We start from the raw sequence: 144,179 nt of genomic DNA, 5'->3' as shown, positions 1-144,179 counted from the left end.
GAAGTCATCGCCCAGCCTAAACTAAGCAAAGTACTTCTTTAGGTAGAGCCCATTTCGGGGCTCTGCCAGCAAGTTTCCTTCGAAATCAATTAACTCATACGATCCTTTTTCTAAAACTCGTTTGATAATGAAAGGACCGTACCACATAGGCTTAAATTTGCCTGTCCCCAAGGCGTCCTTATCTTGGTCTTAGACCAAGACAAGGTCACCTTCAGAAAAGACACGAGGACGGACAGACTTATCATACTGTGTTTTGACCCTTTTCTTATGGGCCTCATTAATCGTGGCGACATCTCGACGCTGCTCATCAAGATGTTCCAAGTGAACTAGGCGCTCCTCGAGACTTGAAGTCTCAGGAAGATGCTCAACAACCAACTTTAGAGATGGGATTTCACATTCAACTGGAAAGATAGATTCCATCCCGTAAACCAACTGAAAAGGAGTAAAACCAGTAGCCATTTTGACAGAGTTTCGGTATGCCCAAAGAGCCGAATACAACATAATGTGCCAATTGGACCGATTTTTATCAATTGTCCATTGGAGTATCGTCTTAAGAGTTTTATTGACCACCTCGACCTGTCCATTGGCCTGAGGATAATAAGGGGACGAATGCTCCTGACGGAAACCTAATTTAAGAGCCAATTCGGACATTAGCTGGTTTTGGAAATGACTGCCATGGTCAGTGACAATCTCCCTTGGGATACCGAATCTTGAGATAACCTGATTGAAAAGAAACAAAGCTGTCGTGTCACTGTCGTTCTTATAAGTAGGCATGGCCTCAGCCCACTTCGTGAAGTAGTCTACAGCCACGATAATGTACTTGTGATTCACCGCTGAAGGCGGATTACAAGTCGTAAAATCAATACCCCACTTAGTGAAGGGACCGACGGTGACAACGGGAAAAAGGGGAGCTGGATGCGCGCGCATCTTGCGAGTAAAAATTTGACACGGGTGGCAGCGTTTGACCGCTTCCACACAGTCCTTAAAGAGTGAAGGCCAAAAGTAGCTGGCACGTAAGATGCGCTGGGCTGTAGCAAGCCCTGATAGATGACCACCACAAGCTCCACTGTGGCAGTCATTAAGAACAGACTCTGCTTCCTCTAAGGTTAAACAACGTCGAAGAATTGAATCAACCCCTCGACGGTATAATGTGTCACCAATGATAACATAGTTTTTAGCCAGGTGACGTAACTTGCGACGTTCATCCTTGGAGAAAGTAGAGGGAAACTTCGAAGTCTGGAGATAAACAATGATATCTCCATACCAAGGGTCTTGTGAAGAGATGAGGAATATATGTTCGTCGGGTAAATTTTCCTCATAAACAATATCCTCTCCACAAGGAAGCTCAGAAATTAGCTCCGCGAAGACCATAGATTTCTTAGACTTGGCGGACAAGAATTCGAGATCGAATTCTTGTAAAATGACTATCCATCTATTATATTTGCCCCCAATCACTCGCCTACTGAGGACAAATTGAAATGGATTGACCGCCGCTAAGACAAAAGTTTTGCGTAGCAAAATATAATGACTGAGCCTCTGGACAGCATGGACAGCTGCCAAGGCCAATTTCTCAACCGGAGAATAGCGGAGTTCAGGACCTAATAAGTCTCGGCTCAGATAATAAATCACGTGCTTGATAAGAGCATCGTCCTCCTGAACTAGAACCATACCAATGGTAGATTCTGCTACAGCGAGATATAAAAGGAAGTCTCTACCATAATCCGGTGGACTCAAAAGCAGGGCAGAGACTAATGCCTTTTTCAAAGCATCAAACGACCACTGCGCAAAGTCATCCCACACAAATGGAACTCCTTTTCGTAGCAAACGCATGAACCCTTTAGTGATCTCGGCATAGTTTGCTATAAACCGTCTTAAGAAATTAGCCTTCCCTTGAAGACTTTGAAGTTGACGAATTGAGGACGGGGGAGGCAACTGAACTATTGCCTCAACCTTGAAGGGATCAACCCGAATCCCTTCATTGGACACAATAAACCCTAATAGCCGACCGGATGTAACCGCGAAAACGCATTTATTGGGATTCAACCGGATTTTATAGAAACGACATCACTCAAAGACTAACCGAAGATGACTAGGATGATCAGTTCTCTTTCGAGAGCGAGCAGCGAGATCATCTAAGCATGCCTCGATGACATGTTTGATGTCGTGGAAAGCGTATGACATGGCCCGCTGAAAAGTGGCTCCAGCATTTTTAAGACCAAAAGGCATCTTTCGATATGCAAAGGTACCCCGGGGACATATGAAGGCTGTCTTATGTTGGTCTTCAGGACGGATAGAGATTTGATTATAACCCGAAAAACCATCCATGAAGGAAAAAATTTCATTACCCGCACACTCGTCGATAATCTGATCAATGAATGGCGTGGGGTAATTGTCTTTCAGACAAGCCTTGTTTAAGTCCCTAAAATCAATGCATACTCGGATTGTTCCTTGCTTTTTGTCCACAGGGACTGGGTTAGAAACCCAATCCGTAAGAGGAACAGGGTATATAAAACCCGCCTTTAGCAGCTTCTCAACCTTAGCTTTGATCGCTGCTGCTTTCCTAGGGTTAACCGGCCGAAGCCTTTGATGAATCGGTTTTGCGTTTTCGTACGTCTTGATCTCATGTTGGACTATAGAAGGATCAATGCTGGGCATTTCCTCATAAGACCAAGCAAACACATCGCGATATTCCTTGAATAGGTCGGTGTAAATTTGAATTTCTTCAGGGGAACACTCAATTCCGATGAAGATATTCTCGATGATGTTAGGATCCTTAGAGATGTTTATAGGTATCGTTTTTGAAATTACCGACATATTACCTTCGGCATGTACGTGTGTTGGAGCCAAAGGGTTCGACACCGTACAAACATCACTACCAACGAGCTCGGAGAATCTAGATTCTACTTCCCGCAATGGAGGAAGAAAATATGAACGATGGTGTAAGTCTTCCCAAGGTCGATCTATACCCATCATTACTTCTAGGATTGCCTCTTCAGAAGGTAGAACCGAATCTAAGCAATCCAAGGCAGAGGTAGAATCAAAGCTCCAAGCCGGGGCCACATGACCATCTAACTCCTCTTCGAAAAAAGGAGTAGAATGGTTATCTGCAGAGTCTACGATAGACTGATATCTAAGCTCAGCTGCAGATATAGGAAACGCCATTCCATTAACTTGTCCTTCAACTAATGTGGTCGTAGGTGAAGGCAAGGTCCAAGGGTCAGAAAAATAATGAGTTCGGAAGAACTCTTCTCGAGGAGACTCCTTGGATGATGAAATAGCATTGATTCTTACAAAAGGAGAGGGAAGATCAAACTTACCCATCAATGAGGAATACATCCCTACTCCTAAATTCTCAGTCGGCGGGCGAGGGTTATCCACCAAAGGAACGGTAGAGTCGGAGCTTGCTTGAGGATCGATTGGGGAATAGTCCAATTGATCAACCTTAACGATTTTCCCCTCATGAGGAAAGCAAATGACACGAAACAGAGTCGACACGACGGCTTCCATCTCGTATACCCAGTTCCTTCCTAATAGGAGATTATAGTCTAGGTTAGCATCTACGACTTCAACTTCGATATTAACGACCTTCCCTCCAACACATATAGGAAAGGCCGGGATAATCCCATGCGGCTTGTGAGAATGGACATCAAATGCAGTTAAGACGGTTGGTGAAGGAACAGTCAAAGGTGAACCAATAGCCTTCCAACATGACATGGACATGACACATGTGGAAGCTCCTTCATCTATAACAGTGCGAAAAATATTGATTTTCCGGTATGTATACTTTATCTGAAAAGCCATATGATGAGGGAGTCTCTTTTTGACATTTGACATGTCAAAAGAGAGCACTAAAGAGTTAGCTGGATCGACTGCTCCAATGGCAGAGAGTAAAGCACTTCTCTGAGACGGACATGACTGGAGAACTTCCAAAGCGGACATAGCACATGGGCTTTGAGCCAAATCCTCCACAATGGAGTAATTTTGGGCGGCCCTAGCATTAGGGTTAATCGTCGGGCCTTTGGCGGAACCTTTCGGTATCCTAGGTATAGTCTCAACAGGGGGCCGCTCAATATGAAGGTCATTACCTCCGGGAACAGTTTTATCCTTAGATGTTTCGGCTTCACCATAATCACGTGACCAAGTAGTCACATGGACATTTGAACCCATCATAAAAACATTTGATGCTTTTTCCCCTTCCTGGTTGCCCCCTGAGGAGGTACCAGGATTAGAATTTGCGCCAGCAAGAAGTTGCTGCCCTTGGGGAAACGGGTTAGTTAACACAGCTTGCGAACTAGAAGTCCCTTGCTGTCCTAACAAGCGCTGAGCATCTTCAATTCTAGGGCAGAGATGAGTTAGATGGTCCCCACTGCATAACTTGCAAGGAAACTTAACTTTCTTTCTCGACTCACCTTTACCACCACCAGCGTTGTTTCCGGATTTATTTGCATCGGGCTTCCCATCCGAGTTCTTTTTCTTACCACGTCCTTTCTTTTTCCCATTGGAATTTTGATTTCGTTTGGGGTTATCGGATTGGACGGTGTTAATTAAAGAAGTTTGGGAAGCGGGAGGATTAGACAATGTGACTTGGTTGTTAGAAGCAGTTTGCAAAGACAATTGCTGCAATTGATTCAACAAGTTCACTGTAGATGTGTCTACAGACCCAACGATACCGTCCGCGTGCGGACCTGGCTTCGGCTTAGCTAAATCAACCTTAGATCCAGGAGCATCTGGCAAGTACTTTTGGAGGATCCCAGACTGAGAGTAAATCAGTTCTAACTGCTGGGCCCTGATAATGGCTTGCTCCTCAGAATAGACCCCAGACATGGAGACATCCTTGGAGATCTTAGGTTGCAAAGACTTCAAAAACCACTCTAGACGGTACTCCAGAGGGATTTTGGCTTTAATGAGCCTCTTTCTCCGTCTCCATTCCTGAATGTGATCAGAAATGTGGGTTGCCTTATCCTGACGAAAGGTGGCCAGAAGTTCAGTTCCGGCATCATAGCGGACAGGCAACTGGAAGTGATTTAAGAAGATATTGGCTAAGTCAGCGAACGATGTAAAGCTGCCCCCTGGAAACTCTATGTACCATTTAGCTGCATTACCAGTCAAGGTGCGCTGAAAGAGTCTCAACCTAATCGAATCCTCGATGAGGGAGTTGGATGAGCACCACAAATGGAATGTGGTTACATGATCGCCCGGATCTTCACCACTCTTCCCTTCGAATTTTGGAATGTCCGAAGGGAGTTTGGTTGCGACCGGAGGCCAAGCCAGATTATACCTGATTGGGTCGTTTGTTAACTTTGTGAGATCTGGCAAGTTTAACGTTGCCAGAAACGGAAGCCTAGGAGGACCTAGGGGATTCCACCCAGACTGGGCAGAACTCCCGAAGTTTTGAAAAGACTGTCCTGGGATTTGGGAGGCACCAGGCTGCCTGAAGTGACCAGTAGAACCGGCTGAACCAAAAGGCAAGCCTTGTGGTCCAGCAAAATTCAGAGTTTGACCAACTCCTGCCGTATAACCTCCATAGACCGCAAAGTTTCCTCCTAAAGAATGGTAAGGAGTTGATAACCCCTGATATGGGTTCCAAGCCGAAGCCAGGGGAGGAATACTTTGAAACAAACTAACCGTGGTGTACGGCCTATTCCCTTGTTGGCCGATAAATGGATTCCCAGTTCCTGCACTACTAACCCCAGGGTTATTCCAACCTTGGAAAGGATTGCTGCTTTGTCCTATAGAAGAAAAAGGCATGGATCCTACCGTCGGGTTGGAATGTGGTATATGACCACTTCCGAAAGGAAAACCTTGGAATGAGGCCGATCCACCCATCATGGAAGTAGCCGCACTAAACGGAACCGATGGAATACCCTGTGATTGGGTGCCAAAAGAGAAAAATCCAGTACTAAAAGCATTGGTTTGGGCATTTCCACTCGTGGACGGAATGGAGGTAGACCCAAGTAGAGATGTGCTCGCAAAATATCCAAACAAGGAAGTGGAGGGGATGGAAATGGTTCCTCCCCCTTGCACCGATGTAGGGGTTTGCATAGTCGCAGCACTCGTAGAAGCCATGCTTCCAGTAGTGGTCATGAATGGTAAGCGCGTAGCGTAACCTGGACTTGCTGGTCTATGCGACGGAGTCCCAATGTATTGCAATACATCTGGATGACTAAATGGTAGAGGATAATTTGGAACCACTAATGATTCTGAAAGTTCTTCTACCTCTACGTTATTCTCCGCTTGAAAGCGAACTCAAGAAAATACTGGAGTGTCCCTCTCTTGCTCAGAAGTACCAAGCCTTGCTTGGCCGCTAATTTCCCCGAGAGGAGGATCAATCCCCGATGCGTCAACCGGCGTGGGATGAACCCCACCGGTAGTATTGCCTCTGTGCCTTCTAGGAGAAGGCTCTAAACTTGGTGGCGAGAGACCACGAAGTCTTCGAGACCGTCTTGGAGATCGGTCAGCCACTTTGAATTTTTTGTTATGATCTAACTAAAGACTCAAAAAATTAAAAGCTAAGCCGACTAGGAGCACAGAGCACACACTATAAAGTCCCTAAAGGTACAGCCAGTCAAACAACTTCCAAGTATTTCCGCTCTGGGTGATTAGGACCGGACACCAAAATACGAGAAAGTGAATCCAGGGACCTTCCGAAGATAGTCTGGGATGATGAGGGCCCAGTCCTATCAGCGAAGGTATCAGAGGAAGTTACGCTAACCTCCTAACAACAGCCTACGCCGGTGCAAGCCCCCAAGCTTCGCAAGGGTGCCCTCCAGTAGTACTGTCGAGAGTGATACAACGTCGACCTCAGGTGCCATGGGATTCCCCTCCGCAGCCACCTATGCAGATCCCTAGGAGAGGCAACTATGGATACCAACTCGTCGCAGAAGCCAGGCGGAACAGTCGTGAGGTAAGTTCGGACAAGTAGGAGAGGGGGTATCTCTCTTCCCTGTCTTCACAGACCCTCGTGCTTAACTCCCAGATCCGGAGCTTTCCTGGTCTTCCTAACGCTATTGGATTTACTCTCGTTAATCAGACTCTTATGTTTGACGTTTTATGTGGCCTTGGAGAGTTAACTCTCCACTCGCCTAATCCAAGGCCCTAAAATCCTAAACTTGTTGGTGTAACTGACTAAAACAAAAAAGTTCTAGTGGATTTTAATTTAGCGCTTGATTTTATTAGGCTGTTCTTTAAGTCACAAGGTAATGGAGATGAAACTTGTGGTGTTTTTATGGATGCAAAAGAAATTAATAAAACTTAGCTACATGCACATGCACTTTTTGTTTTCGATGAAGAGCAATTTCCATGAGGTTCAGAGGTACTTCTAATATAAACAAATTTTCTTTTTCTTTTCAGACTCCACACTCACAAAAACTAACAAAACTAAATATGCCTAAAAAGAGATGCAAATCTATCTTAATGCAAGAACTATATGTGGATGCAAGATTTAAAGACTACTTCTAAAAACAAAGAAGGAAAGTTGCTGCTTTACCAAATTTTGTCTTGCCACTAAAATGCTTAGATAGAAGATGATGTGTTACCAATCATTTCGTCCAAACAATAAAAACAAGTTTTAAGATAAAAACAAAGCACTTTCACTTCGCAAAAAAGGAAATCAAATGAAAAGCAAGTTTAAGAAAGCGAAACTCAAAACTTTCAAAAGATTTTCTTTCAATCAAACCAAAAAGTCTTTTTCAAAGGAAAGCTCTCAAAAATACTGACACCAATGATTGATAAATAGGCAACCAAACACTTTTGTGAATTGACACCTTTCAAATGATGAAAACTCAACAAAAATAAATGTGTTTGAAATCGCTTTTGACAATCAGAAGCAGCAATGAAAGTCCAAAAGATCAAAAGACAAGTTTCAAGAAAATGGTAACAAACAACTTTCCCGAAACGAAGGAGAAAATGGTCACAAAAATGGTTTCGTTAAGCAAACAAAAAGGGTCATCAAAACAAAAATGAACACAAAGGTTGAAATCAAATCTTCCCACTCTGCCAAAACAGAGCAGTCAAGATTCTTAACCAGAAATCTTGTGTGTCAAAAATCAATGACGCTTGCAATCAACGAAAACAAGACTAATACTCCTTATAACTAGAGAGAGTTCAGAACAAGATGCCCCCTTTTAAACAGAGGACTGTTACTGGAAAATGACTGCTTGAAACTGACCCAAACCACGAGACAAACATTCAGCAAAAAGAAAATTTATAAATCTTGAAAATTATATAGTATACGCGCCTGCAGTGATGTGCAGAGTGCGTGTATACGCGACTGTAACTGAGGAAACCTGCGTATACGCGGGTTCACTTAGTACAAATTGCGTATATTCGCTTCTGTAATCCAGCAAAACAGCGTATATGAAGACTTTCAAGAAAAATAAAAAACACAGACTGAAAAAACTGGAAAACCTTAGAGTTCAAGAACAGATCAGACAGTCAGAGCCAACAAACAGAGGGGCTGAGCCTTGATTGGCTTGAAGACTACCCAAACTAGGAACAAAAAGAGTGTTGTCCCCAGCGGAGTTGCCAGTTCTGGTTGAAGGGAAAGTACCCCTAGGGTCCTTTGGGCTAAGACTTTACCAGACTGAAAATTGCTTATTCAAAGAAACACACACACAGCCATTATCTTTACTTTAAGCAAATTCTAATGTTAAGGGTACGTACCTAAGGTCCTATGTTCGAGAAGGCCTTTAGGGTCCAAACCCTTCTTGGAGTTCCCTTCTTCTTCCTTTGACCTGTAAAACAAACAAATCAAAGAACACAACAGTACATGGACCAATACTTATATATAAACCATCTTCATGCTATAAAGTTAGTTATAAAAATCTTTAAGTAACTACTTGCATAAGAATTCAAGACAAGAATCTCATAAGCATAAAGAAAGATTGTTTCGGGAACCAAGACGTGTTTCTTTTATATAAAGGCAAATAAAGTACATATAACGGAAAGATATCACCTGAGCCACCTTCAGCAAGCTCCAAGCAAAGCTTCCTCCTGGATTCGTTCCAGCCTCAAGCCTCCAACAAGAGCTCCTTCCAAGTCTTACTCAATGATGACATAAAGGATGAATGATCACCAATACACATGGAAACAAGGGTTTCCTATGCAAAATGGGGGAAGTGCAGAAAGCACCAAGGACTTCAGACCTGGTCTAAGGGAAAATCTCAACATAATAATCTTGCTCTCCTTTTCTCTCTCCCTTAGGCATTCCCTTTGATGTCTTTTTATACCATCTCCAAAGTAGTTTTTCAGTTAGGAGTTGGTTGGGAACAGTTGGGCCACGGGCACTAACAGGTGATCCAACAGGTAAAACCCGCGATCTCCACCCGAAAATAAGGAATTATTTATTTTTTTAAGTGTTTTAATACATACACGCGGGTTGGGTATACATAGACCCGCGTGTACACGCGTTTAACTCAGGGCAATGTCGCGTATAGGCAATAAAACACTGTTTTTTAAATTTTAGGACCAGGTCTAGAAGGAGGGGTTGCCCTAGGCCATGAGTGCAGCATCACAAACCATAAGAGTGAGATTTGGAGCTATAACACCCCTGTAGCAAGCTTGTGGTCGCACACCTCGACCTATTCTTCCTCAAGAATGGCCAACACCGGGACCATTCGACATTCCTCCTCCATGACCTGAATTATATGCTTTTTTTTGTCGGTTACCACAGTCATGGTGGCGATGGAAGAGCCTCGATGTAGGGCCATCTATTCATTATTAATCCTCTACTCGCTGATTACCTGCAAAGTGCGGTGTTCGCGGGCCCTCAACTCTGTGATCACTCCATCTTGCAATAGGTGGAGCGCCTCACCAAGGAACGCTACCAAGTTCAACCCCACTCCCATGAGGGCACTGACAGTGGGCCTGTCAGCTTCATTCTCTGTGATCAGTGCTCCATCTAGTAGCACTATCGCACTGGTGACCTTCACGCGTAGCATCTCAATAGCTTCTGAAGTGCCGATAGCGAGGTTGGTGGACACCATGCCAGTCTGTGATGCACGGGTATGCAGCTCCTACATGTCTTTCTAGATGGCTCCCAATAGTACTTTTTGCTACTAGTTAGACTGTTGTAGTGCCTCCATGATGACATCTCGCATGGTGTCTCCAATGTCATGCAAATCACCCTCTGTGAGGGTGATTGGGTCCAACAACGTCTTAGTGGCCTTGGATTTCTTCCTCGACCCTACTTTCTCTTCTTCCCATGGATGCTTGATGCGAGCTGACATCACCTATGGGTCCATGTCATGCTACTCTATTTTCTCATCTGTTTCCTCCTCTTTGTCAGGCAAAGGTGACCTTAAGCCTTTGTCAGAGCCCCGCTTTGTTCTGCCTGTCTACTTTTCTATCTGTTGGGTGGTATCACGCTCCACCTGGGCCTTGTTAGTGGCCTCCTTCTTCCTCTTCTCAGCCACTTGTGTCATCTTGAGCTTGGAATCCTCCTTTTTATGCTCCACGGCAGATTTTTTTGCCTCCACCACCAAGTTTGATGTAGTGCGCCACTCTGCCGGCCAGCGATCAAGTATTTCATCAATGGGATCGTTCGTTGCCAAGTAAGGCAAGTCATACCATGTCTGTGTAGGTTCCTTCTATTCCCTCATTGACACATTGTGAAAGTATGCCTTGAGCTCTGCGTGCCCTTGCAGGTTGGAAAACACAGTAGGCGACAACCGTGGTTTGTGATTGATATCCATGCGAATGTTCATCTCCATCAAGATCCAGAAGATCTTGCTATCCTTGACGCAATGAGAATTCTTGTTTGCCCACAATGAAGTGTACTTCACTGCTTCTGGTAGGTCAGACACAATCGAGGGGAATTGACTGTCTTCTGGCAGCTTCCATGCTACCAGCACAATAGATAGCAAGATCCACGCATAGTGGAAGGTCTTGCTGAGCTCCCGTGCCTCACGGAAGCTCGCAAGGAACTCGCCATGTTATCACAAAATCTAAACCTGATAGGGTGTTGATGAAGTAGACTCTAAGTAACTCTTTCAAACCAATCTTTTGGTTGAGGCTTAGCCTCTCAACTTGAGAGGGCTCTCTCAATAGGTTTAAGATTTTTGATTAATGATTAGATGGCTAACTCTAGGAATAAAAATGGACAGAAATGTATATTTGGTTGAATCAAAGATTAGGAAACATCTATTGGGCTATGGAGTCAAGATAGTCTTCAACAAAACATCATGATCAGCAAAACATGGAAGTCAAGGCACTTGGAGTTTAGGTTTATAAGTGAAACAGTAACACAGTGAATAAACACAGTTTACAAGCATGTGAAGGAAGTTAGAGCATTTACCAATGAATTCTAGGTAACGCAAGATCATACCAGTACAAATAAGTAATTGAAAAAGGCCATAGCAACATAAAACACATAAACCCCTTGTGAATCTTGAGTAATAAGACTTATCTCTGTATTAAGTTGGAAAACACACAGTCTGCTCCCATAACACAGCTTCTTTTGCTAATACAAATGCCAACCCTGAGGAATTTGAACTCATGCTTCATATAGAGTCTTTACAACCTTTGATTCTATGATCCATCCTTAGGAGAATTCAAATTTCTAAAATTGACACCCAACTACTCATAAAACAAACTCTTAATTACAAACTGACAGCTAACTATCTTTTAGGAGTCCTAATACAAATAGGAGTGAAACTCCTAAAACACATTTCAAAAACCTTATCTAAGACATAAATATATTCTTTGAAAGCTGCTAATCCATGTATTTGACCTTTATGATGCCTCCAACATTGTTACCAACCCTGTTGATCCATGACCTAACTGTCTAGAAACTGTGTTTGAACAACATGTGTAACACTGGAAAATTCTGATTTCTGAAAATATGGCTTCAAATAAATCCTTGTTTCTCTCAACTGGTAACACTTTTGAGGAAATTGTGAGTGGTTATTGTATCTAGCGCTATTATTAATAGAAACCTCTTTCATAATTCTAAAATAATTTTTCATTTGGCCAGAAACTGATCATGAAGTGAACTACTAAAACCAGAAAACAAAGTTTTTCTCTCAATGACTTTCAACAGTTTCATAGCACAAGTTGAGTCATCAATTTCTCCCATCTCATAATGAATTTAAATAAACTGAGAGAGGTTTTTGTAGCTAAGTATGTTAGGAACAAAAAAAACTTTCTTTTTTTAAAAATTAGTTTTCAATTGCTCAGGAATCCCCTTGGAAGTTGACTACTAAAAACAGAAAAAAGTGCTAAAAGTTCACCTTGAGTAGTTTCGTAGCGCGCTATGAAACTACTGTGTATGCTCTTTTTTCAACATAGTTTTCAAAAATTTGAGGTTTGGGGATTTTTAAAATTTCATAAGGACTGATATTATCACCAAGAACCAAAACAACTTAACTTTATAAGATGTTCCTCTTCAAAAATGATCTTCTTTTTAATATCAAAACGGATTTAAGATATATCTTTTACTGCCCTTTTTCATCATCCTGTTTCATTGTTGTTGTAGCCTCTCTTCAGATTTTATTAACTATATTTCTAGATCTTCAACCTGTCTCTTCAATTTCCTATTATTAGCTTTCAACTTCACATTCATCATCCTTACAAACCTGGATTCTTTAATTGCAGGTATGATTGCAAAAATTTAACCCTAATCTTAATGGAATGACTTCTAAATTGAAAATGTAACCTATTTGACCATGAAGTGAACCTAAAGGAATTTATTTGGAAATGAAAGATGACATTTTAAGACTTCAAACCCTATCACTTACCCTTTTATCAAGACTAAATTGACCTTTAGACCTCCTTGAAATCATGACCAAAAGCAAAGTTGACACAATGATGTTTTGAGAATTTTTGGGTGATAACATGCCACAGAGATAATTGCCAAATTGAACTTGACTCCTTTGGTGAATTAGGCTACAAGAGTAATGACTGGTGTCGACACTTCATCTGTGTGACACTTCCTCATAACCTTTCCCACCAAGATCTGCGTGGCCACCTTGACTGTAGGATCATTGATACTTGTGATGGCATAGCCTAGCGGTTTCTTCACAAGCTTGAATTTCTCCTTCATGGCCTCCATGAGGGCCTGCTCGCCACCTTTTCCACCAAACTTCATCACTAGATTTTATCCTTTGTAGGGAATCTGTTTGATCCTATGGATCAATCTTTCGGTGGTGGGTATTGGCTCCTCCAGCCATAAACACCCATCGTGCACCAAGCACAGCAGCTGCTTGATGACCAATACTCTAATCAGGGTGCGGTTGTAGTGCGGCACCCATAGTAGGTTGAGCACACCTACTTTGTCTACTCCCCTAAGCCACTTTTTTGGTTCCAATGCAATCATCTTGGTGATTGTGTCAATAATGTGGCACATCAACTTCTCGGTCGCCAAGTGCAGGGACTTCTCATGGTCAGCTAAGTCCCAATATTCTAGCTTAATAAAGGAACCGACCCCAAGCGTGGTCCTTCAAAGACAATCTCATCTGGCAGTAGAGGGGTTTGCAAGGGGACCTTGCTCTGGTCAATTTCCTTTGGCACATTGGTCTTGCCCTTGTGCGAAGGGACGTACTCGGGCAACTTAGTGATAGGGTCAGCACCCTAGACTTCAACTTCCTCCATGTCTACGCCAAAGTCCTCATCATCCATTGGGATGTCTTCAATTTCTTGCTCCTCCGGCTCCAGGTTAATGGCTTTGCCCTTTTCCTGTGCAGTGGGTTTGTCCTTCAGTGGGTTTCTTCTCAGTGATGCGTGCACTAGCATCGCAACCTGCTTGCCCTTTTTATCCTTCACACTCTCTTTGGTTGGGTTCGACTTAGGTCTAGGTGTCTGTGGTGATTTAGGAACTTCAGCTAATACCTAGGCAACCTCTAGAGAAGCTCCCTCTACCTCCATAACAACCTTCAGCATAGCCTCCTCGGCTATCACTGCTTTGGTGTCCATAGCTTCTATGGGTGTTGACATGACACTATTCAAAAGATCTTGTGTCTCCTTTGGCAATGTATCAAATACTAAGCTAGCTAGCAAAGCTTCAAAGTTCTCGCAGTTCATGTGCGCTTAAGAGCTTAACAACTCAATTCTCAAAATGCGAAGTGTTTTTTGCTGGGTAGCCACTTGTAATTTATAGGGAATTTTGAATTCAAATCCAACTTTTCCCGCCACATTTGGTTCATTAATGCCAGATTGGTGGCATATTTCCAAGGATATTACCCATAAAGTTCATCTTAATGTTGGCTGCCTGCTCCATTTGGTTGCATTTCTATCGTCAAATCTTGAACAGTGACTTTAACGGTCATTTCCGGTTGACCTGTGCGATTTCTCCATCGGTAGCACAGCTCCCTTCACGTTGTCACGAACTCTGTGACATTTCCTCGCTTCACACAATCCTCCAATAGTGCAGCTCCCCAACACGAGCAGTGTAGTTTAAAGTCTCGTGCCTCCTTTTGGCTGCCTGGAGTGCTAAGACTATGCTACCCTCATATATTCACTTGGCCGAACCACTGGTGTATGGCTTCAATCAGATGCCATTCACCTTTCTTGGGAAGGGATCTCCATTCAATTTAACCAACTAAACTGCTACACCATCGATAATCTCCTTAATGACATAGGGCCCTAACTAGTGCATTCTGAATTTCCCTGGAAATTTATTAAACGTTTTGTCATATAACAAAACCAGGTCATTTACCTTAAAGATGTGCAACTTAATGTGTCAATCACTGTTGTTTGAATCCAGTTAGAAATTTCTCTTCCTCAAGCTCAGCCAGCTACGCGAGCCTCTCTTACAGGGCTCCGCGATTTGTCATACCCATGAGTGCTGTTATGCGCAAACTACGCACAATGTATTCCATGGGAATCACTACTTCAACAAAATATACAAGCCTAAAGGGTGTCTATCCAGTGAACTTTTTGCATGTCGTTAGATAGGCCCATAGTACTGAGGGTATGCACAGGTCCCAATATTTTTGCTGAGCATTGCAAACCTTGGGCAGTGAATTCTCCATCTCCTTATTGAATGCTTCCACCGTCCCATTAGCCTATGGGTGATAAGGCAATGTTGTTTTGGTGATATACCTGAAATTCCTCCATCAGCGCACTGATCATCTCATTCAGAAAGTGCGTACTGCAATCGCTCATCGAAATATTTGGACACCCAAATCGTGTCAGTACATACTCAAAGAGGAACTTCACAGTAGTTGTGCCTATGCAATCCTTCACGGGCTGTGCCTTTGCCCATCAAGTCAAATACTTAGTTACAGTTATAATGTACCACGCTCCCGTCTTCTTTCCTTGGGGCTGAATGGGTCCCACAAAATATATCAACCATTTCTCAAAGGGTTGTAACGTCATATGTAGATTCAGTGGTAGTTCACCTGTTCACGATGGCCTGCCCATCACTTGACACACATCACATGCCTTGTAGTAAGCTTTTGAATCCTGATGGAGGGTTTGCCACCACAACCCTGTGCATAGAATATTTTGCATGGTCGCTCCCCCTACATAGTGACCTCCCGTGGTGCTCCCATGAGCGTCTGTGAGGATACTGCTCCTTTCAAACTCCGGTACATATTTTCATAATACTTCATTAGACCCCATTTTGTATAGATGCTCGGCAATGATAGAAATGTCTTCCGCACGCATCACTAACTCCTTCTCCTGGACGGTGTAACCTTCTGGGGTAGTTCTTGTCATTAGGAACTGTATGATGTCTTCAAAGTGACCATCCATGATGCGCACTGCAAATAGCTGTGCGTTAGGCAATCCCTCCTCAAAATTAGTGGGCTCTTCCCCTATTTTGATGCATGACAGATGGTTGGGTCCTGCATTCAGTCGCCCAAGCTTCACAATAACCTCAAAATCATAGTCCTGGCACAATATCAACCACCTAAAGATTCTCCCCCCCAACACAGGCCTATTGACCATGTATTTCAATGTAGAATGATCTGTATACATCTTAAAATGTCCACCTAGCAAATAGTTTCTAAACTTCTGGAGTGCATATACCATGGCTAACCCTTTGCGCTCGGTGGTTGGAATGGTTCTTCTCAGCCTTGGATAACCTCCTACTTGCGAACGATATAGGATGGTCCAATTCTCCTTCGTTAGCTTGTGTGAGTACTACTCCCAGTGCTATACATGATGTGTCTACATGTACATGAAACTCCTTTTGCCAATACGAGAAGACTAAAATCGGTGCAGTAACCATTTTCTCTTTCAATACATCAAGGCTTTTCTTACAGTCCTCGTTCTAATAGAACGTGACATCCTTTTTCAACAACTTCTCCATAGGCCCAGTGATCTGGGCATAGCCCTTGTAAACTTCCTGTAATACCCAATATGTCATAAGGGTGCATGTAACTGTTTCACACTCCTTGATGCCTCCAAGTTAAGTATCACTACAATCTTCACAGGATCTACCTTCAGTCTCTATCTACAAACCACATGACCCAGCAGGGTCCCAAAAGGAACACAAAACAGGCATTTCTTCAAACTGAGTGCAACTTGGTACCTTCGACAAGTATCTAGCATCAGGCACAAACTTTCCACACGGTGTTTTACCAGCCCAAACATAGTCCAGTCATGAAAGTACACCTCCAGAAACATATGAATAAATTCATTGAATGCAGAAATGACTACACAAAAACAAATCACAGGCGCATTCTTCAATCTGAAAGGCATTACAATGTACTGAAAACATCCCCACTAAGTCGTGAAGGTTGTCTCGCTTCTATCCTCCAGGGCGAATTTGGTCTGATGGTACCCAGAGAACCCATCAGTGAAGGAGTATGCTTCTTGGCCACCTACATTATCCAATACCTTATCAATGAGTAGGGTTGGGAAAGGATCATGTATGCAAGTGTCATTCAACTTCCTGAGATCTATGCATATCCTTATTTCATCCTTCTACTTCTTTTCCTATACCACCATTGGGCTCACCCAATCAGATTCTTCTATAGGCTCAATGAAGCCTGCCATGAGCATCTTGTCTAGCTCTAAGCAGACCTTCTCCTTATACTTCGGATTGAGACAGTAAGGTCTTTGCTTAGCCGGCTTTGCATCAGGTTTTAACATGATCTTCATAATGCCCAGGTCTCCTATTATCCCTTTTAGGTTCGTAAACTTGGTTGGGAACAAATCCTAGTATTCGTGGAGCAATTTGGTGACCTTATCCACTGTCACACCATCCCAGTAATCTCTTATCTTCACAAATTTTGGCTCTGGCTCTGTACCAATATTTACCTGTTTCGTTTTTAGTGGGGCGGTTATATCAAGATTCTCAATATGTGGTTCCTTAACCTCGCAGTGACCCTCTGTTTCAGGGATGTTAATCTTTTGTGGATCCTTGTCACTTCTTCAGCGGTCACATTATAGCATTCCATCACATGGCTCAGCTGAGTAGTCCAATCAGGTTGAATCAGATCCAAAGGATCTTGCGGTATCCTAAAGATTGTTGCTTTGACTTCTTGTAGTGCTTCGTCAATACAGTCAAACCCATCTTCGAAGCTAAACGTCATTATGAATCCTTCACATAGAATATCCCATTCACATGTACCATGGTGGAGCTCTGTTTCCAAGTACCAGTTCATTAGGATGACATCCAAGGTGTGACAGAACAAGTGCACCCATTCAAGTTGGGGCTTTGATCCATAAGCCTTAGCCCACGTCGCCAAGTGTGCGCGCGGATCATCCTTCCTGTAATATTTTTTTGTCATTCATACCTTTGGCTTCCCAAAGCATGTTCTCATCATTCTCCTACACTCACACCAATCATCAAAGCTACCATTGTGCGTACCACACCATCTTGCGCGTGTAGCGTGTAGTGCCCAGTACAAAGCCTGGAAGCACTGCTTTTATGGTACCTCCCTCTCAAATGCATCCCAAAATACATCTACATTATTCAAACCATCATAAGTGGGTAGATGTCTTACCCCTGACGATACACAACGTAGCAACCAGGTCATCATGTTACAGCTTAGCGTGGTTACTTCATGTAGCCGATTCTGCTAGCGCTCTAATTCTTCGTCAGAGTCTGAGGTGTAGGAACTCTCACGATCTCATGTAATTCATCCATCCTCTGTCGGATTATCCCAATCCGCACTATTATCTTATATATGCAGTTCAAATCATCATCGATCTCATAATTGTGGACTGGTTCAATATAGTGTGATCCTTCAGCAGGATCTAGGGGTACTATTACACAGAGTGATTTCTTTTCAAATATCATCTTTCGCTTCTTTAGGTTGATCACTCCATTCATGTCAGTAGCCCAATCAATGCCAAGGAGCGTAGGGTAGGGGTTGCTTTCATCCACAATTTCTATCACTTCGAAGTCAGCCAATGCACTTGTGCCCTCAATATCTATAGTCACTCCTTGCAGTCATTCCATGGGGATGATATTCTGCTAATTTTCCATCCTTAACTGAATCGGAGACCACTGTAGTACAGGACTTCCCATCTGCTCCCAAGTCTACTTTGGAAAAACATTCATGTCTGACCATAGATCCATAATAACCTGATTCATTTCATATTCTCCTATCTGCGTGCTTAGTCTCATTTCTTGCCCTGTCCTTGCTTTATGCTTATCAATCTTCTGTACCACGCACGATTCACCCGAAGTCTTTCCAGCGCATCTATTTATAAGATCTTGTAACCCCTTCATAGCCTTGCTATTGTGTAGTAGCTTCATGTAGGTTTCTAGAAAGGTCATAAGCATAGAATGGTTCATTTCCTGAATAGGCTTATCCTTGCTCCCTGAGGTGGAGGCCTCAACGAAGCTCTTCTTTGCTTCGATGAATGTTTCACGTGTGCGCTCCAAATCAAGTTCAGCCTCCATCGCTGGAGCTTTGTGAAACCATGCTCTATCTTCAAGTTGTTCCCCCTTATCATCGCCCATTGCAATTCCACTTCGGAGCACTATATTCACATTCCGATCCTGTTCGCGAGGCTCAACCCTCATCATCTAGAGGTTCTGAGTCGGCTGAGGTGGTAGCGCCCCTTTGTCACGTATCCTTGATATCAGCATAGGATAGTCTTCTATCTCATGATCAAACTAAGTACAATATTTGCATGATGATCGCGTTGGGTTAGTGCATTCACGGGCATAGTGTCTTAGTCCTCCGAAAATGTAACAGATTAGCTGTCCCTGACCTCTACTAGCTCCTCCTCCGCCTTGCCCTCGTTTGTGCCCCTAAAAGCCTATTCGCGCTATCCCTACACTCTGGTTAGAGGGCTACATTGATGAGTCTCATCATTGGGTAATTATATGGGCCTTAATTCACCTCCTATCTTAGTAAAACTAACTATTCTCAGAACTTATTGCATACTTTTGATTATATTTTGTTTATGAGATGAGTTAGAGTTGGATATTTTGCTTTGTGGTTAATGTGAATGTAATGCAGGATTAAAGGATTAAAGCAAGGAATTTTAGCAAAGACCTTGGTAAAAACTCAAATGGGACAAGGGAGAGGAATTATAGGAGGGAAATACTCATTTACTACCCCTCCATTCAAATATTCCTCCATTAGCTCAGAGTGCAACTGGCCAATTCATGATGACTAGAAGGTAGCTGAGCAAGTGGAAGTCAAAGCACTAGTTTATCTCTAGTTTGGGAGCGGAGCCTCCCTAATTTTAAGAAATTCATTGGAGACTTTAGTCATATAAGTAGATAGGCCTAGGACCTCAGTAGGATTTGGACTTTTGATTGTAAAAATTTACTTTATTTTTGAGCTGCAAGACTTGTGACAATTGTTTATGTAATCCATTGCTTTTGATAATAAGAATAAGTTTTGTTTTGAGCCAGCACTGAGTTAACTCAAAGGGATGCAGCTCTTGGTTTAGGGCCCAACCCTAGTATCTAAGGATCCTCTTTATTGTACATGTATGCTAGCATAAATCCATGGTTTAATCATTCATTTGCTTAAGTAGCTGCATTTTCATTACAGTAGTGTAGAATAGATTGGTTGTGTTTCAGATTTCTAGTTATTGCATGAGCTTTGGAGTTTGTTGTCTTGATTCAGTACTTGGTTCATTTCATCATTATCGTATTCAATCACTCTCTTTCTGTAATATATCTCACTCATATTCAAATTTCCTTTAGCACAAAATACTTAAGCATGAGCCAATAAATCACATATTAAGCACATTACACCCGTAGATCTCCTACCCATCTAATCCATAGCAAAACTGAAAAATCACTGTATGATTCATTTCAATGCTTGAATTTATGCACTCCAGATCTCTACCATCGATCCGTCTAGCTTGATCCAATGGCTATCATGAATTCTTCAACCTACTTTATGTGCTCCAAATCTCCACCGTCGATCTGTCGCACCCTCGATCCAACGGCTATCGCATCACTCGATCGCCAAGTAGCTTGGTTGATATCCATCATTGATCAACCCCGCCTGATCCAATGGCTATCACGCAATCTTACGCAGATTCTTTCACGGCCAATATCCACCCAAGAGCACGTGAAAAGAGTGGTTTTCTCGTGTTACGTGTCACCGAGATAGGCTGATTGTGCAAAATTTTGGAATTCCGCTTACAGCCTTGAGGGCACGCGAGAAACTACTTACCGCCTATGGGAACCCACTCCATCATTCAACACACTTTTTTACCCTTCTATCGCCACATGACTTGATTTGATCCATCCATCTCTTCACTTCATCTCTGCGATAAGATCTCTGCCATTCATCTCCTGTTTAATTATGCTCGTCCATATATTCACTTAACCTATGCGGTAAGATCTTTGTCACTCATCTTTTGTTAGTCCTATTCATTCATCTATTCACTAAATCTCCCATGATAAGATCTCTACCGCTCATATTTATTTAACCCTGTTCGTTAATCTATTCACTAAATCTCCCACGATATGATCTTCGCCATTCATCTTTCGACTAGTCCTGTTCATCCATCTCTTCACTTAGCCTCCCACGATAAGATCTCCACCATTCATCTATCGTCAGTCTTATTCATCCATCTATTCATGTAGTCTTTTATGATAAGACCTCCGTCACTCGTCTCCCGTTAATATTGTTCCCGATCGATCCAACGGTTCCTATGCACTTCTGCTTCGTTATGTCCTCCTTTTACCAATTTCAATCTTCGCTTTCTCTTCCGCTTGACTCCTTGCATGCCTGATTTTAAAAAAACACCAAAAATGAAAAAATAGACTTATTTTAGTTTCTTCGCTTACACATTATTTTGGTTTGATGCTCTTTACTTCTGTAACTTAGATAGCATCATTAGGTTAGTCTTAATTTAGCAATTCTACTTAGTTTAGTTGTTTAAATGGTTAATTAGGGTATGGTGCGATTTAGCATTACATGTTGTTTTCTTCATTACTGTAGTAGAATAGCTCTTTTGGAATAGATTTTCTCTTCCTCCATCAAAGAATCAAGCTTCTTCTGACTCTATAAAAGTCTAGCTTGGAACCCCTAGGGTCTCTTGCTAGATGAACAAGTGACAACAGGCAGGACCTTCACTTCTACTTCTGCATATAGCACTATCACCTCCAAGTTTGTATGAACCCTAGGTTGATAAGTAAATTTGGTAGCCCAAGAGTTGCAGCATCCTTGCTGCAATACTGGCGCTCATCACTTTTTAGCACCGTTGCCAGGGAGGTGTCAGATTAGAATGTGACTACTGCTTTCTTTTCTTCTATTTCTAGTCTTCTTTTTTTCTTCTATTTCTATTCTTCAACTTTCTTCCATTAGTTTATTTTTTCAAAAGTAATCTAGTAGCTTCCTTTCTTTCATTTTTCATTATCTGCTTTCCTTTACATTCTGTAAGTATAATTTCAATTCAGCAAGTAGTTTCTTTCTGCCAGTAGTTTTCATTCAATCAGCAATTTCATTTTTGCAAAGTACTTTCTTGCTAAAAAATCTTCCAAAAACCAACCCAAAAACATTTCCTTTCATGGCTTGTAGGAGTAGGGATAATTTATGGAAATTCTTTCCGAATACCCCCACTACATCTAACAACCAGCCTTATCTCTTCTTCGGTGGCTATGAACTGGAAGAACCCTTAGGTGAGAAACCTGACATATTTGAAGAACCTATAGGGGAAGAAGAAGAAGAAGAACCCATTCCTATTGAGCTAATGGCTGAAAACCAAAATGACAGAGGACATAGAGAGAGAGTTGAGGATTCCTTGCCAATCAGGGAAACCAATGGGGACACTAAGATGAAGAACATAAGCCCCTCTGCTCTACCTCCTTTCCATGGCCTGACCATAGAGGACCCTGACACTTTCCTATTTGAGTTTGCTATTATATGTCGAACCTATGACTATACAAATGATGAGAAAAAGTTAAAATTGTTTCCATCTACCCTCAAGGATGCAACATTGCACTACTTAATGGGTTTACTTGGAGATAACATCACAACTTGGGCTCAGATGCAGCAGTCTTTTAACAAAAAATATGGGGACTACTGTAGGTCAAAGAGTACTAAAGAAGATATTTTCAGCATGATCATGGGCTGGGATGAATCCTTAGAAGACTATGAAGAAAGATTCTAGCTTCGTTACAAAAGTACCAGGTGCACACTTGAACCTGAGTCACTAAAACTGGTCCTGCTCAGAGGAGTAAAGGAAGATCTTCTAGATACCTTACATCTATTAGCAGGAGGAGATATCTACCAATTACCCTATGAGGATATCAAGACTGTCTTTAGAAACCATTCTAGGGCAGCCAGGAAAAAGGGTGGGAGTAGTTAACCTATGGCCAGTACATCATCTTCCAACTCATCCATCAAGGGTGAAATTGGAAATATGCTGGAAGATTTCAAAAGTGAGATGCTGCAAACCCTTGCATTGCAATTGGATACCATGAACATCAAAAGGAAGCAAGAGGAAGTTGAGAGAGCCTTGGCCATATTTTGTCCTAGATACACCAGGAGGCATCCTAGGAACAAATGTCTAATGAACTACATTGAGATTTGCTCGGTCTGTGAAGAAAACCACTCCACAAACAAGTGCCCTTGTTTACCCGAACTCAAAGTTGTATATCATGGAGATGAAGGGGTCACTAAGCAGCTTTGTTACATCAACCAAAGGAGACCTCTTAGGCCTAGACCATACTAGCAAGGTATGCAAGGGTCATTCCATGCATATTACAACCCCAACCAAACCACAACTATACCTTCTTGGGCCCCCCCTACTCATCCTTCCTAGTCTACACCCCCTCCTTGATCCTATGCATCTCAGTATCATTCCCAGCCAGCTAACCAGTAATTTCAACCTTACATTCTACCACAACCTTAGTGGAATACCACACAACAGGGGTGGAGGCCCCAATACAACAATGCTCTAGCTCTATTGCCTCCACCACCTACCCAACCACAACTCCTACACTCTGCTCCACCCAAGAAACCCCAAATGCCTACCTAGCCAAATCCAAACCCAAACAATAGGCAGGCTCAATAAGTATACAATGGAGAGATATCATACCTAGCTTATGCTGTAGAAATCCAGGAGATCAACCTAAGATCTGGGAGAATTCTCCCAGATAACCAACCTCCCTCTCCACATAGGGAGGTTGAGAAAGAAAGAGAGGAAAGAAACCTTAAAGTAAATCCACCCTTTCCTGAGAGATTAGCCGAACCACTCCAGCATACCCTAGAAGAACTTGAACTTTTGGGAGAATTGAAAAACCTATGTGTAAAGATCCCCCTTCTCTAAGCAATAAAAGATGTTCCCATTTACAATAAGTTGATTAAGGAGAAGTTCTTCAAGCATCCAGAAAGAAGAAAAAGGGATGCCCCTACCATTAATGTCATTTGAGCTGCTATCTGACTTAATGTTGGGGCAGGTAATATGTCCAAAATATTTGGACCCTGGAATCCTTGTAGTAGATGTGCACATCAATGGCACCATTTTCCCACACACTCTGATTGATCTCGGGGCTGCCATTAATGTGATGACCAAGGAAACTATGCTCAAGCTCAACCTCCAAGGGTCATTGAGGAATACCACAATAGTTCTACAACTTGCAGACCATTCCACAGTCACCCCTGAGGGAATTGTGGAGGATGTGATGGTCTCCATTGACTCCTGGGAGTACCCTACAGATTTTCTAGTTCTCCAGCCTAAGGCTAAGCTTACTAGTTACCCTCTCATCCTTGGGAGGCCATGGTTGGCCACAATTGATGCTTACATTAGTTGCAGAGCTGGGAACATGACCATTAAGAATGGGCATATTTTCAAGCAGTTAGTCCTATACCCTCTTGCTCAACCTTCTCTAGAGAATAATTTACCTTTATGGTTGGAGGAGGAGGAAGAAGATGAGGCTTATTCAACCCAACTTTATGCTTTCTAAGCAACCATAGGAGGAGGATAGCAAGATGAGGATGACTTAATTGAGCACCTGCCCCAAAGTCCAACTCTTAGTTCATTACCATTATAAGAAGAAGTAAGGGAAACCTAGAACAATCATCCAATTGACTTATGCTTGGCCAATTCCAGCCCACTCCATGTCAAAGCCATAGAATTTGGCTGAGAGAAAACTTTGAAAATTAATCCATGTCTTTCTGCTCTTGAAGAGGAAAACCTATGCAACATGTTGAGAGAAAATCTAGAAGCCTTCTCTTGGAGTTACAAGGAAATGAAGGGAGTACACCCCTCGATGTGTACTCACCACATATACATCAAAGAAGGTTTCAATTTAGTCAGGCAACCACAAAGGAGGATGAATCTAGCTCTTAAAGATATAGTCAAAGAGGAACTGCAAAAACTGCTAGATGCAGGATTCATTTACCCTATCTCTGACAGTGAGTGGGTCTCTCCTTTAGTGTTAGTTCCCAAGAAAAATAGTAAGTGGAGGATTTGTGTAGATTACAGGGATTTGAACAAAGCCACAAAGAAGGATCATTTTCCCCTACCCTTCATTGACCAAGTGCTAGATGGCTTGGTAGGGAAGAAGTTCTTTTCTTTCCTAGATGGATTCAATGGGTACAACCAAATCCAAATCTGCCTAGAAGACCAAGATAAGACCACATTCACCTGTCCTTAGGTTACTTTTTCCTATAGGGTCCTTCCTTTTGGCCTATGTAATGCCCCTGCCACTTTCCAGAGAGCAATCTTGAGTATTTTGTCCGAATTAATATACGATGCAGTGGAAATCTATATGGATGATTTTACACCTTATGTCTATGATTTTCAACAATCCCTGACTAACCTAGGCAAAGTATTGCACAAATGCATTGAAATGAACCTATCTCTCAGTCTAGAAAAATGTGAATTCTTAATGACTGAAGGGATCATGCTAGGTCATTCAATATCTCAGCAAGGACTACAGGTGGACCCAAACAAAATAGCAATCATCGAAAGGGTCCCACCTCCTCAAAAGCAAAGGGATGTCAGGAGTTTCTTGGGGTTAGCTTGATACTATTGAAGGTTTATAAAGGACTTCAGAAAATTAGCCTCTCCCTTATTTGGGTTTTTGGCCAAAGATTCAGATTTTATATGGTCAAGAAGCTGTCAATAGGCCTTAGAAATTTTAAAGGGTAAGTTAACCACTCCACCAATTCTTCAAGGCCCAAACTAGGCCCTCCCTTTTCATATTCATGTTGATGCCTCACACAAAGCCATAGGAGTAGCCTTAGGTCAAGTAGAGGAGAAATTACCCTATGCCATCTATTTTATTAGTAAGAACCTGTGAAATTCTGAGCTAAATTATAATGTGACCGAAAAGGAACTCCTGGCTATTGTGCATTCATTAAACAAAATTAGGCATTACATTACAGGCTATCAAAAATTTGTGCATCTTGGCCATGCTACAATCAAATATTTAATGAACAAACCAGATGTGAATGCTAGAATTATAAGATGGTTGCTTTTATTACAGCAGTTTGATCTAACTATTGTTGATAAGCCTGGTAAGGAAAATGTTGTTGCAGGCTTTCTATCTAGGATGAATCTGCCTGCAGGTGAAGAAGGAATGGTGGATGACCAGTTACCAGACGAGCATTTGTTTGCTATTTTAGTTCTCTCCCCATGGTTTTCTACTATAGCAAACTATTTGGTATCAGCACAGTTCCCACCAAACTTTCCCTCGAAAGAAAAGAGCAAGATAGTCAGGAAAAGCAACTCCTTCACCTAGATTATGGGCAACCTTTTCAAACTCAGCCCAGATCAAATCTTGAGAAGGTGTGTAAGGGAAGAGGAAGTTTTTGACATCCTTCTGAACTCTCATGATCGGCCTTGTGGGGGGCACTTTGCAGCAAAGAGGACAACATTTAAAGTCTTATAAGCAAGCTATTATTGGCCCACTCTTTATCAGGATGTGAAGAAGTATATTAGTTAGTGTGATCGGTGCCAAAGGATGGGAAAACCTACTCCAAGAGATGAAACACCCCTACAACCTCAAGTGAATTTTGAGCCATTTGACAAGTGGGGCAAGGACTTCATTGAGCCTATCAACCCTCCCTCAAAGAAAAAAAAGTACATTATTGTGTGCACTGATTATTTGACTAAGTGGGCTAAAACGAAGGTGATTAAGGCATCAACAGTAGAGAAGTTGGCTGAGTTCCTAAGGGAGAATGTATTCTACAAATTTGGGTACCCTAGAGAGCTAGTCATAGACCAAGGAAGCCAGTTTACCTCCAACATGATCGAAGAACTTCTCAGCCATCACAAAATCAAGCATAGGACCTCCACTCCCTATCATCCACAAGATAATAGGCAAGTTGAGGTGACCAACAGGGCACTGGAGAGCATCTTAACGAAGGTAGTGAGAAGCAGCAGGAAGGATTGGGTAGAGAGACTCCTTGAGGCTACCTGGGCCTACAATACAACATGGAATACCACCACTAGAATTACATCCTATGAGCTGGTATATGGGAAAAATGCTTTGCTGCCCATTGAGTTTGAATATAACACATTGAGGATGGCAACCCGACTAGATTTGGATTCATTCATGGACAAAAAGAAAGATTGTTCCATTTAAATGGCTTGGATGAATTTAGAATGTAGACCCTCCTACATACATAGATAGTTCAGCTTCAGAGGAAGATCTGGCATGATAGACATATTAAGGAGAAGCAATTTCAAGAGGCCGATTGGGCATTGTTATATGATTCAAGGTATAAAGACTTCAAGGGCAAGCTAAGGACATGATGGGTCAGACCTTATGTGGTGGAAAGATGCCATGATAATGGTTCAGTGCAAATCGCAACTATAGATGAAGAAGCCATTCCATTGCTTGTTAATGGACACCGATTGAAAATGTACAAGAGGATTTTATCAAAGCAAGAGTTCATTGAAAATATCAATAAAATAGTGATGATGGTGGAGCAAGTTCCAGCTCCTCCCTCATCAGGTCATTAAAAAAAGAAAAAAAAGAATAAGGATTCAGGTGAAAACCTCGATGAGGTGCCTAAGTCCCATCTTTGGGTTGAAAACCTCGTGAGGTGGCCCAATGATGAAAAAAAGGAAAAAAGAATAAGAATATCCATGGGTGAAAACCTTCCCTGAGGCACCCAGGGAAAACATCTAGGGTGACAACCTCTCTAAGGCAGCCTAGGTGTTTTTCAAAAAAAGAAAAAAAAAGAGATAAAAAGATGTAATTGTTATTTGCAAGTGGATGAGAAAGACAGTCAAGGAGAAAAAAGGGGATCTAAAGGGCACCCTACCTCACACATTTCCATCTCCTCCACTCCTTACCATGCAACACTCTATAGTTTCTATCATTTTCCACTATAGTGATTCAATGTAAGCGAAGAGTGTGTTTTCCACAATCATCAGCTACAGGTCTTCACTAGGATGATCTAGAACCTCTAGACAATAGATAACAGACAGTAGAAAACATACTCCAGATAGTAGATAGCAGACAACAGCCAGTAGAGGAGGAAGAAGAATGACCATGCAGCAAATAAATAATGCAACACATCTGATCTTCGACAACTACAACATGGCATCGAGACCATAGGTAAGTATCCCGCTCACTCACTCATATGCATAATTTGATCAAAAGTTGTAAAGGTTATGAGGTAGTTGGTTTATAAGTCAAAAGGTGGCTAGTTAACTTGGCCACCTTCGTAAAGTCATCACATACAAAACCAGGTTTCCTCTCACATGTGGCCGGAGTCAACTCAAAGACAAAGGAGAAGTAGGACAAGAAGTGTTTAACTATGGATCTATTATCACTCTGATAATTCTTTTGAAGTAAAAGGAAAGAAAAACAAAAGGTAACCACAAACCACTTTTGGAGATCAGGACCTAGCCTTCCTGATGCTCAGAGAGGGATCTCTCTTTAAAATTTAACTTTGTTTTAGTTAAGATGATTTTAGGCTAGTTATTTTTTTCAATTGGGTTTTGTTTCGAAGATTTGGTGGTGGGATCACTTTACTTAAATGGACAGATTTTTGGCTTATTCCATTGGGCTATGGAGTCTGGTGTATGACAAATAATACTAGATTGGGTTATAAAAATAGTGTCTAGAGGGCAAGGTAGATAAGTTACTGCAGATCTCAGAGGCTAAAAGGTGAATGGCTTCAAATCAGATCCAGGGAGAAATTAAGGATTCCCTAGTTCAGACTTCCGAGGAAATGAAAGAAGTCAACCGAGATAGGAGAGCAATCAAGGATTCTCATATCCGGGTATCAGAAGAAAACGTCTAAATAAATTAATGTACAAAACATAGTGTAATTAAACAAGTTCTGTATGATATTTCCAGTTAATTTATTTAGATTTAGAACACATTTAAGATGATGAAAACACAAAAGGAAGGTAACACAATAACAAAAAGAAGTACTTCACTACAAATGGCTCATCTCATGAATCCTATAGCGAAATGCCTTTATTACTTGCTCGAGTCTATTGATTTGAAAATAGTAGAATCACCCTTAGGCTCAACGTCACAATAACTCTACAAATGTAAAATAATCGACACACATACTTCGAATTATGAAGTATTTATATAGAATTATTTACAAAATATCCCAAACTGACTTGGGATTTATTTTAGGGAAAAAATATCTAATTCTAAAAAGGTAATGCCACCTTTCTAACTGTTTTCTTTCTGGCACTATTATATCTGATTTCTTTTGATATTTTAGCTTATTGATCTTTTGGCTATCATCTGATACTCTTCGACTTATCTTATTTCACTGATACTCTTTGACTTGGACAACTTCCCATTTACTTTCACCATTCGGTTTTTACTGAATTGTGCTAATTGTTGGACTTACTTTGAATTAAAGTAAGTCAGTTAGCTGCTCCCATCTCTCTTCAGTTGGTAATTGAATTTTTTTCAACTTTCTAAAGACCGCATCAGCCTCTATGTACTTAGAAAATGTAGTCTTATTTACAAATAAGTGTTTTACCTCATGCTGGAGGTAAAACAAGTTCTCCAAAGCTTGGTAAAGGACTTTACCAGAGGGCATCCCCTATTTTTCTATGTTATGGATGGCTGCCTTGTTGGTTTGATCTTTGGCCACTTCCCTGAGCTTCCTATCGTAGTCCTCTTGTGTCATCAATTTATCATTAATTACCAAAGGACTTGGTAAACCTTTATGTATCAAAGTGTCAAACTTGCACTTAAATCTATCTATGGAAAGTTGCATGGTCTGACACTTGTCTTCTAAGTTGTGCATCAAATTCCTTTTAGTAAGGATTCTTTTTACTTCTAGGATTGTCCCTGTCCTATCATCAATATTCAATTCTTCAAGTTCATATTTGTTTTTAGAATTCAAAAAGTTAATGATTCTGGTTGCCTCTTCTAGCATCCCTTCCAACTCTGTTCTGACTTTTTGAATGGCCTCTGTGGCCTCTTTAACCAGGTCAATCTGCTCAAAAATTATTTGAATGGATGGCCAAATATCATTGACAAAGTCAATGATATTGGTCCAAAGTTTTTCTTTTGCCTGTCCCAATGGCTCACCTAGAGTCATTTCTTTCTCTAGTTTCTTTATCCTCTCTGTTAACCTTGCTACCTTTTGTTGTTCCTCTTTATTCATAATTTGAGCAAGTTTACAGTCTGTCTCCAGACTGTTTACTTTCTCTTCCAGTTTCCTGATTTCAATAGCTTTGAGGGACATCTCTTCCATTGCCTTAGCCAACTTATTAGCTTCTTAACCTTTAGAATCTATTGCGGTCAACCTTGTTGCTAAAGTAGACGGTGATGTTGCATGAAATGCAGTGGTCAATGGACCTGTAGGAGCTAATGTTTCAGCCAATGTGGATGGTACTATTGTGGTAACTGTTGGGTTGACAGTGGCTGCAGCTTCCTGGAGGCTGACCTGCGTGGTCAACTTATCCATTTCTCTCTCCATTTCCTTTAGTTAGGTTTTCAATTGTAACACCAAGTCAAGCATTTCCTCATGGTTAGTTTGGCTCTCTAACACCTCGGTGGTTTTTGGGTGTAATGAAGCGGGGAATTTTAACTACTTCTTCAAAGCTACTATATCTTCATTTTTCCTTTTGATCAATTGTTCTACTACCTTAATATCTATAGGATCATGGCACATTTCTATGACCATTTCTTCTAAGGATTTAATCATGTTGTCCTTGGCTTGAGAGGAGGAATTTTCTAGCTTCATAGGTGCAATTATAATATTTAAGGACTCTTGTAACCTATATGCTTCCATGGCCTTACCAGTCAAGGTGTAGTATATCATTTCTCCAGCTTGTTTGTGAAACTATGTTTGGTCTAAGGGACGGATATCCTTTGCCAACACTTCAAATGTGGCCTTATTATAATTTGTTGAAGATATGGGTTGTGACACTTTTGGATGCATATATGAGATTTGCATCTTTCCTTCCTCAATATCAAATGAAGACATTATTCAACTTTGGTTAGGAGCTGAATGCTTGAAATACTGAGCATATGTCTCAACTTTCAATTTTTCTTTTCTTAATTTGATCTCCTTATATCTATCTTTGATGGTTCTTTATTTGTCAGTTGGTTTAACAAAGGAAGAAACTTCTGCTGACTTTTTTCTCTCTAACAGTTGAGTGTTAGAAGTTGTGGGTTCATTGATTGCCTCTTTTACTTTTTGACCTGCTATGTCTAGCAATATCTTTGGCATTGGTTATGACTCTGTTTCTAGCTCTGCCCTTTCTGCTTCATTGTGTTCCTCCTATTCATAAACAGGATTCAATTTTCTCCTTTTCCTTGGGTCTGCTTGCTCATCGACTATTTCCATCTGGCAACTAGAAGTCTCTTCTCTATTTTTAGGGTTTTTGTCCTTATTCAGAGGTGTTTGCAATGCAGAGGGAGTATCCATCTTTTGACCTTGATCTGGGACCTGCAGGAACTCACTCAGGTCAATCTGTTGCTCAATATCATACAAAGCATTTTCAACATCAATAATTGTGCTATCTTTATCTACCAAAGTGTTTTCCAACCATTCAGTTTGGTTGGCATATATTTCAATTTTAGGTACTGAATAATGTGCATAAGGAGCTAGTTTAACCCTAGTTCTCATTTTGCTTATTACTCCATGAGGGTCATACTGCCACATAAAATTCTTGGTAAAATTCAACTCCTATAACATATTGTCTACCTTTGGTCTAGCTTGTTTATTATTTCAAATAAAGGAGCCCATTCCACTTTTGACTCTGAATTGGGTCTTCTTCTTTGCAGCCACGAAGTGGACATCATCTGAGTTGATGATTTGCCTGAAATATTCCAAGGCAAAAATTCTCAATGGAAGACACTTCGGAAATTTATATGGAGTCAGGTGGAAGCCATAGACTCTGATCTCTGTGTGATTCTGGTACAAGTACCAGTCTCGTATCTTACCATTTTTAGCCAGTTGAAGTACCTTTTTGATCTGAGGACTAATCCTAGGTTGCACAATCCCAGTTAGCATATTCATCACTAGGTGGACAAAGGAATCTATGAAGTCCTTATAATCCAAGACAGTGGAATATCTCTGGACAATAGGTGTCCAATGGAGCACAGACCTCTGGTGAGCACCAATATTGTAGTAATAATGGTGCAACTCCTGGGCTGCCTACTTTACTCTTATCAACCCGGTAGTTCGTAACAAACTTGGAAGCGACGATGCTGTATGCACAAGTACTAGCTCTTACCGCAGGTTGTCACTTGGTCAGCCGGCGCAAGATCACTAGGATCTCAAGCCAACATCTATGGATTCTAGAGGAATCTCTATATGTGATGAAAGGAAAGAAAAATAGATGCTATTCTAATTACAGAAAGGAGAAAGACTAAAATGTAAAGCGAACCAAGTAAACCATAATTAACTAACTAACCCTACTTTTGCAAAAATCACTATGAAAACCATGAAAAGAGTGCCATTATCTATTCAAAGAAGTAAACAACATCTAACCAAGCTATTTCTAGAAGTAAATGAGCAAAAAATATCTATTTGGATTTTTATGTATTTTTATGTGAATTTGACATGCATGTAATTTATTGTTTGTGAATGTGGCATCGAATAGGTGGTGTTGAATGGCGGTTTTGGGACTTGAGAGGATGTAGGGTTGTGTGGTTGGGTCCTAGTAGGTATCACGTGACATTCTAGAGGCTTTTCCCAAACTTGGCCTTCAAAAGAAAACCTACAGGACAATCTATAGGAGGACACAAGAAATCTACAGGATGAGAAACAATGTTCTACATGAGGCCTACAAGAGGAGGCCGAGAGCAGTTTTGGCTATTTTGAGGGTGTGAGAGTGGGTGGAAAAGGTGTATGATGGTTGGAATGAAGTGTTAGGGCACCTATGGTCTACCAAGAATCATTAGGAGAGAGAAAGATGATTGGATTTTCTCAAGGAGAGAGGAAGAAATTCTATGGAAAATGCAGGAAACTAAGGCAGATTTGAGGGGAGACTTGGGCGACCTGTAGGGCATGGATTAGATGGAGGATGGGATTTCCGATAGGCTGGCCTACTGCTAGAAGATATTTTCTGCATAAAAAACTGACAGTCAACCAATGAGATTAAGCAAGAAATGAAATAAGTACATCTAGAAAAGCAAAGTTTTGCATCCAACTAGTCTAAACTATGATCTATGAAAGGAAATGCTTGAGAAATGTTGCAAGAAGGGAAAGCATGAAAGAAGACTATTGTAATTAAATAAATGAGCATGATGGAGATGTTTTGAAGCAAATAAAACTAGACTATTAACCAACTAAAAAGACTGCAAACACTAGAAGTCCTATGAATGAGGAAAATCTCTATTTTTGGGGCAGCAAGAGGGTCTTTGCCTCAGACCATGGTCCCAAAGGGTGGAAGAGAGACCAAGGCACTGTTGCTAGCCTTTTGTATATTTTCTTTATCACTACTTAACCTACTATAGAAATCACAAATGGAAGCAAACTACCAAATCATCAAAAGTGACCTATTCTTAACCATAAAAGAAATACTTCTAATAGCAATCTAATCTACAACTGAAATTAAACATACAAATACAAGTAAAGAGGAGCTTGGCTACTTGGATTGGGCCCTAACCCAAGAGCTTTAGCCCTCTGAGGTAACTTAGTGCTAACTCCAAAACGATTCCATCTTTATTTCCAAAACAATAACAAGATTACATGAAATTGTCAAAATAATAAGCTCAAAGTTGAGCAGAGTTTACTTAAGCAAAAATACAACAAAACTATTACCCTAGTGAGGCCCTAGGCCTCTCTACTTATACAAATGAAGCTACCAACAACTTCCTTAAAATCAAGGAGGCTTGGCTCCTAAACTCGAGATAATCATCTGTCATCCTCCACTTGCTCAGTTGCCTTCTAGTGCATGACTTAACTGCTTGTATTCCGAGTTGAATGAAGGGGAATTCGAAGTGAGGATTAAAAAATGAGGGGGATTCCCTCCTATAAGTCCTCTCCTTTATCCACTTCGATTTATTGTAGCCATTTTTCCACTGGATCCTTGAATTTGACCTCAAAATTCAATAATAATCTGCATTAAACACATATTAGACCACATGGCATCATAACTAACTCAACTCACTCTATAAGCATAAATATAAGCAGAAAATCATACAATAAGCTAAGAGAATGGTTGATTTGACTAGGTTAGGAGGTAAAATGAGCCCATATAATTACCCATTTATGAGGTTCATCATCACCCCCTACTGAAAGTGTTGCTCATCCTCAGAGCAACTTAGTCCATCTCCTCATCTTTTATGGCCCTAGTGGCCTCCCTAGCATCCTATACTTCCGATTTGGTCTCCTCTTCATTGTCATAGAATCATGTCTTCCTGTCTATCTCTTCCCACTGCTCTTGCTCTTCTTCTTCTCTTCTACCTTCTAGCATAGTAGTGGGGGACTCAATTTGAAGCCAATCCAATTGACCTTTAGCCTTTACATGGAGCTCTTATACATGGGCACTCTCCTTAATGCATCCTTCATCCTCATTAGGGAATGATATTCCCTGATCTGCAGACTATGTGGTAAGGTGTTCCATCTCCTCATACATGCATGCACACATTCATCCCCAAGTAGCCTTTCCATATCTTCAAAGTGTGGAATGGCTTGTGCCTGATCACTTATATATCTAGGGGAAATCTGAGGATTATTAGCAAGCAGGTTACATGTGCTGATGAGTGCCATCAGGTCTAATGGCTCAGCTCTGATCATTAATGGGTCATTCTACTCCTTTATCATCAACCTTCTTATTTCTGCTGCCCTTAACTCTTCATGGTTCATCCATGAGGCCATGGCCATTAGTTGCAGGTCCCCTAGCCTGGCATTGGGGTCCCACACATTCATGTTTGTGAGGGCCATGTTATGTAGGTAGAATTCTGCCATCTTTGCCTTATCTTTTGATGTGCTTTGGTCACATAGGTCCATAAACTGCCTATAATCTTGGAAAGGCATTGTGCCTCTTTGTGCCAAAGTATTTATCTGAAATTGCAACCATTGGTCCTTGAGATACAGGCCATAGGATTTTGCTAGTGTTCTACATTGCAATGCCTCCATGGACCAGTTGGCCATGCATGCCAATTGGGTCTCTTTCTCTTGTAGTTGCCTTCTTGGCAATTCATTTTCTATTTCAAGTTGGCTTCTTGTAATTTCTTCTCTATTTCTGATAGCACTCAACTCTCTACCCATTTCTTTGAGTTTGTGCTCCATATGGCCAATATCCTCAACTCCCTTGGATTTGGCTATTTTCATCCACCTGTGTGTTCTTATTCCCTCTTTCTCTAATTCAAAGAATAGTGGAATTGAAATTTTTTGTGGAATTATTCTTCCTCCCTCAAGAAGATTGTAGTAGGAACCAAGACTAGGCTGGGGATCAGGTTCTTGTAGCTCTGTCTCTTCATCCTTTCCCTGTGGTTGTACCTCTACCCTTTTCTCAAGCTTTTGGGTCTCCTGTAGTTTTGACAATGTCTCCTATAGAACTGTCTATGCCTCCTATAGGACTGATTTTGGGTCCTATAGTTCTACCTTTTCTTTCCATTTATGAGATCTAGGAGTCCCCCTTTCATATGTGATAGGTGCCTTAGAAGGGGATTCCTTTCCTTGGGCAGAGGGTGAATCTTCAATTGTAATTGGCACTTTTGAAGAAGGCTGGGGTTTTCCTGTTTTGATTCTTGTGCTCTTCCTAGCTGTGAAATACATGGAGGCCTACCTTTTCCTCTTCTGTTTTGGCTTGATGGGGGTACTGAGGGCAATGAGAGCAATAGCTGTCTCTCTTCCTAGAGTCTCAGGTGATAGTTCTTCTTGTTCTGTCTTTTCTGCCTCTTTTTCTGTCTCTGTTTGCTCTGTTTCCTCCTGCTCTATTTCTTCAGCTTTCTGCTCCTCTATCTTAGTTTCTTCCTTCTTCCCTTATTTTTCTGCTAAGTCACTAATTGCTTCACCTTCTCCTGCTTGCTGCTCTTCCTCCTCACTGCCAATAGGACTAATATCATAGGTTAGGGTCTTTATGTCATCCTCAGCTATCATGTTTCGGAAGATTTCCCATGCTATAGGGAGTGTAAATGTATGAAGGGATTCTTCCGCTAAAATTTTGGTTAACCCATGGTGAGCTAGCTGTTCTGAATTTCCTTCTTGAACTTTAGTGCTGGAGTCAATGAGAGACTACAGGAGGAAGTAGGGGATGATGAGCTTCTAAGGGGCTGGAGTGTCTATGCCATACCTTAGTTCATAAAGGATTCTAAAATGGTAACCATAGACAATGTTATACCTCCCCTCACAGGGAATATATTTGATTATTTGGTAGCTAACCTTGTCCCAAAAATATGGTATGCTAGCCCTTCTAGTGCCATTTTTATCCTCTACAGGGGTTTCATTTTTTTGGAAAAAGTTTTTCTTAGCAGTCTAGCCAATTGGTTTCTCATCCTTACTCCAAGACAGCCCAAGAGGAAGGGTAGTGACCCTACTGATAAATTTAGGGGTTATCTCCATATAAATACCTCTAAAGGTGATAGTGGCATGTGTTCTAGTGTGAGGGACCAAAGAGTGGGAAAATTCTTGAGCAATCTCCTCATCAAACCCTCGGAATTTCTTAAAAAAGTTCATCCAATTTGCTCTTGTGAATATGTCCACTACTTGGGGATGTGCATGAAGCCTAGAGGATTTGGTGGGCTCCTTCCTCATAAAACCTCCTATCAATTTGTTTATGCTTCTTTGGGAAACCAAATGTGGAGAAGGAGACAACAATTTTTGGAGAAAAACAGAGAAATAGAGAGACTGTGTTTTTTTTTAAGAAATAAGAAAAAAATTTCTTTTTTATTTCCTCCACCTATAGGCTTGATTTCACCCTTGCATTTAAACCACTGATTGCATATTTTGATATTCAATGGGGGTATGCATGGAACCCACCTCCTCAGCCCGAGAATTGTGCTCAAATCCGTGTTTCCCCCCTTCAAAACAACTCACTGGCCCTCCTGTAGAAGACTCTTGTGTCCTCTTGTAGAATTCCTGTAAGTGGTCCTATAGAACCTGTAAGTGCTCCTGTAGAGAACGCCGAGAGTAGGAATATGGGAGAGATCAATGGAGAACGATGGTTACAATACTGTGGGGGCACGAGGAGATTCGCAGGAGCAGAGTTTCGAGGAGAGAATGAAGGAAAAGGTTGTGAGAGTGCTCGAGGAGGAGTATTTAATATTTTTTTATGGATATTTTCGGTGATGGAGGGTGAGCTGGCAAATTCTACATTAGCCATATTCAAACCATTGGTTCCCACCTACCTTGTCATCATGGCTCTTTCCTCATAATCATCCCTCATGATTGCATCAGAGTTCACACTTCCTCCACTACCTGTCCTTGACATCTTTCTTGAGTTGATTGTGCGCACTTGTGGGTAACATCTTCGGATGAGTGGAGTCAACTAGATGAAGGTGTCCAAGTTAACTAGCCACCTTTCCATCATTCAACCTCAACCATCTTGTTGTTGTTGCATGCCTTCTAATTACACAAATCCAAATAGAGGAGCGGGTTAGTTACTTACCTGGGATCCAAATGCATTTGTTGTGAGGTGTTGTGGCTCTCTCTCTCTGTTGCATGCCTTTGTTTCTTTTGCTGCATGCTATCTGCTTGTTGATGTGTGGCTGTGCCTTGTGCAGGTTCTCATCTGGCTGGATCTAAGCTTCACTGTCTTCTTCAACCTTCATATTTGCACCCTCTTACTGCTGATGCTAGATTTTAATGGGATCAACTGCTACAGGAATTCCTACAAGAGCTCCTGTAGCTGCTTCTACCTTTGAAACTTCAGCTTCTTTCTATGCTTGGAGCTGTGAGGATGATGCCAGAGATGTAGATAGAGATGGAGAGGTAATAGGTGGGCTTCAAGTGAGGTTTATGGTGCTATTCCCTTTCTTATTTTTTTGTTTTTTTTTCTGTGTTTTTCTTGGACAGGAAGAAGGATGATGCTTGGGGTGTGATGCAGGCTTGGAAATGATGAAAAGGAGGTTTGGAGACTGTAAGAGGATTTATAGATTTTTTATGAAGCTTCCCTGTCCCTCAAACTGACTTTTATATCCATTTCTGGCTCTCTGTAATTCCTACAGGAGCCTCCTCTAGAAAAAAAAGTTTTTGAAAAAGAAGCACAGTGAGGTGAAAGAAATGCCAAGAATGATGGAGAAAGTGTGGGAAGGTAGGATAGGTGCTGGTGTTATTTTCAGGGCTCCCTTGGCACCTTCTGCTGCTTCCTGTAGTCCTCCTGCAAACCTGCAATGCAACTGAAAATTCTTTTTTTTTTTTTTTGAAAACAACTAGGGTGCCTCAGGGAGGTTTTCACCCTAATTGCCTGTCCTGGGCACCTCCAAGGGAGGTTTTCACCCAGGGATCTTGTTTTTCTCTCTTCCCTTTTTTTTTTCTTTTTTTTTGACATCACTGGGCCGCCTCAGAAGAGGTTTTCAACCCAATGATGGGACTCAAGCACCTCATGGAGGTTTTCACTTGAGTCCTTATTTATTTTTTATTTTTCTTTTGTCTTCAGTGAGTGGGTGAAGTGGAGGCTAAGACATGCTCCACTACCATCACTGTCTTATTCAAATCTTCAATGAACTCTCTCTTGGAGAGGGGTTTCTTGTAGACTTTCAACTGATGTCCATTGACAAGCATGGGGATGGCTTCATCATCAATGGTTCTAATCAGAACTGAACCATTATCATTGCATTTCTCCACAGTGTAGGGTCCCAACCATCTTGTCCTTAGCTTTCCCTTGACATTTTTGTATCTTGAATCATAGAGTAGTGCCTAATCTCCCTCTTGGAATTTCTTCTCCTTGATATTTTTGTGATGCCATATCTAGCTCTAAAGCTAAACTACCTCTGTATGGAGAAGGGCCTACATTCTGTGTTCATCCAATCCATTGAGCTAAAGTAATATTTCTTTCTGTGCATGGCTGAGGTCTAGGTCTAGCTAAGTTGCCATCCTCAGGGTATTGAATTCAAATTCTATTGACAGCAAAGCCTTCTTCCCATAGACAAGCTCATAGGGTGTGAACCCTGTAGTGGTCTTCTATGTTGTGTTGTAGGCCCAAGTGGCCTCAACTAATCTGTTTGCCCAATATTTTCTACTGTTGTTCACTACCTTTGTCAGGATCCCTTCCAGTGCTCTGTTAGTGACCTGCACCTGCCCATTGGCTTGTGGATGGTAAGGGGTTGAAGTCCTGTGCTTGATTCTATGATGTGTGAGAAGGTCTTCAATCAGATTGGAAGTAAACTGACTACCTTGATCTGTGACCAATTCTCTTGGATACCCGAACTTGTAGAAGATGTTCTCTCTCAAAAATTCAACTACTTTTTCCTCTTTCGCTACTTTGATTGCTTTTATCTCTACCCACTTTGTCAGGTAATCGATGCACACTATGATGTATTGCTTTTTCTTTGAAGGAGGGTTGATAGGCCCCACAAAGTCCATGCCCCACTTCTCAAATGGCTCAAAGGTCACTTGAGGTTGCATGGGCATCTTTTCCTTTGGAGTAGGTTTCCCCCTCCTCTGACACTGATCACACTGGCTAGTATATCTCCTCACATCCTGATGAAGAGTGAGCCAGTAGTAGCCTGCTTGCAGTATCTTGAAGGCAGTTCTTTTTACTGCAAAATGACCTCCACAAGGCCCATCATGATAGGTTAGGAGGATGTCAAAGACTTCCTCCTCCTTGACACATCTTCTCAAGATCTGATCTGGGCCAAGGTTGAAGAGATTGCCCCCATTCTAGGTGAAAGGGGCGCTTTTCCTTACGATCTTGCTATTCCCTTTTGAGGACAGGTGTTGTGGAAACTGTGCTGAAACCAATTAGTTTTCTATATCAAAAAACCATGGAGAGAGTATTGAGATAGCAAACAGGTGTTCATCTGGCATTTGGTCATCCACCATTCCTTCTTCACCTACAAGCAAATTTACTCTAGAAAAAAAGTTAGCAACAACATTTTCTTTACCAAGCTTATCAATAATGGTCAAATCAGACTACTACAGTAAAAGCAACCATCTAATAATGCGAGCATTCACATTCGGTTTGTTCATTAAATATCTAATTGCAGCATGATTACTGTGCACAAAGGTTTAATAGCCTGTGATATAATGTCTGAATTTTTTTAAAGAATGCACGACAGCTAGGATTTCCTTCTCAATCACCATATAGTTTAACTCGGTATTTGACAAGTTTTTGCTTATAAAGTATATGGCATAAGGAAAATTTTCATCAATTTGTCCCAAGGCTGCTCCTATTGCTTTGTTTTAGCCATCTATGTGAATGTGGAAAGGTAGGGCCCAGTTTGGGCCTCTCAGAATTGGGGCAGTCACAAGCTTGCTCTTCAAGGTATCTAGGGATTCTTAACATTTTTCCAACCCTATAAACACGACATCTTTATCTAAGAGGCCAAATAAAGGAGAGGTTAGCTTGCTGAAATCATTAATGAATCTTCGATAATACCTGGCTAAGATTAGGAAACTTCTGACATCTCTCACCTTTTGAGGAGGTGTGACCCTTTGGATGATGGCAATTTTGTTGGGGTCCACCTGCAATCCTTGTTGAGATATTGCGTGACCTAGCACGGTCCCTTCAGTCATAAAAAATTCACATTTTTCTAGACTGAGGGATAGGTTCATCCCAATACACTTGTCTAGAACTTTTCCTAGATTAGATAAGGATTCTTGAAAGTCAGAGCCATAAGGAGTAAAGTCATCGATGTATATCTCTACTGCATCATGAACTAATTCAGAGAATATACTCAATACCGCTCTTTGGAAAGTGGCAGGAGCGGTACACAAACCAAAAGGAAGGACCCGGTATGCAAAATTACCTCAAGGGAAAGTGAAAGTGGTCTTATCTTGGTCTTCCGGGCTGACTTGAATCTGATTGTACCTGCTAAACCCATATAGGAAAGAGAAACACTTTTTCCCTACCAGACTGTCTAACACTTGATCTATGAAAGGTAAAGGAAAATGGTCCTTTCTAGTGGCTTTGTTCAATTGCCGATAGTCAAGACAGATTCTCCACTTACCATTTTTCTTTGGCACTAGCACCAAAGGAGAGATCCATTCACTGTCAGAGTTGGGATAGATGAATCCTACATCAAGCAATTTCTGTAGTTCTTCCTTAACAATATCTTTAAGTGCTGGATTCATTCTCCTTTGAGGCTGCCTGATTGGATTACGATACTCCTTGATGTATATATGATGATTACATACTGAAGGGTGCACTCCCTTCATATCCTTATAACTCCAAGTGAAGGCATCTAGGTGTTTTCTTAGCAAGCTACACAGTTCCTTCTCCTAGGAAGTGGATGGGGATGGATTGATTTTCAAGGTTCTTTCTGGGCTGAACTCTATATTCTTAACATGGAGAGAGGTGGAGTCAACTGCATAGAGACCCATTGAGGGATTATTTTAGGTTTATCTTACTTGTCCTCTAATGGTGATACACTGGGAGGTGGATTCTGAATCAAATTTTCAATCATATCATCCTCATCTTGTTGTTTTCCCCCCATGGCGATTCCTAATGCACAAAGAGGTGCAAAATAGACTTCATCCTCATCTTCCTCCTCCAACCAGAGAGGCATATCATGTTCTAACAAGGGTTGGGCAGGAGGATATAGGATTAACTGCTTGGACATATGCCCGTTCTTTGTGGTCATGTTCCCAGATTGACAGCTGATGTAGGCATCGATCGTAGCCAACCAGGGTCTTCCTAGAATGAGAGGATACCTAGTGAGCTTTGCCTTTGGCTGGAGAACTAAGAAATCAGAAAGGTACTCCCAAGAATCAATGGAGACCATCACATCTTGCACAATCCCCTCAGGGGTCACGGTGGAGCGGTCTGCTAACTATAGCACGGTCGTGGTCTTCCTCAAGGAGCCCTGGAGGTTGAGTTTGAGCATTGTGTCCTTTGTCATCATATTAATGGCAGCTCCCACATCAATCAGAGTGTGTGGGATCATGGTACCATTGATGTGGACATCAACTACTAGGCTTCTAGGGTCCAGATACTTTGGACAGACTACCTACCCCAACATCAGGTCGGACAGTTGCCCTATGACATTGATGGTTGGGGCATCTCTCCTGCACCTTCCTCAATGCCTAAAGAACTTTTCTTTGACCAACCTATTGTAGATAGGCACATCTTTTATGGCTTGGAGAAGTGGTATCTTCACACATAAGTGTTTCAATTCCTCCAGGAGTTCAGTTTCTTCTGGGGTAGGCTGGATTGTCACAGATAGTCTCTCAGGAAAGGGTGGAATTACTTTAGGTTAACTTTCCTCTTTATCTTCCTCAACCTCCCTGGGTGGAGGCTGGCTATCTGGGAGAACTTTCCCAGATCGCAAGTTAATTTCTTGAATCTCCACAGCATAAGTTGGGCATGATGGTTCCCCACTATACACTTGTTGAGCCTGTTTATTGTTTGGGTTCAGAATTGTTTGGGTAGGCATTTTGGGTTTGCTTTGGTGGAGTAGGAGGTAAATGTTGTGGTTGGGCAGGTGGTGGAGGAAAAAGAGTGGGAGGAGAGTTGTATTGGGGCCTCCACCCCTAATGAGATGCATTCTATTGAGGTTGCGGCTGAGCATAGGATTGAAATGAATGGGTGGCTGGTTGGGTATGATATGGAGATGTGAAGGACCAAGGAGGAGGTGTGGACCAGGAAGGATGAGCAGGGGGGCCCCAATAAGGTATGGAAGTGATTTGGTTGGGGTTGTAGTATGCCTGAGATGTCCCTTGCATCCCCTACTGATATGGTCTAGGTCCATGCGGCCTCCTTTGGTTTATGTAATAGAGCTATTTAGTGACTCCCTCAGCCCCTTGATATGCAGCGTTAAGTCCGGGTAAGGAAGGACACTTTTCCTTAGAATGATTTTCTTCACAGACTGAACAAACTTCTATAGAGTTCAATGGGCATTCATTCCTAGGATGCCTCCTGGTGCACCTAGGGCAAAAAATGGCCAAAGCCCTCTCTGCTTCCTCTTGTTTCCTTTTGATATCCAAGGTATCAATTTGCATGGCAAGAGTTTGTAGCATCTCACTCTTGAAGTCTTCCAACATGTTTCCAATTTCTCCTTTAATGGATGAGTTAGAGGAAGAGGTACTGGCTATGGGTTGACTCCCCCTACCTTTCTTTCTGGTTGCTCTAGAATGGTTTCTAAAAATAGTGTTTATGTCCTCATAGGATAGTTGGTAGATGTCTCCCCCAGCCAGTAGATGGAGGGTGTCTAAAATATCTTCTTGAATTCACCTGAGTAGGATCAGCTTTAGAGACTCAGGGTCAAGTGTACACCCAACCCTTTTGTAACTAAGATGGAACCTCTCCTCATAATCTTCCAGGGACTCATCACTTCCTATAGTCATTCAGAAAATTTCTTCTTTAGTATCTTTTGACCTATAATAGTCTTGATACTTGTTGTTAAAGGCTTGCTACATCTGAGCCCAAGTTGTGATGCTATTTCCAGGTAATCCCATGAACTAGCACAATGCTACATCCTTGAGAGTGGAAGGGAATAGTTTCAAATTTTTCTCATCTTTTGATAGTCATAGGTTTAACAACTAACAACAAACTCAAACAAAAAGGTGTTAGGATTTTCTGTAGTCAGACCATGGAAATGAGGTAGGGTGGAAGGGCTTATATTCTTCATTTTGGTTTCCCCATTGCTCTCCCAAATGGGAAAGGTACCCTCTATTCTTTCTTCATTCACCCTAGCATTTATGTGTTCAGCCATTGACTCCAAAGGAATGTTTTCTTTTTCTTCTTCCACTATAGGTTCTTCAAATATGTCTGGTTGTTCACCTAAGGGTTCTTCTTGATCGCAGCCACTGAAGAAGAGAGAAGGTTTGCTGTGTGAAGTAGTGGGGGTGTTGGGAAAAAATTTTCCTGAGTTATCTCTATTCCTACGAGGCATGAAAGGAAATATTTTTGGTTTGTTTTGGTTTCTTTTTCCCCACACTAATAGTACCTGCAAAATTGAAATTGATTGAACAAAGCAAATTGCAACTAGTTGAGGTGAACTTGCTGAAATGAAATTTGTAGAATTGAAGAGGAAAGCAAGGAAATGCAGAACTTGAAGGAAAAGAATGACTAGTCTACTCTTGCTGAAATGAAATTTGCAAAATTGAAAAGCAAAGCAAGGAAATGCAAAACTAAAAGAAAATAAAGGACTAGTCTACTTTTGCTGAAATAAACTATTAGCAGAATGTCGCAAGAAGAAAATAGAAGAAAGTAGTAATCACAGAATACTTTGATGCTTCCCTGGAAATGGCGCAAAAAAGATGGTGAGCACCAGTATTTCAGCAATAATGTTGCCACTCCTGGGCTGCCTACTTTACTCTTATCAACCTGGTAGTTCGTAACAAACTTGGAAGTGATGGTGTTGTATACACAAGTACTAGTTCTTACTGCAAGTTGTCACTTGGTCAGCTGGCACAAGATCACTAGGAGCTCAAGCCAACTTCTATGGATTCTAGAAGAACCTCTATATGTGATGAAAGGAAAGAAAAATAGATGCTATTGTAATTGTAGAAAGGAGAAACACTGAAATGTAAAGCAAACCAAGTAAACCCTAATTAACCAACTAACCCTACTTTTGCAGAAAGCACTATGAAAACCATGAAAAGAATGCCATTATCTATTCAAAGAAGTAAACAACATCTAATTAATCTAATTCTGGAAGTAAATGAGCAAAAAACATATTTTTGGATTTTTATGTGAATTTGACATGCATGTAATTTATTGTTTGTGAATGTGGCAGCGAATAGGTGGTGTTGAAGGGTGGTTTTGGGACTTGAGAGGATGTAGGATGGTGTGGTTGGGTCCTAGGAGGTCTCATGTGGCCTTCTGGAGGCTTTTCCCAAACTCGGCCTTCAAAATAAAGCCTATAGGGCAGTCTACAGGAGGACACAGGAAATCTACAGGAGGAAAAACAACGTTCTACAGTTGGCCTACAGTGGGAGGCAGAGAGCAGTTTTGGCTATTTTGAGGGTGTGATAGTGGGTGGAAAAGGTGGATGCGGGTTGGAATGAAGCGTTAGGGAACCTAGGGTCTACCAAGAATCATTAGGAGAGAGAAAGATGATTAGATTTGCTTAAGGAGAGAGGAAGAAATTCTATGGAAAATGAATGAAACTAAGGCAGAATTGAGGGGAGAATTGGGCAACCTATAGGGCATGGATCAGATGGAGGATGGGATGGCTGGTAGGTTGGACTACTGCTAGAAGATATCTGCTACATAAACAACTAACAGTCAACCAATGAGATTAAGAAAGCAATGAAATAAGTGCATCTAGAAAAACAGAGTTTTGCATCTAACCAGTCTAAACTATGATCTATGAAAGGAAATGCTTGAGAAATGCTGCAAGAAAGGAAAGCATGAAAGAATACTATTGCAAATAAATAAATGAGCATGATGGAGAAGTTCTGAAGCAAAGCAAACTATACTATTAACCAACTAAAAAGACTGCAAACACTAGAAGTCCTATGAATGAGGAAAATCTGTGTTTTTGGGGCAGCAAGAGGGTCTTTGCCTCAGATCATTCTCCCAAAGGGAGGAAGAGAGGCCAAGGCACTATTGCTAGCCTTTTGAATCTTTTCTTTATCACTTCTTAACCTGATATAGAAAGCATAAATGGAAGTAAACTATTGAATCATCAAAAGCGACCTATTCTTAACCATAAAAGAAATACATCTAACAACAATCTAATCTACAATTGAAATAAAACATACAAATACAAGTAAATAGGAGCTTGGATACTTGGATTGGGACCTAACCAAAGAGCTTTAGCCCTTTGAGGTAACTCAGTGCTAACTCCAAAATGATTCCATCTTTATTTCCAAAATAATAACAAGATTACATGAAACTGTGAAAATGATAAGCTAGAAGTTTAGCAGAGTTTACATAAGCAAAAGTATAACAAAAATCCTACAAAAATATAGCCCTAGTGAGGCCTTAGGCCTCTCTACTTATACAAATGAAGCTACCAATAGCTTCCTTAAAATCAGGGAGGTTTGGCTCCCAAAACTCGAGATAATCATTAGTCATCCTCCACTTGCTCGGCTACCTTCTAGTGCATGACTTGGCTGATTGTACTCCGAGCTAAATGAAAGGAAATTCAAAGTGAGAAGTAATAAATGAGGGGGATTCCCTCCTATAAGGCCTCTCCTTTGTCCATTTCGAGTTATTGCTACCATTTTTCCACTGGATCCTTGACTTTGACCTCAAAATTCAATAATAATCTGCATTAAACACATATTAGACCACATGGCATCATAACTAACTCAACTCACAAAATATGCATAAATATAATCAGAAAATCATATATTGAGCTAAGAGAATGGTTGATTTTACTAGGTTATGAGGTAAAATCAGCCCATATAATTACTCATTTATGAGTCTTATCAACCTCTCTTTTCCTCTATTATCACATTTTATGATTTTCATGGGGAATTTATTAGTTCGGTAATACAAAAACAAATAATACAATACTGCAGAGAATTTAAACACTCTTTCAGTGGGAAATATGATGAGTTGTTCATGCATTTTGTCTGCAATGAACTAAGGATAATCAAACTTAATGGAAGGAGATTTACCAGGGGTAAAATGGGACAGGAATGCAAAAATGAATTCATCTACATGTTCCTCTATCCTGTATCCAAGGATGGAAGATACCATGGTGATAATATGCCTGAAAGTTTGTGAAAATATGGGGGCCATGTATCGAGGAGAAAAATTTAGTGTATGCTCTTCTGCAACTATGAAATTCTTAAACACTTGCTTAGCTTTGTCCTCATTAATAGAATTGTACGGTTCTAGAAGTTGTCCAATGGACAAAGGAGCTAAATTTGGGCTGGGCTGCACCTGTAACATCGGATTGATGGATTCTGGAGTGATAGTGAAGAGTAGATGTTGATTAGGGGCTACTACAACCCTCTTATTAGGGATGTAGTAGGTTTTACAATAGTGGATAATGTCTGGGAGACTGTGGACTTCTGGGAATGAGTAGTGGGGTAGATTTGACTCCCAGAGGTCAATGCCATCCGCATGATTTAAAAATCTATCTTTGCTCTAGAAGTGGAGCTTCATTCTTTTAGAGGTAGAGGACGTATCTTTAATTTGAAAATCCCTATCAGCCAAAGCTAGGTGATCTTGGTCAAGGTGGGGGGTTGAAATAGGCTTAACATTCATGGAAATGTGGGTAGACATTATGTGGAAAACAGAGGTAAAAATCAGAAATTGACTTCGTAGGGTTCGACCAATGGTCTGGGTTTTACGGGGTTTTTAAGGGTCTGGGTGAAAATAAATTATTTTAGGAGTACAAAGCATAATTCAATTTATTCAATCTTGAATTACTTGAACTTTTATATTGAAAAGGGGCAAATGTGGTGCATTTTGCAGAATATCTGAAACCAGAGGTTGGTGTTGTGAATTTAGTCAAGGTTTTAGGTCGTAGACGAGAGGTGTTGGCTTTGGACGAGTGATGGAGGCAACATGGTGACTGGTAGTTGATTGGTGATTGTATATTTCTGGTGTGTAAGAAAGCTCAGGCTTTCAATGTACGGATAGTTGAAAACGTAAAAATGGCATTTGTGGGGCCTTATTGGGTGAGAACTGAGAAAAGCGGGAAATTTGGTTATTAACAGTGACTGGTTTCGAGAGGGTGGTTTTGCCCTTCTTCGCACCACTTTTGGGGGCAGGGTGGTAAAATTCAGAGGGGACACGAAATGATGCAAAGGTGACACGTCGCGAAATTGGGTCTAGGCAAAACCGCCCATTTCGGGTGCTATCGGGTCGTTAAAGTTCAGAAATGGAATGCGTGTGAAATGGAGTGATAACCATTGGATGAGATGGGTGTTAATCAGACGATGGTCGCATTGAAAAGTTGCATGGAGGGGATTGGGAGAATTCTTAAGGAGGGGCCCACCTAATCAAATACACTTAAGCCTTTTTAATTAACTTTTAAATCGTGGATTAACTTAAATGATCCATTGGGCGGGTTTTTGCAAGGTGGAAGGGTTTTCAACTTAGGATAAGTTGATTTATGGGTTTTTAGATTAGAAAAGGGGAAAATAACTTTTCACAAAGGGGGGGAAAGGGTTTTTACCCTAGGAAAAGGGATTTATGGAACATAATGATGATTTTAGCGAGGGGGAAGGGATTTTAAAGGGAATTTCTAGGGGAAAATATGGGATAATGAAGTAAGGGTAAAAATGGAGGGGAAAAGGGGTATTTTAAGGGATGATGAGGAAATTAATAAACATGAGAGGGAGAAGCTTGTGAAAGGAGGGGGAGTTAGTTAAACTCATCTTTGCTTAGCTTTGTACTTTGATGAATGTACCTGCACATTATGATTTGAGCATGTAAAATGTGCTTAGTATTTTGACCACATGGTCCATTCTGCAAGTTTTCTTCTACTTACCCTTTCTTAACCTAACATTTTTTCTTCCTTTGCATGGGTGCACTTGAGCTAGAAAACCCTTTATTACCTTATTTTTTATTTGAATAAAACTATCTAAATCTAACCTTATTTCTTCCAATGGCTCAGATTAAACAGTTGAGCTCATTTTTATTTCTCTACCTATCTACTAATCTGCCAAGATTAAACAGTTTGGCTAGACTTTATTCTCTATCTATAACATGAAATTTAAAACATGAAATAGTCAAGATTGAACAGTTTGACTATCATGGGTTGAGGCATATATGACAAGCTGCACACAACCATTATTTAAGACAGTAAAGTAAAAAGTAGTGGAACTTGGACTTGCACACTTTCATGATCTGTTTTTGTTTGGGGTTCATATTTTTTCATTTTTTTTATTTTTTGATATTTTCTTATTTTTCTTGTCCTTTGATATTTCTTTTAGGACATACCCTCTTTACATTTTTAATTTTAATATGGAAAACATTTGCAGAAAGCAAAGATATGTACAATATTACAAGAGTTAACCTCAACCAATTCAAAATTGTGAATCCTATCACTATAGGACTCTAATAGTGACTCCACATGGGGATGGCATTTTTTGGTGAAATGTAAAGAACTATGAAGATCGGTAGCCTTTGAATTATGACTATAGTTACCTTGTGAACTGCCCTTCTGTGATTCCTCCTTTATTGATACTTATGACTATAAATCCTCCAAATCTCAGGGCCTTCTCTCTGGGCTTCAATTTCAAAGGATTACCATCCAATCCAACCTACACTCTACAATGTTATGTATAATGATGCAAAGTAAAGTAAACTGTTGTGAGTCAGTGGAAAAATAATGCTTTAGCATCCTACCATTAATAGGTCCTCCTGGTAGATCTAATCCATCTATGTTTGTCAAGAAAAAGGCATTGTTGCCTCTATAGACGTAAATGACATAAGGCCCCTGCCACAAAAAATCAAATTTTCCATCCCTAAACCATCTGATAGGGTGATGTTCCAATGGACTTCTTAGTAGTCAGTCTATCTGCCCATAAGGCATTTACTAACTTCTTGTTCCAAGTCTTCTTGTTATCTTCTAGTAATTTTTTAATAATATTGACTTGTCTTTTGTTGGATGACTCTACTAGTCCATTACCTTGAGGGTAATAGGTTGTGGAATGGCCAAGGGTGATGTGTTATTTGTTACAGAAATCTATCATTCTTTTGGATTTAAAGGCTGTTGCATTATCAATAATGAGCTTTTGGGGACATCCAAATCTTGACAGGATATTACTCTCTAGGAAGGTGATTATGATAGTGTATTTGGCTTGCCTAGAAGGTATGGCCTCTATCCATTTGGTAAAATATTTTGTGGCTTTCAGAATCCACTTGTGATGAGCTGAGGTGGCTAGATGTATTTCTGCAATGAAGTCTAACCCCCATTGTTGAAATGGCATCTCAGTGGAAATTTGTTTAAGAGGCAAGGGTAAAAGTTTTCTCTTTCCCTAAAAAATATGGCATTTATGATAGGAGGTCACATGTTTTTTAACATCTACAAACAAAGTAGGCCAATAGAAACCAACCCTTAGAATCTTTTCAGCAGTACTCTTCCAGTACAAGTGTCCTCCACAATCCCCTGCATGAAACTCTTGTAAAATCTTGTCAGCTTCATCTTTCAATAAACAGGTTAAAAGAATACCACTATTGTCCTTCCAAAACAATGCATTATATATAACACAATATCTTAATGACTTCATTTTTAAGAATCTAGCTTTAGTTCTTGTCAATCCAGGAGGAGCTTGTAAGTTTAGTAATACAAATGTAATATATGCATACCATGGTGAATCAGTAAAAGGTTCACTGATCTGTGGAGTCGCCATCTCCTCCTGATCATCAAGGGCACTAATGAAGTTGATATCAAGGGCCTAACAGTTCAATTCAGCCATGAGTTTGGCTAAACCTTTGCCTTTGATCAGCTTGGTGGGCTTTATCTCTGTATCATATTCCAATATTGTGGCAATCCATTCGCCTCTTTTTCCTTTAGGCCCATTTTGAGTCAAAATGTCCTTATCTACAGAGTTTGGAACATAAGCAATAATGTGAGAGTACAGAATGTATACCCTGAAGTCTTTGATAGCCTTAACTAAATCAAATGCCTATTTTTCCATGATATTGTATTTAAGTGTGGCATCTCTTAAGGATTTACTAAAGAATGATATTGGCTGTTCATATCCTTGATTGTTCTTTTGCAACAAGACTGCTACAATGGTGTGTTCTGAAGAAAGAGAAAAAATAATAAAATCTTTGTTAAAGTCAGGACTAATCAGGATTGGAGTCTTGGTTAAAGCTTCCTTACTAGCTTCAAAGGATTGTTTGCCCTCCAATGTCCATTTAATTGCTGAGTCATTTCTTAGCATGTTATTTAATTCCATAATTAATTTTGGTATATATGAGATGAATCTCCTAAGAAAATTAATCTTACCTAGAAATGATTATAGCTCTTTAATGTTTCGAGGATGGGAAATGGTCAAAATGGCTTCTATTCTAGTAGGGTCTATCATAATCCCATCTTTAGATATGATGTGTCCTAACATGTTTCCCTCCTCTAGACCGAAAAGTGTCTTTTTAGGATTTAAAGAAATCCCAAATTTCTTGCATTTGATAAATACTCTTCTCAGGTGGTCTAAGTGTTCATTGTCATATTTAGAGAAGACTATGATGTCATCCTGGTACACTACTAAGAAATCATGGATCTCCTTGGCAAAAGCTATATCGATAGCTCTTTGAAATGTGGCACCTGCATTCATTAATCCAAAGGGCATCTTCAAATACATGAAGGTACCCCAAGGAGTAGTAAACGTAGTTTTGGCTTGGTCCTTAGGTTCGACCAAGATCTAGTTATACCCAGAGAATCCATCTGACAGTGAAATCCTAGATGAACCTACTACCCTTTGCAATATATGGTCCATTTTTGGTAAGGGGTAGTTGTCTTTTAAAGAGACCTTGTTTAAGTTTTTAAAATCTACACAAAGTCTAATTTCACCTGTCTTTTTCCTAGTTGTAACTAAGTTTGAAATCTAGTCTGAGTATCTAATGGGGGCTATTATTTGGGCATCAAACATTATTTTAACCTCTTTCTCTATGGATGGCATAAGAACTAGGTTTATCCTCCTAAGTTTCTATTTGAAAGGTTTATGATCTTCTTTTAAAGGTATTTTGTGTTGGATTATGCTGGTGTCATAAGATTTTAAGTCTTCATAACTCCAGGAAAATACATCCTGGAACTCCTTAAACAAATTGATATATTTGACCTTTTCCTCTTAATGAGTTTTGGATTATCTTCAGTTCCTATATTACACTCTTCTATGTCAGCTCTGAGAGGTTCCATCTTGGGTTTCCTAGCTACATCATTAGAGTCAAACAAATCCTCTAACAGTACTAATCCTTTAGGAAAAAAATTATTTTTAAAATTTAGAATCTCAGGATCATCATCCATTATTTCATCTATCTCTACATTTTCTAAACTATCTATTTCTACTTTAGTAAATCTAGTTAGTTTAGATACATCAAAAATATTTACATCTAAGTTGCTTTCTATACTATTGTCTATTGTACAGTCAGTATCTATCTTGAAATTATGAAATTCACCTTCATTGTTCATGAAATCATAGATATGGGAGTCCTGGGAGAAAATATGCCAATACTTGAGGTTGTCTGGTATAACAGGCCTATGTTTGACTTCTGCAGTGTACTAGTGTTCTGGTTGAAATGGAAATTTACAAGTACTAGCAAAGGTGCCCAGACTGTGGGCCTGCATGTTTTTTTTTCTAGGAATGGCAACAAAGTTTGATTCCAAGAGGTCCTTGATCAAGTCTAAAACAATATCCCTATGTATACCAAGCCTAGGGTTGTTGACAGAGTATTCACCATTGATCTGTTTAATAATCAGCTCTGATTCTCCCATGATGGAAACTCTTTTGGCTCCCAATTTCCTAACCAATTGTAACCCTAGAATCAAGGCTTCATATTCAGCGATGTTATTGGTACATTTGAAGTTCAATCTAAAAGCATGTCCCTCAGCATGATTATTCTCCATATTATGGATCCACACTCCTGCACTAGCCCCTAACCTATTGACAATCCCATCAAAGTCTAAATGCAAAAGTGACTCATGGAATATGTTCTCACTATCAGTTGTTCTGTATTTAAGGTTTTTGGTTGTGATATTCTTTTTATCATTTTCTACATTGTATAAGATGAAAGAGTCCATATTTGAATGCATGGAGTATATGGGAAAGTTTCGTGGCTTTTCCTCACTACTAACGATGTACTTCATCAAGGTCTCAATATATAATTTTCTTGGTTGGCCAAAATAAGATATGATGGCATAAGACATATCCAACTGCAAAGATCCCTGCAGTTTTGATCCCCATGAGAAAGATAGTATCATTCCATATTTCGGTGGGATGTATGCAACTACAATGTCCATTAGAATGCTCTTTGCAGGGCACTAGACAAGAGTCACAAATAAGTCTTTGATTAGACCAAGGCATTTAACCCGACTGGAGTCAAAAGAAAACAAATCCTTATAAGGCCTGGTAATGTCTAAGTTTAGTCATTCCATTATTGCCTTTGGCATTAGATTGTGGGATGCCCTTGAGTCCAACATAGCGTTATGCAAAATTTTATCATGAATGTTTAGGTTGATGTAAAAAGGAGGAACTCCCCCTTTCTGATGAATACCATTGACCTCAGGGCCAAATAATAATTCAGGTTGGTCATCATTCAAATTAATAGAATCCTCTCCCTCTCCTATGTTCAAAGTCTCAGTTATTTGTGACCTATAAGATTGATTCTTTACTAATTCGGTCAAAGGAACTGATATCTTTAATTTAGCTATTTCATTTTTAATGTCAAAAGGGGGCTGATGTTTGTTTGTTTGATTTAGTATTCCTTAATGTGTGCAGTTTGAGTGTCCTTATTATGTTTTTCAATGGTAGTCATTTTAGTTTGTGTTTCTACCATTTTGCCTTGATTTATTTTGTTTTGATTATTTTCAGTAATTGTCTCTGTTTGGGTTTCAATGGAAGTTATATCTACAATCCTAGGGGTTGAAGTCTCCAGTGTTCCCCTAGGTATAATTTGTAACACTTTGTTAACTGGAGCTTCTTTTATTATCTTAGTTTGGATTTGGATGGATTTTTTGACGGGAGTCTCATTATTCTTCTTACTTCTCAAGCTATATTGTTTATGTACCTCATATATAGTTGACTCATATCCATGTTTAAAATCAAAAGATTCACCAGATTCTAACTGCAACTATTGAAGCATATACAACTCCTATTCTTCTTGAGTAAGAAAAACAATGTCTTCCTTTGTGGTTTCCAATAAGTTAATCTAGGTATCATCCTCTACTTCTTGGTTTTGTGAATCCTCAACATAGTTTTCTTGGAAGGGGGGGCTAATTTGTTGGTCTGGTGTAGCATTTTTTGTAGCATTAGGGTTCTTCCTAAAATTTGGGTTTCTTATTGGGGGTTGTTGTTATTGATTCTCCCATTTATTTTTCTTTTCCATGTTCTCTAACCTATCCATGACTCTTTCTAAACTCTTAGCTAAAACATCTACTTTTTCATCTGAAGTTGAAGCTTCCTCTTTAAATACAACTTTCTTTTCATCCCTCATTCATGCTTTCTTAGCTAATAGGTTCGCCTCTACACTAACAGCATTGCTATACATTTGTTCAAGTGTTTTAGGGTTTCTTTCCCTTAGCTGGTATGACATGTCAGCATCAAAACCATCATGGAACTTAATTAATGCTAGGTAAGGTGGAGGCTTAATGTTGGCTAGAATTGTATTATAGATATTATTAAACCTAGTGCAATAGTCCTGGACTGACTCATTCGGAGCTCTTCTAATATTGTCATATTCAGAAAGTATTTGCAAAAAGTTTTTCTTTCTCTCCCATCTATCAATGAATAACCTTTGAAAATTAGCTAAGTCTGCAATATGGTTGGCAGGAAAGGCTTTAAACCATTTCTTGACATCCCCAGTTAAAGTCTGGGCAAACAATATCATTTGGACATCTGCATCATCTCTTTCACGCAATTCAAAAAAGTCAAACATCTTGTTTACATGTTGTTTGGTAGTGTAACGAGTGGTAGTATCAAACAAGAAAATCTTACTCTAATAATTTGCAGGCATGGGATGGAGTTGGGTAGGTAAAACAAGAGGATCATATCGGTTTACCATTGCTAAAATTCTAGTTTGACTAGGGGGTAAAGTTGTGGTGGTGGAAGAAGGGCTTGAAACAGATGGAGGTGAACTAGATGATGATGAATATGATTGATTAATAAGTGGTTTAGGTGATTGGATTTTGGTAGATACTGTCATGCGGAAAGAGTCAATTTTGCGGACAAAACCGACCTCCCTAGAAGCTAAGGCTTTCTAGTGACAAACAAGACAATTAAGCACTATCTTTCCCTAAATATGAATTTAGAATACAAGCAACCAGGTGTTTAAAGCATACCTTTAGTCCAACGTTATTTGTAGCAGTCCAACCTCTCCGATCTAGATGAGCTCCTCCTTCTCTTTGAAACATGCATTCACTAACAAGCAAACGATTACATAGCACCTGAATAACTTATATAATAAAACATATTCATCATAAAGACCAAGGAGTATATGAAACAAATTATATATAACAACTTGTTGAGAAAAATGAACTTAATTGTATTAAGTGGAAACAAAAGAAACCATTACAACCAGTGCCTTGGTGTTGTGCAGGTCCCTCCCAGGGTCCAGCAAGAGTTCTCCTTTACTTTGATCAGCTCACCCACTTCCAAATGAAGCTAAGAAAGGATGGGAATCTCTCCTCTCAAGCTCTATAAGGGAGTCCTAATTTCAGCAGCATCTACCCTTAGGAATGTTCAGCTTTCAATCTCCCCTCCCTCTGGCCTAATGCCTGTATTTATAATGCTTTAGAGGAAGTTAATCAGGTCCACCATCAATGGGATAAGCCCCACTTTAAATGGGATAGCTCCCCTCTTGATGGGATAAGTTCCTCTTTCATAGGGATACATGAACCATCTGGAGGCACTCAATACACATCAAACCATCTTCTAGAATGCTCTATAATTGACCACAAGTAACTTTTTTGAAGTAAAACTCGCGCCTTTTGACCTTTACAGGAGTACGCACCCACCCCTTTACAGACAAAGCGTACAAGTACGCAGGTATTGTGAACTTGGGGTGCGTACACGCAGGTAAGGTTGAGAGAAAATGCGTAACTAGAGTTAATTGACTTTTTAAGGACTTTCTCTCTTTCTTGGAGTTTGACATGAGGAGCAGAGGTATAAGGCTTGCCGAGGAGGACAGTATGATAGTTGATGGAGCGATACTGACTGCAAATAGTCATGGTGACAAATTTTAGTGTAACAGATTGCCCCCTAAAGTGCGAAGCCTGTAGTAGATTAGGGTTTCATATCATCTAGGAAGAGTGAAGTACTTTATCATTTCAAGGATTATCTTGTGGAGAGCCCAGTCGAAACCTGCAAATATTCAACACAAAATACATATGTAAGATCATATCATCACTGAGGTAGGCATTCCCATACTCAGATTGAAAACTTTAATTAACAAACTAACTACTGCTCTGATATAGGAATGATTTTGCAGTACATCATAATCATAGACTCATGTAGACACAGTATGGACGCAGCCATCTGTTTATGATTATTCTACTGTATAATGAATACAAAACTCCTCGTAGCCTGGATGGTGGAAACTAGATCCAGGGTCTTAATTTCTACTTCCCGAAATGGTATGATTCTATCCATGCGAATAAATGAGTTGATGTCGAACATGGTAGAAACCACTTGATTACCAGTCGATGATGTAAACTGTTAACAAGTGTGAGAGAGACCACCAGTGATGTCAATGGTTCTCAAAGTACCCAGTACAATCCATGAGATGTGAATGAATGTGTTGATGTCAAACATGTCATGGAATCCTTCGATCGAGAGTCAATGATGTAAATTGTTGTCAAAGGCGAGAAACCGGCCATTGATGCATGAAGATCTCAAGGTACTGACGATTTCTAGGTCATCATTCTAGATAATGTGCTGATGTCGATAGAAAGCGACCCGTTGTAGGCAAGCCCACAACACGAAATCATAGATCAAGTTGAAGAAATGTAGCTGTAAGGACTGACTCAGGGATGGTCGAGATGGATGACAGGTATTTTGCAGATGAATGGTTTATTTGCAGTGACCTCTTGAACACATAACGACACGACAGATGGCTTGGTGACAATTGACCCAAAGTTAATATCCGAAACCGGCTGAAGATTTTCAATGTGGTTTGATTAACTGTTAGGCAAAGTATTTCCCAACCCAGGTGAATGAAAAAAGTGTCGTGTTCAAGAGTGGTGATAAGGTTTCTTCTGAGACAAAGGATAACAAATAGGCTCATTTTCCTCTCTTTTCCCCCACCATTTCTGGCAAGTACCTCTTTAGTTTTTACAAGCTTGAGGAGGATAACATATGCTTGATTATAAGCTCATCCTTCGGATGAGTCCAACTTAGTTTAGATTCGAACCCTAAGAAGGAGTGGTCCGTTCCTGTTTGTAATCGAATAGGTCCTTTACTGTGAAATTTTAACGAGTCCAGTATAGGAGAAACTCGGCGTTTTTCAATTTTAGAGAGTCTGAAAAACTTAAGAAGATTCCAGGGTTGAACTTTTTCGTAAATTTGTGTCTCCCAGGCCCGAAAAAGTATAAAATAATACTTGAGATAACCGCTTGATCTTTACGACCAAGGAGTACTTTCATGATTAGTGTCTTTGACCTGAAAAGTAAAAAGCGATCAAGGACACGTCGTTTTATTGCCAGTATCGAATTTGAAACGACAAAAATCCGGCAATCTTTTCATGTTTTTACAGTCAGAAAAGGGCTATAAGAGGACCGTCTTTTAATTCCGTTTTAACGAGTGTAAAAGAAACGCTCGGCAATCTTTTCATGTTTTAGGAGTCAGAAAAGGGCTTAAAGATGACTCTAATGTTTTTGTTTGTAAAAAATGACAATTTTCCCTGAAAATCCTTTTATCCTGCACAAAAACCAACACATTACTCATACATGTTTAAAGATAGATAAAAATACTTTGAAAAATACCTTTTCATGGTGAAAAATAAACAAATTTACCATTTATTTACCCAAAAAACCTATAAAAAGGGCTTTTACCAATTCATTTTTACCATTTTACTGTTGAGGAGAGAAAAAGGGCTTTTGGCAAGAAACTTCCCATGGACATTGCGGAGAATCCGACCGTCGAAATCGAACGCCGTCTCTTTCAGGTATTCTACAACATCCTCCTCTTCATTTTCATCTGTTTAGAATTTGTTTTTAGGCCCTAGTTTCATTTTTGGGAGGCTTTGGGGTGTGTACGCCCGCCATTTTCCCAACTGAGAAAATGTCGGGGTACGCAGGTCACCAGTGGAGCACCTGCGTACCCCGAAAGGTGGACTTTGAAACGATTCGCCATTTTGTCATGCGGAAAGAGTCAATTTTGCAGACAAAACCGACCTCCCTAGAAGCTAAGGCTTTCTAGTGACAAACAAGACAATTAAGCACTATCTTTCCCTAAATATGCATTTAGAATACAAGCAACCAGGTGTTTAAAGCATACCTTTAGTCCAACGCTGTTTGTAGCAGTCCAGCCTCTCCGATCCAGATGAGCTCCTCCTTCTCTTTGAAACCTGCATTCACTAACAAGCAAACGATGACATAGCACCTGAATAACTTATATAATAAAACATATTCATCATAAAGACCAAGGAGTATATGAAACAAATTATATATAACAACTTGTTGAGAAAAATGAACTTAATTGTATTAAGTGGAAACAAAAGAAACCATTACAACCAGTGCCTTGGTGTTGTGCAGGTCCCTCCCAGGGTCCAGCAAGAGTTCTCCTTTACTTTGATCAACTCACCCACTTCCAAATGAAGCTAAGAAAGGATGGGAATCTCTCCTCTCAAGCTCTATAAGGGAGTCCTAATTTCAGCAGCATCTACCCTTAGGAATGTTCAGCTTTCAACCTCCCCTCCCTCTGGCCCAATGCCTGTATTTATAATGCTTTAGAGGAAGTTAATCAGGTCCACCATCAATGGGATAAGCCCCTCTTTCAATGGGATAGCTCCCCTCTTGATGGGATAAGTTCCTCTTTCATAGGGATACATGAACCATCTGGAGGCGCTCAATACACGTCAAACCATCTTCTAGAATGCTCTAGAATCGACCACAAGTAACTTTTTTGAAGTAAAACTCACGCCTTTTGACCTTTACAGGAGTACGCACCCACCCCTTTACAGACAGAGCGTACAAGTACGCAGGTATTGTGAACTTGGGGTGCGTACATGCAGGTAAGGTTAAGAGAAACTGCGTAACCAAAGTTAATTGACTTTTTAAGGACTTTCTCTCTTTCTTGGAGTTTGACATGAGGAGCAGAGGTATAAGACTTGCCGAGGAGGACAGTATGACAGTTGATGGAGCCATACTGACTGCAAATAGTCATGGTGACAAATTTTAGTGTAACAGATACAATTGGTGAAGTTGTGGTAAAGGAAGGCACATTTACAGTGAGTGAAGACTGTGCAGAAATTTGAGAGGCAGCAGCAGTAAGGGCAGCTAGTGTTGAAGGTAAGCACTATGTATATTGCTAATCAACATAGAGGTCAAGGATTCTAAATTGTCAAAAGCGTCCAAGACAAACTTATCTAAATCTGGATGGATAACCCTTTTTTATTCGATGAGTTGAGTAAACTCAAGGTATAAAACTATTTCATGGATATCATTCTTAGATTTGGTTCTAGATAGTGAGAGGTCAAATGACAAATCAAAAGGGATTTCCTCTAAAGTTGACAACTCCTCAGGGAGTGAATTGGCTCTGTCTAGCTGGCTACTACTTGCCTGAGTTTCTTCTTTTTTTGGTTTTCCTAGAACTCTGTCTGGGTCATCAACTATAGTTGTAGGGTTTGGATCTGGGTTTGCCCTGGTATAGTGAATCTTCTTAGGAGCCAGAAGTGTAAGTTTTTTTAAAACTATTTTTATGAAAATTTTGAAAATTTACTTCAGATAATGACCTTAAGGGGCTCAAGATTTACTTTAAGCTTTCCTTAATGTTTTAAGAGACTGAGGATCGAAGTACACAATGTGGTCGCCACTAATGTTATCACTCTTATAATTCTTTTGAAGTAAAAAGAATGAAAAACCAAAGGTAACCACAAACCACTTTTGGAGATGAGGACCTAGCCTTCCTGATGCTCAGAGAGGGCTCTCTCTTTAAAATTTAACTTTGTTTTAGTTAAGATTATTTTGGGCTAGTTATTGCTTACACTTGGGTTTTGTGTTGAAGATTTGGTGGTGGGATCACTTTACTTTGTTTTGGCTTATTCCATTTGGCTATGGAGTCTGGTGTATGACAAACAAGACTGGATTGGGTTCTAAAACGTTTCTAGAGGGTTAGGTAGATAACTTATTGTATATCTCAGAGGCTAAATGGTGAATGGATTCAAATCGGATCGAGGGAGCAATTAAGGGTTCCCTAGGCCAGACTTTGGAGGAAATGAAAGAAGTCAATCGGGATAGGAGAGCAATCAAGGGTTCTCAAATCTGGGTATCAGAAGAAAGCATGTAAATAAATTAATGTGAAAAACTGAGTGTAATTAAACAAGTTCTTTATGATATTTCTAGTTAATTTATTTAGATTTATAACACATTTAAGATGATGAAAACACAAAAGGAAGGTAACAAAATAACACAAAGAAGTAGTTCACTGCAAACAACTCATCTCATGAATCCTGTAGCGAAATGCCTTTATTACTTGCTCCAGTCTGTTGACTTGAAAATGGTAGAATCACCCTTAGGCTCAAGGTCACAATAACTCTACAAATGTAAAATAACCCACATACATACTTCGAATTATGAAGTATTTATACATAATTATTTACCAAATATCCCAAACTAACTTGGGATTTATTTTAGGGAAAAAATATCTAATTCTAAAAAGGTAATGGCACCTTTCTAACTGATTGCTTTCTGGCACTATTATATCTTATTTCTTTTGATATTTTAGTTGATTGATCTTTTCGCTGTCATCTAATACTCTTCAACTTAACTTCTTTCACTGATACTCTTTGACTGGGACAACTTCCAATTTACTTTCACCATTCTATTTTTACTGAACTGTGTTAATTGTTGGACTTACTTTGAATTAAACTCAGTTAGATACTCCCATCTCCCTTTAGTTGGTAACTGAATGTTTTTCAATTTTCTGAAGACCTCACCAGCCTCTATGTACTTAGCAAATGTAGGCTTATTTACAAATAGGTGTTTTACCTCATGCTGGAGGCAAAACAAGTTCTCCAAATCTTGGTAAAGGACTTTACCATTGGGCATCCCCTATTTTGATGTGTTGTGGATGGATGCTTTGTTGGTTTTATCTTTGGCCACTTCCCTGAGCTTCCTGTCGTAGTCCTCCCGTGTCATCAATTTATCGTTAATTACCAAACGACTTGGTAAACCTTTCTGTATCAAAGTGTCAAACTCGTAGTTAAATCTATCTATGGAAAGTTGCATGGCATGACATATGTCTTCTAAGTTGTGCATCAAATTCCTTTTAGTAAGGATTCTTTTTACTTCAAGGATTGTCCTTGTCCTATCATCAATATTCAATTCTGCAAGTTCATATTTTTTTTTAGAATTCAAAAAGTTAATGATTTTGTTTGCCTCTTTTGGCATCCCTTCCAGCTCTATTCTGACTTTTTAGATGGCCTCTATGGCCTCTTTAACCAAGTCAATCTGCTAAAAAATTATTTGAATGGATGGCTAAATATCATTGATAAAGTCAATGATATTGGTCCAAAGTTTTTCCTTTGCCTATCCCAATGGCTCACCTAGAGTCATTTCTTTCTCTAGTTTCTTTATCCTCTCTGTTAACCTTGATACCTTTTGTTGTTCCTCTTTATTCATAATTCTAGCAAGTTGACAGTCTGTCTCCAGACTGTTTACTTTTTGTGACCATGTCTTCTAAGGATTTAATCTTGTTTTCCTTGGCCTGAGAGGAGGCCCTTTTTAGCTTCATTTGTGCAATTATATTATTTAAGGACTCTTGTAACCTATATGCATCCATGGCCTTACCAGTCAAGGTGGAGTATATCATTTCTCCAGCTTGTTTGTGAAACTCTATTTGGTCCAAGGGATGGATGTCCTTTGCCAACACTTCAAATGTGGCCTTCTTATAATCTGCTGAAGATTTGGGTTGTGGCATTATTGGATGCATATATGACATTTTCATATTTCCTTCCTCAATATCAAATGCAGACATTAGTCGGCTTTGGTTAGGAGCTGAATGCTTGAAATACTGAGCATATGTCTCAGCTTTCAATTTTTCATTTCTTAATTTGATCTCCTTATATCTATCTTTGATGGTTCTTTCTTTGTCAGTTGGTCTGACAAAGGAAGAAACTTCTGCTGACTTTTGTCTCTCTAACAACTAAGTGTTAGAAGTTGTGGGTTCATTTATTGCCTCTTTTCCTTTTGAGCCTGCTATGTTAGGCATTGGCTTTGGCATTGGTTTTGACTCTGTTTCTAGCTCTACCCTTTCTACTTCATTGTGTTCCTCCTGTTGAGAAACAAGATTCAATTTTATCCTTTTCCTTGGGTCTTCTTTCTCATCCACTGTTTCCATCTAGGAACTAGAAGTCTCTTCTCTGTTTTTAGAGTTTTTCTCCTTATTCAGAGGTGTTTGCAATGCAGAGGGAGAATCCATATTTTGACCTCGATTTGGGACCTATAGGAACTCAGTCAGGTCAATTTTTTGCTTAATATCATACAAAGAATTTTCAACATCAATAATTGTGCTATCTTTATCTACCAAAGTGTTTTCCAACCATCCAGTTTGGTTGGCATATCTTTCAATTTCAGGTACTGAATAATGTGCATAAGGAGCTAGTTTAACCATAGTTCTCATTTTTTTTATTGCTCCATGAGGGTCATACTGCCACATAAAACTCTTGGTAAATTTCAACACCCGTAGCATACTATCTACCTCTGGTCCAGCTTGTCAATTATTGCAAATAAAGGGGCCCAATTCACTTTTGACTCTAAATTGGGTCTTCTTCTTTGTAGCCATGAAGTGGACATCATCTGAGTTGATTATTTGCTTGAAATATTCCAAGGAAAAAAATCTCAAGGGAAGATACTTCGGCAATTTATATGGAGCCAGGTGGCAGCCATAGACTCTAATATCTGTGTGATTCTGGTACAAGTACCAGTCTCCTATCTTACTATTTTTAGCCAGCTGAAGTACCTTTTTGATCTAAGGACTAATCCTAGGTTGCACAGTCCCTATCAGCATATTCATCACTGGGTGGACAAAGGAATCTATGAAGTCCTTATAATCAAAGACAATGGAATATCTCTGGACAATAGGTGTCTAATGGAGCACATACCTCTCTTTTCCTCTACTATCACATTTTATGATTTTCATGGGGAATTTATCAGTTTGGAAGTACAAAAACAAATAATACAATACTGCAGAGAATTTAAACACTCTTTCAATGGGCAAACTGATGAGTTGTTAATGCATTTTGTCTGCAATGAACTGAGCATAATCAAACTTCATGGAAGGAGGTTTACCAGGGGTAAAAAGGGACAAGAATGAAAAAAGACTTCATCTACATGTTCATCTGTCCTGTATCCAAGGATGGAAGATACCATGGTGATAATATGCCTGGCAGTTTTTGAAAATATGGGGGCCATGTATGGAGGAGTAAAATTTCGTGAATGATCTTCTGCAACTATGAAATTGTTGAACACTTGCTTAGCTTTGTCCTCATCAATAGAATTGTATAGTTCTAGAAGTCCTCTAATGGACAAAGGAGTTAAATTTGGGTTGGGCTGCACCTGTAACATCTGATTGATGGATTTTGGAATGATAGTGAAGAGAAGATGTTGATTGGGGGCTACTATAGCCCTTTGGCTGGGGATGTAGCAGGTATGACAATAGTGGATAATGTTTGGGAGACTGTGGACTTCTAGGAATGAGTAGAGGGGTAGATTTGACTCCCAGAGGTGAATGTTATCAGCATGATTTAAAAGTCTATCTTTGCTCTAGAAGTGGAGCTTCATTCTTTCAGAGGAAGATGGCCTATCTTTAATTTGAAAATCCCTATCAGCCAAAGGTAGGTGATCTTGGTCAAGGTGGGGGGTTGAAACAGGCTTAACATTTAGGGAAATGTGGGTAGACATTGTGTGGAAAACAAAGGTAAAAATTGGAAATTGACTTCGCAGGGTTTGACCAGTGGTCTAGGTTTTATAGGGTTTTTAAGGGTCTGGGTGAAAATCAATTAATTCAGGGGTAGAAAGCTTAATTTAATTTATTAAATCTTGAATTACTTGAACTTTTATATTAAAAAGGGGAAAATGTGGTGTATTTTGCAGAATACCTGAAACCAGAGGTTGGTGTTGTGAATTTAGTCGAGGTTTTAGGTCGCAGACGACAAGCGTTGGCTATGGATGTGTGCTGGAGGCAAGATGGCAACTAGTAGTTGATTGGTGGTTGTAGATTTATGGTGCACAAGAAAGGTCAGGCTTTGAATGTGCGAATGGTCGAAAATGTAAAAATGGCGTTTGCAAGGCCTTATTGGGTGAGAACTGAGAGAAGCGTGAAATTTGGTTATTAACAGTGACTGGTTTTGAGAGGGTGGTTTTGCCCTTATTCACACCACTTTTGGGTGTAGGGTGGTAAAATTTGGAGGAGACGCAAAATGAAATGAAGGTGACACATCACGAAATTGGGTCTAAGAAAAACTGCCCATTTTAGGTGCTATCAGGTTGTTAATGTTCAGAAATGGAATGCCCACGAAATGGACCAATAACCGTTGGATGAGATGGGTGTTAATCGGATAGTGGTCGCGCTGAAAAGATGCACGGAGGGGATTGGGGGAATGGCTAAGGAGGGGACCACCTAATCAAATACACTTAAGCCTTTTTAATTAACTTTTAAATCACAGATTAACTTAAATGATCCATCGGGTGGGTTTTTACAAGGCGGAAGGGTTTTCAACTTAGGAAAAGTTCATTTATGGGTTTTTCGATTAGAAAAGGGGAGAAAAACTTTTCACAAAGGGGGGAAAGGGCCTTCTACCCTAGGAAAAGGTTTTCATGGAACATAATGATGATTTTAGATAGGGTGGAGGTTTCTTAAAGGGAATTTCTAGGGGAAAATATGGGATAATGAATTAAGGGTAAAAATGGAGGGGAAAAGGGGTATTTTAAGGGATGATGAGGAAATTAATAAACAAGAGAGGGAGAAGCTTGTGAAAGTAGGGGAAGTTAGTTAAACTCATCTTTTCTTAGCTTTGTACTTTGATGAATGTACCTGCACATTATGATTTGAGCATGTAAAATGTGCTTAGTATTTTGACCACATGGTCCATTCTACAAGTTTTCTTCTACTTAACATTTATTAACCTAACATTTTTTCTTCCTTTGCATGGGTACACTTGAGCTAGCAAACCCTTTATTACCTTATTTTTTATTTGAATAAAACTATCTAAATCTAACCTTATTTCTTCCTATGGCTTAGATTAAACAATTGATCTCATTTTTATTTCTCTACCTATCTACTAATCTGCCAAGTTTAAACAGTTTGGCTAGACTCTATTCTCTATCCATAACATGAAATTTAAAACATGAAATAGTCAAGATTGAACAATTTGACTATCAAGGGTTGAGGGATATATGACAAGTTGCACACAACCATTATTTAAGACAGTAAAGTAAACAGTAATGGCACTTGGACTTGCACACTTTCATGATCTATTTTTGTTTGGGGTTCATATTTTTTCATTTCTTGTATTTTTTTATCTTTTCTTATTTTTCTTGTCCTTTGATATTTATTTTAGGACATGCCCTCTTTACATTTTTAATTTTAATATGGAAAAAATTTGTAGAAATCAAAGGTATGTACAATATTACAAGAGTTAACCTCAGCCAATTCAAAATTATGAATCCTATCACTATAGGACTCTAACAAGATCTGCGGGTGGGAGTTGATTATGAGGAACCTCACCTCAAAAATCCATAAAGGGAAACAAAATGTTGTTTGCATGCATTCATGCATTCCAGCTCCTCAAAACTCCCTCACGTAAGTCACTCTCATAACTCTGGCCACCCATCGGAAGCAAGGATCCATTGTTCTACAAAAGAATTTCTACAGGAGCATGCACAGGAACAGTCTACAGGAGTAGTCTACATAATACACAAAGGTAGTCTACAGGATAGGTAGAGAAGGGTTCAAGAGGGAGTATCATGAGAACTGTCCACTACCACCATTTTAAAGAGGTAGGATCTAAAAATCCATCCCCATTTACAAACAAATGAACTAAAAATGCTTTAAAAGCTAGTGGATATAACAACTGTGGGAGGTGAAGTACATACAAAGGAAACTCTGTTTACTCCTGAATTTAAAATTCTTGTGTCAAACCTCTCATTTCCTCTTCAAGCCTCACAAGCAAGATGATAGGAGGGTTTAATAGGAGAGAACCCCCAAACACTATGAGGATACAACAACACCCCCAAGTGCTTGAAATATTTATAAGACACCAATGGATGGTGTTTTTCGAAAAATTCATAGGGTATGATGATGAAGTGGCTCAAGAATTTTCTCATTCCCTCACTCCATAGAGTAGAATCCATGCCACTGTTATAGTTAGAGGGATCACTATAGATCTCACCCTAGAGCTCAGTAGTAGGGTCACCACACATCCCCTAGGAATTCGATGGAGAAAAGGAGACAAATTAGACAGTCAGGTGGCAAAAAGGAAATTCTTTTTAGAAGGTGAAGAACCCACAAAGGATAAAAATGGAGTAAGGAGGGACAGTGTGCCATACCCATGGAGTGCGGTAGTGTACCAACTGATCAAATATATCTCATGCGAGGGTAGATACAGTGTTGTTTATGGCTACCACTTTAGGATGCTTGAAGAATTAAGATTTGGGGTAGAAACATCAGTTCACCAAAGACTCAACATACCCTATTTCTTGATGTGATTACTCATAGATGCTAGCAACAAAGTAAGGGAAGGGAATTCCCAACAATTGGCTCACCATGGGTTGATCAGGATCCTCATTGAGGATGCCCTCGAAAACCTCAGGATCCCTATAACATGGTTAGTCTTTAGAGACTTACCAGTAGAGGATGCATCAAAACCCTCACCTATGATGTTAGTCCTTCTATTAGTAAGGAGGAGGCAAAACAAAAAGTAGAAGATACAGAGCTAGATGGGGATGAGATGGATGAAGAAGAAACTAATGAAAAGGAACATGATGAAGAGGAAGAGAAGGATGATGATGCTGAAACAGAGGAGGAAACAAAGGAAGAAACTGATGGAGATGATAAAGAACAACAAGAGGAAGAAGATAATAAAAACAAAGAGCTAAGTGGCTTAATGGATAGAGAAGCAATAATGATTAATCAACTTGAGAGGGAAAATGCATGGCTGAGAGGACAACTACAGGAAAGGGAGAACCAACTAGCATGTATGGCAAACCTCTCCTTGGAGGCCATCTAGTGTAGGATGATAGCTAAATCCTATGCTCTTTACCTCAGAGAAAAATGGCTGCAATTTCATATTAAAACACTAGCACAAAGGGGCACCATGCCATGTTGGGACTACAGGAAGTTTATTTCTCTTTGTGATCAAAGTAAACAGAGGATAGGGCCAAAATGGTTGAATTTTACTTGCACAACAAGGCTCTCATAGACAATAATGTCTGGGATCCTAATGCCGAGCTAGGAGATCTGCAATTAATGGCTTTGGCATCCTGGATGAACAATGAGGAGTCAAGGGTTGCAGAGATGAAAAGAATATTGGCCAGAGAATAGAATGAACCTCTTTCATCAGAGTTGAACAATCAAGTCTCAAGGCCCTAATCAGCACCCATAATATAATTGCAAATGATCCTCAACTGGAACCTAGATATCTTATTGCCCAAGAGCAAGCAATTTCACATTTTGAGGATATGTTTATGCTGCTAGGAGATGATAGTATATGTTATCACCTGGATTAAACCTTAGGCTGAAGGAAGGCAATGCCAGGGTAACCACCAATCACACTTAGCCAAGTAGCTATCCCTACTAGGCCAGGAGAGTGATCTCTCCATAAGGATCTCAGCCAAATTGACTGGATCTAGAAACTGATATTAGGCTAGGTATAGTAGCACAAAGTTTGATTTGATTTTGAAGGGTTTTTTCTGGATCAGGAGGAGGCAAATAGTTAGGGCAAGGAAATTAGGTCAAAACTACAGGGTGTTCTATGGGGAAAGGTAGGCATGACGATCATAACCTTAGGGTTTGATGGATGAGGTGAAAATACAGGTGAGGAGATAGGAAGAGCATGTAAACCTCATGGATTCTTCCTAAACTGAAGAAAACACAGACTGTGAAATGTCTACCCAAAACAGAGCATAAGGTTATGGATTCTGCCTTTTAGACTTGTATACATTCACATAAAGAGTATGAAATAATGAAATGGAGTCAACAATACGTTTTAACACATGAAAACATAAGAAAAACTGAACTGAGCATCATACCACATGGATCCCAAAGAAATAGCTTCAATTTTCATTAATCTTCTGCTGTAACTAGTACAAAATGATGTCTATCAAAGCCTAAGCATCCCACTAAGTCCAACCATTACAATGACTAAGGAAAATAATGATATAGACCCCAAACAGCTCATCCTAAGCTCAGGGAGTCGAATCCATGAGAGGAGGAGTTGTCTCCAACAAATTTTGAACTGCTAACAAGAAAATAGGGTGGTTAAAGTGACTCATCCTTAATCCAAACAAACTGATACATTACACCTCATAATTCTTTTTTACCTAATGAATCTACCCTATTAAGCTCTATAAGCATCATATTTACATTCAAATTATCAATTACAAGGGTAAAAACATCATTTGTCATGGTAGAAGTGACAACTAGGTCGAATTTGCAAAATTTTGGGCAAAGTGTCAAACGCGTAGCGCCAAGTGCCATTGTGCATTGCCAAGTGCACGCGTGCCCTTCAATATCAGTTGCACTTTTGGAGGCTTTCTCGATGTTGAAACTAGGTCGAAAATAGCTTGTTGGAAAGCTCGGTATGGCTACTTTCTAGAACAGCTTGAATTTCTAAATTTGGATGTCATTTGCCTAGTCAAAAACTAAATCTCCCAGCACTTCTTAGCGCGCACTGCCTAGGCCAAAAAGGTCATTTTTTGGGTGTTTTTTGACCTTTTGACCAACCAGTTCCCCTCCAAATCCTTAGAAAAAGTACGAGGTGTATGTACTCATCACTAGAAATCCAAAAATTCTGACCTTTTTCTAATTAGATGCCTCAAAAAAGAGAACACAACAACTTCCTTCAAGCTTAAAAATGGTCCAACATGCCCAAAACTATGTTTTTATGACTGATCAAAGGTTAGAGGCATGTACGGATGCCTCAGCAAGTATGTCAACTCTCCTCTTCTCCTCTTGCTTAGTCAATTTGTCAATTTTCTCATGGGCTCTTTTGAGCTTACTCCTTCCCACTCAGTTTCTCCTTGCATAATACTTGGCCATATTCCTTTGTAACTCAACATCTCTATTTGCTTTATCCAAGAGGGTCTCCAATTGTGTGTTCACTTTCTCAAGCCAAGACTCTCTATTCTTAGCTATGTCCTTGACCAATTTCTCATCTAGAGTGAGCTGCTCCTCCAATTCTGCCTCTTTTTGTCTTTCAAGCTCTATGGGTTTTTTCAATCCTCTTGTTGTTTGCATTTTTCTTTGTCCCTGTTCATCATCCGGCTCTCCATAAGCTCCATAAGCCTCATCAAGCTGAAACTTGGCTTTCTCAACCTCCCTCTTTGCCTTGATGTACATGTTTTGCATCAACTCCTACTTGGCCTCTAGCTGCTTGTTATCTTGCTCATAAAAGGAGATAACATATTGGGCTCTTTGTAAAATGACCTCAAGCTCCTTGATTTTTTTATCCTTTTCTCTCAAGGTAGCTTGAGAAGATTTGTTTCCCTCCTCATCACTAGTGTTGACAAGGAGAAACTCCTTTTCAATGTCATGTTCTTCATGCTGTTGTTTGACCTCTGCTTCCTCTACCATTTTCTCTTTTCCTTTAACCTGTAATGCTGATGATGAAGGCAAGGGCCCTCCCACTTTCTGTGGGGTAAACACTTACCTCTTTCCCCTCTGATAGGTGAAAGCAAATGGCTGCAAACTATTCCTATGTAGTATACTACTCTGACCATGCTTAGTGTGTACATCATGTCCCTCACTGCCATCATGCTCATCATGTTCCTCATCACTGTCATCATCTCTATTGGGTGAATGAATGGCTACACAAAATGGTGATGTAGATGGAGTGGAGGTGTCTGGTGAAGAATGATCTGTTGAGGATGAGTGATAATTAAGTTGTGGTGAATGAGAAGAAGTAGGTGGATGAGTGGAGGATGATGGAGGAATGCAGGGAGCTGGTTGAGTAGGTGGTTCAATGAATATTTCATTAGCTATGAAGGTCTCCCAAGCAATGCCTAGTTGATCTAAGTGATGGAGGAATATCATTTTGATAAGAGAATGATGGAAAATACTATGCATCTGATGAGCTGGATCCCTTTTCTGAGCAATAAATGTCATCTTGTCAATACTTCTGAAAAGGTAATATGAAAACTGAGCATTCTTACCCTGGTAAAGTGCGTGAGAAGCCTGATATGATATGAGTATAGTCTGGAAAACCTACCCTCTCATGTGAAATACCTCACGATGATATTCATTAATGGCACATACATGTCCAAAATAGAAGAGAAAGGGAAAATTATTTTCTTATCATTTTTGAACCTTGTCTTAAGATATGGCTCATAAAAAATGTGATGTAGATTTCTTTGCTTGAACCATTTCTCTCCTGCATTTGGAATTCCAGTGGCTTTTGATATGATGGTAGGAGATATAGTGAATGTGACCCCGGCTAAAGTGACCTGGTTGTTTTGTGAATTGAGGATGAACTGCTTGATTAACTGATGATGAAAATTCACCCTTTCAACCCTTTGGCAAAAATCAAAACAAACCATGTAATTGAAACATTCTACTGCAAGTGGTGATGCCATAAGTTTTGTAGTATCAGTTTGCTCAAATTTGATAATTCTCCCTCTGTTCTTGGTTGGCCTCCTTAGCTATCTTTCCCCTTCTTCTGAACTACTATCTTTTGCCATAGTTTTTAGGTGAAACTTGAGGGACTAATATATATGTCAAGGTGAGTGAAACAGTGAGGAGGTGGAGTGAAATATAGTTAGGATGATTGGAAGGTGACAAAGTCTATGAAGTGTTGTAACTCTGATAAAATGGATGATTTGCTAGGGTTTCAAAATTTAGGGTGTCAATTTGCTTAATTGATGGAGAAAAACATATATTGGGCCACTTACTTCTTGTATGCAGGTAATTGAAGCTTTTGTGGCTTGATCAAATGAAGGAAAGTGATGTTTTGGCGCTCCTAAGGTTTTCCAGGCTCCTCTAGCCGAATGTGTAGCTCCAAGTGCCAGCACGCAACATCTTTAGCAAACATGCCCTTCAGTGAACAGGTGCTCAGTGCCGTTGAAATCCACATTGATTGTTTCAGGCAAACGCGCCCTTCACTGCACATGCGCACAACGACTCTACCCATCGTGCATCGTCCAAGTGAAACGCGTAGCGCCTTCATGATTTTTTCAAATCTTCACTCAATTTCCTCTTTGCCAAGGAGAGATTAGGGTGAAAAAGAACAAATGAAGTTTGAAAGATGCTTTTCAAATCTTATATAGAGGATGAGTTTGATTTTTTCTTAGAAAAAACCACTTTATAATGTTTGTTTGGAAATTTTTATTTTGTATTCAAATCTCTGTCTGATGCTTCTTTTTCTTTATCTCTTTTTAGGTGGATGATGCTTTGATTGAGGTGATTCCTTCAATGGCTCATTTCTTGCAGCAAGGAGAAATGCTTGGGCATCTTATGGTAACAATTATTACATAAAATGATTTGAATTACATAAAAAATATGAATAAACTAAAATACTCTGTTGTTTTTGAGGTGAAAATTACATCAGTGAAATAAGAACTTTGTACAATAACCATGACTTGCTACCAATCACTCTTTGTTTATTGGTCTTCCGCATACCTTTTCTGCCCTTTTTTTTACACTGAAACTATGCTTTTGACCTTGGAATGAACCCTAAGACCTAATGGAAACATGACTGCCTTGTGTTACACTAAAAAATGTCACCTTGACTACTTACAGTTAGTATGGCTCAAATCAACAGTCATGCTACCCTCTTAGGCAAGTCTCATGCCTCTGTTATCCATCTCAAACTCAAAGAAGAGAGAAAGTCTTGTAAAAACTATGTTTATCTCTGGGGTCGCAGGTTCTCTCTAGCCTTACCTGCGGGGACGCTGACCATGTTCACAAAATCTACGTCCATGGACGCTCTGTATGTTAAGGGACAGGTGCGTCCCTCTGTAAAAGGCAAAATGCGCGAGTTTTATCTTGAAAAAGTTACTTGTGGTTACTTCTAGAACATTCTAGAGGTCGGTTTGATGAAATGGATGCGCCTCCAGTTGGTTCATGTATCTCTATTAAGGGGGAACTTATCCCATCAATAAGGGAGCTATCCCACCCAAAGAGGGGGATGATCCCATTGATAGTGGACCTGAATAACCTCTTTACAGCACTATAAATAAAGGCATTGAGCCAGAAGGAGAGGAGGTTGGAGCTATACATTTTCTTTGGGTAAATGCTGCAGGATTTAGGTCTTCCATTAGAGCCTTTGTGAGGAGAGATTGTCTTCACTTGATTCTACTTGGGAGAGGGTGAGCTTTGTCAAAGTAGAGGAAAACCCTTGATGGACCCTGGGAGGAACTTGCACAACACCAAGGCCAGGTTGTAAGAGTTTCTTTGTTTCGTTATTAATACAAACTGGTTTATTTTTCTCAATAGCTTGTGTTAATGAGTTATTTCATGTGTTCCTTGGTCTGCATGTTGAATATATGTTTTATTATATGAAATGCAAGTGCTTGGTAATTGTTTGATTGTTTGTGGTTGCAGGAATTGACTTGAAGGAGGAGCTCATCCGGATCGTCAAGAACGGACTTCAACAACAGCGTTTTGGAATAAGGTAAGCCTAAACACTTGTAGTTTTCATGTTGTAAAAGGTGTATTTAGAGAAAGATCACTCCATTTTGTCTTGTTTGTCATTAGAATGTCTTAGACTTCTAGGAAGGTCAGTCGTGTCCGCACCCTTGACAGATTCCGTGTGACAAATTGGCGACTCCGCTGGGGAGAGATTCCATTGATGAGAAAAGTCTTTTCCTTTATGTGAACTTTGCTTTGAGAAAATTGGTTTATTTTTCTGGTTTTGGCTCTGTGATTCTGTCTCTGGGTGGGTTAGCTTAGGATTAGTTTTATTTTGGTTTTTCTTGAGTTTTTCAGTAGGACGCACCCTCTGAGTGCTGCACAGTGCGTCCCTGGACGCACTTTTGCTGTGTGCACAGAGCGGGCCCGCACCTGTGCTAACGGGTTGCCTGCGTCCCCTGCTAAAATTTGAGAAAACTCCATTTTTTGCTTTTTTACTCTTAGATTTTGTTTTTTCTTAGTTTTTTCTGCCCAGATTCATTAGTCCCTTGTCCAGAATCTTCACCTAAGCTTGTTCCTGCTCTTAGCTTTCATCAATTGGGTGTTTTGAGTCTCTTTCTTGAGAAATTCTTGATTTGATTTCCTTTGGTCATTACTTGGAGGTTTGTCTCAGTCCTTTCACAATTTTGCATCTTTTTGGGGGGGCTAAATTGTGTATGAGTGTTAATCGCCTTTGAGTGTTTTTATTTTTTGATCTTTGGAACTTTCACCCAATTTTCTCGACTTGCACTTGATTGGTTCTTAGATTACATTAGAATCATCTTGTGTTTGAGAATTCTCTTGCATAGATCACATTTGCGTAATTAGAATTCTCATTTTCAGAATATGAATGAAAAATGTGCATAGATTACATTTGCATACTTTTCAAGTGAATTGTGCATAGATTACAATTGCATAGTTTACATTCTGAAAAATCAATTGTAGATTTAGATCAGTTTTCTTTGATTTGGATTTACACAAAATAAAAATAAAAAAATGGTTTGGAATTGATTTGCATTAGTTTTTCTTGATGAAATTAGTGCATTAGAGAATTTGTTAAATTTTCTCTTAATGATCAATTTTTTGCATTGTTGGAAGTGAATGGAAACTCTCTCCTTACTTTAGTTAGGATTCATCGAATTGAAAGGATTGCATTATCATATTCGATTGCATTCAGTTGAGTCGGGTCATAACACCATTGGTTTCATCTCCATTTACCCCTTTGAGTAATAACAGCCTTAATAACACAGCGCTTAATTAAAATTCATCTAGTAATTTTCACATTTCTAGGGCTCTGAAACACCAACATAGCTTAGGCTAGCGTCTTGGAGTAGGTGAGTACTTAACTCTCCAAGACTACAAAACCAAACAGATAGTTTATCTTGAGTAGAATAAATCCAATTGTTTCAATTGCACTCTGGGAAAGCTCCTCTTAAAGGAGAAGCACGAGCTCGTGTCCGAACCAGTGAGGGGATCATTCCCCCCTCGTTGGGAACGACGCCAGACAGTACGTATTACAAACGGTAAACCTCGGATTAACCATTGTCGAGGAGCCAGGGGTCACTTATCGGTAAACCTTGGATTGTTGTCAAGGAGCCGGTAAGGGGATTGAGCTTGCTACTCTGCCCTTGCGTGCTGTCGGAGTTTAGACTGTTCCCCCAGGTGTATTTGTTACTGTTGGTGACCTTAGTGACCATAATCTTTAGGGTTCTACCGAGGTGACGGTGGAGGGAAGGTCCCACTGTACCTGGAGCAGACGTCGGTTATACTCACTTGGATTTTCCGGGGGGTTCACTTCACTTCGAGACGGTTAAAGTGGAGGAACTTGTGCCGGTCTATTCATTAAGCAGGTTGCCGGGGTAACTGTTCCACCCGCCATTTCTGTACTGAATTCTGCGAGGTTGGGCTTCATCACCAACTAGTGTTTTCGGTCCGGAGAGCTTACTGTTTGTGTGTGGTTTGACTCCTAGATTTGATAGCGCGTGTTAATTTGTTTGTTTTTACTTTTAGAGACCATAGGTGTGAATTGTGAATTTTAGTTGTTAAGTGTGAATTGTGAATTGTTAATTTTAGTTTTAAATTGTTAATAAAATTCACTGAAGTTGAATATAATGGCAAATGTTCCAGAATTTATCAACCTAGGAACCCCTCCAATGAGAATCCTAGTACTTTTCCTTACTTTGGAAATGTTGGTCCTCCTTATATGGCTACTTTGTCATTACCTGGATTTACAATAGGTTTACCGATATGGTTATTTTCAACTTCGTTGGCCCAAAATACTCCAATTGTTCCATCTCAACCGGATGCTTCACCTCAACAGAGTTCACCATCTCAACATCACCAACCTTCTGTTGACCCTTTACCTTCTTCGCCTAATTTTTCTTCCTCCATTTCTTCCTCTTCGCCTGGTAAAAGCCTTGATGCTAGTAACCAGGAGGCTAAGAAGAAGAAGAAAGGGAAGAAGAAGAAAGAAGAAGAAGAAGAAGAAGAAGAAGCAAAATAAGAAAGAAGTCAACCAACCAACCATGGCTGTAAGTGTTAGTTGTGTTGAGGAAAATTCCGACATGCATCGTAAACCCAAATACCCTTGCAGGCTTTGTAAGGGTGACCACTTCCTTGTCAATTGTCCTAGTATTCCAAAGGTCTTGGAAGTATGGTCAGAAAAATCTCATCAACTTTCCGTTGATCCATCAACCAGTGATAGTCAGGTTCCTGGGAAAAAGGGTAAAGTTAGGTTTCCTTGTAAGTTATGCAAAGGGAGTCATCAAACTCACATTTGCCCTCACATGGATGAAGCCTCAACATTGTTGGAAAACCTTACTGTTCCACAGCAAGAATTTCCAACTGGTTACCGTAAACTTTCTCCCAACCTACCGTCAACTGACGGAGTGATTGATCTCAATTCAAGTACAGTCGATCACACTCTTCCATTGGAGAGTGAAACTCATGTCACTCAGGTTGATGATCCATTAGTTGATCAAGTGGTCGATTCAATTTCACATTCAGTCGATCACACTCTCCTTTTCGAGAGTAAATTTCATACCGCTGATGTTCTTCTTGTTACATCGGATTCTTCTATGCCGGGGGGCATTTCACCTGTTTCTACAGAACCCCCTCCAAGTACTGAGGTCTTTTCCTTTGATTGGAATAGACTGACAGAACCCCGTCTTCCTTCCTCCATCCCTTTCCAAATCATTGTCAAGGCTGGTGGTAGGGACATACATCGTACTCAGGTAGATGAAGGTGCTTCTGTTAGTATTTTATCCTCAGCTGTTTGGAAAGCTTTGGGTTCCCCTCAGCTTGCGCCTATTACGCAGAATCTGAAAGCTTTTAACAGAACAATTAGTGAACCTTTAGGGATCCTTCCTAAGTTTTCTATTACCTTGGAAGGTAAAACTGTTTGTGTTGATCTTATGGTAGTTCGAGGTCCCTTGGATTTCAATTTACTCCTTGGGCGAGACTATGTTTATGCAATGAAAGCTGTCGTATCGACACTCTTTCGCGTGATGTCTTTCCCTCACAATGGCAGTATTGTGACTGTAGACCAGCTTTCGTTCCCTAGTCTTTTTTCAACTACCAATAATATGACACCCCTAAATGTTCCTGATTCTAAAGTGGTATCTACCCTGCCACGGGTTAATTATGTGGCAACTGGTCCCATGTTTTCAGTTACCGATGTAAGTGAGCCTCTCACTGTTTGCTCATCTTCCTTTGATTTAGCTCCGGTAATTGACATGGAAAACTCTATGGGATTACTTGAACACGATGTTCTTATCCCTTTTGAGTCCCTTGACATGTGTTCCTTCCCAAGAAGTATTCTTCCTTCGGATGAAGACCTCTTGGAAGCCATGATCAAGGTGTGTCCATTGACATGTCTTTCCTTCAGTTGGAAGCCATGATCAATGTTGCGAGGATAGTTTTTTCCTGTATCAACCTCGTTAAAAAATGAAATAGGCTGGCGAGGACAATTCCTTTTCCTGTGTCAACCTCGTTAAAAAATGAAACAGGTGTCAGTGAGGATAGTTCCTTTTACTGTGTCAACCTCGTTAAAAAATGAATCAGTGTGTGTGAGGAAAGTTCCTTTTACTGTGTCAACCTCATTAAAAAATGAATCAGTGTGTGTGAGGAAAGTTCCTTTTACTGTGTCAACCTCATTTAAAAATGAATCAGTGTAGGTGAGGAAAGTTCCTTTTACTGTGTCAACCTCATTAAAAAATGAATCAGTGTGTCCGAGGAAAGTTCCTTTTACTGTGTCAACCTCGTTAAAAAATGAATCAGTTGATGAGGATAGTTCTTTTACTGAGTCAACCTCATTAAAAAATGAATCAGGTAGGTTTTAGGTCATGTAGGTAGATTGTAGAAAGTAAGTGTGTTTGAGGATAGTTCCTGTTACTGAGTCAACCTCGTTAAAAAATGAATCAGGTTTGAGGATAGTTCATGTTACTGGGTCAACCTCGTTAAAAAATGAATCGGTAAGAGGACAGTTCTTTTCTTGTGTCAACCTCCTTAAAAATGAAACAACTCCCTTTTCAAGTTAAATATTGAAAGTAAACCTTCATTTCATCCAGCCGGTTGAATGCAATGAAGCCTGGGGGGCATGTACCTCGCTTTGCATCATTATGCTGGGGGCATGCGAAATTTTTGAGCATAGTTCCTTGTCTTGTGTCAAGCTCGTTAACAAATGAAACAAGGGTAGGATAAGTAGGTAGATTCTAGATAGTAGTCATGAGCATAGTTCCTTGTCTTGTGTCAAGCTCACTAAAAAATGAATCAAGGTTTTTAGAGCACAGTTCCTTGTCTTGTGTCAAGCTCGTTAAAAAATGAATCAAGGTTTTTAGAGTAAAGTTTTTGTTAGGTAGATTGTAGAGAGTAGTTATGAGCATAGTTCCTTGTCTTGTGTCAAGCTCACTAAAAAATGAAACAACTCCCACAAGTCTTTCCAAGATCTTGAAAGTAAAGCTTCATTCCATCCACCTCATTGAATGCAATGAAGCTTGGGGGGCATGTACCTCGTTTTGCATCATTATGCTGGGGGCACGCGAACTTATAACAAGCATAGTTTTTCGTTTCAAGCTTGCATAAACATGAAACCGAATCCGAGCATAGTTCTTTTCCTGTGTCAAGCTCGTTAAAAAATGAAACAAATCCTCCTCTACTTGAGTCGAGAGATTGACTAGATCTCGTAAAAGTTAAGTTGTACGTTTAGGTTAGTTATTTCAGTTTTTGCATAATTTTCTTACAGTTTTAGGTCGAGTCTTTCAAATGATCTCGTTCATGAACCTTCATTTCATCCAACTGGTTGAATGAAATGAAGCTGGGGGGCATGCGCTCTAGCAATCATGCTTAGGGGGCATCAAGCACAGTTTTCTCTCTGTTTCGAGCTTGTGAAAAAATGAAACTACTCTGAAGCATAGTTTTTCTTTGTTTCAAGCTTTTGTAAAAATGAAACCTATCTCAAGTCAATTTCAGTTATTTTCAAGACTCGTTAAACTCATGAAAATACCGAGATTATTTTGCTATTTTTCATTCTCGTAAAACAAATGAAAATGCCGAGTTCTTTCCGTCTTTTCCTGCTCGTAAATTAAATTGAAAGTCGGTCATATGAGTACATTTTTATCCCTTTTTCGAACTCATTAAAATTTACGAAAAAGTGAAAACCATGAGTACATTTTTATCCCTTTTTCGAACTCGTTAAAACTTAAGAAAAAGTGAAACCTTGGAGTTCTCTTTTAAGCCCTTTTCAGACTCTTAAAACATGAAAAGATTGCCGAGTGTTTCTTTTACACTCGTTAAAACGGAATTAAAAGACGGTCCCCTTTTAGCTCTTTTCTGACCGTAAAATCAGGAAAAGATTGCCGGGTTTTTGTCGTTTCAAACTCGATAAGGAAATCAAACGACGTGTCCTTGATCGCTTTTTACTTTTCAGGTTAACGACACTATTATGAAAGTACTCCTTGGTTGCAAGATCAAGCGGTTCCCCCAGGTATTATTTTATACTTTTTCGGGCTTGAGGGACACAAATATACGAAAAAGTTCAACGTGGAGTCTCCTTTAGTTTTTTCAGACTCTCTAAAATTGAAAAACGCCAAGTTTCTCCTATACTGGGCTCGTTAAACTTTTACAGTAGAGGACCTGTTCAATTACAAACAGGAACGAACCACTCCTTCCTAGGGTTCGAATTTAAACTAGGTTGGACTCGTCCGAAGGATGAGCTTATAATCAAGCATATGTTATCTTCCTCAAGCTTGTTAAAAATAAAGAGGTACTTGCCAGAAATGGTGGGGGAAAAGAGAGAAGAATGAGCCTATTTGTTACCTTTTATCTCAAAAGAAACTTTATTACCACTCTTGAACACGACACTTTTCATTCACCTGGGTTGGGAAATCTTTTACCTCACAGTTGACCAAACCACTTTGAAAGTCTTTAACCGGGTTCCGGGGATTAACTTTGAGTTATTCGTCACCAAGCCATCTGTCGTGTCGTTATGTGTTCAAGAGGTCTGCAAGAAAAACTTTCATCTGCAAAATACTTGTCATCCATTTGACCATCCCTGAGTCAGTCCTTACAGCAACATTTCTTCAACTTGAACAATGATTTCGTGTTGCGGGCTTGCCTGCAACGGGTCGCTTTCTATCGACATCGACACATTATCTAGAAAGATGACTTAGGAATCGACAGTACCTTGAAGTCTGCATGCATCAATGGCAGGTTTCTCGCCTTTGACGTCAGTTTACATCATTGACTTTCGATCAAATGATTCCGTGAAGTGTTCGACATCAAAACATCTATTCACATTTCACGGGTTGTGCTTGGTACTTTGAGAACCATTGACATTACTGGTGGTTTCTCTCACGCTTGTTAACAGTTTACATCATTGACTAGTAATCAAGTGGTTTCTATCATGTTCGACATCGAATCATTTAATCACATGGCTAGAATCGTACCAATTCGGGAAGTAGAAGTGAAGACCCTGGATCTAGTTTCTACCATCCAGGCTGCGAGGAGTTTTGTATTCATTATCTATGTAGACTAATCATAAACAGATGGCTGCGTCCATACTGTGTCTACAAAAGTCTATTAAAATGATGTACTGCAAGATCATTCCTGTATCAGAATAGTTAGTCCATTAGTTAAAGTTTTGAATCTGAGTATGGGAATGCCTACCTCAGTGATGATATAATCTTATCCATGTATTTTGTGTTGAAAATTGCAGGTTCCAACCAGGTCATCCACAAGACAATCCTTGAAATGATAAAGCGCTTCACCCTTCCTAGAATTACAAAACCCTATTCTATTCCAGGCTTCGCACTTTAGGGGGCAATCTGTTACACTAAAAAATGTCACCTTGACTACTTACAGTTAGTATGGCTCAAATCAACAGTCATGCTACCCTCTTAGGCAAGTCTCATGCCTCTGTTATCCATCTCAAACTCAAAGAAGAGAGAAAGTCTTGTAAAAACTATGTTTATCTCTGGGGTCGCAGGTTCTCTCTAGCCTTACCTGCGGGGACGCTGACCATGTTCACAAAATCTGCGTCCATGGACGCTCTGTATGTTAAGGGACAGGTGCGTCCCTCTGTAAAAGGCAAAATGCGCGAGTTTTATCTTGAAAAAGTTACTTGTGGTTACTTCTAGAACATTCTAGAGGTCGGTTTGATGAAATGGATGCGCCTCCAGTTGGTTCATGTATCTCTATTAAGGGGGAACTTATCCCATCAATAAGGGAGCTATCCCACCCAAAGAGGGGGATGATCCCATTGATAGTGGACCTGAATAACCTCTTTACAGCACGATAAATAAAGGAATTGAGCCAGAAGGAGAGGAGGTTGGAGCTATACATTTTCTTTGGGTAAATGCTGCAGGATTTAGGTCTTCCATTAGAGCCTTTGTGAGGAGAGATTGTCTTCACTTGATTCTACTTGGGAGAGGGTGAGCTTTGTCAAAGTAGAGGAAAACCCTTGATGGACCCTGGGAGGAACTTGCACAACACCAAGGCCAGGTTGTAAGAGTTTCTTTGTTTCGTTATTAATACAAACTGGTTTATTTTTCTCAATAGCTTGTGTTAATGAGTTATTTCATGTGTTCCTTGGTCTGCATGTTGAATATATGTTTTATTATATGAAATGCAAGTGCTTGGTAATTGTTTGATTGTTTGTGGTTGCAGGAATTGACTTGAAGGAGGAGCTCATCCGGATCGTCAAGAACGGACTTCAACAACAGCGTTTTGGAATAAGGTAAGCCTAAACACTTGTAGTTTTCATGTTGTAAAAGGTGTATTTAGAGAAAGATCACTCCATTTTGTCTTGTTTGTCATTAGAATGTCTTAGACTTCTAGGAAGGTCAGTCGTGTCCGCACCCTTGACAGATTCCGTGTGACAAATTGGCATGTACCTCGTTTTGCGTCATTATGCTGGGGGCACGCGAACTTATAACAAGCATAGTTTTTCGTTTCAAGCTTGCATAAACATGAAACCAAATCCGAGCATAGTTCTTTTCTTGTGTCAAGCTCGTTAAAAAATGAAACAAATCCTCCTCTACTTGAGTCGAGAGATTGACTAGATCTCGTAAAAGTTAAGTTGTACGTTTAGGTTAGTTATTTCAGTTTTTGCATAATTTTCTTACAGTTTTAGGTCGAGTCTTTCAAATGATCTCGTTCATGAACCTTCATTTCATCCAACTGGTTGAATGAAATGAAGCTGGGGGGCATGCGCTCTAGCAATCATGCTTAGGGGGCATCAAGCACAGTTTTTTCTCTGTTTCGAGCTTGTGAAAAAATGAAACTACTCTGAAGCATAGTTTTTCTTTGTTTCAAGCTTTTGTAAAAATGAAACCTATCTCGAGTCAATTTCAGTTATTTTCAAGACTCGTTAAACTCATGAAAATACCGAGATTATTTTGCTATTTTTCATTCTCGTAAAACAAATGAAAATGCCGAGTTCTTTCCGTCTTTTCCTGCTCGTAAATTAAATTGAAAGTCGGTCATATGAGTACATTTTTATCCCTTTTTCGAACTCATTAAAATTTACGAAAAAGTGAAAACCATGAGTACATTTTTATCCCTTTTTCGAACTCGTTAAAACTTAAGAAAAAGTGAAACCTTGGAGTTCTCTTTTAAGCCCTTTTCAGACTCTTAAAACATGAAAAGATTGCCGAGTGTTTCTTTTACACTCGTTAAAACGGAATTAAAAGACGGTCCCCTTTTAGCTCTTTTCTGACCGTAAAATCAGGAAAAGATTGCCGGGTTTTTGTCGTTTCAAACTCGATAAGGAAATCAAACGACGTGTCCTTGATCGCTTTTTACTTTTCAGGTTAACGACACTATTATGAAAGTACTCCTTGGTCGCAAGATCAAGCGGTTCCCCCAGGTATTATTTTATACTTTTTCGGGCTTGAGGGACACAAATATACGAAAAAGTTCAACGTGGAGTCTCCTTTAGTTTTTTCAGACTCTCTAAAATTGAAAAACGCCAAGTTTCTCCTATACTGGGCTCGTTAAACTTTTACAGTAGAGGACCTGTTCAATTACAAACAGGAACGAACCACTCCTTCCTAGGGTTCGAATTTAAACTAGGTTGGACTCGTCCGAAGGATGAGCTTATAATCAAGCATATGTTATCTTCCTCAAGCTTGTTAAAAATAAAGAGGTACTTGCCAGAAATGGTGGGGGAAAAGAGAGAAGAATGAGCCTATTTGTTACCTTTTATCTCAAAAGAAACTTTATTACCACTCTTGAACACGACACTTTTCATTCACCTGGGTTGGGAAATCTTTTACCTCACAGTTGACCAAACCACTTTGAAAGTCTTTAACCGGGTTCCGGGGATTAACTTTGAGTTATTCATCACCAAGCCATCTGTCGTGTCGTTATGTGTTCAAGAGGTCTGCAAGAAAAACTTTCATCTGCAAAATACTTGTCATCCATTTGACCATCCCTGAGTCAGTCCTTACAGCAACATTTCTTCAACTTGAACAATGATTTCGTGTTGCGGGCTTGCCTGCAACGGGTCGCTTTCTATCGACATCGACACATTATCTAGAAAGATGACTTAGGAATCGACAGTACCTTGAAGTCTGCATGCATCAATGGCAGGTTTCTCGCCTTTGACGTCAGTTTACATCATTGACTTTCGATCAAAGGATTCCGTGAAGTGTTCGACATCAAAACATCTATTCACATTTCACGGGTTGTGCTTGGTACTTTGAGAACCATTGACATTACTGGTGGTTTCTCTCACGCTTGTTAACAGTTTACATCATTGACTAGTAATCAAGTGGTTTCTATCATGTTCGACATCGAATCATTTAATCACATGGCTAGAATCGTACCAATTCGGGAAGTAGAAGTGAAGACCCTGGATCTAGTTTCTACCATCCAGGCTGCGAGGAGTTTTGTATTCATTATCTATGTAGACTAATCATAAACAGATGGCTGCGTCCATACTGTGTCTACAAAAGTCTATTAAAATGATGTACTGCAAGATCATTCCTGTATCAGAATAGTTAGTCCATTAGTTAAAGTTTTGAATCTGAGTATGGGAATGCCTACCTCAGTGATGATATAATCTTATCCATGTATTTTGTGTTGAAAATTGCAGGTTCCAACCAGGTCATCCACAAGACAATCCTTGAAATGATAAAGTGCTTCACCCTTCCTAGAATTACAAAACCCTATTCTATTCCAGGCTTCGCACTTTAGGGGGCAATCTGTTACACTAAAAAATGTCACCTTGACTACTTACAGTTAGTATGGCTCAAATCAACAGTCATGCTACCCTCTTAGGCAAGTCTCATGCCTCTGTTATCCATCTCAAACTCAAAGAAGAGAGAAAGTCTTGTAAAAACTATGTTTATCTCTGGGGTCGCAGGTTCTCTCTAGCCTTACCTGCGGGGACGCTGACCATGTTCACAAAATCTGCGTCCATGGACGCTCTGTATGTTAAGGGACAGGTGCGTCCCTCTGTAAAAGGCAAAATGCGCGAGTTTTATCTTGAAAAAGTTACTTGTGGTTACTTCTAGAACATTCTAGAGGTCGGTTTGATGAAATGGATGCGCCTCCAGTTGGTTCATGTATCTCTATTAAGGGGGAACTTATCCCATCAATAAGGGAGCTATCCCACCCAAAGAGGGGGATGATCCCATTGATAGTGGACCTGAATAACCTCTTTACAGCACTATAAATAAAGGCATTGAGCCAGAAGGAGAGGAGGTTGGAGCTATACATTTTCTTTGGGTAAATGCTGCAGGATTTAGGTCTTCCATTAGAGCCTTTGTGAGGAGAGATTGTCTTCACTTGATTCTACTTGGGAGAGGGTGAGCTTTGTCAAAGTAGAGGAAAACCCTTGATGGACCCTGGGAGGAACTTGCACAACACCAAGGCCAGGTTGTAAGAGTTTCTTTGTTTCGTTATTAATACAAACTGGTTTATTTTTCTCAATAGCTTGTGTTAATGAGTTATTTCATGTGTTCCTTGGTCTGCATGTTGAATATATGTTTTATTATATGAAATGAAAGTGCTTGGTAATTGTTTGATTGTTTGTGGTTGCAGGAATTGACTTGAAGGAGGAGCTCATCCGGATCGTCAAGAACGGACTTCAACAACAGCGTTTTGGAATAAGGTAAGCCTAAACACTTGTAGTTTTCATGTTGTAAAAGGTGTATTTAGAGAAAGATCACTCCATTTTGTCTTGTTTGTCATTAGAATGTCTTAGACTTCTAGGAAGGTCAGTCGTGTCCGCACCCTTGACAGATTCCGTGTGACAAATTGGCATGTACCTCGTTTTGCGTCATTATGCTGGGGGCACGCGAACTTATAACAAGCATAGTTTTTCGTTTCAAGCTTGCATAAACATGAAACCGAATCCGAGCATAGTTCTTTTCCTGTGTCAAGCTCATTAAAAAATGAAACAAATCCTCCTCTACTTGAGTCGAGAGATTGACTAGATCTCGTAAAAGTTAAGTTGTACGTTTAGGTTAGTTATTTCAGTTTTTGCATAATTTTCTTACAGTTTTAGGTCGAGTCTTTCAAATGATCTCGTTCATGAACCTTCATTTCATCCAACTGGTTGAATGAAATGAAGTTGGGGGGCATGCGCTCTAGCAATCATGCTTAGGGGGCATCAAGCACAGTTTTCTCTCTGTTTCGAGCTTGTGAAAAAATAAAACTACTCTGAAGCATAGTTTTTCTTTGTTTCAAGCTTTTGTAAAAATGAAACCTATCTCGAGTCAATTTCAGTTATTTTCAAGACTCGTTAAACTCATGAAAATACCGAGATTATTTTGCTATTTTTCATTCTCGTAAAACAAATGAAAATGCCGAGTTCTTTCCGTCTTTTCCTGCTCGTAAATTAAATTGAAAGTCGGTCATATGAGTACATTTTTATCCCTTTTTCGAACTCATTAAAATTTACGAAAAAGTGAAAACCATGAGTACATTTTTATCCCTTTTTCGAACTCGTTAAAACTTAAGAAAAAGTGAAACCTTGGAGTTCTCTTTTAAGCCCTTTTCAGACTCTTAAAACATGAAAAGATTGCCGAGTGTTTCTTTTACACTCGTTAAAATGGAATTAAAAGACGGTCCCCTTTTAGCTCTTTTCTGACCGTAAAATCAGGAAAAGATTGCCGGGTTTTTGTCGTTTCAAACTCGATAAGGAAATCAAACGACGTGTCCTTGATCGCTTTTTACTATTCAGGTTAACGACACTATTATGAAAGTACTCCTTGGTCGCAAGATCAAGCGGTTCCCCCAGGTATTATTTTATACTTTTTCGGGCTTGAGGGACACAAATATACGAAAAAGTTCAACGTGGAGTCTCCTTTAGTTTTTTCAGACTCTCTAAAATTGAAAAACGCCAAGTTTCTCCTATACTGGGCTCGTTAAACTTTTACAGTAGAGGACCTGTTCAATTACAAACAGGAACGAACCACTCCTTCCTAGGGTTCGAATTTAAACTAGGTTGGACTCGTCCGAAGGATGAGCTTATAATCAAGCATATGTTATCTTCCTCAAGCTTGTTAAAAATAAAGAGGTACTTGCCAGAAATGGTGGGGGAAAAGAGAGAAGAATGAGCCTATTTGTTACCTTTTATCTCAAAAGAAACTTTATTACCACTCTTGAACACGACACTTTTCATTCACCTGGGTTGGGAAATCTTTTACCTCACAGTTGACCAAACCACTTTGAAAGTCTTTAACCGGGTTCCGGGGATTAACTTTGAGTTATTCGTCACCAAGCCATCTGTCGTGTCGTTATGTGTTCAAGAGGTCTGCAAGAAAAACTTTCATCTGCAAAATACTTGTCATCCATTTGACCATCCCTGAGTCAGGCCTTACAGCAACATTTCTTCAACTTGAACAATGATTTCGTGTTGCGGGCTTGCCTGCAATGGGTCGCTTTCTATCGACATCGACACATTATCTAGAAAGATGACTTAGGAATCGACAGTACCTTGAAGTCTGCATGCATCAATGGCAGGTTTCTCGCCTTTGACGTCAGTTTACATCATTGACTTTCGATCAAAGGATTCCGTGAAGTGTTCGACATCAAAACATCTATTCACATTTCACGGGTTGTGCTTGGTACTTTGAGAACCATTGACATTACTGGTGGTTTCTCTCACGCTTGTTAACAGTTTACATCATTGACTGGTAATCAAGTGGTTTCTATCATGTTCGACATCGAATCATTTAATCACATGGCTAGAATCGTACCAATTCGGGAAGTAGAAGTGAAGACCCTGGATCTAGTTTCTACCATCCAGGCTGCGAGGAGTTTTGTATTCATTATCTATGTAGACTAATCATAAACAGATGGCTGCGTCCATACTGTGTCTACAAAAGTCTATTAAAATGATGTACTGCAAGATCATTCCTGTATCAGAATAGTTAGTCCATTAGTTAAAGTTTTGAATCTGAGTATGGGAATGCCTACCTCAGTGATGATATAATCTTATCCATGTATTTTGTGTTGAAAATTGCAAGTTCCAACCAGGTCATCCACAAGACAATCCTTGAAATGATAAAGCGCTTCACCCTTCCTAGAATTACAAAACCCTATTCTATTCCAGGCTTCGCACTTTAGGGGGCAATCTGTTACACTAAAAAATGTCACCTTGACTACTTACAGTTAGTATGGCTCAAATCAACAGTCATGCTACCCTCTTAGGCAAGTCTCATGCCTCTGTTATCCATCTCAAACTCAAAGAAGAGAGAAAGTCTTGTAAAAACTATGTTTATCTCTGGGGTCGCAGGTTCTCTCTAGCCTTACCTGCGGGGACGCTGACCATGTTCACAAAATCTGCGTCCATGGACGCTCTGTATGTTAAGGGACAGGTGCGTCCCTCTGTAAAAGGCAAAATGCGTGAGTTTTATCTTGAAAAAGTTACTTGTGGTTACTTCTAGAACATTCTAGAGGTCGGTTTGATGAAATGGATGCGCCTCCAGTTGGTTCATGTATCTCTATTAAGGGGGAACTTATCCCATCAATAAGGGAGCTATCCCACCCAAAGAGGGGGATGATCCCATTGATAGTGGACCTGAATAACCTCTTTACAGCACTATAAATAAAGGCATTGAGCCAGAAGGAGAGGAGGTTGGAGCTATACATTTTCTTTGGGTAAATGCTGCAGGATTTAGGTCTTCCATTAGAGCCTTTGTGAGGAGAGATTGTCTTCACTTGATTCTACTTGGGAGAGGGTGAGCTTTGTCAAAGTAGAGGAAAACCCTTGATGGACCCTGGGAGGAACTTGCACAACACCAAGGCCAGGTTGTAAGAGTTTCTTTGTTTCGTTATTAATACAAACTGGTTTATTTTTCTCAATAGCTTGTGTTAATGAGTTATTTCATGTGTTCCTTGGTCTGCATGTTGAATATATGTTTTATTATATGAAATGCAAGTGCTTGGTAATTGTTTGATTGTTTGTGGTTGCAGGAATTGACTTGAAGGAGGAGCTCATCCGGATCGTCAAGAACGGACTTCAACAACAGCGTTTTGGAATAAGGTAAGCCTAAACACTTGTAGTTTTCATGTTGTAAAAGGTGTATTTAGAGAAAGATCACTCCATTTTGTCTTGTTTGTCATTAGAATGTCTTAGACTTCTAGGAAGGTCAGTCGTGTCCGCACCCTTGACAGATTCCGTGTGACACCTTGACTCTAAAAATAACATAACTGAAACCATAACTAAATGCAATATGGAGATGGGTTAGCAAATGTACCTCATAAGGGAAAATTTGATTTTCTGAGAAAAAGACAACCATAGGTGGACCATTTTGGCATGACCTAGTGGAATGATAAAAAATTCAATATGAGACACCTAAAATGAAAATGTAAAGAGCCGATTTGATCCCTAATGGATGTATGCATATACTGACACTAACAGTATACATGCATGCTCAAGGAGATGGAACACACTGCCACACAGCTTGAAAATCAGATAATATCACTCACCTCAAAGGTTGAGAGAGGCACTCAACAGGACACCTATGTATAAGCAATCAATGCAAAGGTTGAAGGTCAATTGGATAGGCCTAAAACTCAGTCCATCACTACTACTAGGAATGCTAGAAGGGAGAAAAGAAGAAGAGGAAAAGAGGTAGTGGGAAGAAGTAGAAAGGAAAGCAGACTTCTATGCACAAGAAGAAGAGACCATAACAGAGGCATGGGATGTCAGAGAGGCTACCAGAGCCATGAAGGACATGGACAATGACTAAGTTTCTCAGAGGATGAGAAACACTTTCGGTAGGGGGGTGATGATGAGCCTCATCATTGGGTAATTATATGGGCCTTAATTCACCTCCTAGCTTAGTCAAACCAACTATTCTCACAACTTATTGCATACTTTTGATTATATTTTGATTATGAGATGAGTTAGAGTTGGATATTTTTCTTTGTGGTCTAATGTGCATGTAATGTAGGATTAAATGATAAAAGCAAGGAATTTTAGCAAAGACCTTGGTCAAAACTCATATGGGACAAGGGAGAGGAATTATAGGAGGGAAATCCACCTCATTTACTCCCCCTCCATTTGAATATTCCTCCATCATCTCGGAGTGCAACCAACCAAATCATGACGACTAGAAGGCAGCCAAGAAGTGGAAGTCAAAGCCCCGTTTATCTCTAGTTTGGAAGCCAAGCCTCCCTAATTTTAAGGAATTCATTGGAGACTTCAGTCGTATAAGTAGAGAGGCCTAGGACCTCAGTACGATTCAGACTTTTGATTGTGAAACTTTACTTTATTTTCGAGCTGCAAGACTTGTGACAGATTTTGATGCAATCCATTGTTTTTTATAATAAGAATGAGTTTTGTTCTGAGCCAGCACTGAGTTAACTCAGAGGGTTGTAGCGCTCAGGTTAGGGCCCAACCCTAGTAGCTAAGGCTCCTCTTTACTGTACATGTATGCTAGTGTAGATCCATGGTTTAATCGTTCATTTGCTTAACTAGCTGCATTTTCATTATAGCAATCTAGACTAGATTGGTTGTGTTTTAGATTTCTAGTTATCGCATGAGCTTTGGAGTTTGTTGTCTTGATTCAGTACTTGGTTCATTTCATCATTATCATCTTCAATCACTCTCTTTCTGTAATATATCTCACTGATATTCTCATTTCTTTTAGCACGAAATACTTAAGCGTGATCCAATAAATCACGTCTTATGCAGATTATACCCGTAGATCTCCTACCCATCCAATCCATAACAAACTTGACAAATCACCATTCGATTCATTTCAACGCTTGAATTTATGCACTCTATATCTCCACAGTCGATCTATCTATCTTGATCCAATGGCTATCGTGAATTCCTCCACCTACTTTATGCACTTGAAATCTCCATCATTGATCTTTTTCACCCTTGATCCAATGGGTATCGTGTCACCTGATCACCAGCTAGCTTGGCCGATCTCCACCGTGATCAACCCTGCCTGATTCAACGACTATCCGCAATCTCGCTCGGTTTCTTGCACAACCAATATCTACCTGAGAGCACACGAGAAAAGTGGTTTTCTCATGCTACGTGTTACCCAGTTAGGCTAATCGTGCAAAATTTTGGAATTCTACTTATAGCCTTGAGGTCGCATGAGAAAATGGTTACCAGTTACAGAAACCTGCTCCATCATTCCACACATTTGTTTCCCTTCTGTCGCCACATGACTTGATGTGATCCATCCATCTCTTCACTTCATCTCCATGACAAGATCTCCGCCATTCATCTCCCGTTTAACCCTATTCGTCCATCTATTCACTTAACCTACACGATAAGATCTCCACTTCTCATCTTGCGTTAGTCCTACTCGTTCATCTATTCACTAAATTGCCCATGATAAGATCTCCACCACTCATCTTTCGTCAACCTGGTTCATTCATCTATTCACTAAATTGCCTGCGATAAGATCTCTTCCATTCATCTTCCGACTAGTCCTGTTCATCCATCTCTTCACTTAGCCTCCCATGATAAGATCTCCACCATTCATTTGCCGTTAGTCTTATTCGTCCATCTATTCACATAATCTTCTGTGATAAGACCTCTGCCACTTATCTCCCATTAATACTATTCCCGATTGATCCAACAGTTCCTATGAACTTCTGCTTCGTTACATCCTCTCACCGATTTCGATCTTTGCTTTCTCTTCCGCTTGACTCCTTGCATGCTTGTTTTTACCAAAACACCAAAAACATGAAAATAGACTTAGTTTAGTTTCTTCACTTACACTTTAGTTTGGTTTGATGCTCTTTACTTCTATAACTTAGATAACAGCATTAGGTTAGTGTTGATTTAGTAATTCTTCTTAGTTTAGTTGTTTAAATGGTTAATTAAGGTATGGCGTGATTTAGCATTACATGTTGTTTTCTTCATTACTGCAATAGAGTAGCTCTCTTAGAATAGATTTTCTCTTCCTCCATCAAAGAATCAAGCTTCTTTTGACTCTATAGAAGTCTAGCTTGGAACCCCTAGGGTCTCTTTCCATATGAACAAGTGAAAACAGGTAGGACCCTCTCTTCTACTTGTGCATATAACACTCTCACCTTCAAGTTTGTATGAACCCTCGGTTGATAAGTAAAGTTGGTAGCCGAGGAGTTGCAACATCCTTGCTGAAATACTGGAGCTCATCATGTGTTTCTGCCTAAACTCTATAGGCAGGTGTTCTGTCCATCATCAATTCATAACTTCTGCAGTTACAATCATCAAGCCCTACCAACCTGTAGATGTTGTAGAACGATTGTTGCAGTGTTTGTACAAACTTCTACATCAAATGACAGTTATCCATCACATGTTTTCCCACTACTTGACATATAGCGCACCACAACACATGCCCTGTTCTCGGTCTTGCTTGGGCCTCTAGACTCAAAGGCATTGGTCCTCCTCCTACAATATAGTTTGCAAAGGTTGGGGAGTGATCTTTGTCATGCCCCCGACCTTTACATTTCAGCCACCATACCTCTTCGCGCACCTTTGGTCAAATTTTTCTCTCTTGCTTCAAACATTTCACTTCAAGGCAAAGATTTTGCAACTGCACATGGATCTATTGAACCCCGATATTTGAATCTTTCATCGATGTTTCATGCAGTCCCATTGCAATCTCCAAGGCCTCTGCATGAGTCGTAATCTTCTATTGTGAGAGTGCAGCCCTTAGGTGTGGCAGGAGCGAGACCATGAACCATTCATGGTGTTGTCCATATGTTAAGTTCATATTGGCTTCACGGATCTTACACTTCAACCTCTGATCCAATTCCCAAGGTGTCTCACCTAGATTCATAGGGATTTCCTTGAACCCCGCAATTGACTGTGCCTCGGATTTAGGTCTACTGAACTCTTTATTCAGTGCGGTATAGATGTCTACCACTCCAGCATTTCGGTTATCATTAGAGTACTTGATGTACCAATTTAGCGCGCAATCCTGTAAAGCACTAAACAATGTCACCTTCTTCATGTGGTCATCTGTGATGCCCTGAGCTTCCCATACATCTTTCATGATGAACCAAAACTGGTCCGGGTCCTCATTTCCCAAGCCTTTAAACAAAGGCAGCTTCACTGAGTTTTCCATGTTGAACTACTGTGGAGATGGTGGTGGTATGGGTGAAGTTGCTGGTGATGGTGGTGAAGTTGGAGGTGGTGTGAGTGGAGGTGGTAGTCACGAGAATTCCTTTCTTATTAACTAAATTACACTTGGCGGAGAAGCCTGCACTACTCCCTCTTTGTCACCCAATGGAGGTGAAATCAGTGGGCTATACTCAGGACCCTTTCTTCCTTCATTTCTGTAAGTCTTTCCACTTCGTGTAGCTCCGAACATCAAGGTAGTTGCATAACCCATTTTTTGCACAATAACATCTTAATCCAGGTATTCAAAGACTTCAAGTACTTACCTCGCAGACCTTTGAAGATGCACTACTCCACCTTGCTATAGCTAACCAAGGTATCAACCACGAATTCAGTCACAAATCCTGCTATGATGTGATCGAGCCAATGACCGACAATGCAAATGATCTTATCCATAAAGGCTTCTAGTCTCTGTACTAAGTCCGAGGTCCAGACAATAGGACCGTCAAGTCTCCACCTTCCTTAGCTATCCGTTAGCTTCACGATCCACTCGTATAACTCAATTGGAAAGAAACAGAAAAAGATATCATGGATTTCTATATAGGTATCTATCCAGCCATTGTTCCTTTATCAGTGGTGGATTTTTTTCTCCCACGCCATGAATTTGTGGATCTTCCTGTCCAACCAGTCTTCGATCTATTTCTTAGTTGGATTCCAGTGATACGACATCACACATATCTTAATTAGATTCTATTCTCGACAATGGAACCATTTGTTGGCTGTGTGGGGCCTGACCCAGGTTCAACATTAGTTAGCCAAACAAATCCCTACTCTAACGGCCCTTTCAGCATCAGTCCATAGAGCGCGGACCCAAGTCTCACCCGAAGCAGTATGGAGAGATGCTGGAACCAAGTTTTCGCACCCTAATATGGTCATGATGTCAGTTGATACCCTTTGTTCCTACTTTCATGTAGGTCACTAAGCTTTAGGGCTCTGTCAGTCTAGCCCTTTATTCTGCTCTTCAGTACCCACACGAAGGTGTATGATTGACCTTCACACATCCTTAACGTGTAATCTAGGTACTTTCACACTGCTATGACAACATATTGTACAGGTTCCCAAGTTATCTTATGTGTTTTACTTATCTTACTAAACAATCATAGTTAGCGCCGTGTAAACTGATATTCTTACTTACATTCAATTAACCAATATAATCACATACATTCGTACAACACATAAACATTGTAAATGAAACCCAAAACACAATATAACTAGATGCATTAATAGGAAATAAATACACAGGATTTGCAGAATACTTCTCTTTATTGATATCTGCAAATCATTACAGACTCTATCCGCCCTGTGCAAACAACTACAGGGGTCTAGGCACTCAGCTATGGACTTCGACCCTAGGCTTCTGCGCACTCAGCTACAGAGCCTCTACCTACGATAGGACCAAAACACTTAGACTTATCTACCAATGCTCCAAACTTGTCCAACTACTACTAAAACTACTTAGAGTGGATCTTTACATCTGACTTTACACTTTACAAAATAAGGGCGGACAACCCTTTATGACTCTTGACACCTTCGTGCTTCGTGACCACAAAATGCGGAGAATTTACAAATTTATTACATAATTGACCCAAAACATGGGCTTTTAGCCCCAAAACTATTCTTGGGGGATCTCATTCCCAACACCCACTGATTTTTAGAAATTGTAGAAAAATTGTTGTGGTGTCTGTACAAACATTTACAGCAAATGGCAACTATCTGTGACATATTTTCTGGCCACCTGAAAAAGAGCACACCATAGCGTGTGTTACAGATCTATTTGGGAAAATCAAATCCCAAAATTCAGGTCAGTGTTTTAGGGCTCATCAAACCCTCAATTTAGTTGTTTCATGCCCTAAACAAGTCAACCCTTTGAATGCATCCTTCCTGGACAATTTCATGACTTGAATACATCTAGAAATTGCCTCTAGAGGGACCAGTGCGGGTAAGCCTTTATGAAGGTGCACTGCAGAGCAGTTGAGTCCACTACCAGGGTGCTCTGAAGAGCACTTAGGCTTCCTTTCACTTGTGCTGGGTGAGAATGAGTGAATTCACATAGGGTTTGGGGAATATTCTTACCTTTTGGAGTCATCCAAAAGTTTCCCTGTCTTATGAACTCCTATGAGCTTGAAAATGGATGAGGAATGAGTTAAGGAGCATCCTATCCTCTCATCCCTTCCTCCATGGAACTAATTCTAAGTATGGAAGGCCATTCAATGTCACCATTAATGACAAAACCTCCTTCATCTTTCTATAAATTGACCACTCATCTAACTGATCAAGGGCTGGATTTTGTTGAATTGTAAGGAGATAATGCTGCTATGAGACTTGACTTTGGAGCAAATGATGTGATGCCACAAGCTTGTCTTGCTTTTGATGTGATGTGGATGGGATCCAAGCTGGAGGAATGAATTTGAATCAGACACTGATGGTTGTAATCCCTTCTTCTATCTAATAGTGTTTGAACCTTTTTCCATATGATGTGTTCTTTCATAATGCTTATATGTAGCAATTTCTTCTGATTCCTTTCATTTATAATCAATGGATTGTATGCTTTGATTAGTTTTCATCTTCTATTATGTTTACAAGGTACTTTTCAAGCAGATTAAGTATGGGAAGGAATGCCGGAATCGATACAAGGGAGACGAGAGGAAAGCGGAACTACAGGTAGGCCTTCAATCCTCTCTTCTTATCTCTTGCTTATAGGGAAAGTCTAAAACACTTTAAACTGTTGTTCTAGGCACAACTACTTGTCTAGTGAATTAGTGTTTATCCATAGATGCTAAATTCTCCAAAACAGCATGAGCCCCATACTTGGTCCTGCTAGAGCTTCCTACCTCAGGGGCATCAACCCTCGCTGTGATATAATTCATGAAGATAGGGCAATGATCCTAATCATGCCCTTGGCTCTTACACTTGAGGCACCAAACTTCTTCACGCACCTTTGTCCTGGCCTCCTTTTCTTTTTTCAAGCTCTGCAATTCCAAATAGAGGTTCTTCAATTGTGAGTGAACTTGTTGGACTCCCAAAGACGCGTCTTGAATAGGGGTTTCATGCAATCTCATGGCAATTTCCAGAGCTTCTACCTGAGTTCCTATCTTTTGCTATAATAAAGAAATCCTAAGGTGGGGCAGGAGTGAGGCTATAAACCACTCATGGTGCTGAATATCTGTGAGATTCATATTAGCTTCATGGATCCCACACTTCAATATTTGATCTAGCTTCCAGAGAATTTCAGCAGGCCTCATCATGATTTCCTTAAATCCAATTACCGAATGCAAGGCAGACTTATGCTTAAAGAATTATTTGTTCAAAGCGGTCTGAGTATCTGCTAATGACACCAATGGATTATCAGTGCAATACTTAACCTACCATGTCAGTGCATGATCCTGCAGAGTGGTAACCAACTGTGCCTTTTTTATGTTATCATCCATAATTTGTTGTGTTGTCCACACAGCCTTTGCAACAAACCAAAACTGATTAAGATCCTGAGTTCCTAAGCCCTTGAAAACAAGCAAATTCATTGTATTCAACATGTCGAATGGCGGTGGTGGTGGTGGTGGAGTGGGCGAAGGTGTATGTTGTGGAGGTGAAGGTGGAGGTGGTGTGGATGGATGATGTATCCACATAAAACCCTGCCTTATCAACTGGATAGTGCTTTGCGGTGAGGCTTGCATCGCTCCTTCATCGTCACTTGAAGGAGGTCCAATCAATGGGCTATATTTAGGACCAACTTTTTCTTGGTTTCTAAAGCTCCGTCCACTTCACATATATCCAAACATTAAGGAAATGGCATAACCCATTTTTCACACAAAAGCATCTTAATCCAAGTATTCAAATACCTCAAATACTTACCTCATAGTCCCTTGAAGAAGCATCGCTCTACTTCACTGTAACTAACTGAGGTGTCAACCACGAATTCTATAACAAATCCTCCTATAACCCAATCAAGCCAATGGTAAACAATGTGCATGATCTTATCTTCAGAGACTTCCAACCTCCACACAACCTCCAGAGTCCACACTATTGGATTGTCAAGCCTCCACCTTCCTTGGTCATCTGCCAATTTAGCTATCCACTCGTATAGTTCAATTGGGAAGGTACAAAAGAAAATTTCATGTATATATATGTACAAATATCTATCCAACCACTTTTCTTTTGTTAGGTGCGGATTCATGTTTTCCTTCGCCGCAAATTCGTGGATCTTTCTATCCAACCACTTCTCAATTTCCTTCTTGGTTGGATTCTAGTGATGTGACATAACACATCCCTTTATGCAGATCCTGGTCCCAACAACGGAACCATTTGTTGGCTTAGTGGGTCCTGACCGAGGCTCATGTTAGTTTCGCCAAATAAATCCCTACACTACTGGATCTTTCGACATCAATACACGTAGCGCATAGTGAAGTATCACCTAAAGCAGTATGGGGGGATGTTGGAACCAAGTTTCTGCATCTAGAGATCAATGTGATGTATTTCTATGACTTAGTCTGCCTTTTTGCATATTTCTAAGCCTTTAACACTTAGCGTTGTAACTCCCCTCAATCAGCCCCTTGACCTCCACGAAGGTCTATGACTGGCTTTTGCCAATCCTGAACAGGCAAATTAGCTGCTTACGCGCACCATAGATTACCCTTATATCAATATTTACTCAGATATACCTAAGTCTTTGATAAATTTAACATAAAGTGTTATGATCTTCGCGTAACCACTTAACATTAATTGCATTCAAATAATAAGATGGATCAAGTAAATTCTTGCATCAACACATCATTATTTTATAAATACATCATTTTATCACAACCTATATCATAATCATACATAACATAAGTAAAGAGATAAAACATAGGAATTTTTGCAATAGTGTTCTTTATTGATCTTCAGTATAGTTTTAGAAATTCAATACTTCCTTATACACTCAACTACAGGGGTCTGCACAATCAGCTGTAGACACTACTCTAGGGCTCTATGCACTCAGCTATAGATCCTTCCCTCTTACTTTCCTGCACTAACCCTCTAGACTCCTTCCATCGTACCCATAGAAAAAAGACTTCTATATCCATCTATCTTCCTTAAACTCTCTAAGACACACCTATTTATACAATCCCATGGGCCACGGACCATGGGTAGATCTTCAAAAACCGACTCAAGTTTACATTACTGAGGGTAAAAACCCTTTTTCACTCTTAGCTAACTCCGCACTCCGTGTCCAAAATTTGCGGAGACTTTACATCTTTTTACATCAAAAGTTGGGCTTTTGCCCCAAAACTGACCCAGGGCACCCCATCCCAAAATGTTTCAATCACGAACTCGGTAATAAATCCACCCAAAATGCTATCAATCCAATAATCAACAACCCTTGTGATCTTGTTTTTTGAACCTTCTAAGCACCTCACTAGCTCTGGAGTCCACACAATAGGGTTATCCAACTTCCATGTACCTTGACCATCTGCTAATTTATCCAACCATTCTTATAACTCACATGGAAAAGAGAAGAAAATTTTGTGTTCTTCTATATACAAGTATCAATTTAACCACTCTTCCTTCAACAGGTGCAGATTCTTGTTTTCCTGGGCTGCAAACTCGTAAAGCTTCTGATATATCCACTTTTAGATGTCCTTCTTAGATGGTATCCACTTGTGCCACATCACACATCCCTCAGATAGATCTCGATCCCAACAACAGAACCATTTGTGTTACACTAAAAAATGTCACCATGACTATTTGCAGTTAGTATGGCTCCATCCACTGTCATACTATCCTCCTTGGCAAGTCTCATGCCTCTGCTCTCCATGTCAAACTTCAAGAAAGAGAGAAAAGTCATTTAAAGTCAATTATCTCTGGTACGCAGTTTCTCTTAGCCTTACCTGCGAGTACGCAACCCAAGTTCACAATACCTGCGTACTTGTACGCTCTGTATGTAAAGGGGTGGGTGCGTACTCCTATAAAGGTCAAAAGGCGCAAGTTTCACTCCAAAAAAGTTACTTGTGGTCATTTCTAGAGTCTTCTAGAAGCATGTTTGACGTGTATGAAGCGCCTCCAGATGGTTCATGTATCCCTATCAAAGAGGAACTTATCCCATCAATAGGGGAGCTATCCCATCCAAAGAGGGGATTATCCCATTGATGGTGGACCTGAATAACTTCCTCTAGAGCACTATAAATATAGGCATTGGGCCAAAGGGAGGAGAGGTTGAAAGCTGAACATTCCTAAGGGTAGATGCTGCTGGAATTAGGACTTCCTTGTAGAAGCTTGTGAGGAGAGATTACCATCTTTACTTGTTTCCATTGGGAGGTGGGTGAGTTGATCAGAGTAAGGGAGAACTCTTGTGGACCCTGGGAGGAGCTTGCACAACACCAAGGCTCAGGTTGTAATGGTTCCTTTTGTTACCTTTTAATACAAATTAGTCCATTCTTCTCAACAATTTGTTATTTATGAGTTGTTTCATATACTCCTTGGTCTATATGTTAAATATGTTTTATTTTATGTGATATTCAGGTGCTATTTAATCGTTTGATTGTTAGTGAATGCAGGTTTTGAAGGGAAGGAGGAGCTCATCCGGATCAACGAAGCTGGACTACTGCAACAGCGTTGGATTACAGGTAGGATCTAAAACACTTGATTTCTCATATTGTAAAAGCATATTTAGGGAAGGATTGTTCTTGTTTGTCTTGTTTGTCATTAGAAAGTCTTAGGTTTTCTAGGAAGGTCGGTTGTGTCTGCACTAACGACTCTTTCCGCGTGACAAAATGGCGACTCCGTTGGGGACTCCATGAATGTGTTTGAGTTCTTTTTGATTTGATATTTTGGTCTGAGAAAATTTGTTTGTTTTCTGATTTTTGGTTGTCTAGCTGTGTATTTGGGTGGGTTAGCTTAGAGTCAATTTAGTTTTTTATTTTTCTTAGCCTTGCCAGCAGTACGCAGTCTCTGGGTTTGACACAGTGCGTACTTCTACGCACTGCGTCTTTGTGCACAGTGCGTACCCGCGCCTGTGTGAACAGATGACCTGCGTACCCCTGTCAATTTTGAGAAAATTTCAATTTTTGCTTTTTTCTCTTTAGATTTTGTTTTCAATTTGTTTTTACTGCCCAAATCCATCAGTTTACTATCAAAGATCTTCACCTGAACTTGTCCCGTTAGTGTCGAGGGTTTTGGTGGAATTCATAGGGATTTTGCCTTAGGGTTTGATTTTTAACTGGTCCTGTAGTGACTTTGGCGTTAGAGGTTGTCAAACTTTGGATCTCCCTGGTTTTGATCAGTCCTCTTAGGAGTCGGGCCTGTCATAGAAGTCACCCTAGTGAGAGACCTACCTTTGTGTCTTCTCTTTGCGAATCTCGAAAAGTTTGTTTGTTAAAGCCTTGAATTCCATTCTTGAGAAAAAAGAACAAAAAGATTTCGATTTTGTTTTTTGGTTAGTTTATGATTCTGCATGAACTGATCCTTAGTTGTATTTTGACTAAGCAAAACATCCGGGAATCATCCTTGTAGGCTTTTGTCCTCATTATTTTTTGCTTTTAGGTAAAATTCCTTTTAATTTGCTTTTGAGTGAATTTGATTTGATTGTCTTAGATTTGTTAAATTCGATTTGATAAAATAGTTTTATATGATTTATTAATATAGAAAAAACACAAAAATTCTTTTGGAAAAAGTTTGCTTTGGTAGCATTTGTAGACTTTTGGGAGAAAAAGGAAATTTCGTAGAGTAATTAGTGGTCATGAGTTGTGTGTTTTGAAAAGATAAAGAGAATTTTTTCTTTGATTGTCTTTACTAAGAAAGTTGTTTTCTATAAAATTTGCATTTTCCAACTCTCTTAGTTAGGAGATTCATTGAAAAGAAAAGTAGTGTAAATCATCTTAGGTGCATCTTTGTAGTGGTTGCGAGTCGAGTCTACACACCACCAGTTTCATCTCCAATACCTTTTGTCTTTAAGAAAAACCATAAAATTAACGCTTAAAGTAAAATCAACGTAGTAACTTTTATTTACTAGGGCTCTGAAACACCAATTTAGATCAGGCTAGTGTCTTGGAGTAGGAGAGTAATTAACTCTCCAAGACAACAAAACCAAACAAGTAGCTTATCTTGTGATAGAATAAATCCAATTGTCTCATTTGTACTCTGGGAAAGCTCCTCTTAAAGGAGAAGCACGAGCTCGTGTCCGAACCAGTGAGGGGATCAATCCTCCCTCGTTGGGAACGATGCTAGACACGCACGTATTACAAACGGTAAACCTCGGATTAACCATTGTCGAGGAGCCAGGGGTCACTTGTCGGTAAACCTTGGATTATTGTCAAGGAACCGGTAAGGGGATTGAGCTTGATACTCTACCCTTGCGTGTTGTTGGAGTGTAGACTGTTCCCCCAGGTGCATTTGTTGCGGTTGGTAACCTTAGTGACCATTATCTTTAGGATTCTACCGAGGTGACGGTGGAGGGAAGATCCCACTGTACCTGGAGTAGACGTCAGCTAGACTCACTTGGATTTTCCGGGGGGTTCACTTCACTCGAGACGGTTAAAGTGGAGGAACTTGTGCCGGTCTATTCATTAAGCAGGTTGCCGGGGTAACTGTTCCACCCGCCACTTCTGTACTGAATCCAGCAATGTTGGGTTTCATCTCCAACTAGCGTTTTCGGTCTGGAAGGCTACTGTTTGTGCTTGGTTTCACGCCCTAGATTCTTTAGGCGTGTGATTCAAATTTGTTTGGTTCTTTAGAGACTTTAGGTGGTTTGCTTTGAGATTTTAGTTTGTTTGCGTGTGCAGTAGTTAAAAGTTTTTAACTGTGGCGGAATTACCGAGACAGTCCCGTAGACTTCGGGGCAAGTCTCCTGAGGTTGTTTCTGTGGCCGAATTGTTGAGGAAATCCCGTAGACTTCGGGGTGAACCTCCTCAAGACGTCCCAAGTCATTACGAAGGTTTAAAGGTCCTTGTAACTCCTCCTAGCAGCAGTAGAGTAGGTTCACCAGAAGAAGGAGAGTCTTCATTGGTAGTCCATCAAGATTACCAAAGTCTAGAAACAGGTTATAATCCTGAAGCAGTTGAAGTTTCTGAGCTTGCTGGTAGTTTTTCATCTACTAGTGATATAGGCGAAGAACCTGAAATATCTGAACCTGTTACTCCAACTTCTAGTGTACCAGATTCACCTAGGGTAGAAAGAGTCATCACCGAAAATCTTCCTACTGGTTTGATAGCTATTGAAGAACTTGCTCCAGAGGAAGAACTAGGTGTATCTATCCTTGAAGATCAACCTACTATTGATCTAAGGGAGCGTGAATCTATCTTTTACAGTCCTCCTAGAAGTACTACTTGGTACCTTTCGTTAACCAATTATTTAGACAACTCAGGGGTAGGTTTTTCTCCACATCGTACTCCTTTTCCACCTGGAGGTATTTATACTCCTGTAAATATGTCTGGTCAGTCGTCCGTGTTCACTCAATCTCCTGAATCTTTCTTACACGGCGGTCCTTCTGTTCCCACCGGGTATCAGTCACTTTCTGGTACCTTTGCGGGGGCATCTCCTCAACCCATTGATCATGGGTTATTAGCTGGAAACAATGGTAATACACCGTTGGGTGTAGGGGACATTTACATGATGTCAGGTTCAGTTCCCGTTTCTCAACCTCAAGGTGGTCAATTACCACCTGGGGGGCAGCCTCAATTAACGCCTAGGGGGCAACCTCAAGGTACACAAATTGTGTCTGGGGGGCAGCCTCAAGGTCAGTATGTACCTATGGTACAATACATGCCTCAAGGTCAACCCCAGCCTCAATATGTACCCCAGGGTCAACCTCAGTATCAATATTTACCTCAAGGGTATCAACCCCAAGGGTATCAACCTCAAGGGTATCAACCTCAAGGTCAAGGTCAACCCCAGTATCAGTATTTACCCCAAGGTTATCAACCTCAAGGTCAATACTCGAGTCAAGGTTATCAACCACCTCAAGGTCAGTCATATGTTCAAGGTATGGGAACTGTACCTTTCAGTTATCAATCCTATCCTCAATCCGGTTATGGATCTCAGTATCCTCAACCTGTTACGTGTCAATACCCCGGAATGATAGTGTGGGATCCATCACAAGGTCAACAGGTGTTGCAGCCAAGTATACAGTTGTTACCTCAAACTGGACAACCCGTAGTTTTTGGTTCGACCCAGCAACCGCAACCTGTCCAGTCAAATGTTCAAACTTCTGTAAATTCGGTAGTTACTCAGCCGCCAATTGCACCTAGTACTCCATCTCAAACGGCTACTGCAACTACCGCGACATCTACTGCACTTACTTCTGGACTATCGACAGCTCCGGTTTCTACTGTCTCTGCAACCACTCCTCAGACATCTTTACCGTTGTCCAGATCTACGATTCAAACAACGGTCCAGATGCCTGTAGGGCAGCCTGGTTTAAGTACTGTTGTAACAAGTCAACCTCAGTTTACCTACCAATAGTACCAGGGACAGTACCAATTCGGTCCTGCTGTCCAACAACCGGTTTACCAGTATCAACCGTATCCAGGGTACACTTATCAACAACCTCAACAACCCCAGTACGGTTCGGTTAATCCTAGTTTTCCAGGAGGATATAATATCCCGAATGTGATTCCTGTTCCAAGTTATCCTGGATATCCTCCTCCTGGGACTAGTCTTGTGACCCAGAGTTTTAGAGATCCTAATCGGCAATTACCGTTTATCGCAACTTTGGATTTACCCGACTTGACGCGCCTAACGAACGATCCAATTCAATATCTTCCGTTCTGGCCGCCAATGCCAAATAAGTTGCCCAGTGATATACCCAAGTTCGAAGGTAAGTCTGGAGAGGATCCGTCCAATCACGTGATGACTTACCACCTCTGGTGTGCTTCCAATTCTATCTCGGATGATTCGATCCGCTTACGTCTTTTCCAGCGTACGCTCATTGGTCTCGCGGCCAAGTGGTACATTGAGTTACCACGGGCCTCTTTTTACAATTTCAGCCAGTTAGCTACCTCGTTCCTAACTCATTTTCAGTTGCCGGTCATATACGATAATGGCACAGAGCTATTAACTTCATTAAAACAGTCGACCTCCACCTATATTTCCGATCATATTCATGAATGGAGACGTCGAAGACATTTAGTGAAAGTTTTTATCCCGGACCAAATCTTAGCTGAATGGTTTGTAAAATCATTATTACCGAAGATTACTGAAGATGTAGCTAAGGCCGAAGTAGTTACTGAGGAGCAAGTCATTGCTCAAGCCCAGTACCTTGACTTAGTTTACACTCAGTCGGGTACGTTGCACGAGAAGATCCCAGATCTTCCTAAGTCGAATCAAATCGATGCTGCTCCTTCGGGGTCTCATGCTGTTGATGGCATGATTGGTACGGTGAATACTAAAAATAAGAAGAAATCCTCAAAGAATTCTTCTCCAATAATAACCTTACCGGACTCCCCGACAGGAGAATCTTCTCCTGAAATTACTGCCGATATTCACGCTGTAGAGTCATCTACGGCTAAATCAAAAAACGGTGGTAAGAAGAAAGGTAAGAAGAAGGATAAAGCAGACAAGGCTCCAAAAGAGAAAAAAGAGAAGTCGGAATCTAACGACGAAAAGCGCAAACCTCGCTATCCTTGTTTAATTTGTGAAGAAGATCATTTCACAAGAGATTGCCCTCATCGGGCAGAGGTCGTGAAAATCGTTAAAGGTTCCCCAACTCCTGCTATTTTGAAATATCCACTTCCGAAGCAGGAGAGTAAAATGATAGGTTCTTCCTCGAGTGCCAGTGAAGAACCCATATTGATGATGTCTCATGTACGGATTGTGACTCGATCGCAAGATTATGGTAGTAAGAATCCTGTTGATGGTAAAGAAGCAGAATCTTCTCATTCTAATCCATCAACCTCAGCTCCCGGTTCCGATCCACTACAGATCGAAAAACCTAACCCGGACTTGGTAATTAAACCGCCCGCCAAGGGTATATTTTGAAAGTCTGCTTTCAATCCGCATGCGAGAGCAGCTCAGAATTATAACATTGTTGAGGATTTAGCTGTTTCACCCTCAGCAATGTCGGCTTTGGAAGTGTTGCAATCATGCCCAGCACAACGAAAATTACTCTTGTCGGCTATAGGAGATGTTGATATTCAGGACCCGAACCTGATAATCTTTGATCTAGAAAATAGTGCACCGCGTCTCCCTCATCAAATGGCTTTCCAGATTCCAGTGATAGTTAAAAACAGGCCTATTCATCGGACTGTAATTGATGAAGGAGCTTCTACGTGTATTATGTCGATTCAATGTTGGAGATCGCTTGGTTCTCCTTCACTGAACCAATCCCCGATGATTCTTAAGGCCTTTGATGGCTGTGGGTTCCATCCGTTTGGCATTCTACAGGATTTGCCTATAGGGGTTGAAGGAAAAACCGTTAGTCTGGATGTGGAGGTGGTTGATGCCCCTCTAGACTACAACCTTTTTTTGGGTCGCAGTTGGTCTTACACTATGACAGCGGTCGTGTCATCGGTCTTCAGAGTTATAAAGTTTCCACATAATGGTAAGATCGTGACGATAGACCAGCTGGCTTACTTTTCATCTGACCCAGCCTCTTCAGAGAGTATCCAGCATGTCGGTAAAACGACTATCCCTTACAAGGATGTTGGTGTAGGATTAGTTAAAGATTCTGGTTTACTGGGAACTTTTCCTTTTCCTTCGATCAATGCAGACCCTTCATTCGCATCCATTCATATGATTACTTCAGACACTATTATTTATGATGATCCTTGGATTGTCCCATCTGAATCTGAAATAGACTCCTTCGGTAATGCAATGCCTTTGAGTCCATATGAAATTGCTTATGAGGCTGTGCAGTCTTTTTCCGACTCCAGTTCAACCCAATTCGACCAAATGAATGTTTTCCGTGAGGAATCACTTTTCACATCAACCTCAGAATGGATAACGTTTCCTGAAGTCGTGTCATCTGACGAACAACTTCGCGAAATCCTAAGTGTAGACGATCTACCATGGGAAGATCTTCATCATAAATTTTCATTTTTACCTGAGGGTGATGACTTTGAAAATGATTTTTCATCAATTTTTACAGCTGAATATGTCAAGGACGCTCAGAATCCCATGAAACATCCTGATTCTGAGTTGAATTTGGGAAATATTTCCCAAACTATTGCCATTGACATTTCAGTCAAAACCGGAGTTATTGAAAACATTCATATAGGTGCCTCGTGTACAGATGACGAAATTCAAACATACAAGGTCCTATTTCAAGAATTCCGCGACGTGTTTGCCTGGTCCTATGAGGAAATGCCAGGAATTGATCCCTCCATTGTTGTTCATGAAATCAAGACCTACCCGGACGCTAAACCCGTTCGGCAATGTCTGCGTCAGATACACCCTAGGAAAGCGGCTGCGATTAAAGCAGAAGTCGAGAAGTTGTTGAAAGCAGGTTTCATTTATTCGATCCCGTTAACGGATTGGGTATCGAATATTTTTCCGGTTAACAAGAAACAAGGAACAATAAGGATATGTATCGATTATAGGGATATAAATCGTGCTTGTCCAAAAGACAACTATCCTATGCCCTATATCGATCAAATAATCGATGATTGTGCCGGCAGTGAAATATTTTCCTTTATGGACGGTTTTTCCGGTTACAACCAAATTAATATTCTACCTACCGATCAACCAAAAACGGCTTTCATTTGTCCTTGGGGGACATTTGCTTACTGCAAATTACCTTTCGGACTTAAGAATGTCGGAGCCACTTTCCAACGGGCAATGTCTTACGCGTTTCACGACATCAAGCACATTGTGCAATCGTATCTCGATGATTTTCCTGCTCATTCTTTACATCGAGCTGATCACCTTGTCCACTTACACGCTATTTTTATGAGGTGCTGGCATTATCGAATTCGGTTGAACCCACACAAATGTGTCTTCTGCATAGAAGTGGGACGATTGCTAGGATTTGTCGTTTCAAAAGACAGTATCCACGTTGATCCCTCAAAGGTCGAAGCCATCATCAAACTGCCTCCTCCTTCGAGTTTGCGCCAACTCCAAAGTTTGCAGGGGAAAGAAAACTTTTTACGTTGATTCATTCCTAACTACGCCGAGGTTACAAAGGGTTTCACCTGGTTGTTGAAACAAAAGACTCAATCTTCTTGGGATGAGATAGCTCAGAAATCTTTTGATGCACTTAAGCACGCGTTGACCCATGCACCGTTGCTGCATCCTCCCAACTACAACCAGGACTACTTTTTGTTTCTCGCCGCCTCCCACTCCACCATTGGAATGGTCTTAGTTCAGGAGGACGAATTGGAATGGAACATGTGATATATTATCTTAGTAGGACGTTAAATCCCACTGAGCTAAAATATTTGCATGTGGAGAAATTGGCCCTGACAGCTGTTCAGGCTGTCCAGCGTTTTCGTCATTACATTCTTCTTCGTAAAAATACAGTAATTTCGGATTGCAACCCTATGATCTACATTTTGACAAAACAATTGCTAGGGGGCAAGTACTCCAAATGGATTGTTATCCTGCAGGAGTTCGATTTGGAGTTCGAGAAGTCCAAGTCTAAGAAATCCTTAGTTTTTGCGGAATTGATGTGTGACTTCCCGCGTGCTGACACGGAAACTGTGGCAGAGGAACCCATTGCGGACGAATCTCTGTTTCTTATCAACACTTTAGATCCGTGGTATGGGGATATAATCGTCTATCTCCAAACCCAATCCTTTTGGCCCAAAGCTTCAAAGTCGGAACGCCGGAAAATTCGATTCCAGTCCCAACAATACAGAATTATTGGAGATACTCTTTATCGTCGTGGGGCAGACTTGGTTTTTTGTCGTTGCTTAACTCATGAAGAGGTAGAAAGGGTTTTGAATGACTGTCATTCTGAAGCATGTGGCAGTCATATGTCTGGGTATGCCACAGCTCAGAAGGTGTTGCATGCTAGCTATTTCTGGCCGTCCATGTTTAAAGATTGTATCATTGCGGTCCGAAAATGCCACAACTGTCAAGTGTTTAATCGCAAGATGCGCGCACCACCTGCTCCTCTCCACCCTATAATTGCCGTTGGTCCTTTTGCTAAATGGAGTATTGATTTTATTACTTGTAACCCTCACTCGGCCGAGGGGAATGCGTATATCATCCTTGCGGTTGATTATTTTACTAAATGGGCCGATGCGATGCCTACATTCGAGGCAAGCGGCAAAACAGCAACGATTTTCATATTCAATCATATTATTGCTAGGTTTGGTGTCCCACAAGCAATAATCACTGACCATGGGTGCCATTTTCGAAATATTATGATGACAGAACTTATAAGCCAGCTTGGTTTACGCCATGATAGTTCTACTCCTTATTATCCTCAAGCAAACGGTTTGGTTGAATCCATCAACAAAGTTCTAGTTATCATGATCCGACGAATCATTGCTATTCATCGGTAGAATTGGCACAGCATGTTATTTTCAGCGCTTTGGGCATATCGAACCTCAGTAAAAACATCAACAGGGTTCACTCCTTTCCAACTAGTTTATGGTTTGGAAGCAGTGTTGCCCATTGAATGCGAAATCCCATCACTTCAAATGGCTATCGAATTACTCCCAGCTACTTCCGAAGAGGAGAAGCGTCTGTTATACTTAGCTAAATTAGATGAGACTCGACGAGATGCTGCTTTGGAAATCGAGACTCATGAAAAAAGGATGAAAGCTCAGTATGATCGTAACGTTACCCCTCGTAATTTTTCGGAAGGAGACCTAGTGCTATTATATGATCAAGCTAACGATAAATTAGGCGCTGGAAAATTCGTTCCCATGTGGCATGGGCCCTACATTGTCAAGCGAAAGCTAGCAAAAGGGGCCTATGAGCTGGTAGATTTTGATGGGGACTCTTTGGGTAAGCCCAGAAATGGACTTTACCTAAAGAGGTATTATGCTTAAATGGTGGGTATGGAGATTTAGTTAGTTCTAGTTAGGTTAGTTTTCTTTCTAGCTGGTATGTTGCTTAGTTTAGATTGTGTGCTTAGTTTAAAAGAGTGTGTTTTGTCGTTATTCTGGCTTATCTTGGTTTTACTCTTGATATTGCAGATGTCGACGCCTCTCCAAATGTACATTGGATTTGCTAATGGTGCTTGTCGTAGTACACGGAATATCTCTTCCGCAGCTTGGGTTATCTATTCGCCCTCTGACGAGTTAGTTTCTATGCATGGGGTGAGCCTCGGTCAAACAACAAACAACATTGCAGAATACAGACTAAGTGCAGTGATTGAATTATTATCTGAATCTATTTCATTTGGGATTCGGAGTTTGATAGTGAGATTAGATTCTGAACTCGTTGTATTACAGCTTAATAGAGTCTATGCCATTAGAAATCTGGTGTTATTAAGATTGTTTTTGAGGGTGCGTCTCTTGGAACGTGAATTTGATTACATTGAATATCAGCATATTCCAAGGTCTTTAAATACATTAGCAGATGCAATGGCGTCTCGAATGTTAAATAGACATTTGTAACAATCATAAATGTAAATTTATAAACATTTCATCACACATGTTTAACAAAATAAGCCGGTAATAATGATATATATAGATAGGAGTGTGTCAAAAAATATACATCGTCTTCGATCATAGGTTGAAAAACACCTTATGATCGGCAAAAATGATAAGTGCAAAAAACCAAAAATGTCACATGTGTCTACAAAAGTGACTAGCCAATCACTGGTGGTGCTCTCTATACGAGACCACTGCCCGCGCCACCCTACACAGGAACCTCCTGAAAGGTCCTGGGACTGCGACCACGTAGTGCTGAAGTCGGATAGGAATGTCATCTATAGTGGTCTCTGGTATACCCGCCGTCAGACGCTCTAGATCCTGTTCCAGCTCAGCTAAGGTCTCTGCGGCCGCATCCTGTGGGGCCGGTGCTGGTACAGCTGGTACTCTTCTCTCAAAAGCCCGGAGATTGGCCAGACGCCGTGGACCTACATCTGCATTTTGAAAATTTGTGCTGTCAGTTTTGAGACGATATATAAAAAACAAAAAAATAGATAATCTAAAAAACTTGTGAAAAATGAAATACCTCTGTCGTCCCATTGTTCTCCCTGTGGAAGAACCATGTCCGGATCATTGCGAAAATCCATTCCAGCGTACGGAAAATCCTGAATCGCAAAGACCTGGCCCTCCAGCCAGTGAAAGTAACCATCAGGAAATCGAACAACTGCTGCTCCCTCATCAGGATGCCGGGCCATTACCGCAACCCATCTCGTCAGCTTAGGCTCCCGAGGAGCCCCAACTGGAACTGTAAGATGCTGGGGGATCAGCATTGGAACTCTCTCTAGGGAAAAGCTCACAACTAAAGGCCCATATCCAAAGGTCTTCAGTTGTCCGTTCTTTGCCCTGGTTAGTTGGCCCTTCATATTGGCCAACACAGCATCGCACCAGTTGAAAATCGTGCCTCGAAAGCAATCTACAGCCATTCGCATTTGGGAACCAATGGCTATGTGCAAAGCGGCAGTGCCACAAAGTCTGGTAACTGTAAAGGCAATTACCATAAGTTCAGGTTGGGATATTTACTTGATTTCTATCCCCTTCTCCTAGTTTTGATTGTTGCACCACTCTAGCCGGAGACTAGCAAGGGATTGGCCAACCGGCCTAGTCCCGAATAGAGAAAGTTGCTCGCCCCTGTTAGGCAAGCCAGTGAGAATGTATATGTCGGAGGACTCTATCTCGAGCTGGTTTTCTCCGATGTAAAAACATTGATCCTGAATATTCCACCTTTCAACCAGCCACTCTAAGAATGGCACCTGGGCCCTCATGCCAGGTATGGCCCAGTACTTGTAGAGACCGCATGCCTTTAACGCATCAATAGAAGGTTGATGACCTATTGCGGACAAATCAACGTCTTCGTGTTCTCTTTCACGCCAATCTAGCATGGTGAGTGACCTACACACCAAAAAACAATGATTAGAATTCATTAAACAAAATTTGGTTGGTTAAAATTGGGGTTTGGGGTTTCAAAATCCGCGTTTCACGGGGTACGCACCCCGCATTGAGAAAACAGAGCGGCGGTACGCAGCTATTCTGAAGGTGGGCTGCGTACCCCGACCTTTTTCCCATATACGAAAAAGTCGGGGTACGCAGGTCGCCCATGGGGCACCTGCGTCCCCTGAGAAACGAATTTTAAAACCCTAAACCCTCCAAAAAATCAAACTAAAACTTGAAATGAAATTCTAAATGGATGAACTTGAAGAGGAGGATGTTGTGAAATACCTGAAAGAGACGGCGCTCGATTCTGACGGTCGGATTCTCCGCAAAGTCCACGGGAAGTTTTCTTGTCAAAAGCCCTTTTCTCAACCTCAACAGTAAAATGGTAAAAATGACATGGTAAAAAATCTTTTTATAGGTTTTTTGGATGAATGAATGCTAATTTTGTTTATTTTTCACCATGAAAAGGTATTTTTCAATGTATTTTTACCCATCTTAAACAGGTATGAGTAATGTGTCATTTTTGTGCAGGACAAAAGGACTTTAGACTAAAATCATCATTTTTCATGAACCAAAACATCAGAGTCATCTTTTAAGCTCTTTTCTGACTCCTAAAAAATGAAAAGATTGCCGAGCGTTTCTTTTACACTTGTTAAAACGGAATTAAAAGACGGTCCCCTTATAGCTCTTTTCTGACCGTAAAAACAAGAAACGATTGCCGGGTTTTTGTCGTTTCAAACTCGATATGGAAATAAAATGACATGTCTTTGATCGCTTTTTTCTTTTCAGGTCAGAGACACTAATCATGAAAGTACTCCTTGGTCGCAAGATCAAGCGGTTCTCTCAAGTATTATTTTATACTTTTTCGGACTTGGGAGACACAAATTTACGAAAAAGTCACCTTGGAGTCTTCTTTAGTTTTTTCAGACTCTCTAAAATTGAAAAACGCCGAGTTTTGTCCTATACTGGACTCATTAAAATTTCACAGTAAAGGACCTGTTCGATTACAAACAGGAACGGACCACTCCTTCTTAGGGTCCGAATCTAAACTAAGTTGGACTCATCCGAAGGATGAGCTTATAATCAAGCATATGTTATCCTCCTCAAGCTTGTAAAAAATAAAGAGGTACTTGCCAGAAATGGTGGGGGAAAAAGAGAAGAATGAACCGATTTGTTATCCTTTGTTACAGAAGAACCTTATCACCGCTCTTGAACACGACACTTTTCATTCACCTGGGTTGGGAAATCCTTTGCCTTAAAGTTGATCAAACCACTTTGAAAGTCTTCAACCGTTTCCGGGAATTAACTTTGGGTCAATCGTCACCAAGCCATCTGTCGTGTCGTTATGTGTTCAAGAGGTCTCTGCAAATAAACCATTCATATGCAAAATACTTGTCATCCACTTGACCATCCCTGAGTCAGTCCTTACAACAACATTTCTTCAACTTGAACAATGATTTCGTGTTGTGGGGTTGCCTGCAACGGGTCGCTTTCTATCAAAATCAGCACATTATCTAGAAAGATGACTTAGAAATCGTCAGTACCTTGAAGTCTGCATGCATCAATGGCAGGTTTCTCGCCTTGGACGACAGTTTACATCATTAACTTTCGATCGAAGGATTCCGTGACGTGTTCGACATCAACTCATTCATTCACATTTCATGGATTGTACTGGGTACTTTGAGAACCATTGACATTACTGGTGGTCTCTCTCACACTTGTTAACGGTTTACATCATTGACTGGTAATCAAGTGGTTTCTACCATGATCGACATCAACTCATTCATTCGCATGGATAGAATCATACCAATTCGAGAAGTAGAAATGAAGACCCTGGATCTAGTTTCCACCATCCAGGCTGCGAGGAGTTTTGTATTCATTATACAGTAGACTAATCATAAATAGATGGCTGCGTCCATACTGTGTCTACAAAAGTCTATGATTGTGATGTACTGCAAAATCATTCTTGTATCAGAGCAGTAGTTAGATTGTTAGTTAAAGTTTTCAATCTGAGTATGGGAATGCCTACCTCAGCGATGATATCATCTTATATATGTATTTTGTGTTGAATATTTACAGGTTTTGACCAGGTCCTCCGCAAGATACTCCTTGAAATGATAAAGTACTTCACCCTTCCTAGATCATAAAAACCCTAATCTACTACAGGCTTCTCACTTTAGGGGGCAATCTGTTACACTAAAAAATGTCACCATGACTATTTACAGTTAGTATGGCTTCATCCACTGTCATACTATCCTCCTTGGCAAGTCTCATGCCTCTGCTCTCCATGTCAAACTTCAAGAAAGAGAGAAAAGTCATTTAAAGTCAATTATCTCTGGTACGCAGTTTCTCTTAGCCTTACCTGCGAGTACGCAACCCAATTTCACAATACCTGCGTACTTGTATGCTCTGTATGTAAAGGGGTGGGTGCGTACTCCTATAAAGGTCAAAAGGCACAAGTTTCACTCCAAAAAAGTTACTTGTGGTCATTTCTAGAGTCTTCTAGAAGCATGTTTGACGTGTATGAAGCGCCTCCAGATGGTTCTTGTATCCCTACCAAAGAGGAACTTATCCCATCAATAGGGGAGCTATCCCATCCAAAGAGGGGATTATCCCATTGATGGTGAACCTGAATAACTTCCTCTAGAGCACTATAAATACAGGCTTTGGGCCAAAGGGAGGAGAGGTTGAAAGCTGAACATTCCTAAGGGTAGATGCTACTGGAATTAGGACTTCCTTGTAGAAGCTTGTGAGGAGAGATTACCATCTTTACTTGTTTCCATTGGGAGGTGGGTGAGCTGATCAGAGTAAGGGAGAACTCTTGTGGACCCTGGGAGGAGCTTGCACAACACCAAGGCTCAGGTTGTAATGGTTCCTTTTGTTACCTTTTAATACAAATTAGTCCATTCTTCTCAACAATTTGTTATTTATGAGTTGTTTCATATACTCCTTGGTCTATATGTTAAATATGTTTTATTTTATGTGATATTCAGGTGCTATTTAATTGTTTGATTGTTAATGAATGTAGGTTTCGAAGGGAAGGAGGAGCTCATCTGGATCAACGAAGCTAGACTACTGCAACAGCATTGGATTACAGGTAGGATCTAAAACACTTGATTTCTCATATTGTAAAAGCATATTTAGGGAAGGATTGTTCTTATTTGTCTTGTTTGTCATTAGAAAGTCTTAGGCTTTCTAGGAAGGTCGGTTGTGTCCGCACTAACGACTCTTTCCGCGTGACAATTTGTTGGCTTCAGGTGTCATGGACCTAGGTTCAAAGTTAGTTGTGCTAACCAACAAAACCCTATTCTACTAGCCCTTTCGGTAGCAACCTGCATAGCATAGGCTATAGTCTCACCCGGGGCAATATTGGGGGATGCTAGAACCAAGTTTCTACATCCAAAGGACTATGTGATGTGTTTTTGTTACTCTTAAGGCTTATTTCGACCTTTGTAAACCCTAACCCTTAAAACCTAGAAATTACAGTAACTAACAGATAACAGATTCGAACTCTTCACCGATTGTTTGAAACATTCATAACATCATGTAATTAAACATATCTACCCCTTTCACACATCTATTAAGTATGTTTCATGATAAATTGCAGTAAATAGAGTGAATATACAGTAAATTCAGAAGTAAACACTAACACACATATACATAGATAATGCTCCAAAATAACCTTTATTATGCTTAGATCTTCAATTACAAATTCTTTCAACCCTGCACACATAGCTACATGGGCCCAAGCACTCAGCTGAGGACTTACCAAGGTCTCCACACACATAGCTACAAGAGCCTTCCCCTTCTCCTAAGTAGAGAAAACATAATTCTCCTACTTATAAGATCATTCACTCATAGATTGATTCTACTTCTCCCTCATGACTCTCTATGACTCCTTTTTATATCATTCTCTATTACAATACCATGGTCCGCGAAAAATGGGCGCGTAAAAAAACAACTTAACTCCTAAAAAACTAAAGGGATTTGACCCTCCTAAAGCCCCTTTGACTCATATCGACCTTCACACTCTGCTCCTCAAAATGCGGAGACTTTACAATACCTTTTACAAAATTGACCCCAGGGGACCCTGTCCTAACACAAGCCTCAATATCTTTATCCATAGTTGAAGAAAAATATATTGGACTAACTTATTGTTGCACTCAACTTGTGTGGATGAAGTTGAATTTGTGAGATATATAGATGTTTTATGATCAACTTATTCTTTTTATTTGTTACAACACAAGTGGCATCATCATGTCAAAGAATATTGTTTTCCACTCCAGAAACAAAATGTATTCCAATCAAGTATCATTTCTTGAGAGAGAAAGTTCCCAATAAGATTGTGAAGCTAGAGTGTGTACCCACAAAATAATAGGTTACTGATATTTTCACAAAACCACTCCCCAAATAATAGTTTTAGTACTTTAGGCAAATATTGGAAGTTGTTCCACTTGCCTCCCTCCATTATATGTTTCTTCAATAGGAAAGGAATTTGGTATACCTTCAATATATCATGATGGAGTTGTTGGCTCCATAGGATCAACAATACAAGGGAGGATTATCGATAAGGGGAGTAAACATGCAGGCATAGTCCATTAGTGTATTTTCCATAGATGTTAAAGGAGGATATTTATTGGGGATCAAAAAAAAAAAAGAAACATTGGAGAAGTCTTGGAGAAGAACATGTGCAAAAGAACAACGAAAACATTTCAATATCAATAGTATAACATAAGAGAAGTGCATCACAGGGGGAGAGACGTCCAATCGAGACATAGGATCCCAAACATATTTGGTTTGTCTTCATGATGATGTTATATTTGATCAAAGTGTTTCCATCAATGCCAAAGTGGGTGAATTTTAGAAATATGTTGTCATTGATGGAAAATATGTCAAAAGTGTTAATGATAATGGTAGAGTAGATCAAGGTTCATGTACAATAAGAAGAATGAAGATAAACATGAATGGAGAATGCTGAAAATACATTGAAGGAATTTATGGTGTAGTAAAATCATGTTATGAGAAGTTGGAAACCATATAGATGGGTAGAGATCTGAAATAGATTTTGAGTAGTATGTGGATGATCAAAAATGGCCCCCTTGATTAGCAGATATGGCCATTCAAAGCGAGGGACCCAAAAAGTAAAAAAAATCAAAGATAAAGTTAGTGGAGGTGCTATTAGCATAACTTAGATATGGAATACAGGAAAAAATGGAAGAGAAGTTGGAGAGACCCAACATGTTAAAAGGAGAGCAAGTTGTTGGGTGGATTTGCTGCCACACGTCCCCCACTAGCACATCAAGGAATTTTTTGGGGTCAGAACACTCAGAGATTAATAACAAGGGGGGTCACACAATGGGTTTGTTTTACCATACCTCCGATTGTCAGATTAATGGTGAAGGTGAATTACATGACCCCGTCCCCTTCCCGCCCCACTTCCCCCCCCCCCCCCCCCCCACTTTAAACCACAAACCAACCAAGTGAGAGTGCGCAAAAAATAAATAGTTTGGTGTAGCCATAACCACAACCATGACTGTCACTATGGCATGTGATCATACAATGGGGAGAATGTGTGGCAAGTGGTAAAACTTTAATACCGAGCATGTCAGGTGATGGATCAGGCCCCACATGTCCCATTGGTGTATAGAAAGGAATTCAGGTGGGTCATCATGTGTAAGCGTTCAAGTGCAAAGGGGTGCTAGAATGGGCAATTTTCCCATACCACCGATCGCGTGATCAACAATGAAGGTTCATTTTGACACCCCCTTCCTAATTTCACCAACCATGTTATAGGGGTGTCGAAACAAGTGGTTTGCCCAACACTTGTTTTTAGAGCATGACTGGGAAACATGATAGCAAGATACAACCTTTAATTCAATGGTTTTTCTAACAAAGGAAAATTAACAAAAAATCAAGGCTCTATGTCCCTCGTTCGCTTTCGTCTCTTGAGGAAACATGACAATGATTTATTGGCCAAATGTTGAACCCAATGACAACTCATCCCATAGGGCCAATCTCAGAGGTTAAAATAGTGCACATAAGTCAGAGGCTAGGATGAAATAGGTAGGATATGTGGCAACACTTGTTTGGTCACTAATGGTATCAGCACCAAGCTAATAAGAAGTGGACACTTTTCATGCATAGTTGGGGTTTTTAGGTACCCTAGTGGGCCTTTTCTAGGTGGCACATGTAACTACTCTAGAGGTGTTATGTGTCACTAATGATGATAGAATGATGTCATCCCACGGGCTCCTCATAAGGTTTTGAAGCAGTACATAGAGGTGCATCGAGATCATTTATCAATGGGAAAAATAGTGGCAACTTATTGGTTTTCAGGTTTGGTGGGAGGACCCACTGGGTCAACTCAAAAAGAGATTAAGGTGCATGTAGGAAAGGACTAGGATAAAAAATATAGGACGTGTCGATGATACAACTGCTAATGGAAACTAATGTGTAGTGGGAAGGAGGTCTCATGGGATACGTAACCCTACAAGGGTTATCCGAGAGGTATTTTAAGTGCATAGTATATATGCATAGGGACGAAGGTGCCAAGAAGTATGCACCATCACTTGGTCTGTGCAATGAGAAGACTGGGGGTACAAAGTAGTTGATAAAGGAGATAAGCCCTCGGGACTTAAAATACAAAGGTCCTATAGTTAAGCACCTAAAGAGTAAGGCATAGGTCATGATAGTTGGTTTTTTTGGTGGATAAGAGATAGAGGGCTAGTGCATGGGGGCTTAAAGTGAAATATGGTGGCATGAATGAATTTGGTAGTATATTCGACATTTTTTCAAAATTAATGGCAACTAAAACTAGTGAACACTAGTTAAACTCTGTTAAAATGCTATATTAGCCAAAATTAGTAGTTTAACTCACAGTTTGAGTTTTAAACAAAAGATCAAATCTTGATAACTTGATGAGCAGATTGAGAAGACTCAAATAAATAGGACAAGGGAAAAAAAATAAAGAATTAGTCAAGGATTCAAACGAAGTTAAATAAAAATGACAAAAGATAAAAATATCAAGCCAAATCCTCTATAAGAAGAATTTATTGGGGATTTTTGCAATATTTCATGAAATATTTTTGGTGTGAGAAATTTAGCAGTGGATTGTGATGGTAGGGTGTGAGTGGAGATGAAATTATGTTGATGCTATGTTTAGTAATTAGAGATTGTTGAAGATGTTTTTGTGAGTGTGAAGAGACAAATTGTTTTATTTATAAAATGACCTGGAATTAATGGTTCTAGCGTGAAAATGGATAAAAAATGAATCATTGATTTCAAGCATGTTGTAGCTTGTAGATAAGTGGTTATAGCTTCTTAAATTAGGTGCTTGTCAGTATCTGGACTTGTATCTCCATTTAGTTGTAGCTGATAAATTAGAGAGTTGCAGCTTCCTACTGGTTATAGCAAGAGAAATTTCTAAAAGCAAGCTGTAGCCTGCCTTGTGAAGAAATTGAAGTAAAGTTTGAAGAATATTTGTGTGTTATTTGTGTTCTTCATGCTCGTTCATGTCATGCTCATATGAATTAATTGTTGAATCCTTTTATGGTGTCCTAATATTGTTACAAGTGAGAGAAAGTTTTTTAAATTCCTACAGCATTGATTCACCCATGTTCTTAGTATTGTCCTAGTTTCTAACAAGTATGCAAATGTAGGGTGATTTACTCTTACAAGTTACAACATGCTAAAGAAAAACTTATATCTAAACCTGGTAGAAATGAAAGGAATAATATATACAAATATAATTACATTGTAAGGCATTTCCCTCTGAAATCAACTCCCCCAACTGCCTTTCTGTCATAATCCTGACTGTCAGATCCATTGTTAGACGATTAAATGTTTTTCCACCATTAGATGCTACTAACTGTCAAGTCAACTAAATCTTGATTTTCACTATTATAACCATAGTCCCATTTCTATTCGGTGACTCAGCTAGGTGCATCTAACCCTAAGCTTGTTCATTCTTTTTTTGTTTTCTTTAATCTAGCTAATTCTTTGTTTCTTGTCCTGCTTGTAGGTCCTCCCGTTGTTCTACAATTCAAGTGCTTTAGCACCAAGGAAGGAACTTGAATCCTTCATTACAGGTAATGTGTTTTGAACCCTTTAGGATTCACTAAATCCTCTGATTACCTTTGAATATATACATAACTATTCTATTTATAAGTCCTTCCATGTGTTCATTTCTAAGTCCTTTCCATGTTCAACGGGCATTGGTGAGGGCAACCCACCTCAGAAACAAGAAATGGTGGTTGATACCGGCAATGAGCTACTGTCATGGATGGAATGCAATCCCTTATCAGCTCTTGGTTCCACTTTTAACCCCATTCTTTCCACCTCTTACTGACCTATCCCCTGTAGCTCATCCGTCTGCACAAAAGAGACCAACAATTTTCCAGTTCCAATAGTGTGTAACATCAACCGCCTCTACCAATACTGCTACTCTTATGCCGACAATACCTTCGCAAATGGGGTCCTCGGTTCTGATATTGTGAACCTTAGTCCAATCCATGTCTCCCCTGTTTTGAAAATCCCTAATTTCGTCTCCGGGTGTGTGCCATTACCGGTACCCGACACCCCGAGTCTAGGCCAGGGCTCTCTGTCATTCATTTCCTATTGTATTCCAAACCATGATCTTTACCCACAACCCGCATGCATTCTCCATTTTGGAGGCTCCCCATTTTCCAAATATCTCCATTACATGCCCCTGGATACCCAATCCATTCCTCTACCCTATTTCAACAGAGTGGCCTACACTATCAAGCTTTATGACATCATGGTTGGACGACAGTTTCTCTCAATCCCGCCAACTCTCTTCTTGCTGGACAACATGGGCACTGGGTAGACCATGCTGGACTCTGGAACACAATTTAGTTTTCTTTTGGGCACTTACATGCCCCTCTGACAGACATTTATTGGGCATAACCTAGGGACCCTGAATCTGGTCCAACTGAATTTTCTGAAATTTCAAGGACCAATGGATCACTGCTACTTCACTCATCCTGCGGGTGCACCATTTCCAGAGGTTAGATCTCTGATTCACTCATCTTGTGGTTTCTCTCCCAGATATTATCTCAAAAGTCACAAATCCAAAGCTATATACATCACTTTCCTTTGTCAAACTATGTGTAGTGGCATATCTGTTCAAAGCAATGATGCTATGAATATTAAAGAATACAATTTATATTTTGATTTTCAGTTCCAAATAAATTGAATGAAATAATAAAGATAAAAATTGAATGGTAAATCTGTAATACTCAGTATCAAGGTAGCCAAATGTGCCCTTCACATCTATTGAGACATGGGTTGCTTCGCTTGAGGGGCCTGTTACACAGTAATTTGTCACTGCCTTCCTGTCAGTCACCCTGCTGTGCCCAGAATTCACAATCACCAAGTTCCTGCTTCCTGAACTGGCCCAAAAACCCATTTAGCCTCTGCTGTGTTGGAAAGTCTTGCTGCTCCCCCGAATCCATTTCCCGCCGGTTATCAACGTCTTTCTACAATTGTAGATCGCGCCCTTGTTGACAAAGAGATTGCTTCAGATTCCTCTCTTGTCCAGGCTCCTCTTCCCGAACCTGGCTGTCCCCAGCCTGTTCCAGACCCGCCGTTGGTCGGAAAGAGTGTTGATTCGAGTTCCCCCCCTCTCGAGCACTCTATTTCGGAAGAGCAAAATTCTCATGTTCTTCTCGTCTCGGCAAATCCTCCGGAGCCTGATAATGGTGTTCCCACCCCAACCTCTCCCGAGGATTCAGAGTCGGTTCTTTCCGAGCAGGGGGCAACCATATGGTTCCCCCACCAAGTAGTTCGGTCATTTCCTTTGATTGGAGTCGTTTGACTACCCCTCCCCTTCCATCCCACGTGCCTTTCTGGGTCACCGCCTATGCTTGCAATAAGGCGCTGCCCGGCACTGTGTTAGACGAAGGAGCATCGGTTAGTCTCATGCCCGTTACTACTTGGCGAGCTTTGGGTTCCCCATCGCTTGTACCTATCGCACCGCATCTCACCGTGTTTGATGGAGGAACAAGTCAGCCATTAGGGATCCTCCCGAAGTTTCCTATTACTTTGGGAGGCAAGACCATCTATATAGACGTCTCGGTTACCCAAGGTTCTTTAGACTTCAGTCTTCTCCTTGGTCGTGATTATGTGTATGCCATGGGAGCCCTTGTTTCTTCACTTTTCCGTGTGGTCTGCTTTCCACACGATGGAAGAATCGTGACGTTCGATCAATTATCGTTCGTTCGTCCACAAGCCCCTCCGGCGCACTCGTCCTGCCCTCCTGGTTTTCATCCACAAGTTGCATCTGCCTCACCGCAAATCAACTACATGGCCACCTACCCCGTGCCCTTACCCAGTGATGACACCATCGTGCATAGTGTCCTGGGGGCATTAGGTCCTGATTTCCAAGATGTCGGCCTTCCCTTCGGAGCCACTTTCTTGGGGGCCTCCACTTCCCATTCATTATGATGAAGTCTGGATCGGAGCATAGTTCACTTTCCTATGTCAAGCTCCCTAAAAAATGAAATTAGGATGGAGCATAGTTCACTTTCCTATGTCAAGCTCCCTAAAAAATGAAATTAGGTCTGGATGGAGCATAGTTCTTTTCCGGTGTCAAGCTCCTTAAAAAATGAAACTGGGTCTGGTCGGAGCATAGTTCACTTTCCTGTGTGAAGCTCCCTAAAAAATGAAATTGGGACTAGTTGGAGCATAGTTCCTTTCCGGTGTCAAGCTCCTTAAAAAATGAAACTAGGCTTGGTCGGAGCATAGTTCCTTTCCTGTGTCAAGCTCCTTAAAAAATGAAACTGGATCAGTCCCGAGGATAGTTCTGATCTTGTGTCGACCTCGTTAAGAAACGAAACAAGGAGTGGAGCATAGTTCCTGATCTTGTGTCAAGCTCCTTAAAAAATGCAACTAGGTGTCCGAGGATAGTTTTGATCTTGTGGCGACCTCGTTAAAAAATGCAACAAGGGTTATGAGGATAGTTCTTTTACTGTGTCAACCTCATTAAAAAAAAAATGAAACAACTCCCTTTTCAAATCGAGTCTTTGATTAAGATCTCGTCAAATCCCAGTCGAGTCTTTCCAAGATCTCGAAAGTGAACCTTCATTCCATCCACTTTGTCGAATGCAATGAAGCTTGGGGGGCATGTACCTCGATTTGCATTATTATGCTGGGGGCATGCGAACTTATAACAAGCATAGTTTTTCGTTTCAAGCTTGTGTAAACATGAAACCGAATCCAAGCAAAGTTCTCCACGGTTCAAGCTTGTGTAAAAATGAACCCATACCCGATTTACATCTCATGATTGCCATTTTTATCCATTGAATTCTGCTAGATGAGCCTTGGTTGTTTCATTCCATTGCTACCATCTCTTTGGCCGATCATATGCTCTCACTTGGTTGTTTATCCTTTCCTGAGGAACCGCAGCGATGAGTGGTTTTATTAGCCAGCCTCTTAACCATTACCGGAACCAGTTGCTACCCTTTATACCACTCGTTCCTCTAGGACGAGTCGCCTTTAAGCTCTTTTCTGACTCGTAAAATGTGAAAAGATTGCCGAGTATTTTTCCCTTTTTGACTCGTTAAAGAGAATAAAAATGGAGGTCTGCTTTCAGCTCTTTTCTGACCGTTTAAAGATGAAAAGATTGCCGAGTCCCCCTCTCGTCTCGTTAAAGAAATGAGAGGCGGTCGCCTTTAAAGCTCTTTTTTCGACCGTTTAAACTAAAAAGATTGTCGGGTTTTTGTCGTTTCGAACTCGTTATCGGCTCTAAAACGACGTGTTTTCGACCGCTTTTTTACTTTTTCGGGTCAAAAACACTATTTACGAAAAGTACTCCTCGATCGTAATGGTCGGGCGGTTCTTTCGAGCATAGTTTTATACTTTTTCGGGCTCGAGAGACACAACTGTACGAAAAAGGACCCCCCTGGAGTCTCCTTTTCTGCTGTCTTTTCAGACTCTCTAAACAAGAAAAGACGCCGAGTTTTTCCTTTGTCAGGCTCGTTAAACACTTGATGACATCGGACGTTGTCGAAATGACACTCTTCAAGCATATGCTATCCCCGTCAAGCTTGTCACCCAAAAATAATCGGGGTACCTGCCAGAGATGGTGGGGAAAATGGAACTATAATAATTGTCGTGTCGGCAGTATGTCGCTCTTGAACATGGCACTAGTCTGCATTCGTGTCTGGGTGGGGATATCTCATCTCGTTTCACATTAGCCTCCGTGGGTTTGGGTTACCCTGTTTTGACCTCTCATCTGCTCATTGCCCTGTCACCATGACCTCTGCTCATTTGATGTCAAATACTGCCAAATCCACCATCGTGCCGCCGATATGTTCAAGAGAAGTTGACCTCTGCATTAGTACAACCTTCCCTTATATCTCACACAAACTATTTTTCCTCTGTCTCGCGTCGATGATGTGGGAAACATTATGGCCCACCTTCGATCAAGGTCACTTCCTGTCGACTTCAGCTCATTATCCAGGAAGGTGACTTAGAGACTCCCTTCAGGTGCCTTAGAGCCTGCATGCCTCAATGGCAGGTTCTTCGTGTTCGACGAGAGGTTTTCATCATTGGCCTCCGATCGAATGATTCCGTGGATGTTCGACGCCAGCTCATTGATTCACATGCCGCGGACTGTACCTATAGTACCTTGAGGGCCATTGTCATTATTGGTGGTACCTCTCGCGTCTGTTAACATTTTTCATCATTGACTGGTAATCAGACGATGTTCACGCGTGTTCGACTTCAACTCCTGTATTCACATGCTTGGACTTGTACTTTGTTCGGGTCGAGATGGAGCACAAGACCCTGGATCCTTGTCTGCTATGGTCCAGGCTGCGAATTGTGGATGATCATTACATGACTCATTGATGGATGGCTGCGCCCATACCTGAGTCTTCACGGATGGCTGCGACCATACCTTATCATTTATTTTGGTCTCTGCTAACTGGGTGGCTGCGTCCATTCCGCAGACCTTTTCGCATGTCTTTTTGGATGGCTGCGCCCATACCTAGACTGCATGTACTTGATTATCAGGGATTTTCGGTCCTTCCTGGTGGTGTTCCAGTTCGGCATGTGTTGTAAAGCATTTCACCCCTCCCACTCTCTCGGTCTTCATGCTTTAGGGGGCATCTGTTACACAGTAATTTGTCACTGCCTTCCTGTCAGTCACCCTGCTGTGCCCAGAATTCACAATCACCAAGTTCCTGCTTCCTGAACTGGCCCAAAAACCCATTTATCCAAAGTTTTGTTCATCAGCGCGTCTGTTCCCAAAATACCTGCGATGACTGGCGCCCTGTAGTGTATTCCGTGCGCTGCCAGCTCGGAAGGACATGGAACCTTTCCCGTGTTCTTCCGCGCTGACATGACTGTCCCAGTTATGTAGACGCGGTGACATCGTGTCAGTTGCCTCATAATCCGCGCTGATCCAGTTTGGGCGAATTTGTTCAAACAACCAGCCTTCCAGATAACTCCAGGCTTGGTTGTTAGCTTTGTGAATGTCGACTCCCTTCTATGGCATGTCTGTTCGACCCTTTGCAACAACTTCCCTTGAAGGTAAGCTCATCCTTCCACCCTTATAGGAGACTCCTTCTCCTATATAAACTCTCACCATTACCATGGGCAACTAGTTTTTGGATAGTTAGACTTAGCTTGGAATAGCTTGGATTGTACAGAGCTTGTAGTGCTCAGATTGCTGCTATAGGTGTGGTGTGCTAGGTGTGGAAGTGATTCATTGCTTAGGGAAGGTTGTTTTGTGTTATTTGTGTGAGAGAGAGAGTTGCTTGTCTTGGGAGAATCATCCTCAAAGGTGAATGCTTGAGATACATGCTGACTGGTCCCTCCTGAGAAGGTTACCGACGTCAGAACATTTGGTTGTACTCTTCTCTATTCTGATTAATAATAGATGACTGCTATTATTGTTCCATTCTCATTTGTCTATGCAATGGTTAAATGTGAATTACATCTTTTCTGACTGATGTATGGTTGCTTTTACTAGATTTTACGCTTGTGTTTGTTTCCCCTTCGTGTGTGCAGGTATCTATTCGCGGAGATCGCGGAGGATTGTGACCAGCCGAAGCGGAGGAGCGAAGGCAACATCTCTTCGTCAAACGACAAGCGTAGGAATCCAAGTAGGTGCTCTTTACCTCTTGTTTAATTGTAATTAGGAACATGCGTAGCAGCATTGTGTGATTGTTGCTAGACCCTTGCTGGGCTAGTAGGGATCGCCTCTACCCGTAGAGGGGATTTACCTCTCCAACAGGGCCAAACCTAGACAGCCCAAAGTTTGATAATTTTTCTTCCATACGTTTACTTAAAACAATATTAGTAGTTTTGATATCTCTGTGAAGTGAGAACCATATGGTGATTAAACAAAATACTTACTTTTCTCATAACCCTTCCAATGGAGTTGCGTTAAAGAATGCCATTGGTGCTCGGAATAAAGAAGTCAGAAGCTCACAAAAGAAGGACTTTGATGCCTTAAGCCACAAAATAACACAAAATAGTGACCAAATGAATAAGAAGAATATATATGTGAACCTAATGGCTAAGTACACTGTTATTAAACATAATACACTGACGTGAGGACTTTGCACCTTTGCAGCCATCCAAATATTTCCTGAAATCTACCCAATAAAAAATATAAGATGACAAGACTAGCACAAGATCAATATAAGAAACCTTTATTCTATTTCAAATAGTCAACATACGGCTTCAAAACATTGTCCCCAACTTCCTTCTCTTCCCTTATAACTAGTTGATCCCCCTTAGGAGATCTATTTGAAACCAGTCATTCTTTCTATAATATGCTCATTTGAATTTCTCTCTCTTCATTAATGGGTTCATCTTTTGTGGATGGAATTGTTGTTGTTGATTCATTGGAACCAACATTATTATTGTATGCATTTAAAATGTCCCTAAATGCCTCACTTGAGACCAATATTTCCTGATATGGCCCTGCTTGATGAATCTCCCCATCCACCATCAACTGCAAAAGAGAGACTTTAGTGTAGAAATTCAAAGAAAACTTGCCAAAACTACGAGCATTAGATATGTTAAAATTACAGAAATTATAATTATGTGGCATTTGTTAGAAAACTTCGTCAAAAATTTGTATACAAGAAAACAAACAACATCCACATGACTAGGACAACTGTTTACTAACCATAATAGCATCAAATGCCGAGAGAAAATCAACTTGGTGCATTACAAGGATCATTGTCTTGTTTGACAATGCTCCCATTATGTATTCCTACACATCAAAATCTGTGATCAATAAGAACTGAGGAAGCTAAGGAAAATGAAAATCATTGTTGTAGAAAGGTGCAATGTACAAATTAGTACTAGCTACATATTAACTGTAAAATCCTTATATCAAAAGGAAATCACCATATTAACCTTAAACAGGCTAGTAGCAGTATGAGCATCAACGACACTGAAAGGATCATCCAAAGATAAATATTAGAATCTTGATATAAGGCATGGGCAAGCTATATCCGCTGTGATAGAGGTCAAAATTCTGATGAAATACCATTACCCACTCAACCACCCCATCCTGTAATTCGGCAACCTCAAGAAAGTTGATAATATGACTTAATGAGATATTGGCTTGAATGATAACATCAATTACATTGGGAATTAGTCAAATAGGTTCTTGAATGATGTGCAAATTGGCTATGAATGTGAAGACGTAGCTTGGAGGCAAAGGAATTTTAAGAAAATAACAAGTTACAAATGTTGCAGCCGAAATCAAAATGAGAGATGGCCAAAACAATAACTTATTATAGGCTTTAATAAGCAGAACTGGAGATAGCCATTTGAACTCTACCTTGTGCAACTTCTTAATGCTTTCTTTGAAGTGTTCCTCCCATGCATGCAATTTCAGTACCTTTATATGCACCAACGGTTCTGTGGTATCCCTTAACCGCTGATACTGGGCTGACATGAGTTCAATTTGAAACTTATGTTGTAACTTTCCCATTGAAGGTTTACAAAGCATGGTGATGATGATAATTGCCGAGGCTAAAAGTGTGGCCCATTCAACTACATGGAAGAGGATGCTTAAAGCCAATATGGGCTGGAGTATTGTTTTCCATGTCTGATGAAACCAGAAAGGAAATTTGCCAATACAATAAGCATCTACTACCATATAATTCATGATTTCTCCGGTTGTATGCACTTGTTTAGCTTCATTGGAAAACTTTAGTTGTTTCTTATAGATTGCTGCAACGAGTGAAGAGCGCATATGCAGACCAATCCATCTAGTGCCAAAATAACATTGCCTTTGAGATATGGATGCTATGGTCTTGGCAATAAAGAGTGTTCCTACAAAAAAAATCCTTCATATTTGAATGACTGTCTACCTATTGAAACTCCAATAGAGGCATTCAAAACAAGTGGTCCACAAGACACAGTAAATACATTGAGAAAAGCATAGAACCTAGTCCTTGCTAGATTTTTCTAGTGACAACAAGCGAAAGCCTAGAAAACTAATGGAGTGGTAAACGGGTTTTTCTGCTTTTTTCCTCAACAATTCTTCTATAAATGTTGTATAAATAATTTTTTCTTGATCATCTATACACACAAGGAAAATTATCTTCTTCTAGAAGAATCCTGCCTTGGCAAAAGGATTCACATTGGAATTTAACTTCAATGGCATCTGATCTTCCTTGGAAACCCTCTGGCTAGAGTTGAGATATCAGATCTTCCTTCAAAGGCCCTATAAAGATAATGAGATGACATTTTAAGTGAGATGATATTTTAAGGAGTTTCAAAACTTTTGTAAAATTTTGGCTTTCCAATAGAGAAGTGATTTACATTGATGATCTATTATTGCTTTACAGAAGATTAATACAAGATTTTGGTGATTCTGGCTCACCTGAGTTTGTAGTGTATATTCTTGCTATGTTGATTTCATATGTGTGTCCATGTTCCTCTCAGATTATATCATAAGTAGCTTTTGGATGTTTTTCTCATGAATGTTTGGATTTGTTGAAGTCAAATATTGATGTATAATGCCTATATAGACATGGAAATTAAATCCTTAAAGTGCTCACTATGTATCTTTGCATCTCATCCTCCATCTCTGCTTAATCTGCTTCACTTTGATTTTTGCTACATATGATTCTAAAAGATAATCCTTCTTGTTGAACTCTTCTATACCATATACTACAATGTCTTACTAAACTATAGACCCAAGTGATGAAGGTCACTGTATATTTGCATTGGTGTTTCGGTGAGTTGATTTTTCATCTTATTTTTATGCATTTCCTTTGAAAGAGGGTTTTGAATCACCTCTATTTTGTGAGAGATTTCAATACATTGTTCTTTGCAAACCATTGTGAGAGGAAAGCACTGATAGAGGACTAATTCCAAAATGCAACAATACTTGGTAGAAGATTGAAACGGGCTAGGGCTAGGGCTGTTGGTATGTATATATGATTTGCGTATTTTCTGATCATTCTCTATTGGTCTACATATTTTGTGAGTGATTTTAATATTTGTAACAACATTCTTCTATTGTTCTTGCAGAGAGAAATCCTTTGAAAGAAGCCACAAAGGGCCATGACTTATCATCACCTCAATGCATAAAATTTAGTTATGACGAGGTCAACTAAATAACCGGTGGCTTTGGAAGGCAAATTTGTAGAGGAAGATTTGGGCCTGTATTCCATGGTTGTCTACAAAATGAGATGGAGTTGGTTGTCAAAGTACTGTCAGAATCATCAAAACAAGGAGACAAGGAATTCTCAACAGAGGTATGTATGGCTGCTTAATTGATCAGCATTTCACATTTTCCTATATAAACAAGAAAGGTCTTTTTAATTAAAGATAAAATATTTTTATCTCTGGAGAAACATTTCATCATTTTTTTAAATATATATGTGCAAAGGACACTGTGACTCATTCAAAAGAAAGGTATAATATAGGTTACTATGCTTTCGAAAGTGCACCATAAAAATCTTGTGCCCTTTGTGGGATATTTTTGTGAAGGAGAAAATCAGATATTGATTTACCAGTATATGTCCAAGGGAAACTTGAGGGGAATTCTCCATGGTATGGGTCAAATCCTGGGCTATCTTGTCTTGTGTTTAATCTTGAAAAACAATTTCATTTTATCTATATATATGTGTTGTCCTACCGTACAGTGTATATATATATTCTTAACTATTATTTTCTTGGTGTATAGGGCGAAATGCTTTACGATAGTTGGCTAACTAGAAAACAAAGCTTGACATTGCATTGAATGTAGCTCAAGGTGAGTGTATTTACGTCTTGAAAAAACCATGACTTTAGACTTTGTCAATGTCTCTGTAAAAATAATAATCAGGACTGGAATACTTGCATAATGGCTGCAAACCTATCATAATTCACAGAGATATCAAAACTACTAATATTCTTTTAAGTGAACGGATGGAAGAAAAACTATCAGACTTTGGGCTGTCTAGGTTTGGCCCCTCAAGTGAAGCAACCCATGTCTCAACAGATGTGAAGGGCACATTCGGCTACCTTGATCCTGAGTATTACACATTTCCCATTCAATTTTTCTCTCTATTGTTTCATTCAATTTATCTGGAATTGAAAATCAAAAGAGAAAATGGATTCATCGATATTCATAGGGCCGTTGCTTTGAACAGATATGCCACTACGCACAATTTGACAGAGAAAAGTGATGTATCTATATATATATATATATATATATTCTGAACTATTATTTTCTTGCTATACAGGGCCAAATGCTTTATAGCAATTGGCTGACTAGAAAACAAGGCTTAACATTGCATTGAATGTAGCTGAAGGTGAGTGTCCTTCCCTCTTGAAAAAACCATGAATTTAGACTTTGTCAATGTCTCTGTAAAAATAATAATCGGGACTGGAATACTTGCATAATGACTGCAAACCTATCATAATTCACAGAGATATCAAAACTACTAATATTCTTTTAAGTAAACGGATGGAAGAAAAACTATCAGACTTTGGGTTGTCTAGGTTTGGCCCCTCAAGCGAAGCAACCCATGTCTTAACACATGTGAAGGGCACATTCGGCTACCTTGATCCTGAGTATTATAGATTTCCCATTCATTTTTTCTCTTTATTTTTTCATTACAATATTGTTTCATTCAATTTATCTGGAACTGAAAATCAAAAGAGAAAATGGATTCTTCGATCTTCATAGGGCCATTACTTTGAAAAAATATGCCACTACGCACAATTTGACAGAGGAAAGTGATGTATATAGCTTTGGAGTTGTGACTTTTGAGATAATATTTGGGAGAGAACTAGTGGATACAAATGTTTCTGGCGAAAATAGTCATATCGTCTCGTGGGTAAGCTTCGTTAATACAACTATATTTGTATTTGTGGGTATGAAATTATTGGAGAATTAGAATTCTAATGGTGTTGTGGATCTGAATTTGTGTGCAGAGAAGATCGATGATTTGCGAAGGAAATATTGAAGGCATTTTAGATAAAAGGGTTGTGAAAGAGGTCAATATGAGTGCAATGTGGAAAGTAGCAAAATTGGAAATCTTTTTGTGACAAGTCCTTTCTCCATTAAAAAAAGTAGTAATCTTGATGATGGACACCCTTACATCCATATCTTTCTGGTAAAAAATATTAATGTTCCTCATATGCCAAATGCCCCATAATATATAGAAGGGGAGAGATTTCAATACATTGTTCTTTGCAAACCATTGTGAGAGGAAAGCACTGATAGAGGACTAATTCCAAAATGCATTGAGATGAAGTATGTGGAGGACCTTGTTCCAGAAAAACACTACAAATGGGCATATAAGGAATAGGTGATTCACATCTTCCAAGGAAACCTAGAAAAGAGCACATCTACTAGACCCCTGGAAGCCTATTTTGATTAGATTGGCCCATGTGAGGATTTTATCATGGACCACTAACCATCAAAAACATTTAAGCTTCTGACGTATATCCCAATTCCACATTTCTCGAAACCAACTTAAACTTGAATCCATTTTATTTCCTTGTGACAAGTATTGGTAAATCCTTTTGGCCTGTAATTGTTCCTTGACCATTTTTCCATTCCATGACAACCTATCATCCTTTGATATCAATGTGTTGGCCACTAACTTTAGTTGAGAAATATATGCATTCCATTCTTCAGTTAATGCGCCAAAAGGACCTATGTTTCCTACCTCTCTCTAAGACAATTGTTGAAGGATTGTACCTCTGTCCATGGAAACATATTTCATCCTGAAGAAGCCATTGTTGTGTAGTTCTGCCAGAGTGGCCTACACTATCAAGCTCTATGAAATCTAGGTTGGACACTGGTTGCTCTCAATCCCGTCAACTGTCTTCTTGCCAGACAACACAGGCGTTGGGCAGACCATGGTGGACTCTGGCACATAGTTCAGTTTTATTTTGGGTGCTTACACACCCCTTAGGCGGGCATTTCTTGCACATAACTGAGGGACCCTAAATCCAGTTCAGGTGAATTTTCTGAAATTTCAAGGACCCATGGATCTCTGCTTCGCTCATCCTATATATGGGCCATTTCCAGAGGTTACACTAGTGACTCTGCTCTTTGATTCCGCCCGTGTTAGGCTCGAAAGCCACCAGGCATTGTATCCAGTGCCAAAGGAGATTGCGGGTGTTAAGAACAATTTATTGCTCCGCATTTGGGAACTCTAACTATGTGCCCATGTATTTGAATATCATTGGAAATTACCACCAGCAGAATCTGTGGATAGAATATGATCTCCAGAACTCACGCATTGGATTTGCCAGTGCGGTCTGCAACATCAATTGATCAACTAAATATTGTTTAACACTCATGGTCACATTGCATACTCGTGGAAAAATTTGAGGTTAATTTTTAATTTTTGTTATTTAAATTGATTTTTTCATTGTATATATGGATTCAGCACACTGAAAAACCCCTAGGGCACTTTGATTGTGCAGGGTTAGTGTGGTGAAGTAAAATTATAAGTGCGGACACGAATGAATTCCTCTAGCCTGATAATGGGTCTAGCCACAATAGATACATTCTATGGAAGATTTCCTTAGGTTAGAATCAATCAAGAGGGCCTAACTCTTGGTCACTTATCATGTTTGATGAAGTCCCCACTTTCTTACTCCAACAATCTCTTGCTTCCTTCTTCAATTTCCTGAAACAAGTGAACAACAACAACACACAAACATAATAATAGACAAATTGCAATTAAACATGTTAGGTTCCTATACCAATAAGAGTCATAATTTTGAATGACTAAGGTTAAGCCTTATAATACTATACATATCTTTGCTTTCTACAAATTTTTTCCATATTAAAAAATTAAAAAATGTAAAGAGAGTATGTCCTAAAAGAAAAATCAAAGGAAAAAAATAATGAGAAAAGGTCAAAAAATGAAAATATATGAACCCCAAAAAACAAAAAGAGACCATGAAAGTGGGCAAGTCTAAATGCCACTACTATTTACGTTTATGCATAATAATGATTGTGTGTAGCTTGTTATGTGGTGAGCTCCAGTATTGTAGCAATAATGCTACAACTCCTGGGGCTTCCTGTCTCTCATTTTATCAACCCGGTAGTTCGTACAAACTTGGAAGCGACGGTGCTATATGCACAAGTACTAGCTCTTGTCGCAGCTGTCACTTGGTCAGCTGGCACAAGTCCGCTAGGGCTCAAGCCAACTTCTATAGGCTCTCAGAAGAAGCTTGCTAATTGATAGACGAAAGCTATTCTCAAAGGAAAACTACTCTACTTGACAAAATGGACTGAAATCAAATCAAAGCATGTAAACCTAGGAAACCCTAATTTAACTAGTCTAACCTCTACAATGCAAAACATGTGAATGAAACTTCTACCAATGCTGCTGTTACCTCTAATAAGTGCAAATGCATGGATCTAACTACTTGCATCATGAAAGATATGTTTTTTTATTTTTCCCTTAAGTGTGTGGAATGATTGTGATTTTGTGCTAACTAGGGTTTGATTGTGCAGATGGGATGGAGAAGGAAGGAAAGTGTGGGACAGGTTGGGGAGGCTAGGAGAGGTCCCTAGGGATCCTTAGGATCCATCCACAGAGGTCCCTCACATTCAGAAGCTCGGCAACCAAGTGAGTGGCCTCCTACAGGATGTCTGTAGGGGATCCTACAGGATACTCTGGTTTCTACAGGATGTCTACAAATGGCTACAGGATGACCTACCGTGAGTGTTTGGCGTGATGGAGGAGTGATGAAATGGTAGGGGGAGATGTGTAAGGTGGGAATGAGGCTGGTGATGGCTGTAGAAGTGGAGGAATGGGATAGGGAGTGAATGTAGGGAGTAGGTTGGAAGATAGAGGGCTAGGTCAACGAAAAGGGCTAGAGAATGGAAGTACGAGAGGAGTGAAAGACTTTGGGAGATAACAGAGCGGAGCAGGGGTCAAAGATGTGTTTGCATGCGTGATCAAGATGGAGGACGAAGTAATGGAATGAGAGAAAGCAGTGTAAGTGAAACAAATGCTTATGATTGTCACCAAACCAAAAATGCATTAACCTAAACTACCTGTGCTTGTAAATTCAATGAACAGCAATCCAAAACGTGAAGAAGAATGTGCATGAAGCTGTGATGAAGGAGTGTGGTGCAGGTGTGAATCATGTGGATGCATCTAACGTAACGCGACTGTGTTTGCAGCAATCATGAAATAAAGAAATGCGTATTTTTGGTGGCTAGTCATGGACTGCACTCCAATCCCAGATGAGACGGCAGTGAGCCTTAACAACCTTTTTGTTGGAGCTCCAATCGATTATATCTATCCTCTGCTACACTAAGCAAGTGGAAACAAATTCATCATAAGCAACTCCTATCTAACTCATGAAAAAGATCAACTTAACAACCTGTAATTCGAATTGCATGTGCAAATAAAAAGCTCAAAGTGCTGAAATGAAATGGAAATAACACTACAGCAGAGGGGATCTATGGCTCTCAGGTTGGGCCCTAACCTGAGAGCTATAGTCTCCTTAAGAAAACTTAGAGCTAGATCAAAATCTGCCTTCTTTATTCCAAATCTGATATCATGCCAAATTGGCTTACAAAAAGGAACAAAAATTGAGCTGTGCTCGAAAATTACAATAGCAATACGAGAGTTTCAACAACCTATCCAAGGCTAAGGCCTCTACACTTATACAAAAATGATGATCCAACAAGTGTCCTTGATTTTAGGATCTCGGCTGTCCAACTAGAGTTTAACTGCTGATCCTACAGGACGGTCATAACTGCTGTTCCTGTAGAGCAGTTTATAACTGTTGTTCCTGTAGAACAGCTGGCTGCTTCTAAGCTCGGAGGGGAGATGGATTGGAGCTCGGAGTTCTTGGTGGGAATCACGAGGAATGTCCCCAAGACCGTGGACATCCTCTCCTAACAGTCAGCAGTGCCACCTCATTGTCTCCTTGTCTCCTTTTTCGTTGTCTTTTGCTCCCTTTTAATGCCAAAACCTGGAATCACAATGCATTAGTCACGTAGATAGAGTGACTACCCTTCTTCCTACAAACAACATGAATAAACTAAGAAATTCATGCATAAGCAGTAAAAAATGAATGGTTTGAGCAAGTAGAATAGGCCAAAATGAGCCCAAATTGTACCAAAATTGGGGCTCATCATCACCCCCCAGCTGAACCATTTGCTCATCCTTGAGCAACTTAGTCAAGATCCTCATCCTTCATGGCTTTCACTGCTCCCCTTACATCCCAAGCTTCTGTGGTGATGTCTTCTTGGTCGATATGAAACCCTGCTGTGTTTTCCACTTTTTCCCATTGTGCCTGGTCATCCTTTCCTGTACTTCCTTCAACCAATCCTAGCAGCAATGGAGGGCTGAGTTTAAGGCCAATCCAGCTGGCCTGAAGTCTTTGCACGGATTTCTTGTAAAGGTCCACTCTTGCCAATGCTTCCCTCATTCTGGTCGGGGTATGGTATTCCCGGATCTTCAAACTATGTGCCAAGGCATGCCACCTACGTGCACAAGCCTGGGCAGCAGTTTCTCCCAATAATCTGTCCATGTCTTCAAAGTGGGCTATTGCTTGGGCTTGCTGGTCCATAAATTTCAAGGAAGCTGTGGGATCATTGGATAACTGTTGGTGGGCTGAGATGAGGGCAACCGGATCCTCTGGTTCTGCCCGAATGTACAGTGGCTCACTCACTTCTCGGCTCATGACCGATTTTTCTTCAGTGGCTCTTTGATCCTCATGATTCAGCCATGAAGCAAAATCCATCAACTGCAGATCGCCCAAGGCGATATTGGGATCCCAAGAGACCTCATTGGGCAAAACTAGATTGTGGATGTAGAATTCTGCTAGCTTGGCTTTGTCCTCTGCTGAGCTAGTATTGCATATTTCAGCAAATTGTTGTGGGTTATTGATTTGCTCAATACCTCTTTGTGCTAGTGTGTTTATCTGGAACTGTAGCCACTGATCCTTTAAGTACAACCCATAAGACTTTGCAGGATGTCTGCACTGCAGGGCCTCCATGGCCCAACTGGCCATGCAAGCCAATTGTGTTTCCTTTTGTTGCAGCTATTCCTTTAAGGCTTGCACTTCAATTCTTATCTGCTGTTCTTCTTCCTGTAGAAGTGTCTTTGGCCCTTCAAGATTGGTGGTCAGCTCCTTCTTGCCTTCTTGTTCATTTGTGATGCCCTTGGAGGATGTTTCTGCCCCTGCCTTGAGTTCTTGTAGCTGCAACCTTAACTTCTGGTTTTCTTCCTGTAGAAGTGCCTGTTGGCAACTAGCCACATGTTTGGCCATGGTGAACTCGCTCCTGACCTCCCTGAGCTGATCTTGTAGAGGGCCTATGTCCCCCACCCCATTTGATTTGGCAATTTGCATCCATGTATGGGAGCGGACTCTTTCTTTCTCTAATTCAAAGAATAGGGGTACAGTGAATTTTTGTGGGATGACCTTGCCCGCCTCCAAGAAGGTATAATATGAATTCAGATTGGGTGAAGGGCTAGGTTCGGGTATATGTTCTCTTGTTGTTTCTTCAGGTAGTTCTGCCTCATCCGCCCTTGGTGATGAGGGTCCTCCTTCTTCTCTTTGTTCGGTTTCCTGTAGTCGAGCCAAGGTATCCTGTAGGACGTTTTCAGCTTCCTGTAGCCTGGTTTTCTCGTCCAACAGGTCCACTCGGTCTTGCCATGTGCTCTTCTTCGGGCTTCCCTTTTCGTAGGTAATTGTGACCTTTGAGGGGGATTTTTCTTTCGGAGAAGCAGGGGTGTCCTCAATGACAATTGGGTTGCTGGACTTCTGCTGTGGTTTCCCTGTTTTTATCCGAACACTTCTCCGTGCTTTGAAGTAGAGAGGAGGGTCCCTCTTCCTCTTTCCTTTTGGCTTAGGTGGCGTACTGAGGCCAGCTAATACAGTCGCTGCCTCTCTGGCTAAAACATCCACCTTCTGCTTCTCAGATTTTGGTTTTGCATGGCTTCCTGTAGAAGCCTGTTTTTGCACTTTTGTGCTTCCTGTAGAAGCTGTTATCGGGCTTCCTGTAGAAGCCTTGGTCTTTGCTTTTGGGCTTCCTGTAGAAGCCTGCTTCTCACTGATCTTCGGGCTTCCTGTAGAGGCTTGCTTCTCCTTTCCTGTAGTGGTAGGTGTCTTTACTTTTACTTGCTTTGCTGCAGGGGTTTGATCCTTTTGTTTGCTTGTGAGTGCTGAAGAGGTAATTGGGCTGACATGGCCTGCCCCAACTTTGTCTCTTCTGCTTTTTGACCTTATTTCTCTTGCTGACAGGATGGGGGAGTCAGCTTTTTCTTCAGCCTTCTTTTCCTCAGCCACCGCTTCCTTGTCTTCAGTGCTGGAGGAGCCACTATCTTCGATCAACATTTTAATGTCCCCATCTCGTGTTAGATTCCTAAATGACTCCCAGGAGAGGGGAACTTTATATGAGTGCAGTGCATCCTCCACAAGCAATTTTATTAACCCACGATGGGCTATCTGATCAGGGATGCCCTGTCTTAGCTTTGTAGCACACTCCATGAGGGACTGCAGGAGATAATAAGGGATGCTTAGTTTTTGCTCTACAGGAAGGTCAATTCCGTGCCTTAACTCAGTGAGGAGCCAGAAGTGATATGCATACACGATACTGAACCGGCCTTCACAAGTAATATATTTCATAATGCGCAAACTGACTTCGTTCCATGGTGGTGACAGGCTGGTCCTCCTCACCCCATTTTTATCCTCAGAGAATTCTTCCTCAGGTGGGAAGAACTCCTTCTTTGCTTGCTGGCTCTGCTTCCGCTCTTCTTTATCCCACGACAGACCCATGGGCAGTTCTGTGATTCGACTTATATGCTCTGGGGTGAGTTGGAGGCTGAGACCTCTGAAGCTTACTGTGGCCAGTGTCTGGGATTTAGGCTTCAATGCCTGCAAGAATTCCTCGGCTACTTCATCATCGTAGCCCTGTAGTTTATCACAAAAAGGCATCCGTTGTGCTCTAGTGAAGAGCTCAACCACTGCCGGGTTTCTCCTTAATGCATTTGAATCAGTGGGCTCTCGCCTGATAAACCCACCAGGCATGATGAACACAGTGGGTTTGACCAAAGGCGGTAGATACAAAGGAAATTCGGTCTTATAGACAGAGCATGCAATGAATTCACAGACCACAGTCTAATTATACTGCTATCCTGTAGAAGCGATAGTATAGGCACGGTAATCCAATATTTTTTATGACCAGACTGTGAATAATGACCTTGCCACCTTTGAAAGCCAATTGCGGAAGGAGTTTCAGGGTTACCTCTTTTCTGCCACCTTTTCTTACGTGAAGACTTCACCTTCCTGTAGAGCTGCGTTCCTGTATAAACTGCTTCCTGTAGGACTGCGTTCCTGTAGAAACTGTTCCTGTAGGAGCAGTGCGCAGGCTTCGGGGAGAACGGTAGTTGGACTGCGGTTGAGGTGTGCTTCACTGGTGTTCAGTCGGCCGAAAGCTTGGCGTATCAACATGCAGAGGTATTCAGAAGAGTTACTCAAGTTTTGAAGTGGAGGTGGATGGATATACGTGCACAATCTAGCCGATTAGATTTTGAATCGGCGCAGCTCGTGGCGCGGAGGGTGAGCTGTCCCCACCGGACCGTTGGGTGACGTCACCCATCATCCGCCTGCACATTCACTTGCTGCCACATTCATTCCCACAGATCTGCCGCCGCCCTTTTCGGTTAAACTCGTTTCTCGGTTGACGGGACTGATCTTCACGTGCGTGCTGTGTGTTCCCTTTGTCGTGGCTGCCACCCATCATCTGACTATCCCTTCACTAGCCAACGTGGCCAGTCAACTGGCCTTACGGCCGCTCAACCATTCATTTCTACACCATGCAAACAAATCAAAGTGATACTCATGCGATTTTATGGAAGGAAGGATTAGAACACTTACCTGCGCGCGTCTGCACATGATTTCCAGTTTTTTGGACGACGGATCTACCTGCTGCATGTGGCTCACACAGTCCCGGAGGCTCGTGGTTACAGGATGCTGGCGCTGTAGTGGACGCTCTGGTTGCATGCGCCTGCGTGTTGCTTGCAGATGGCTGGGCGATGAATGGTATCCACTCCTGCAGGTTTGACTGCTACAGGATTCCCGCCGGGTGCCTTGTAACAGTCTCACCTCCTTGGGTGCATGCTAGTTGACAATGGAGATGACCTGCTAATCGTGCTCCCGAAGCTTCTGATGCTTGACATGGACGTGGTATGAGCTCTCGGTGTTCGTTTTTCTCCGACAACTGATTTTTTTCCACGAGAACTCATTGATCTGGTTTGCTGGTGCAGGGATCTTGGTTGCATGGCGACGAGGATGGTGGAGCAAGGTATCAGCGTCGTGCATGGGCCCAAAAGAGGCTTGCATGCGTCCACACCAACCCGTAGTCATCAGATCCGCTCATGAAATGCATTCTGGCTCGTTCTAAGCTTCTACAGGAAGTTTCATGTAGAAGTACAGAGCTTCCTGTAGACAGGCAGCTCTTCCTGTAGAAATTTGCACCTTCCTGTAGAAAATCTGTGTCTTCCTGTAGAAAGACAGCAGTTTCCTGTAGAAGATTCAAACCATGATAAAATTGCACATATCTTGAAAAACATAAGCATTCTTGGAGGAGGAGCTTGTGAGGTGTCTTGGCTGCATGAGAAGGACCTTTGACTTTGACTTGAGAGGCTTCCTCTCCTCCATAGAACACTTGCAATCTGCATGCAAATTTCACATAATAGCTTATTGATCTTGTTTTTTTTTTTTGAAAGATAGCAGGGGCGCCTCAATGAGGTTTTCACCCTTACCACCTGCCTTAAGCACCTCAGAGAGGTTTTCACTCAAGGATCTTTATTTCTTTTTTTTTTCTTTTTTTTTTTGAAAGATAGCAGGGGAGCCTCAAATGAGGTTTTCACCCCTACCACCTGCCTTGGGCGCCTCAGAGAGGTTTTCACCCAAGGATCTTTATTATTTATTTATTTATTTTTATTTTTATTTTTTAGATCCTTCAGGGTGTGCCCAAAGCAGGGGCAGGACCCTTCTCTATGACCAATACTGCCTTCTCCATTGTTTTGATGAACTCTTGTCTCGAGGGAGGCTTCCTGTAGATCTTCAATCGATGCCCATTGAAAAGCATGGGAATGGCTTCCTCATCAATGGTTCGAATGAGGACAGATCCATTGTCATGACACTTTTCCACTGAATATGGTCCTAGCCATCTGGTTCTCAACTTCCCCTTGAAATCTTTGTATCTGGAATCATACAACAAAGCCCAATCTCCCGGCTGAAATTGCTTGTCATGGAGATGTTGGTCATGCCACACCTTCCTCTGAAGTTGAACCACTTCTGAGTGAAGGAGGGCCTGCATGCGGTGCTCATCCAGTCCATTCAGCTGCAATAACCTTTCTTGCTGTGCATGGCTGAGATCTAGGTCCAGCTGAGCTGCCATCCTCAAAGTGTTATACTCAAACTCAATGGACAGCAAAGCTTTCTTCCCATAGACCAGCTCATAAGGTGTGAAGCCGGTGGTGGTCTTCCAAGTGGTGTTGTAAGCCCATGTGGCTTCAATCAGGCGATCTGCCCAGTCCTTTCTGCTGCTGCTCACCACTTTAGTCAAGATCCCTTCTAATGCTCTATTGGTGACTTCCACCTGCCCATTTGCTTGAGGATGATAGGGGGTGGAAGTCCTATGCTTGATCTTGTGATGAGCTAGTAGATCTTCAACCAAGTTGGATGTGAACTGGCTCCCTTGATCGGTCACCATCTCTCTTGGGTAGCCAAACTTGTAGAAGATGTTCTCTCTTAAGAACTCGACCACCTTCTCTTCTGTTGCTGCTTTGATTGCTTTAGTCTCTGCCCACTTTGTCAAGTAGTCAGTACACACAATGATGTAGGATCTCTGCCTCGAAGAGGGATTGATTGGACCCACAAAGTCCATGCCCCACTTCTCAAATGGCTCAAGAGTCACTTGAGGTTGGAGAGGCATCTCATCCCTTTGGGTCGGTTTCCCCATTCTTTGGCATTGGTCACACTGGCTGACATATCTTCTGACATCTTGATGAAGTGTGGGCCAATAGTAGCCTGCCTGTAGGATCTTGAAGGCAGTTCTCTTTGCTGCAAAATGTCCTCCACAAGGCCCATCATGACAGGTGAGGAGATGTCAAAGACTTCCTCTTCCCTTACACAATGCCTTAAGATCTTATCGGGGCCAAGCTTGAACAGATTGCCCCCAATCCATGTAAATGAGGCACTCTTTCTGATGATTTTGCTCTTCTCTTTTGAAGAGAGGTGCAGAGGGAACTGAGCTGAAACAAGGTAGTTTGCTATATTAGCAAACCATGGAGAGAGTACTGAGATAGCAAACAGATGCTCATCAGGCATCTGGTCATCCACCATCCCATCTTCATCTGCAGACAAATCCAATCTAGACAAGAAGTCAGCAACAACATTTTCTCTCCCTGGTTTATCAACAATGGTTAGATCAAACTGCTGCAATAAAAGTAACCATCTAATAATACGAGCATTCACATCTGGTTTATTCATCAAATATCTAATAGCAGCATGGTCAGTACGTACAAAAGTCTGGTAACCAGTAATATAATGTCGGAACTTGTTCAGTGCATGAACCACAGCTAAGAATTCCTTCTCGGTTACAGTGTAATTCAGCTCTGCTTTGGACAAGTTTTTGCTAACGAAGTAAATGGCATATGGAAGTTTTTGCTCAACTTGTCCTAAGGCTGCACCTATGGCTTTGTTCGAGGCATCAGTGTGGATGTGGAAAGGTAGGGCCCAGTTTGGACCTCTCAGGATTGGAGCTGACACTAACTTGTCTTTTAATTCATTCAAACTCTTCTGACAATCGTCAGTCCAATTAAACTCCACATCTTTTGCCAACAGACCAAACATTGGTGAGGCTAACTTGCTGAAGTCCTTAATGAATCTCCAGTAGTATCCTGCTAATCCCAAGAAACTCCGGACATCCCTTACTTTTTGAGGAGGTGGAACCCTCTTGATGAGAGCAATTTTGTTAGGATCCACCTGCAATCCTTGGGAAGAAATGGTATGGCCTAGCACGGTCCCTTCAGTCATTAGGAATTCACATTTCTCAGGGCTAAGGGACAAGTTCATCTCGATGCACTTGGTTAGGACCTTTCCCAAGTTGGACAATGCTTCCTGGAAGTTGGCCCCATAAGGAGTAAAGTCATCCATGTATATTTCCACTGCATCATGGACCAACTCCGAGAAGATGCTCAAGACAGCTCTCTGAAAAGTAGCAGGAGCATTACATAGCCCAAAGGGAAGGACTCGGTAGGCAAAGGTACCCCAAGGACAAGTGAAGGTGGTCTTATCTTAGTCTTCCGGGCTGATTTGGATTTGATTGTACCCGCTAAACCCATCCAAGAAAGAGAAGAACTTCTTTCCTGCCAGTCCATCCAACACTTGATCTATGAAAGGTAGAGGGAAATGGTCTTTCTTGGTAGCTTTGTTCAGCTCATGGTAATCTACACAGATCCTCCACTTCCCATTCTTCTTGGGAACCAACACTAGAGGGGACACCCATTCACTATCTGAGATGGGGTAGATGAATCCGGCATCCAACAGTTTTTGCAACTCTTCCTTGACAATGTCCTTAAGGGCTGGATTCATTCTCCTCTGGGGTTGCCTAACTGGTTTACAATCCTCTTTGATGTATATATGATGGGTACAGACCGAGGGATGGACTCCTTTCATCTCCTTATAGCTCCAAGCAAAAGCATCTAAGTGGCTGGCCAATAGGCTACACAACTCCTTCTCCTGGGAAGGAGATAGGGAGGAGCTGATATTTAATGCTCTCTCAGGGCCGAACTCCACACTTTTGACTCTGGGAGTGATAGGGCTGGTTGTACAAAGGTCCACTAAGGTGCTAGCTTGGGCATCCTCCACCAACTTCTCTAAAGATAGTGCACTGGAAGGTGGATTCTGGATCAGGGTCTCAATCAAATCATCCTCGGTAGGAGGGTCTCTTCTAGTGGTATCTAGGGTGCACAGAGGTGCAGAGTACACCTCGTCTTCCTCTCCGTCCTCCAACCAGAGTGGTAAATCATGCTCTAAAGAAGGTTGGGCAGGAGGGTATAGGACTAGCTGCTTGGACATGGGACCATTTTTGATGGTCATGTTTCCTGCCCGACAACTTATGTAAGCATCTGCAGTAGCTAACCAAGGCCTTCCCAAGATGAGAGGATATCCAGTAAGCTTGGCCTTTGGTTGCAGAACCAGGAAGTCTACAGGGTATTCCCAAGAATCGATAGAGACCAAGACATCCTCCACAATCCCTTCGGGAGTCACGGTGGAGCGATCTGCTAATTGCAGTACTGTCGAGGTCTTCCTCAAGGAACCCTGAAGATTGAGTTTAAGCATGGTATCCCTGGTCATCACATTGATGGCCGCCCCCAGATCAATCAAGGTGTGGGGGATAATGGTGCCATTGATGTGAACATCTACTACAGGACTTCCAGGATCTAGGTACTTTGAGCAGTTGACTTGTCCAAGCATAAGGTCAGATAGCTGTCCTATGACATTGATAGTTGAGGCATCTTTCTTCCGTCTGCTTGGGTGTTTGAAACACTTCTCCTTAACCAGCTTGTTATACATTGGCACATCCTTGATGGCTTCGAGAAGTGGGATTTTTACACACAACTGCTTGAGCTCACCCAAAAGCTCATCTTCTTCTGGGTTAGGTTGTGTGGTGGCTGTTAGTCTCTCAGGAAAGGGTGGAATAGGCTTTGGTTCACTCTCCTGATGGTTTCCTCATCCTCTAGGGGAGGAGGTTGGTGATCTGGAAGAGTCTTTCCAGATCTAAGATTGATCTCCTAGATCTCCACAGCATAGGTAGGGCATGAGGTCTCCCCAGTATATACCTGCTGGGCCTGTCTATTGTTGGGGTTTGGGTTCGGTTGAGCAGGCATATGAGGTTGCCTTGGAGGAGCAGGAGGTAAAGGCTGAGGTTGAACTGGTGGTGGAGGCACAATGGCAGGAGGAGTGTTGTATTGGGGCCTCCACCCCGACTGAGGAGCACTCCATTGAGGCTGCGACTGGGTATGTGAGTGATATAGATGAGAAGTAGGTTGAGTAGGGTACTGAGGTGGATAAGAGCATGGAGGAGGCATGGACCAAGAAGGATGAGCAGGGGGACCCCAGGAAGGCATGGGAGTCGAGTGGTTGGGGTTGTAATAAGCTTGAGATGCCCCTTGCATTCCCTGCTGATAAGGTCTAGATCCTTGAGGCCTCCTTTGGTTGATGAAGTAGAGAGGTTCAGTGGGGGCTTCGGTTCCTTGGTACATGGCTTTAAGCCCAGGTAAGGTTGGACACTGATTTTTTGGGTGGTCCTCCTCACAAACGAAACACACTTCAACCGAATGCAATGGACATTCGTTCTTAGGGTGTCTTCTGGTGCACCTAGGACAGAAGATAGCCAAGGCTCTCTCAGCTTCTTCTTTCTTCTGCTGGATCCTGAATGTGTCCAGCTGCATGGCAATGGTCTGTCTCACCTCACTCTTAAGATCTTCTAATTGGTTTGTAAACTCATGTTTGGAGAAAGGGACACCGGTGGAGAGGAGATTTCCTCTACCTCGTTTTCTAGCTGCCCTGGAATGATTTCGAAACACAGTCTTGATGTCCTCATAAGGCAGTTGGTAAATGTCCCCCCCAGCTAACATGTGAAGGGTGTCTAAGAGATCTTCAGGGACTCCTCGGAGTAGAACCAACTTGAGGGATTCAGGGTCAAGTGTGCACCTGGCCCGTTTATAGCTAAGTTGGAACCTCTCCTCATAATCCTCTAAAGACTCCTCATTCCCCATGGTCATTCGAAAGATCTCTCCCTTGGTTTCCTTGGACCTACAATAATCCCTATACTTGGTATTGAAGGCTTGCTGCATCTGAGCCCAAGTAGCGATGCTATTCCCAGGTAATCCCATGAACCAGCGTAGTGCTGCATCCTTGAGAGTGGAAGGGAAAAGCTTCAGCTTTTGCTCATCTTCAGTATAGTCATAGGTTCTACAAAGGACAGCAAACTCAAACAAGAAGGTATCAGGATCCTCAGTGGTCAATCCATGGAAGTGAGGCAAGGCGGAGGGGCTAATGTTTTTCATTTTCATATCTCCATTGGTCTCTCGGATGGGGAAAGCTCCTTCTATTCTCTCATCTTCTCTCCTATTATCAGCCATGGCTTTAGATGGAGTGGTTTCTAACTCTTCTTCTTCTATAGGGTCTTGGTATATCTTAGGATGTTCACCTATAGGTTCCTCTGGGTCACTCTCACCAAAGAAGAGAGAAGGGTGACTCAGTGATGTGGTGGGGGTGTTTGGTAGGAATTTGCCTGATCTATCTCGGTTCCTACGAGGCATGAAATGGAAAGGACTTTTCTTTTTTGAGTGCTTTTGCTTTTTCTTTGGTACCTGCAAAACTGAAACAAAGTGATCTACAACTAACTATATTGCTCAAATGAAATTGCAGAATTGGAAAGCTAATCTAGGAAAGCAAGAAAAATTAATCTAGGAAAGCAAGAAATATTAATCTAGGAAAGCAGGAAATGTTAATCTATGAAAGCAGGAAATGCTAATCTATGAAAGCAGGAAATGCTAAGCTACTTTTGTAGAATGGAAATGAAATAAACTACTGAGCAGAAGTAAGAGTACGAAAGTAGAAGAAAAGCAACAATTACTAATACTCTGACGCTTCCCCGGCAACGGCGCCAAAAAGATGGTGAGCTCCAGTATTGTAGCAATAATGCTACAACTCCTGGGGCTTCCTGTCTCTCATTTTATCAACCCGGTAGTTCGTACAAACTTGGAAGCGACGGTGCTATATGCACAAGTACTAGCTCTTGTCGCAGCTGTCACTTGGTCAGCTGGCACAAGTCCGCTAGGGCTCAAGCCAACTTCTATAGGCTCTCAGAAGAAGCTTGCTAATTGATGGATGAAAGCTATTCTCAAAGGAAAACTACTCTACTTGACAAAATGGACTGAAAGCAAATCAAAGCATGTAAACCTAGGAAACCCTAATTTAACTAGTCTAACCTCTACAATGCAAAACATGTGAATGAAACTTCTACCAATGCTATTGTTACCTCTAATAAGTGCAAATGCATGGATCTAACTACTTGCATCATGAAAGATATGTTTTTGTATTTTTCCCTTAAGTGTGTGGAATGATTGTGATTTTGTGCTAACTAGGGTTTGATTGTGCAAATGGGATGGAGAAGGAAGGAAAGCGTGGGATAGGTTGGGGAGGCTAGGAGAGGTCCCTAGGGATCCT

At 40.7% G+C, this 144,179-nt stretch overlaps 1 pseudogene; it reads left to right on the top strand.

The window, feature by feature from the left end:
- Positions 1-70,678: 70,678 nt before the first annotated feature.
- On the top strand, positions 70,679-130,227 carry LOC149258262 (aspartic proteinase PCS1-like; annotated as a pseudogene).
- The last annotated feature ends 13,952 nt before the right edge of the window (positions 130,228-144,179 follow it).

This window comes from Pinus tabuliformis, chromosome 6 (genome assembly GCF_031772625.1).
Source record: "Pinus tabuliformis cultivar Carrire ecotype Pingquan chromosome 6, CPIR1, whole genome shotgun sequence".
In the NCBI taxonomy this organism is placed as follows: domain Eukaryota; kingdom Viridiplantae; phylum Streptophyta; class Pinopsida; order Pinales; family Pinaceae; genus Pinus; species Pinus tabuliformis.
This window is presented reverse-complemented; position numbering and strand designations above follow the sequence as displayed.